Genomic DNA, 144179 nt, shown 5'->3' on the forward strand with positions numbered 1-144179 from the left:
AAGAGGAAACAACATTGAATCAACAAGGTATCCCCTGGTGTAGAAGGCAACTTGACTTTGTTTGCTGAGCCCCAAAGCTTGCATCCTAGAGGATATTGCTGGAATGCACTGTCAGTGGGTTTGGAAGCAGCTTTGTCTACTGTGGCCTTCTGTCCATACCTGGATATTGAAGAAGAAGACACCATAGAATCTAAATCACCAGACCCTAAGGCAGGAACTCAAACCTAGCTATTAACAAGTGAGAGGCTTTGGAAGTCTAAGGGATTTGAACAAGGCACCTGCTCTATCCTGGGTTGATGCAGTAGGAGAGGAGAAATGAAAAAGAAGCACACAGTTGAGTGTGGTTGCTGAGGGAATAGAGCCCTATCAGCTATAGTCACTTCCAGGAGAATGGAGTCCTTAACTGCTGCCACAAGACAGTGGAGATTGGCTCTCTGCTTGCAGTTGCAGTAGCAGAACTAATCATGGATTCTGGTTACACCTGAAGTCAATAATGAACTGCAGTTTGAGCCTGGGATTGACCCTTGACTATAAAACCTGGAATAACTAAATAGGGCCCAGGAACACACACACACACACACACACACACACACACACACACACACACACACACACACACACACAAATCCTGAAACCTGAGGTAATAATAGCCCAACAAAATAATAATGTTGGGACCCCATAAAATGCCAATAAATAAATTATTTACTGGCCTGGCTACTAAAACTAAAAATAAATAAATTATTAATTAATTAAAATGAGTAATCAAAGTACAAAGAATCTGACTGTTTATAGCTTTTTATGTAGACAGAGAAGATCTTTGCTCAAACTCAGAGAAAGAAAAATAATAAAATGTCACAAGCTCAAAAAGACCTCAAAACCCCCAAGAGTGATATTGAGGAAAAAATGGAAAACAATTAAGACCAATGCAAGAAAATAAAGTATGAAAGAAAGATCACCCAAATGGAAAAAAGAGATACAGAAGTTCATGGAGAAAATAACATATTAAGAACTAGAATTGTACAAGAAGAAACCAAAAGTTTCCTAATTTAGAAATGATAAAATAAAATCAAAATAATGAAAAGAAAGCAAAAATGAAACATATTATCACAAAACAACTGAAACAACTGGAAAATAGAGACAATATAAAAATAAGTTGACTACTAGAAAGTTATAATTTTTTTTTAAAAATAGTTTGGACACCATACTCTTTTTTTAAAGCAAGGAAAATTGACCGGAACTATAGAATCAGAGGGTTAAATATAAATTGAAGCAATCTTCCAATCACCACCTCTAAGACACTTAAAGATGAAAATGCACTGGAAACTCATTGCTAAGCCCCATAGATGCCAGTTAAGAAGAAAATACTGCAAGCAACAAGAAAAACTGAGTTTAAATATTGTAGGGCTACAGTCAGAATAACACAAAACTTAGGAGTTAAAAACTTTAAAAAAGAAAGTAGGACATGGAACACAGAATTTTGTAGTCTAAAAGGACTAAGCTTAAAACCAAGAATAACATAGATAGCAAAAATGAGCATAATTATAAAAAGGTAAACAAAATGTATATTTAACTAAAGAAGTTTCAAATATTCTTGGGCAAAAACCTAGAATTTAGAAGAAAAAATGATTTTAAGAAATACACAAAGGTAAAGAAAGCTTAATCATAAGCCACCCTAAAGATTGAAATGTTTTATTTCTGTATGGGAAGACATTATGCATGCCCTTTGGGTATAGCATCATTGCCTAGCTATTTTTAAGGGTCATGTTTGGATGGAAAACTCCAGGGCAAGGTGAATGTAATGGAGTAAACCGGATTTAAGGTGGAATGATTATCTCTTATGGAGGAGGATTGAGTGGAGGAACTGCCATGGAGAAGGGGACTAAGGGGTTGATGGTTGGTAGGCCTAGAACACTATTTTCATCAGACCTGAGAAAAAGTGAGAACAACATACATAATTAGAAGGGTAAAAATTTTCTTAACATAACAGGAGCAAAGGAAGATGGGATAAGGGAGGGACTGGATGTCCATTTAGGGAACTGAGGGAATAAGAGAAGGAAGGATGGGTCAAGAGAAAGGAGGGAAAGGGGGTCACTAAAGGGAGAAAATGAAGGGATTTGTAGAGGGGATTTATGTAGGAAGGTGAAGTGAGGAGATAAGGAAAGGACTCAGGATAACATATGGAAGGATTTTTAGAACTGAACTTATGACAAGAAGGAAGAGGGCATAGTTGGAAAGATAAAGAAGCTATTTGGGGGAGTTTGGCCAATTTGGAACTAGGAGGATGAGGCGAGAGGATAAGGGAGGATTTTGGTCAAGGGATTTGAATATGTATTAGTCAAAGAATATTGGATATATGAGAAGGGATGTCACAAAAAAAAAGAAAGAGGGGGACAAACAGTGAGCAGGAACAATATGGATGGAAATGCATAGCTAGAACTATAACAATGAGTATAAAGGGGATGAAATAACCAATGGGAATAAAATGGATAGCAGAAAAGATCAAAATCAGGGACCTGATGATGTATTGTTTATTAGAAACACATTGAAAATGAGAGACATACATAGAGCAAAAGTGAGGGGACTAGAGCACAATATACTATGCTTCAGCTGATCCAGAGAGGGCAGGGGTAACAGTCATGATCTCTGACAGAGTTGTAACTAAAACAGATATAATTAGAAGGGATAAGCAGGGTAACTATATTATTTTAGGGCATTCTATGAATAATAAAACATAATCTATATTTACCTATATGCAGCAAATATTATAGCATTCATATTTTTAAAGAAAAATAATTAAGATATAGAGGGAAATAGGTAACAAAATAATAATAGCAGGGGACTGTAATTTTTCCTTCTCAGAACTAGATAAATCTTATAAAAAACAAATAAAGAAGTTAAAGAGATGAAATAAATAAATGGATAAATAAATAAATAAAACCTGATAGATATTTGGAGAGCCCACATACACCTGCATGAGGCTAGTAGTAGATTTAACTCTGAAGGTATACATAATCCAAACAGAGTTTCTTGTGGGATAACAATGGTTTAGAGAGCATAGATATTCTGAAAATTTCTTACTTTAATACTTAGTATACTATTGAGGTATTCCTTTATTTCTAAAGAGTTGTGGCAATAGAATAAAAGTTTCAGAGTGTGACCAAGCTGGAAAGACTGTTGGTTTTTTTTTGGAAAGAATATGGTCCTGATAACATATTATATCTGTGGCCCAAGAATAAATCTAGTTAAATATGGCCCTGTAATCTATACTAACTGAGAACTAGAGAAGTTAAGTTAATCAAATTAAATGCTGATAGAAACATGAAGGGGAAAAAAGGTAGAAATATACATTAAGAGCTGTAAAGCTATTCATGTGCATTGACCTAAGGAATCTCATTACTAGGATTAGCCTCTAATTATTGAGAGAGTACAAAGCTATGTTTATGTGAAAATATTCTTCAAAGCTTTGTAATGACCAAATAACTGGAAATAGCAGTGTTTGAGGAAAGGGCTGGATAGATTGTGATATTTGAATATAATGGATTGTATTCAGTTATTGGAAATGACAAATTTTGGGAGACATGAAATGTGGGAAACGTGAGGATATGAAGAGAGAAGAAAAGAGAAAAAGAATAATACAAACTAAATTACATAAAAATAACAGTCACAAACCAAGAGAAAAAGTATCAAAATAAAACAAATCCAAAAGAATCAAAAGCAGAGTATGTTTATATTAGCATATATAATTTACATATTTTAAAGCAAATTATAACCAATGCAGAGTTTGTGGGTTTGTACATAATTTTTTTGTATTTGTTTATTTTAATGTTATTTGGTGGTAATATTGGTTACTAAGTGTATAATAATAAAAGAAAAAGAATATAGCAAGAAAGCCTTCTCATTATTTTTCATTTATAAAGCCAAAAGATATCATGGAATTACAAAATTAGAATACACTTTAAAGATCATGCAGGCTAAACCATTCATTATGTAAACTGACATCCTGAGTCAATAAGTAACTTTCCTTCCTGTGGAACATAGGTATGGCAAGAGATACAGTCAGACCTTCAGACTAGAAATCCAATTCTCCTTCTGTAGCTGCCTGCAGCCATAAATTAATATATTCATGGGTGGAAACTTGAGAAGGAGAGAGAGAGAGAGAGAGAGACAAGGAGTTAAAAAACATGGGCTCCATCATGCATGCTCCTCTGATGATATTGAGAGAGAGGGTGCTGCACATGTTCCCAAACTTTTATTGAAGAATAGTGGGAGGTAGCTAATGAACTTGTGACATGATTTAGGTTTTAACATTGGCTCAATTAACAATCACATAATCATAGAGGAGGAGGTTAATCAAATATGTGACTTGGTAAGAATGTAGTTTAACAATGAGGTAGCTAGTACCCTGTGGCAGCTAATGACTTGTCCAGGAAATCTTTTGATCTTTGGACTGAATATTTGGAAATTCAATGATCAATAAGTAACATGACCATGTGTCTGGTATGAGTACTTAGGTTACAATATCAATACATCAATAATACTTTCAACATGAGAATATGCCTGGGATGCTACACTTTCCACTACACTTTACCATTTACATAGTAAAAGGATAATTTACTTCCTGCAGGCAGTAGGTATCTTTCAGTTGAGGGGTGGTAGGGTGGGGAAGAGGGAAGGAGAAATGACAGATGAAATTCCCAAAACACTGTCATTTAAATTACCAGTTAGCCCACAACATGATATTATATATCCATTTTCCTATATTTGTCATAAACCCTAATCCCCCTAAATTTCCTCTCATAGTATTAAATTATCCCATACTTATGTATCTTTAGAAAATACCTTTCTCAATGATGAATTTCAATAGCTCCACCACCCCCTTATTCACATAGTGCTTGAAAGACAAACAGTGAATCCCAGACATGAAATATTTTCTAGGGAAGGAGGTGTTTGGGAAGGGAATATTTTAGAATGTGGGACAAAGAAACAATACATGTGCAGATTGGATCAGTAAGGTTCATTCTATTAAAAAACAAGTCCTGCTCAGGTTAGGTTAAAAGTTACTCTGCTGAAATTATTGCCTATAAAGGACAAAAGTGATCTGACCAGCTGCTTGTCTCTGCAATTTCAGGACAAGTTATTATTGGGAGGCATGATGGTCCCTTCATAAAAAGAGTATTGGCTCTGTAGGTAAATGGCCTGATTTCCAATATCTTGGATACCTGTGTGACCCTGGGCAAGTCATTTAAACTCCTTAGGACTAGAATGTTAATTTAGATGGCTTCTGGGGTTCCTTCCAGCTCTAGTTCTATGATCCTATAAAATACTTGTAAGAGACAAATTTGTTGAATGCATAGAGGCTTGGGGAAATTGATATGATATGATACAAAATGAAGTATAATCAAGGAAACAATAGGAACATAAATAGGAACAAGGAACAATAGTAACAATATTCAATTGTTTTTTCAGTTGAGTTCAATTTTTAATGATCCCAATTTGGGAATTTCCTGACAAAAGATACTGAAGTAATTTGCTATGTCCTTCTCCAGATAATCTATAGACAAAGAAACTGAGGCAAATAATTTTAAAGGACTTTCCTAGGGTAAAAGAGTTAGTAAATCACCAAGGTCAGATTTGAACTCAGGAAGATGACTATTCATGACTCCAGATCCAATACTTTACCCACTGTGCCACCTAGTTGCCCTGAGTAGAATTTCCAATTGGCAGCTTTATTACTCACTACATAGTACCTGTTCACAAATACAGGATAAACTGACAAGGAGACATGTGGAGGAGATGTAGGAAGGCAATTTCCAATAGGGGAGCTTTATGTAATAGACCAAGAAGGGGAAAATTCAGAAACAATTATTTGGTTCAGGCTACAGCAGTTGAATGTGATCTCAATTCTATCATCTAGTAGAGCCTGCAGAGGAACAACTAGGGTATGATTCTCAGACCAAAGAGGAGCCTAGAGTTTTGTTACTCAAAACCAATAGAACTTCTCAGTTATCTAATAGTGGCAGGAATCTAGGAGCATTTTTTTATTGTTCTAGCTGAAACCAAATCCTAAAGCTTAAGAGCTCAGTCATTAGTGGGGTGGAGCAATCGATCTTGTTCTATAGTAGAACATTTTGGGGGAAGTGAAAGATTTGAGGTCTCCAGTTGATTCTTGAGATCCTAGAATAACACAACATTCATTGTTCCATTAAAATAACAACTGGACAAGTCCTGATCATCCCTCCAGACATGTGGTAAAGTCCAGACCTAAGAATAAGTCAAAAGCAGAGAGAAGTCTGGAATAAAAGTAAACCAAAAAAAAAATCCTGACATAATGAAAAACTATAGTGACAGGAATGCTCAAAACACAAAAGCAGAGAAGAGATTTCAAAAAATTTACAAGCAATATCTCAGAGGAAAACATAGCTTAGACATAAACTCGACTAGAATTCTTAGTAGAGGTGAAACAGGAATTTTCATTCATTTGTTTTGCTTCATTTTTTAACAAATGAAATAAAAACAAAGGGGAAAATAGAAAAGAAATGAAAGCTGTGGAAGAAAGAATTGGAACTAGAATTAATAGCTTGACACAAAATGTGCAAAAACCTGCCCAATCAGCAATATTCAAAGCTTTAAATAGACCAAATAGAAGCCAATGACTCCACAAAACAAGAAATAGTAAAATAGTTAAAGGGAAAGGGAAAAAAAGATGAGAAAATTTAAGGTATTTCATAATAAAAAGTAACTTATCTGGAAAACAAATCAAGAAGAAAAAATTAAAACATTGGATTAGATGAATCCATGACCAGAAGAAATAGCCTAGACATCAGACTTCAAGAAATTTTAAAATTGTCCAGATATCTTAGAACCAGAGAGCAAAGTGAAATAGATATAACCCATTGGTCCCTGCCTGAAACACATATCCAAGTAAAAACTCTTAGGAATAGCATAGCCAAAATATAGAACCTACAAGTTAGTGAGAAGATGCTTCAGGCAGCCACAAAGAATTCAGGTACTTACAAGTAAGATCACACATAATTTAACAGTCTCCTACTATAAAGGAATTAATAATTTGGGATATGATATTCCAGAACACAAAGGACACAAGCTCATAGTCAAGAATAACTTACATTGCAAAACTGAACATAATACCATAGGGAGGAAAATTGATCTTTAAGGAAATAGAGAGTTTCTAAATATTCCTGATTAAAAGAACAGAATGATGTAGAAACTTTAAATTTCAAAGAGAAGAGATATAAGAGAAACCTAAAAATAGGTAAACACATATGAAAAATGATAAAATATTGACCAAACAAGAATAGACTCCTTATAGGAAGAGTGCCTAATTAGGCAAGCCTTGGAGAGATTGTGTTATGTCTTGATGATCTTAAAAGAAGAATGAAAAAAAAATGAGGAAATGGGGACCACAGAGCGGTAGTGGGATGGGAAAGGAAGGTTAGAGTAAATTATGTTACATAATTAGGGTGTTCAAGTAGATATGGAAACAAATAAGAAGGATGTAGGATACAGCAGCTAACACATCAAACTCTCACTTGTACTGGTTAAAGGAAAGAAGAATACACACATTCACAAGGAGTTAAGGAAAGAAATACAGAGAAATAGTAAGAAAAGGAAGGTGAAGGAGGAATTAAAAGGAAGCTAGATTAAGGGTGATTAGTCTTAAGTAAAACAAATTCTGATGATATACAAAAAATATAGCTCTCCTGAGATGGGAAAAATAAAAATGGGAATTCAAGAATATGTCTTTATATTGAGGAAAGGATGAACAAATTATGCTTTATATCAATGTGATGAAATACTTTTTTGTAGTAAGAAATGATGAAAGGTATTATTTCAGAGAAGTCTCAGAAGGCTTGTATAAACTGATGCAGAGTAAAATGAAAACAGCCAGAAGAATAACTTATACAATGATAGCAATAAAGTAAAGGCAAAAAACTTGAAAAAAATAGAAATTCTTATCAACATAATGACTAACAACAATGGATAGGATTAAAGATCAAATATGCTACACATTTCCTGCTGGCAAAGTATTTAGAGTGTAGAAACACACATAGACACACATTCATATATATTTGTAGATGGAAATTTGTTTTGATTGACTACACAAGCTTATTATGGGGTTAGGTTTTAGGTCAAATTATTTTATGAGAATGATGAGTCTGGGAAAGCAATTTTGTCGATTGAAATTGTTATATAAAGTATAATTAAAAATAAAGAAAAGATTGTAAAATTATCAAAAGTAAATCATGTTCAAATAGAAGAGGTTTCAGAAGACATATCCACACCACTCCTTTGCAGATATGAGAGAACCACAAATGTGAGACATTGCATGTATTTTCAGATTTTAAATACATTATTGGTTCTGCAGATTTTTTCTCTTCCTCTTTTTTCTTTTTTTATTGAATGTTATTTGAAATGGTTCTCTAGGAGGATGAAAGGGTGAAAGGGAAGGATCACAAATATACTTAGTGATGGGGGGGAAAACAAAAGATAAAATTAAAGTTTTATTTTGAAAAGAAAGAAAAATACTTGCAGTACAGTAGCAACCATGAGTTAGCCTGCCTTAAAGTATAAAAATCCTCCTCTCCTATCTCTCCTGCTAGGAATTTACTTATTTGGATCTGGATTTCCAAAAACATATGATTTCCTCTTTTTTTCTCGAGATATTGGGAGTTTTTAGTCAAAACTTTGTTTAGTTCTGTGTATTTGAGAGGAGGGCAAACTTGCTGCAATGAAATTAGGAAGGGAAGTTACTGCTGGGAAGAAGTGACTGCTGAAGAGGCAAACCAGTCTCTTTCATGAGAGTGAGTGTATCTCTGAAGTACCCACTAACTTTATCCTTTCCCTTGAGCACCCAGGAACAGAAGGAGACTATTTCACAGACATTGTTAGAGATAATGATGCAAGAATTTGGTCCACATATATATCTTTGTCATTTTTCCTTGTCAGTTTCTTTTCCATGGAATCGGAAAGTGGACAAGTTGAATAAAAAGGAAACAGTACTATAGTAACTTCCTATTCATTCCATAAACAGTTTCAAAAAATATTAAATGTTAACACTTCAAAAGATCCTTAATTTGTTGAATTTGTATATTACTATATTATATCTAAAGTAGATCATGAAATGATACAAGTAGAAACTACATAGATCAGTTAGAAATTTTATTGTGTAGAGATGTAATAAATGTGTCAACTCTCAGTTCTTGAAAATGAAGTCATTGTTTTAAAAATGTCTCACCTTACAACAAACCTAAATATCCCAAATCTTAATTATCCATTCCAATTCAAGTTTCCTCCTGGAATAATCCACATTATAGTAAATATGTGGATTATATGGGACCTCCATGTGGTTTATTTTATATCTCATTCCTTCCCCCTTAAAAATCATCAAATTATAAAACTTCTTTAGCAAACATGCCAATCAAGTTTTCTAACATAAACAGAAAGGATGATCAACCCCATAATTTTTAGGCTAATTCTTTGAAGTAAGTCTTTTGTTTTAAAAAAAAATTTACAAGTAAGAATCAAAAACATACCAAGGATCTCAAAACACCTAGCACATTTGTAGCATCTTAGAGTCAATTTGAAAATTCTTCTGAATTTAGTTATTATACCATAATTATATCTAGGGTTTCAGAAAAACAATATTCCCTAGTTTCATGCAAATACAGTGAAGATGATAATGTCCATTGTTTTCCATTTTTTATTATTCAATCATTATTTTTTTCCTTTTAAACATTACTTTATTTGGTCATTTTAAAACATTATTCATTGGGAAAAAGTATCATTTTATTTTCGTACCCCCCCTCCAATAGCCGACATGTGTTTCCACTGGGCATCACGTGTCCTTGATTAAAACCCATGTCCGTGTTGTTTGTATTTGCATTAGGGTGTTCATTTAGAGTCTCTACTAAATCATCTCCCCTCAACCCCTGTAGTCAAGCAGTTGCTTTTCCTCAATGTTTTTATTCACACATTTTGTCCTCTGCTTGTGGATAGTGTTTTTTCTCCATGATCCCTGCAGATTGTTCAGGGACATTGCATTGACACTAATGGAAAAGTCCACTATGTTCAATTGAACCACAGTGTATCAGTCACCGTAAATCACAGTAAACAGTACAATGTTTTCCTGGTTCTGCTCCTTTTGTTCTGCATCACTTACCTCCACTTCCTGGAGCTTGTTCCAATCTCCATGGAATTCCTCCACTTTAATATTCCTTTTAGCACAATAGTATTCCATCACCAACATATGCCACAATTTGTTCAGCCATTCCCCAATTGAAGGGCATCCCCTCATTTTCCAATTTTTGCCACCACAAAGAGTGCAGTTATTAATATTCTTGTACAAGACTTTTTCCTTATTATCTCTTTGGGGTACAATCTCAGCAGTGCTATGGCTGGATCAAAGGGCAGATGGTCTTTTATCACCCTTTAGGCATAGTTCCAAATTGCCCTCCAGATTAGTTGGATCAATTCACAACTCCACCAGCAATGAATTAATGTCCCCACTTTGCCACATCCCTTCCAACATTCATTACTCTCCTTTGCTATCATGTTAGCCATTCTGCTAGGTGTGAGGTTATACCTCAGAGTTGTTTTGATTTGTGTCTCTCTGATTATCAGAGATGTAGAACACTTTTTCACGTGCTTATTAATAGTTTTTATTTCTTTGGCTGAAAACTTACTATTCATTTTCCTTGCCCATTTATCAATTGGAGAATGGCTTGATTTTTTGTACAATTTATTTAGCTCTTTATAGATTTGAGTAATTAGTCCTTTGTCAGAGGTTTTTGTTATAAAGATTGTTTCACAATTTGTTGCTTCCCATCTAATTTTGGTTACATTGGTTTTGTTTGTACAAACAATTTTTAATTTTCTGTAATCAAAATTCTTTATTTTATATTTTGTGACTCTTTCTATGTCTTGCTTGATTTTAAAGTCTTTCCCTTCCCACAGGTCTTACATGTATACTATTCTGTGTTCACCTAGTTTACTCATAGTTTCCTTCTTTATGTTCAAGTCATTTACCCATTCTGAGTTTATTTTGGTGTAGGGTGTGAGGTGTTGACCAAAACCTAATCTCTCCCACACTGTCTTCCAGTTTTCCCAGCAGTTTTTGTCAAATACTGGGTTTTTGTCTCAGAACCTGGAGTCTTTGAGTTTGTCACAGACTGTCTTACTGGGGTCACTTACCCCAAGTCTATTCCTCAAGTCCTCCTTTCTGTCTCTTAGCCAGTACCAAATTGTTTTGATGATCACTGCTTTATAGTATAGTTTGAGATCTGGGGCTGCAAGGCCACATTCCTTTATTTTTTTTTTCATTATTTCCCTTGATATCCTTGATCCTTTGTTCTTCCAAATGAACTTTGTTCTTTTTCTAATTCATTAAAAAATTTTGGAAGTTCAATGGGTATGGCACTAAATAGGTAGATAAGTTTGGGTAGGATGGTCATTTTTGTTATATTGGCTTGTCCTACCCATGAGCAGTTAATGTTTTTCTATTGCTCAAGTCTAGTTTTAGTTGTGTGAAGAGTGTTTTGAAGTTGTGTTTATAGAGTTCCTGTGTCTTGGGAGATAGATTCCTAAGTATTATATTTTGTCTAAGGTAATTTTGAATGGTATTTTTCTTTCTGCTTCTTGCTTCTGAAATAGGTTAGAGATATATAGAAATGCTGATGACTTATGCAGGTTTATTTTATAACCTGAAACTTTGCTAAAGTTGTTGATTATTTCGAGTAACTTTTTGGTTGAATCTCTAGGATTCTTTAAGTAGACCATCATATCATCCACAAAGAGTGATAGCTTGGTTTCCTCATTGCCAATTTTAATACCTCCAATTTCTTTTTCTTCTCTAATTGCTACTGCTAGTGTTTCTAGTACAATGCTAAATAATAGAGATGATAATGGGAATCCTTGTTTTACTCCTGATCTTATTGGGAAGGCTTCTAGTTTATCCCTATTGCTGATGATGTTTGCTGATGGTTTTAGGTATATACTGTTTATTATTTTCTAGGAAAGGTCCTTCTATTCCTATACTTTCTAGTGTTTTCAATAGGAATGGGTGTTGTATATTATCAAAGGCTTTTTCTGCATCTATTGAGATAATCATGTGATTTTTGTCAGTTTGCTTGTTAATATGATCAATTATGTGGATGGTTTTCCTAATATTGAACCATTCTTGCATTCCTGGTATGAATCCTACCTGGTCATAGTGGATGACCCTTGTGATGACTTGCTGGAGTCTTTTTGCTAGTATCCTATTTAAAATTTTTGCATCTATACTCATTAGGGAAATTGGTCTATAGTTTTTCTCTGTTTTTGACCTGCCTGGCTTTGAAATCAGTTCCATGATTTTGTCATAAAACGAATTTGGTAGAACTCTTTCTTGGCTTATTCTGTCAAATAGTTTGTTTAATATTGGGATTAGTTATTCTTTGAATGTTTTATAGAATTCATTTGTGAATCCTTCTGGCCCTGGGGATTTTTTCTTAGGGAGATCTTTGATGGCTTGTTCAATTTCTTTTTCTGATATGGGGTTTTTTAGGTAATTTATTTCTACCTCTCTTAATCTAGGCAATTTATATTTTTGTAAGTACTCATCCATATCACCTAGATTGCCATATTTGTTGCCATATAATTGGGCATAGTAGTTTTTCATGATTGCCTTAAATTCCTCTCCATTAGTGGTAAGGTCTCCTTTTTCATTTTCGATATTGTCAATTTGGTTTATTTCTTTTCTTTTTTTTTTTAATTAGACTGACAAGTACTTTGTCTATTTTATTTGTTTTTTCAAAGTACCAGATTCTAGTCTTATTTATTAAATCAATAGTTCTTTGACTTTCAATTTTATTAATTTATCCTTTGAGTTTTTGGATCTCTAATTTAGTCTTCATCTGAGGATTTTTAATTTGTTCACTTTCTAGTTTTTTAATTAGCATGCATTGACCTCTGCCCTTCTTAATTTGTTAATATATGAACTCAAGGATATAAATTTCCCCCTGAGTACTGCTTTGGCTGCATCCCATAGGTTTTGAAAGGATGTCTCACCATTGTCATCTTCTTCAATTAAGTTATTAATTGTTTCTATGATTTCTTCTTTAACTCTTTTTGGAGTATCGTATTGTTTAATTTCCAATTAATTTTTTATTTTCCTCTCCATTTCCCCTTACTAATTATTGTTTTCATTGCATTGTGATCTGAGAAAGTTGCATTTATTTTTTCTGCCCTTTTGCACTTGTTTGCAATGTTTTTTGCCCTAATACATGGTCAATTTTTGTGAATGTACCATGTGCTGAAGAAAAGAAGATATATTCCTTTGTGTCCCTATTTATTTTTCTCCACTTGTCTACTAACTCTAATTTTTCTAAGATTTCATTCACTTCTCCTAACTCTTTCTTATTTACTTTTTGGTTTGATTTAACTAGTTCTGATAGAGGAAGTTTCATGTCTCCCAGTAGTATAATTTTTCTATCTGTTTCTTCCTTGAGCTCCTCTAGTTTCTCCTTTAGAAATTTGGATGCTATGCCATTTGGTGCATACATGTTGAGTACAGATATTTCCTCATTGTCTATACTGCCTTTTATCAGGATGTAATTACCTTCCCTATCTCTTTTAACTAGATTTATTTTTACTTTGGCTTTGTCAGATATCATGATTGAGACTCCTGCCTTCTTTTTATCAGTTGATGCCCAATAGATTTTGCTCCATCCTCTTACTTTCACCCTATTCGTATCTACCTTCCTCATGTGAGTTTCTTGTAAACAGCATATGGTAGGGTTTTGGATTCTAATCCACTCTGCTATTCACTTGCATTTTATGGGTGAGTTCATTCCATTCACATTCAGTTATGATTACTAGTTATGTATTACCCAGCATTTTGAGTTCTACTCCTGTTCCTGCCTTTTCTTCTTTCACTATTTCCTTCTATGCCAATGTTTGTTTTTAATCAGTCCCCCTAGTTCCCACCCTTATTTCACTTCCCTTTCTACCCCTCTCTCTTTTTATTCTCCCCCCCTTATTTTCCCTGTAGTCTTTATAAATTTAAGCCCCCTCCCCCCTCCCTTGTACTGCTTTCTTCCCACCAGTCCTTTTGTTACCCTTCTACTCCCCTATAGGGTGCAAATCAATTCTCTGCTCCCATTGGATTGGATTCTTTTTCCCTCTTTGAGTCAATCTCAAAGCACGTAAAATTGAGTATTTCCTGTCTCTGACCTCTTTACCCTTCCAGTGTATTGATGTCCTCCCTCTTCCCACCATGAGCTTCTTTGTGACATATCAATTTACCCCCATTTGTTTCTCTTCCCATTGCTTTAATATTGACCTATTTTAAGCTCTAATTGTATATATGCATATACATATGCATACACATATGTATGCATTAATGCATGCATATATCTATATACCTATTTATGTCTTGTCCTTTCATCCTATACAGTTTGCCACTGTTCCCTCTAAGTGTACTTCTTCTTGCTGCCCAGGTAATAACAACAGTTTTTAAGAGTTACCAATGACCTCTTTTCTTATAGGGATACATATCATTTTAACTCATTGACTCTCTTTAAAAACGTTTTGTTTTGTTTTGTTTTGTTTTTCCTTCTTTTTTAATTACCTTTTGATGATTCTCTTGAGTTCTGTGCTTGGATATCACATTTTCTGTTCAGGTCTGGTCTTTTCTTTAAGAATTCTTGAAATTCTTCTATTTTGTTGAATGACTATACTTTCCCCTGTAAGAATATAGTAAATTTTGCTGGGTAGTTGATTCTTGGTTGTAGACATAGTTCCCTTGCTTTCAGGAATATCATCTTCCATGCCTTCAGGTTTATCAGTGTGGATGCAGCCAGATACTGCATTATATTCACTGTTCTTCCATGGTATCTGAATGACTTCTTATTGGCAGCTTGTAATATCTTTTCTTTTCTTTGGTCTGATAGTTCTTGAATTTGGCTATAACATTCCTGGGTGTTGTCATTTGGGGATTAAGTACAGGAGGTGATCTGTGGATTCTTTCAATCTTCACTTTTCCCTCTTGTTCAGGGATATCAGGGCAGTTTTCTTTAATAATTTCCTGTAGTATGTTGTCCATGCTTTTTCTTTTGTCATGGTCTTCTGGTAGACCAATGATTCTTAAATTGTCTATCTTTGAATGATTTTCCAAATCCTGTTTTGTGAATGAGATGCTTCATATTTTCCTCAACTTTTTCATTCTTTAGGTTTTGCTTTAGAGTCTCCAGCTGCCTTATGAGGTCACTTAATTCTAGTTGTTGTATTCTGGTTCTTAAAGACTGGGTTTCATTCTTGGCTTTTTGGTCATCCTTTTCCTTTTGGTCTGATTTTATTTGGAGGTCATCTTTCATCCTCTTTACCTCATCTTTCATCTCCTTTGCCTCATTTTCCAGCTGGTTGATTTTGGCTTTGATGACACTATTTTTTGTTTCCAGATTATTTATCTTAGTTTTTAAGTTCTTTCCCCAATTGTTTTCAGCTTCTCTTAATTGTGTTTTGAATTGCATTTTGAGTTCTTCCAAAGCCTGTATCCAATTCACTGAAATTTCTGATTTTTGCTTTATTGATCCCTCCCCCTCTTTTTCATTCACTATTTGCTCATTACCTGTACAGAAACTGTCCATTGTAATTTCTTTACTTTTTTCCTGTTGTTTGCTCAAGTTTACCCCTTCTTTTCTCCCTGTATTTGTGCTCTTGCTCCTCTCATTTTTTTGTTTTTGTTTTGGGGATGTCAGTCTCCCATCTTAGAGTTTTGTCAGATCTCATGGTACAGTGTCTAGGGGAGGAATGTTAGCTTCCCTGTCCTCTGGAGGCTTTTGATCAGATTAAGTTCAAGTGGGTTGGGCTGTATGTGCTCTGAGGCTAAAGACTCCTAGAAGGCTGGAGCCACCCAGGCTCTCTCCAGTTCTCTCCAGCTGCTTCTCCACTGTCAGCAAGGTACCCCAGTGCCTTTGCCTGCCCCAAGGTTCCTGTCATTGTGGGAGTCCCTGCACTCTAGGGGGGAAGGGTCCTGGCCTCCCTGATCTCTGAGGAGTCCTGAGGGAATTAGGTTTAACTGGGTTGGTCTGCATGTGCCCCAAGGCAAAAATCTCCAGTGAGACTGGAGCCAGCAGGAATGACCCCGCCACAGGGCTTCAGGCTCCCTGGTCTCTTCCTGGCTGGCTCCCCACCTCCTGTGCTGGACGCTCCAAGCCCGGCGCTCCATTGCTCACAAGGTAGACCCTCCAAACTAGCACTTTTGCCCACCCAGAGGTTCCCGCTGCCTCTGGGGGCTCAGCGCTCTGGGTTGGGAGGGAGGGGTCCTGGGACCTTCCTTCTGCCTTCCCCTTTAACCTGAGTGTTCTCAGATTCTGGCTTTTGGGGTCGTACCTTTTGATTTGATTCCAGGAGGGTTACCCACCTCTGTCCTGTTGTTAAGTTTGAATTTTGGTCCCCTAGGAGCATTCACTTTGTGATCAGTAAGGAAGGGTTTTCAGAGATTAGAACTTTTGCTGCTTCTAAGCCATCAGTTTGACTCCACCTCCCCCTTTCTAGTGTTTTTAATAGGAATGGGTGTTGTATATTATCAAAGGCTTTTTCTGCTTCTATTGAGATAATCATGTGATTTTTGTTGGTTTGCTTGTTGATATGGTCAATTATGTGGATGGTTTTCATAATATTGAACCAGCCCTGTATTCCTGGTATAAATCCTACTTGATCATAGTGAATAACCCTCCTGATCACTTGCTAACGTCTTTTTGCTAGTATCCTGTTTAAAATTTTTGCATCTATGTTCATGAGGGAGATTGGTCTATAGTTTTCTTTCTCCATTTTTGACCTGGCTGGCTTTGAAATCAGTACACTGTTTGTGTCATAAGAGAAATGTGGTAGAACTCCCTCTTTGCTTATTATGTCAAATAGTTTCTATAGTATTGGGATTAGTTGTTCTTTGAATGTTTGATAAAATTCACTTGTGAATCCATCTGGTCCTAAGGATTTCTTCTTAGGGAGTTCTTTGATGGCCTGTTGGACTTCTTTTTCTTTTATGTGATTATTTAAGAATTCTATTCTTCTTCTGTTAGCCTAGGCAATTTGTATTTTTGTAAGTATTCATCCATATTGCCTAGATTGCATATTTATTGCCATATAATTAGGCAAAATATTTTTAATGATTGCCTTAATTTCCTCTTCATTGGAGATAAGGTCCCCCTTTTCATTTATGATTCTGCTAATTTGCTTCTCTCCTTTTTTTTTAATTAGATTGACCAGTACTTTGTCTATTTTGTTTGTTTTTTCAAAGTACCAGCTTCTTGTCTCATTTATTAGTTCAATAGTTCTGTCATTTTCAATTTTATCAATTTCTCCCTTAATTTTTAGGTTATCTAATTTGGTTTTCTTCTGGGGGGGGTTAATTTGTTTGCTTTCAAGTTTTTTGATTTGCATTTCCAATTCATTGATCTCTACCCTCCCTAATTTTTTAATATGTGCACTCAGGGATATGAAGTTTCCTTTGAGTACTGCTTTGGCTGCATCCCATAATGTTTGAAAGGATTTCACACCATTGTCATTTTCGTCAATGAAATTATTAATTGTTTCTATGATTTGTTCTCTAACTAACCAATTTTGGAATATAATATTATTTAATTTCCAATTGATTTTTTATTTTGCTCTCCATGTACCCTTACTGATTATTATTTTTATTGCTTTATGATCTGAAAAGTTTACATTAATTAATTCTGTTTTTATGCATTTGTTTGCCATGTTTTTATGATCTAGTGTATGGTCAATCTTTGTGAATGTGCCATGTGCTACTGAAAAGAAGGTGTATTCCTTTTTGTCCCCATTTATTTTTCTATATATGTATATATCTATTAACTCTATTTTTTCTAAGATTTCATTCACCTCTTTTACCTCTTTTTAATTTATTTTTTGATTTGATTTATCTAAATTTGATAGTGGTTGGTTCATTTCTCCCACAAATATAGTTTCATTATCTATTTCCTCCTTCAATTCTAGTAGTTTCTCCATTAGAAATTTGGGTGCTATACCACTTGGTGCATACATGTTGAATAGTAAAATTTCTTCATTGTCTATACTCCCTTTTATCAGGATGTATTTACCTTCCCTATCCCTTTTAATCAAGTCTATTTTAGTTTGGCTTTGTCAGATATCATGATTGCAACTCCTGCCTTCTTACTGTCAGTTGAGGCCCAATAGGTCTTACTCTAACCTTTTATTCTGACCTTGTGGGTTTCTACCCTCCTCATTTGTGTTTCTTGAAGACAATATATGGTAGGGTTTTCGATTCTAATCCATTCTGTTATTCGTCTATGTTTTATAGGTGAGTTCATCCTATTCACGTTCAATGTTATGATTATTATTTGTGAATTCCCCAGCATTTTGATATCCTCCACTAATTCTGACCTTTCTTCTTTTACTATAACCTTTTAAACCAGTGATTTACTTTAAATCAGTCCCCATGGTCCCCTCCCTTGTTATGCTTCCCTTTATGGCCCCTCCCTTTTTGTTCCCTTCCCCTCCCCCCTCTCCTTCCCTCCCTTTTTGTACTCCCTCTCCCCCAATCCCCCTTAGTTTCCCCTCTCCCTTGACCTGTTGGATATGATAGAATTCAAGATCCCAATGAATCTAGATGTTCTTCCCTCTCAGTGTTGTTTTCACTGAAAGTAAGGTTTAAGTAATACAAATTTGCATTCTTTCCCTCTCCTTCTTATGAGTGAATTCTTCCCCTCCCCTTCCCATGTGTATCTTTGTGTGACCAAGATTATTCTATTTAATTTATTTCTATTTCTTCAAGTATATCTTAGTACCCTCATTGATTCCCTCCCATTTATCTTTCTCCCCCCCTCTCCAAATCATGTTAATGCCCCAATCTTTCCCTATGAGTGAATCTTCTGGTTACTCTATTATTGCTTACAATTTTCGAACATTACACACATTTCCCCCATGTGTTAGTATATATAATTTTATCTAATTGTAGTCCTTATAGAAGAGAGTTTGAATAAAAGAAAAAAAACACTTTTCTCCTTTTCCCTTTCTTTCATATTTACCTTTTCATGTTTCTCTTGCTCTTTGTGTTTGGATGTCAAACTTTCCACTGAGTTCTGGTCTTTTCTTTGCAAATACTGGGAAATCTTCTATTTTGTTGAATGCCCATACTTTCCCCTGGAAGTATATAGTCAGTTTTGATGCATAGCTAATTCTTGGTTGAAGTTCTCTTGCCTTTCTGAATATTGTGTTCCAGGCTTTGCAGTCTCTTAGTGTGTTTGCTGCAAGGTCTTGTGTAATTCTTACTGGTGCTCCTCTGTATATGAAGTTCTTTTTCCTTAGCTTGGAAGCTCTTGAATTTGGTGATTACATTCCTGGGGGTTGTCTTTTGGAGATTTAGTATAGAGGGTGTTCTATGAACCCTTTCTATTTCTATTCCCCCCCTTGTTTGAGAATATAAGGGCAATTCTCTTCGATTATTTCTTGTAGAATAGCATCAAGAGTTTTATTAATCTCTAGTTTTTCAGATTGACCAATGATTCTCAGATTGTCTCTCCTTCCTGTTTTCCTGGTCTGTCACCTTGCCAGTGAGATATTTTATGTTTTCTTCTAATTCATTAATTTTTTTTTACTTTGCTTTATTAATTCTTGCTGTTTTGCAAGATCATTGGTCTCCAGTTGCTCAATTCTGGTTCTTAAGGCCTGGTTTTCTGCTTTAATATTTTTGGCATTCAGCTGTAATTTTTTGGTTCTCTAATATAATTTGTTAGTTTTCTTTTGGAACCATTTCCCACTTCTCTTTCCAGAGGGCTTCCATCTTTCTGATGATAAGCTCCATTTGAGACTCTTCCAGGGCTTGTGGACAATTTTCATTTTTTTTTTCGGTTTTGCCTTTGTTTGAGTTTCATCCAGTATTTCCTCTGGAGCCTGGGTTTTTCCTCCATAAAAAGTTTTGAGAGTGACAGTTTTCTTTTTTGTTTTCTTGCTGGGATTTTGAGGCTCCTGTGCACAGTTAGCCATTTTTTTCTCGACGTTTTCAGTTCCCTCTTTAGTCAGAAATAAGTCTGCTGAGCAGTTTGTTTGGTTTTTTTTTTTGGGGGGGGGGAGGGTATGGAGTTAGTGAGCAGGCTCTCTGCTTTTTCTCAGTCCTTTGCAGCTTTACTGGGTACCTTCCTCCAGGGGGCACTCAGTGTCTGCACTCTCTTGCCCACCTGGTTTTCTGGTTTAGTTACTTTCTCTGATGGGTCCCCAGCAGTCCTGGTTAATTTCCAAGGACCCAAAAAATACAATCCCCGTTTTTCCAGAGGGACTCCTGTCTCCCTGACTCCAGCAGGCTCTCTGGCTCTGGGCACCTGAAGTCTGCTCTCTCTCATGTCTTGAGTTTTTCTGCCTAGCTGCCTTTGGGGTGGGGGGAGGATCCCCTTGCTGTCCTAGTCAACTCACAAGGGCAAAGAAGTGCCCTCTCCTCTCTTCAGAGGAGCTCCTTGCTCATTCCTCTCAGTGTGTGCTAGCCCCAGCTCTGGCCCTATAAGTGGGGGTGGGGCAGGCTAGATCCACTGGCATTTGCATTTGGGTGGAACCCCTTTCTCCCTCTTATAGGCTGGTAAACCTGGATCCTATGTAACTTCACTGCTGGTCCCCACTCTACAGCTCCTCCACTCCTCTGATATAGATTCTTAAAGTCTTTGGGGGTGATCCTTATTGGTATATGTTGGTGTGTGTCAGGGAGAGTGAATAAGCCACGTTTAGCTGGTCGCCATGCTTACCCAGAAGTCCTCCTTATTCAATCATTATTGATTGTGTCGAAATCTTGGCAAAGATAATGCAGTAATTTGTCATTTACCTTCTCCAGCTCATTTTATACATTAAGAAACCAAGACAAAACTTAAGTGAATTCCCTAGGTTCACGCTGCTAATAAACGTCTGAAGCTAGATTTGAACTCAGAAAGAGAAGTCTTCCTGAATCTAGGTCCTTAAGTCAATCCACTGCACCACCTAATTTCCTAGGTTTTCCATTACTGAGGTTTAGTGGTTTTTCATTTAAATTTTTGTTCTTATGAGTTTTGTGCTATTATTAAAATGCCCTCAGTTGGGATTCCTGAAGATATGATGGATAATGGGTCAAATATAGAGACAAAAATACCCCAAATCAAGTCTTATCCATGAAAATAATTTACTATGTGGCATATTTACTATTTTTCAATTTGATAACTCAATTAAGTAAGAAAAAATATAGACAGAGAAAAGAGAGGAAAACCTTATATATGGGAAATCTTGCATCAAGACCAGTAATATCTCTCTCTCTCTCTCTCTCTCTCTCTCTCTCTCTCTCTCTCTCTCTCTCTCTCTCTCTCTCTCTCTCTCTCTCTCTCTCTCTCTCTCTGTCACACACACACACACACACACACACACACATGTACAGACTTCCTGCCATAATATCAGATTGCAATTATACTCTACCTCCCTTCCCTAATCTCTCTCTCACATTTTTTTTCCTTCTCAGTTATAAGGTTTATCAAACAACCCCTTAAAGCTTGATATTTTAGAAAAGCTAAAATGTAAAAAGCTTACAAAAATAGCAGTATTGCCTGCAAAGTACACTAATAGCCCCTTGTGAACATCATTCTTGACCAGAATGTGCATGTAGGCTCAGCCTGTGGACATGTCAGAAGCTGCAGTTAGGAGTCTTGGGTCACTTTGTGGGTTTAGTTTCCCTTGACCTCAGGGAATGTTATGTGTGCTTGTGGAAGGCCAGGAAGGATTTGGCCATATGTAGTTATTTTATTACAACACATGGGGAAAATGACTTAGATGGCTCAAATATTAGAACCATATGTTTCTGCATGGGAAATTATGCCTTATTTTAAAAAAATACAACATGATATAGTTAGGGACATGCAACACAAAACTCAGTTACAAGCACAATTAAACATCTATCATCTCAGACAATCAGAGTGTAATCTTTCTATTCAATCTCAGTTTCCTTTGAGATCTAAATGACCAGTCAAACAGCTGAGTCATTTTTATTTCTCAATATATTATAAAAACAAATAACACCACATCCTGAGAAAAGCATGCTCAAAACAATTATCTACATATTTAAACAAATGTTTTAATAAAAAGCCTTCTTGATATATGGTTTAGTTATTATAAAACATTGCCCCATGCACATAAACTTTTTTTAGTGTTTTTTCACCCATAAAATTACATGTAAAATATACAATTGATAAAGGGAACTCCTGGAAGAGAAACTATCTCTACTAATAATGGTCAGTACCTTCTCTGAAATTTAAAGCCTTCATTACCCACAGCACTGAAAGGTTCAGTGACTTGTCCAGGATGCCCCAACTAGTATGTGTCAGAAGAAGAACTGGAACTCATGTAGTCTTAGTGTCGAGACCTGATCTCTTTTCATGACACCATGTCACCTCTCTAAGAGAGTGTTATCTTTACTTCATTAGAAACACTGGCATTAATTAAAAGTCCTTTACAAGGGATGACATAATGGGAAAACGACAGATTGTGATTATGTTTAGAGCTCATATTTCCTCTTTTGCCAACCTGATCCATTTTCCATCTATTTATGCCACTTACAAATTAACATAAGCATTCTTAGGCAGTGCTAGCTATGTCACCAAGGTCGATTATCAACCATAGATTACCTTATGTATATGTTTTTCAATTCTTGATCTCAATGAGCATCACATATGCATTTAGTAGGAAGAACTGTAGCTACAAGAGGACAATTAAGACTTTGTCCCAAGGTGAGAAACTTGGAGAGTGCCAAATAGCAATCCTCCAGCAAAAGAAAAACAACAGAGATTAGCACCTAGTTAGTAACGATAGCTGGAAAAAAATAGATTATAAATGCCAAGTGTAATGAATTCTTCTATCCTTCCTTATTTTCTCAATTTATCAATCAACTTTTTACTGAGCCCTTACAATATTTTAGGCACTAGGGATACAAATACAAAAAAATGAAAATATTTCTACTTTTAACAAGCTTCTATTCTAATGAGGGAGAAAGGTACATTTAAAGACAATATGCAGCATCCCACACAGATCACATGCCTCTTACTGGTCACCTAGGATATCTGTTTATCCCTACTAATTGACAAGCATATCTCATTGATTGCCCAGGAAGAAGATATATTATATGATGTAGCCACCAATATTCCTAGCTATGGCTCTGTTAAAAGAAAATCAAAAGGCAAAGAAAAAGGAAGAGCAACTGGGTGGCATAGTAGAGTGCTGGGCTAGAATCAGGAAGAACAGAGTTCAAATCCAGCCTCAGATACTTATTAGTGTAACTCTAGGGAAGTTAATAGTGTTTGCCTCAATTTTCCTCATTTATAAAATGAGCTGGAAAAAGAAATGTCAAAGCACTCCAGTATCTCTGCCAAGAAAACCACAAACTGGGTCATGAAAAGTTGTACATGACTGAAACAACTGAACAATGAAAGGTAAAAGTAATTCTTCAAAACAGGATGCACAATGACCTTTTACTAAGAATGCTGGATTTGGGATTTGAAAACTTAAGTTTGATTCCCATCACTCTTGCTTACTCTCCTGCATATGCAGTGGCCAACTCATTTGAATTCTCTGGGCATCTACTGCCTCATCTATAAAATGAAAGAGATGAACTGAATAACCAGTATGGCCCCTTCTAACCCTAAATATATAATTTTCTTTTTAAAAACATGAAAGTAATGTTTTATTGTTTTTTTAATAGTAATTTCTGATTATACCCTAAAAGCATCCCTTACCAATAATTCCTCCTCCAAAAAAGAAAAACAATTAAGCAAAACCAATTGGCAGTGTTACATGGCTTATTTAATATCTTGCTCCCCATAGACCTCTGCCCCTTTTCATGAAAGGAAAGTGATACATTTCTCTACCTCTTTCATGAGGCCAAGATCAGTCATTCTAATTACTCAGTATTTGGTTTTGCTTTAGTGTTCTTTTCAATTTCACATTGTAATAATTGGTTGGGGTATTATGTAAGGTCTGTCTGTAGCTCTCTGTTCCTATTCACAGACATCTTTCCACTTTTCTCTAAACTCCTCATATGTGCTATTTCTTAGGGGGAAATGATATTTTATTATGTTTCTAATCCATAGTTTGTACAGCCATCTCTCCATTAAAGGATCACAATGAGAAAGAACACTATCCACATTCAGAGGAAAAACTGTGGGAGTAGAAACACAGAAGAAAAGCAACTGCTTGATTACATGGGTCAAGGGGGATATGATTGGGGATGTAGATTCTAAATGAACATGCTAGTGCAAACATCAACAACATGGAAATGGGTTCTGATCAAGGTCACACGTAATACCTAGTATTAGATTTGCACATTGGCTAAGGGAAGGGTGGGTGGAAGGAAAGAATATGATTTTTGAAACCAAGGAATAATGTTTGAAATTGACCAAATTAAAAAAAAATAGATCACAGACTTTTATGCCATAACAGATTGTGGGGGCCCAACATACCCTGTGACCATGTCATAGTTAAGTAAAAGATTACTTACTCCTAATCTTCATTTTAGAAATTAGGAAACTGAGAGCCAGAAATGGAATATAACTTGACTAAGGTCACACAGACAGTGAGTGGAAGAGTTGGGGTTTGAACTTAGGAACTTCCAAATCAATTTCTTCTTTTCTCAGCATCATGTTGCCTTGTTTTGATGGTTCACTCATTTTGCTGATTTTTTTTAATACTGCAAAAATAAAATGCTTCCATGTTGGTTAGATTCTCTTTGATCTCAAACTATCTATTCCTTCTATACAAAGCCTAAAGTTATATTTCCTTTCATAAGATAATTATCTTTTTTTATTTTTTACATTTTTTATTTCTTTTTCAATCCCTCTCTTCCCTCCCTACAGCATAGAAGGCATCGTTCCACAAAGAATAATGTATATGAAGATTATGTCTTTTGTGTTTCCACTTCTCATTTATTCTCTGGAGGTGAATATTATTGAGTTATTCTTCAAATATTTAATCTGTACCTATATATAATGTTCTTTTGATTATACTCATTTCACTTTTCATTATCTCATGTAGTTCTTTTTAAAAATTTTAGGTATGTTCTTGATTTATTAGAATTCTATTAAATTCTATTACAATCATACATTACAATTTGTTGTCATTCCCCAATTGCTGGGTATTTGCTCAATTTCTAGTTCTTTGCCACCACATAAAGAGCTACTATAAATATATTGAAACATATACAACTTTCCCCTGCTTTTCCCTGATCTCATTAGGAAATAATCTAGCAATGACATTCCTTGGTCCAGAGGCTTACACAGTTTTATAGCTCTCTATGTGTAATTCCAAATGGCTCTTCAAAATGGTTGGATCAGTACATCATTCCATCAACATTGTATTAGTATCCCTACTTTTCCATATTCCCCTTTTGTTATTTTAACCAGTCTAATGGTGTGAGATGATATCTCAGAATTGTTTAAGTTTGAATTCCACAAATCATGTGCGATTTAGAGGATTTTTATATACCTATATATGACTTTGATTTCTTTATCCAAAAAAAATCTGTATGTACATTTTGCCCATTTGTTGATTGGGATATGACTCTTATTCCCACAAATTTAACAAAATTCTCTCCTTCTCTCTCTCTCTCCCTCTCTCTCTCTCTTTCTCTCTCTCTCTCTCTCTCTCTCTCTCTCTCTCTCTCTCTCTCTCTCTCTCTCTCTCTCAGTCACTCTCATCTATCTATCTATCTATCTATCTATCTATCTATCTATCCTTACCTTTCATCTTAAAATCAAAACTGTATATTGTTTCAAGACAAGAGAGTGGTAAGGGCTAGGCAATGGGGGTTAAGTGACTTGCCCAGGATTATACAGCTAGGAAGTGTCTTAGGACAGATTTGAACCTAGGGTCTCCTATCTCTAGATGACTCACTGAGGCCCCCAGCTAGGCCTCTATATATTTTTGACATTGTGAAGATTTTATTTAGCTGTCTCCTGATTGTAACAATGAAGGTACTTAGCTCTTTCTTTATAGTGAAGCTAGAATTGTAATCCACAATCTATTTTTAGATTTTAATCTACAAAAAGGTGATAACTCAGTATTTTAAGTACATCTACCCATTTTAACCACAAAAGGGTGTTAAGTAACTACAAAAGGTGAACTTACCAAGAAAGGTGTTAAGTAACCCAAAAAGTTATAATCTCACCAAAGAAGGTGAGAACTAAAGAGTCCGCAGTCCTGGAGAAAAGTATCTGCTGTGATTGGTATACATGAAATTTAGGGGAGGTGACACAAGAGAAAAAGATCCTTTAAAAAGAGGACAAAAGGCCAGAAGAGGAGATGTATTCGATTAGAGATTCAAGTTGGAATGAGGATTCTCTGACTTGGAGTTGGATTGGAGGAACTGGACCCCTGGAGGAACTCTTGCAGAAGACCTCAGATTGCTTTTCCATTTTAGATGGTGGCCATTGGTGAGTGAAAGGCTGACTTAGTGACCCTGCCTTTCTCGGAGCTCTAAAAATCTGAGAAAGGCCCATCATCTTGAGACTCTTTTTCCTGATTAGGGCCTTAATATTTCTACCTGGCTCAGAGGAAGCATGAGTTCTCTCTCTCTCTCTCTCTCTCTCTCTCTCTATCTCTCTCTCTCTCTCTCTCTCTCTCTCTCTCTCTCTCTCTCTCTCTCTCTCTCTCTCATTCCTTAATATCTTCCCTCTATTGCAAATAAACTACCACAAATTCCATTTACTTTAGTAATTCATTTGGAATTCAGAAATTAAATCCCTGGCAACAACCTATATAAATATTTAGAGTCCAACCACAATTAAATTTTAACAACATGCAATCCCTATATTAGACATTGTCTATGAAAATTTTCCCAGTTTTCTGATTTTCTTTTAATTTTTGCAAGTTTGTTTTATTTGTAAAAAAATCCTATTTTGTGTACTCAAAAATCATCAATTTAATATCTCACAATGGTCTCCATCTCTTGTTTATTCATAAATTCCTCTCCAATTCATAAATCTGATAGGAAATATGTTCCCTGTCCTTCTAGTTTGCTTATAATATCTCCTTTTATGTCAATATAATATATCCATTTTCATCTTTTATTAGTAAATAATGTAAGATATTGGTCTCTACCTAGTTTCTGCCAAACTATTTTCCAGTTGTCGTAGCAATTTTTACCAAATAATGATCTCTTATCCCAATAACCTGAATCTATGCATTTGTCAAACACAAAGTTGTGATCTTTTAATAACATTGGACGTATGTCTGTTCTGTTACATTGGTTTACATTTCAACTTCTTAGACACTACAAAATTATTTTGATAATTTATGTTATATATTATATTTTAAAATCTGCTACTGTCAGGCCTCATTCCTTTAAAGTTTTTTTTTGTTAATATTCTCTATATACTGGATCATTTTGAAAATAAATCTTGTTATTATTTTTTCCAAGTTTGATAAGATAACTTTTTTGGTAATTTGATTTTGAATGCACTAAATAAGTAGATTAGTTAAGGTAGGCTTTTCATTGAAATTATATTGGTTTTTCCCAGAATAATTTCTATTTATCCAATTACATAGATCTGACTTTATTTGTATAAAAGTGCTTTATAATTAAGTTTGTGTAGTTCCTGCATTTGTTTTGGCAGGTAACTTACAGGTATTTTATCTATCTCTAATTAATTTGAATGGAATTTCTCTATCTCTTCTTGCATAACTTTGTTATTACTATGTAGATGTACAGATAATTTATGTGAGTTTATTTTATATCCTGCTATGTTACTAAAATTATTGAAAGTTTTAACTAATTTTAATTCAATGTATAGAATTTTCCATATGTACCATTATACACTCTGAACAAATAATTTTATTGCCTCTTTACCCAATCTGATTCATTTAACTTCGTTTTTTTTTTCTTGTTGTTATTACTAGCATTTCTAATACTATGTGAAATAATGCTGGTGATAATGGGCATCATTTTTTTTACTCCTAATCTTATTGGAATGCTATAGAAAAGGGAATGGGGACTTTTAGGAATAGAATGTAGATTTTACCATTTATTATATCAGTCAGCTAATCACTAAGTATTTTTTCATTGATTATAGTATGTCTAAGATTGTACTAAGCACTGGAGATACAAGGGAAAATAAGAAAGTCTCTGCCCTCCTACAGTTCACATACAAATTGGATGGCCCATAGGAGTGGGAGGAGCATACATGTAAATTACTAGGGACAATCAAGATATAATCAAAATATATGAAAGTAATATTTTGGGTGCAGTGTGGAAATGATAAAAGAAGGTATGAACAATAAAGGTCTCTAGAGAAAGGTGATTGGACCTGAGTATCAAAAAAGAAAAGCCTAATAAAAAAGTGGAATTGAATGGGAAGATCAACATTTAATCAGACACTGGAAAGGAATCAAAATGGGAGTGAGACTGTTGTGTTCAAGGTGATTAAAGCTATATTATAATGTATATGGAGGACAGTAAAGTATAAAAAAGTCTGGAAAGAAAGAAAAGGGGCAGATTATTAAAAATTTTAAATGTGAAACTAGGAAGACATTGTATTTGATCGTTGAGGTATAGAGGGCCACTGGGACTCTTTGACCAGTTTTAGGGTCATAAGTTAAGACCTAAGTTTTAGAGAAATCATGTTGGCTTTTGAGTGCAAGATGAATTGGAATAGCAAGAGAACTTAGGTACAACATATTTAAGTTATTTATTTGTTAGTTTGTTAAATTAAATATGGAGCTAATTAACTCTATCCCTACCCTTCCCTCATTAGATAAGGCATTATTTGACATAAAGAAATATGTATATATAAAAATGTCTTACTTATTTCTATTTATCAGTTCTGTCTCACGAGGTGGACATACACAAATCATTTTTCAAACATTATTTGTGTTGCTCAGCGTATAATGTTACGTTGGTTCTGCTCATTTTACTCATCATAGTTTTGTGTAGATCTTTCCTTGTTTTAGAAAATTAACCTACTTGTTATTTCTTACAGTTTGATTGTATTCCATCATAATCAATATGTACAATTTGTTTAGCCATTGTCAATTGATAGACAAAGAGAGATGCTGAAAATATTTTAGAATATATAGGCCAATTTCTTTTTTGTTTCCCTGATCACCTCAGGAAATAAACCCAAAAGTGGCTGGTATTGCTGGGTCAAAAAGTATATACAGTTTCATAATTCTGAGCATAATTCCAGATTGCTTTTCAAAATGATTGGATCAGTTCACTGTTCCATAGTGCATTAGTGTCACCATTTTTCCACATCCCTTTTTATTGTTGTCGTTTTGGCATTATCATTTGATCCAATCTAATAGGTTTGAGTAATATGTCAGAGTTGTTTTGATTTGTATTTATCTAATCAATAATAATTTAGAGTATTTTTCCTATAGTTATGTATAGCTTTGACTTTTTCATACAAAAATCATTTAGAAGAAATCTACAAGCATCCAGAACCAGAAGAGATAATATCATAAGAAGCAGAGTGAATCAAGAAACAAATGAGCCAGGACAGTAGAACTGTTACTAGAATAATAGAGTATTGCTCCTCCTACTCTCAGTCAAATATATGTTGGGCATATTCAAAGAAATGTATTTGTAATAAAGAAAAGAAGAATGTCATATAGGAGTGATGTTTGAATGACATTTGAAGAGGGAAATAAGAAGTGATTCCTGGAAAGACTATTGGTATGGAAACAGACTCAAATTGTGATTTATTCATTTTGAGGTCCTCTGTCTAGAGAATACAACTGGCAAATAATACTTATATGAACAAGCTTAGTTTACATAGTTATTAATAGAACTCTTAAAGATAGATTAGCAAAACATTATAACTAATTAGATGTGTGAAGTAGGGAGAAGGAAAAATCAAAGATAAGATTCAGATCTTTTAAATGGTAGAATGAGGGAATGGTGGTATTGCTGAGAGAACTGGTGAAGTCAGCAGGACTTAGTATTTGTAGAAAGTTGATAAATTGCTTTATGATAAACTATGATATAAGCTCATAAACAATACTTTATTTTGGAATAAGAAAGTGGAGATTCCTGGTAGATAGATGAAGATATGGGTTTTGAGATGGAGAGAGAGATAAGAGCTGGATATATAGATTTGGAAGACTTCTTCAGGATTCGAAGCCACAGGAGTAAATTAAGTTGAAATAAGGGAAAGTATGAAGAAACAAGCAAAGAGAAAAAAGCAGGGTCTTTGAAGACCCCCACATTCAGAATTCAAACAGATGGCAAAGAAATAATTATGGTGGGGAAGGAGAAGAAACATTTTATAAAGGAAAAAGAGCCAACTGTAACAGAAAGAGCAAGTATTAGAGTTGGGAAATAGGACTTCAAATGCTAGGTCATAAATCTATAAGATAAATAAGCATGGGCAAATTTCTTAGCCTCTTTAACCTCAGTTTATCATCTGTCCAGTGGGATTAATAATAATATTATATCATCTACCCCATGTGGTTATTGTGAGAAAAGTTTCATAAACCTCAAAATAGATATATTTTAAATTGGAAGGATATGGTATCTCTGAAGATAAAGGATGAGTAACTATTGAGTAAAAGTGTTTAACAATGTGAGATAATGGTGCAAGTTAATGGAAGATGTTGAAGAAGTAATAATGATGGGTTTTTTTGTGATGTGATAGATAAGTTCTATAGAATACTAGATAGAAGACAGAAAACAAGAGATAAGAGAAAGAAAAAAATCAAGATATAAGCTTTACAAACCTTAGGCAAGAAAACTGACATTTTAGGAAATGAGAAAGGGAGATAGATGATAGTTTGATGGAACAGATAAGTCAAATGAGTGTTTTATTAAGATTGAAGTGATTTGAGACCTGATAGTATTTGTAGGGAGTTTGTGAGGAAACAATGAACAGAATGAGATTAAAGACATATAGCAAAAGGAAAACACTGTTAAGTAAAAGTACAAAATAAGACAGAAAAAAATTAAGAGCGCAATTATTCAATTTGTTTTACATCCTGTCTCTGACACCTGAAAGAAAAAGAGACATGGGACTCATAATGGTAATTAGAATGATGTTCATGATGGTGGTGGTGGAGGTGATGAGGAAAATGATTTGAAGGTTGAGAGATAGGATATGAAACATTTCTCTTTAGATGTATAAAATCCTCACCTTTCTTTTTAAGTCCAAATTTAAAAAAGGAAAGAACACTTTGGTGAGGTTGTTTATAAATTATATTAATAGATGTAGAAATTTACTTCAATAGTTATAGTCACCAGAAAAGACAAAATTGGTTATTTCATTTTATTGCTTTAGGGAGTATTCAAAAGATATAATAAAAAAAACAGGGCTAGATTAGTTCTAGAACTACTCCTACTCAGTGTGCAGTTAGGAAGTTAGCTTTAGAGGAATAATTTTAAAAGAGATAATCATGATGATAACACAAGAGCCATCAATATCAATAATAGGGTTAAAAATATAAAACCCAGGGGAATCAACACCTACTAAAATTCTTTAGCTACTGTTAAAATTCCCCTCAAACTCTTCCTCATCTCATGAAGAATAATAATGAAAGAAAAAAATATATACAAAAATAAAGTCAAAAAGCTTGAAATTAGAAGATGACAGCTACATTTCTAGATATAAAACTAATATACCACTAGGTATCTCTCAGGCTCCACATTATCTGCTCATTTCAATACCTTAAGAAGAAAAGGTTTTAGAAGCAGGAAATGAGTGTGTCTAATTCAGTCTCCTCCCATATCCTGAATTGGTGTAATCTCATCACTTCCAGGGGCCTGACTTGCTCACAGTTAGATTCAGAAAACAGAATAGTAGGAATTTGAATCCTTGACTAAGTTTTCAATTTTTTCCTAATTCTAATGTTTCTTCCATCTACCTCCTTATCAGCCAGGGGAGTTGATTTCCAGTTTATCCCCTAAAATTATCTTCCTCTTTCATATCTCAAGATTTATCTACTGTCTTCATCTGCCTAGGATGATAGAAGCCTAAGGAATTTCTGTCCTCCCATACCTCACTTGGGTCAAGGGTCAGAGTGTCTTCCACCCTTCAGGTTACACTTCACTACAATTAGCCCAAAGTTAGACTCAGAAAAGAGAAAGTCCCTACAACCAGGACTGACAATGAAAAAGGCTGGAAATGAAGACTGAGGTCCTACATCTTCAAAAGAGCTACAAAGATACTGAGACATGTAGAATATAATGTATTATACCACTCACCCACCCTAAGGAAAATTCTCCTCCTCCTTTTATGCTACTTCTAAAAGGAGAATTGATTCCTTACTTTTCCCTACCCCTACCAAGTAAATATCACACAAAGACACTTCACTCCAACCCCTACCATTGGGACTGAGACCTTTCAGTTTGAATGGCAGTTTGAACTCATGCCTTTTAGACTTTTATTATTCCTTTCCCAGAAGAAGAAAAACAAAAATAACAAAACACTTAGTAATTTAAAAAAAATTATCCCAATAAAATATAAAATATTTCAAACATTATAATTCTTCCAAGAAGGTCATTTGAAGCATCAAAAGAAAAGTTGAAAGAATGCAATAATAGAAATATGAACAATGTTCTGAAACTTCAAGTGAAGGAAGTGAAAAACAATCTATTAAACAAAGATTAGTGTAAAGAAAAGATCATAAAATGGATAAGTTAAGTTAAAACATGATAAAAGCAATATAATATATTAAATATTATCATAAGTTCTCCAAAAATTATATTGTTAAATGCCCATATCGATAAGAAAGAAAAGGGAAAAATGAAGTTTGTCTAAAAGCCCTAGAAAAGGAAAATATTTGGGTTTGTTTTTTCATGAGATGTAAAAGTAAGAACCAAAATAATTAATAAATATTTTAAAGGGAGATAACTCATGTTAATCCAGGGCTTAGCTGGAATTGTTTGGGTAGTTTTTCTGCTAGCCACTTACTACAAGAACAATTCAATACATGAATTTTCCACCTCCATAACTTTGCACAGAATATTCTCCATTTCTAAAATGCTCTACCTCTGTATCTCCACCTTGTAGAATGCTTAGTTCCATTAAAGTAGGGTTAGACAAATTCTGATCCATGAACTAAACTTCCTATTTTTGCACAGCCCTCAGAAAGAATTATTTTTACATTTAAATTAAAGTTTCATTAAGTTTAAAAATGCAAAATCTGCTCATGGGAAAGTCAGTCAACATCTTAAGTTCTCCAGGCAATTATCTATAAAAATATGTTACCAGACAAAGATCCACATTCCCTTATCAGGAGATACCTATATTGATGAAAATACAAGTCTGAACCAAAAAGACAAAGAAAAAAGAATCTTAATCTGTGTATATGTCCATTGACTCTGTAGAATGTAAGGTATATCAAGGCAGAGACTATCTCATGATTTCCAATAACCAGCATACTATCTGATATATAGTAAACATTCAAAAAATATGTATTAAATTGATTTGAATTAAAATGATCTGGGAATCTTAATGGCTTACAGTTCATAATTCAATTTCATCAATCTGAAGAGTTTTTCAAGATTCAAACTACCAGTAGAAGAGATGCTACATGATAATGTAATAAAAATTAGTAGATAAAAGAAAATCATATACAAGATCACTCTTAGATGCTCTAATGCAGTATAAAATGTTAGCAAATGAATATAGTTTTGCTTAGAGAGATAATTAAAGGGATAGGTATATCCTTAGGAAAGACTACCACAAAATGTTTCTGAGCTGTATGACATATGGAGAAACAGTCTAGGGTGGGGGGGGTAGCTGTTTGGAATCTTAACTCCTGTAATAACAATAAAAATTGATTTTTAAGAAATCTATGTGTTCATGGTTATAGTTTAACAGATAGGAAAAGACACGTTATTGATGTGGGAGTTAGTTTTGCTTCCAAATGGCCCTAACCACTGAGTTGTCAGAGACAAGAAGAGAATTTGTTTTTTAAAAATGTTAAAGATATGAATATAATTGAGATGAGCAGAGTCAAGGTAGCAGAAAGACAGGAATAAACCTAATTCTCCCAAATTCCCCTCTAAATGATTTTAAAATAACAATTCAAATACAATTCTGGAGTGGTAGAACCAAGAAAAGTTGAGGGTGAAATAATTTTCCCAAACCAAGGCAACTTAGAAAGTCATCAGGAAAGGTCAGTCTCACTGGGGTTACGCGTAGTACAAGAATGCACTGCAGCACTAACTGCCCTGGAAGATAGCAACAAGCCTTGGTGGCAATTTCATTCTAAACAGCAGTGACTTAAGGAGCTCTTGGACCACAGATGGAAACAGGATAGATGACTGATCAGAAGTAAATTACAGGACATACTGTGCTGTCACTGAGCACAAGACTCTGTTGTTTTGCCCATCAATGAAGATAAGATCAAAGCAAATATTGGGAGTTTTTGACAAATATATCCCATTATATTTCACATTGTAATTGAAATGGATGGATATTTACAAAAAATAACAGAAGAAGAAAAAAAGAATATATATAACTCTAACTTTGAAAAAGAAATTAAACAAGTTATCAATGAACTAAGAAAAAAATCCCCCAAACTAGGTGGATCCAATGAGAATTCTACAAAACATCTGAAGAATGAATTCCAATAATAGATAAACTATTTAGAAAAATAAGCAAAGTCCTAACAAATTCCTGTAATCAATCAATAACTAATAGCTTAATCAATGCTAGGAGTATGAGTTTTAAAACTCAAAGACATAACTGATTAGCACTTAGAATTTCATCTCAGACAAGAGTTTGTATATGTAAAAAGATGAAGAATGTGGTCCCAATGAATTAGCATCTTATGTGTGTGTACCACCATATTAATTTTAATGTTAGTCCTAGGTGTGTGAATCTATTTTATAATATACTATATATCAAACTAATTCATGTAAAACATGACAGGAGCCCTCAGAGAGCTGAAGCCCTTAGAAGACCTGGGGGGAAGAACCCAGGCCCTCAGTGGGTCCATGGTAGTTATAGATATCGGGCGCTTGGAGGGTTTGTGGTGATTGGAGTCAGAACTGAAACTATAAAAGTGTGTGGGTTTTTTGCAACTTCTTGTCTCAGGTTTTGGGAGAGAAACCTGCAGACCTCTAGCCCCCTGACTTCTCTGCTCACAATAAATCTAGATCTTTAACCAGAATGGTCTCCTAGCCTCTTATTTCTATATTACTTTTATAACACAAATTTGATGTTGATACCTAAAGCAGGAAGAGTAAAAATGAAGAAAGAAAATGAGACCAATTTTCTAGTGAATATTGATGCAATGAGCAAACAAACAAATAAAATACTAGCAAGGAGATTATCATGAAGATTATACACTATGACCAGGTAATATTTATACACAGAATACAGGACTGATTCAATATTGGAAAAACTACCAGTGTAATTGACAATTTCAATGAGAAAACCAGTAAAAAATTATGTGATTATGTCAATAGATACAAAGAGAAATTTTTAACAAAATATAACAAGCATTTGTATTTAAAGCACTGGCAACAGAAATAAATGGAGTTTTGCTCAAAATAGAGAAAAGAATGTAAAAGATAAGGAAATGAAGTGTAAGTAGAGGCAATGAACCAGTCACATCGTAATGGCAAGGGATGACAGGTGGGCATACAGAATTCTTCATAAATATAGTTCCCTCTCTACATCAGGAAAAAAAGCATATGTATATCTCTAGTACATACAATAGTGATTTCCTAGTAGCAAAATTAGGGGAGAACATGAACAAACATGGCACATCATGGACAGACATGAATTAGCTGTAATCTGAGTCATTAGAAAGACCTTATGAATTGATCATTTTATAAATCCACTGGAGCATTAAGTGCCTAATCTAATTCTTACATTTGTATCATTGTAAATATGATCATGAGGCTTAATGGTTGAATTTCTTTAAATACTTAAATTCCAAGGCAATCTGACAACACATAAGAACCTCTAGAACTGCTTGCATTGTTGAGATAAATGGTCTAATATTCTCAAATGAACATAATTTTTCTCACTGGGCTTTTTGTTCCATTCATAAAAATAAATTTTATGGAAAATTATTGCTAGTGCCTTGAAGTCCACTTTTAATAACCTTACAAATTTGTTAATTTTTATATAAATTTATTTGTAAAAGACTTTATTCTGTTATATCTTGGGGACCAAGAGCTTATCACAAATACCACAAAGTTCAGTTCAAAGACATCAGTTTTGTTCTCTTGAAGTTGTACTTGAAGTACAATCTCTCTCTGTTTCTCTCTCTGTCTCTTTCTCTTTCTATTAAAAGTAAATGTATACATATATGTGTACACATGAATATATGCTTGTTAGTAATGATGCAATTCAAGAAGTGGGATGTTTGATACAAAAGTCTTCACTGTGTGCTAAAACAGTCATTTTAAAAAATTCTACTTGTTTAATACTATACAGTTCTTTTTTAAAGTCTTTAAAGTATAACTTAATAAATATATAATTGAATAAATAATGTGCCCATAAGCACATTTATCAGGAACTATCTAATGGTTTTCCCTCCAAATCCTTCTTTCCAATAATACTTTTTCCTTTTCATGATGGAAGTACAGTGTGCTTCCTTCTCACTCAGGGACTAGCTCTTCCCCCTCCTTCTAGTGAATATCCTTCAAAGTTCCTATACTGTAGAGTCTTTTTCCAAGATCTTGTGAATTGAATCGTGAGAAAAGTAAGACAGAAGTTAAATGATTTGCCCAAAGTTAGGGCTAGTAAGTGTTCAAAGGTGTATTTGACCTTGGTTTTCCTAAATCAAGGTTCAGTACTATATCCATTGTGACACCTAAGTACCTTAGATAACATTTAAGCTTTTTATTCACACACACACACACACACAAACTAGTCAACATGGAATATATTTAATAGATTCTTTATGTGCTGCACTAGAAAATGATAAATGAATCATATATTACTAACTCATATCTAGTCTTATTTAACCCTTATTTAACCTGGAATTTTATTGTGATTGTCTTCTCCAATGTATTTAATTCCCTTTTTGATCCTTACTATAATCTTCTCTATGATCCAGAAGAAGGTATTAAAATTATGGTAGGAGTGACTGTACATTAAATTGGTATAAACTATGTCTATCTGTTTTTATGAACTATTCAAATATTTCAAGAGACATTCTTCCTCCTGAGAAAGAAATAGATAGAAAATAAGTTGTATCAGTACTACATTGCATGGTTGTTTTGTTATTTACTGAGAAATCTTGATTTTAGTCAGTCTTGGCAGTCATAGGATATATTGGAATGATTCAGCTAAGCTCTAACTAAGGTGACAGTGTAGTTGTGAAGATATGGCTGACTACAAGAGTCTACCCTAGGGTAGGTACCCTAGGTCTCAATTTTCATTTCAGAGGGAAAATGTATACAGGGCAATCAACTAACCAGCAAGTATGTATTAAAGACCTAGTCTGTGAGGGACACTTTGCTAGGAGATGAGCATACAAATAAATGGAATGAAATAATCCCTACTTGTGAAAAGCTTATTTGAAAATGTGAAAAGCAACAAATGAGATGTACAATGAATTCATATAAGCTTTTCCGTATAATAAAAAAAAAACTACAAAATATACAAAATATTTGGAGGACATATTTAGGAATTATAATAACAACATTTAATAGATATTACATGTATAACCCAGTGGAATTGCTTGTCAATTCTAGGTGTAGGGAGGCAAGAGGGGAACAATATGAATTATATGACCTTGGAAAGCTTTTGTATAAATTTGTTACTGGAATAAAATAAAGATAAATTTAAACACATACATACATGCATATAACTACAAAACACCTCTACAAAATAAAAGTCCTAATAATTAGAAAAGTAACACTTGTTCATGAATAGCCTGAGCCAATATAATTTAAAAAATGCATGTAAATTAGTGTATATATATGTAGTCAGCACATTCAAACTTTCAAAAATTATTTTATAGATCTAGAAAAAAATTCTTAATTTCTGAAGAATTTGAAGGTGTGTGTGTGTGTGTGTGTGTGTGTGTGTGTGTGTGTGTGAGTGGGAAGAAAGGAGGTGTTTTACAACCAGATCTCAAACTATATTATAAACAAGTTACCACTAAGACAATTTGACAGTTAAAAGATAGAGATGTTGAACAATGGAACTAGATGCATAATATATAAAAGCAAACATTTTTATTAACCTAGTCTTAGATAAACACAATGACTCCAAATACTAGAGGAAAGATAGTATTTGACTGTTAGAAATACTAAAAAGCAGTCTATAAAATGTTGGATTTCAGATCAATACTTCATATCAAGATGAAATCTAAGTGCAGATTTGATTTAAATATAGAGAAACAAGGAAGAAATTACCTTTCAGACATATGAATAGAGAAAGGATTTAATATGAAATAAAGACAGAAAAGATAACAAAAGAAAAAATTTAATTAAGATTTTACAAGTTTTGCATAAAAATTCAAAACAGTTAAATTTACAAAGAAAAGATTAACAGGGGTGGGGTGAAGGAAGAACTATTTACAATAATTTTGTTCTGATAAAAGTTTTATCTCCAAGACATATAAAGAACTAATTCAAATTTATGAAAATAAGAGCCATTCTCAAGTGATCCATGGTCAAAGCGTAAATATAGATAATTTTAAATGGAATGAATGAAATCAGTAAACATATGCTCTAAGTCACTAATGATTAGATAAATAAAAATTAAAGCAGTTCTAAGATTTCACCTCATACAAATCATATTGTCAAAGATAACCAAAAGAAAATAATGTTAATTGTCTTAAGAATTTCAGGAAAATAGGAACATCGATGCACTATTTGTGAAGTTGTTTGGAGCAACTATTCTGGAGAGGCATAATTTGAAATTAAGCTTAAAAAGTATAAAACCCACATTATATTTCCTGCCTTCCTGTGGTAGAAAACAAATAGTGGGAGGGGGACAGAGAACAGGAATTGCAAAATATTGGAAAATGAATATTGAAAATTGACATTGGCATTTAATCTGGAAATGTTTAAAATATATTTTAATTTTTAAAAGTAACTAAATTTGCATACTTTTTGACCCAGCAATATCACTAAGTAGGTCTATACCCAAAAGTGATTTTAAAAAGTAAAAAAAAATTCCTATACACACACACACAAAAAAAACATTTAATACAGCTTTTATTGTAGGAACAAAGGATTTTAAATTAAAGGAATAGCTGAAATTAGAATATAACAGAATATCATTGTGCTATGAGGAATAATGACAGGATCTAAAATAAAACTTGAAATAATTGTGAGGAAAATAATTTATACTAAACTTACACTATGAAAAACAATTTTCTGCCTTAAGAATTCTGTTTTTAAAAAAAGAATTCTGTTTAGTTTAACTGTAATAACATAGTACCAATAAGGAAGCATAATTCCCATAGTCTTCTGATGGAAAGATGATAGACTTAAAATGCAGAATGAGACATGAATTTTGGACATGGATAGTGTGGGAATTAGGTGTTTTGAGATTTTTGGTTTTGTGTTGATTTTTGTATGTTTTATTACTTTTTTGCATAATGGGTTCTGCTTTCCACCAACCCCTTATTTGGAAGAGTAGGTGAGACACAAGGGTTAGTTATAAGCTAGGCAAGAATAATAAAATAAATTAAGAGGGTCATTCTTTTCATTATATGAAAAGAATAGAGATGTTGCATATGCCACTGGCATGAATGTCAATGTAATGGATAGAATTTTATCTATTTCAGGACAAGGACTATATTATTTTAATCATTTTTATTTGTATTATCTCACACAGTGCTTGGCATATAGTAAGCATTTAATGAATTTTCATTTATTTAAAAATAGAAAGCAGGGAAAAGGACAGCAAAAGGAATGCTATTAACAATCACATATAACCAGTTTTAAAAATAATACATTATATTCACTCTTTGTTTTTAGAGAACAGCAAGACTGATAAAGAGGTAGCTAGGTATATTTACATATGTGATTATATATTTCTTTCTAATGAATTTCTAATATATTTATATTTGTTTATAGTTTTATATATTTTTTCTATTTTACTATGAATACATACATTCATTCATTTGATTTGTTCAAAAATTTAAAAATTAAAATGATGAAGTTATGCTAAAAATCCATAGTCTAAAATCTTTTTAAAAAAGCAATTTTGGGAAAAAAAATATTGCCAATAACCTGCACCAGGAAAGCAGATCTCCTAGAGAAGATACTGTAAGAGCTGTCATGATTCCAAATGGACTAAAAAGATGATAGCAATAGATGTCCCTAGAAATCAACACTACATTCTGAGACTATGAGTGAGCCTTTGGATATAATGAACTGAACTGGGGAGGGGGAATTTTGGGCCCTCCATTCACTTTTGTTCTTCCCATGAGCCATTATTTTCTGATTGTAAAACCTTTTTGCCAGAAAGGGAAATGCTCCCCCTCCAATGGCTACTTCTCAATGCACCTATCACTCATTTTTTAATATGTAAAGAAACACCCAAATTGTAGTTACACTCTCGATGAAATATGTATCTTTTGTGATCTTTTGCATCCTGGTGAGATAATCCTGAAATGTATAGACATCATATATGGGATGCTTCAGTGGAGAGATTAATATGATAATCTCCTATAGAATCAGAAGGAGATTGTATGAATTTAATATAAAGTGTACCCCATTATTCCACCATTAGGCAGGACACTTCCAGTCACATGGCTAAACTGTTTTGTGGCTACCTGAAGTCCTGACTTGCAGAAATCCCCTGGATGACATGTCAGGACTCCAAGACCTTGAAATCAGGCAGAAGTTAAGTCTGTCCAATCAGAGAGCCTCAGTAGGAGCTGAAAAATGGGTTGTATAAGAGAATATATAGGAAGCACTGCTTTCTGGATTGTGGGACTCTCTCTCTCCCTTCTCTGACATGCAAATGACTGGGAGCCACAGGGCTTGGACTGGTGTTGAGGAAGCATGGCATGACATGGCATGGCATGATTAGTTAAGATGACCAAATGATCTTTCTCATTCTCTCTCTCTGTCTCTCTGCCTTTTTGTCTCACCTTTATTAATAATTAAAATTGATATACAGTCCCCAGGGAATTTTAAACATTACAATATGTACATGATAAATATAAAAAGAATAAATGTCAAAAAAATCAAATAAACTACAAGTTAGTTTGGGAAGAAGGGCACTAGTAGCTAAAATAGTAATATATGTCCCGTTCTAGAACTACTAGCAAGCTCCCGCTCCCATTCAGAAGTCAGGTCTCTGGAGGATGGCATGTCTAAAGGGGGGAGGAATTGTTTTTTTTTTCTAATAGTATATCTCACTACCCCTTGCAACTATGCTTCCTAATATGACTATGGATTGGTTATCAATTCATCAGCCAGACCTGAATATGGAGTATTTTCCAAAGTAATATAGTAAGAATAGGTGTTACAATTTCTTCCCATGCCCTAGTAGTCTGACATACTTTCCCATAAATATATATCCATTCCAGAGAAAATGGATTTAAGCTTAGAGAAAATATGTGACAAAGAAGTGATTCATATCTTCTAGACATGGGTCTTTTCTTTCCTCTATGAGATATTCTAGAAGCTACTCAGGTTTGGTGGACAAACCTGAATTTCTTCCCTTGGGTCCTTGTGTATAGTCTATTATTAACTGCAGATGTAGATATTGATCAACTATTTCAGATTTCTGGGATGCTGGTGGCAAGATACAAGGTCCTCTGGAACTCCAATCTTTACAAAGTCCTCTGGGAAGGTCAAAGTCAAAGTCCAAGGCATTCTCTTCCTCCCAGTGATTCAATATTTACTAATATAAAGCCCTTTCTCAGTCCCACCATCAAATGTTTGCTTAACTCTGAATCTTTCTTGGGCCCACATTAGTTTGATATTTAATAAATGACATCTAGGGCATGACCAATTTCATCAGTTAATATAGTTAATGAAAATACTTCATATGCAATATCCCTTGCAGTTTATCCAATGACCACCAAAGACATCTAAATTAATCATGGCCTTTCACTCTCATATCCTTTAATTTAATTCAATCAATAAGTGGTCTTGCCAGTCCTGACTGACAAGGGTTTGACCAAGAGACTAATGAGACAAGAGTGTGATGGTATAGCAAAAGTCTTATTATAGAAAAAGAGGGGCAAAGAGGAAAGGGAGGGAAAGAACAGTGAGGGAGAGAGGCCCAATGCCAGGAGAAGTGGCTGCACACTCCCCAGGGCAGGGGCACAGGGGATGTGTGAGATAAGGGGGAGATCAGTGACAGCAAATATGGCTACTTAGTCACAACCTGAGTGGAGAAAGGCAAAATCTCTTCTAGGGTGGTTGTCATGGATGAGGTAATCTGGATTGCCTCTATTGGTTCAGGTGAGTAATCTGGACCAACCTCATTGGATAGTCCTGAGGGATTGGGGAGACTGGTTACCAGGCCTGATGGTTAGCCATACGTTATAGGCTAAGGAACAATGTCCTGGAATTCTGCCAGATGTTGCTGGACAGTTTCTTTCCCAGACTTGGACTGGTGTTAGGGGAAGGGAAGTGGCTTGTTAGTTTTGGTAGGGATTGGGGGAAATGGGGTTTTAGTCTCATGGTCCATCAGTTCTCAGATGATTAGGGTACCAAGGAACATAGTTGTATCACTTACTTTTTGTGAGGTGGAATAATTTTAATTATTTCCTAATTTACTTGATCCTTAAACTAAGAATAAATATTAGACATCTGTGAGGGGAAAGCAAGAAGGATAGGGTTGTGGGGAATTTGGGTTCTTCACTTTAGGAACAAAAGTATCACTTTCTAAAAGGTGGAAGCCTTAAGAAGAAAGAGAAATAGGCGTGGAGGAGAATCAGGAGGAGGAGGAAGAGAAGGAGCAAGAAGATAAGGAAGATGAGAAGCAAGAGGAAGAGGAGGATGAGGAAGAGCAGGAGAAGGGGAAGAATCTCACTTTAGTTCTTCACTGTACTTCTGATTAGCATTCCCTACAGTTTCAGGTTGGATAGAAAACAATGCTCATCAAGATCATGAAGATTCTATGATTACCTGAGAAATATTCATCCTGCTAATGGTGCCTACCTCAATCCCCTTGCCATCAGACATTAGCATGGATGCAGATATCAAGCAAAATCTACTGACATTACAAAGTCAGGATTCAGTTACTCAGAATAGCAGTCATACCCTTGTCATCCACATTGCTGATGACTGCTGGTCCAATGGTGATTACATTTCTTTCAGGCTCTCTAGTGACTATAGCCTCTAAAGCTTATAACTTCCCCATCTCAGCTCCCATTATTGTGTAGCCCTTCCCCCTGACTCCCAAATCCTGCAGATGATCCCTGATCTTTCCAAGCAAATGTCATCAACTCTGGAAGAAGAAGGGAACAGGGAACGTGGGGATGGTGGAAGTAGCAGCAGTTGGCTTCCAAGCCTCTCAAGGGCCAAAAGAAGAAATAGTTGAAGGAATCAGGGCTTCCTTAGGTGAATGACCCTTATGTACTCTCCTTCAAGGAAGACAAAGATCATCAGAATGATGACAAGATCCAGATGTGAAGGATAGAGTCAGGGGGCTAAATGGGGTGAGGTGACCATTATTTCAGTCACTCCACCTTGTATCCTTCTTCAAACTAGCAATCTACTGGATGATTCTTTCACATGAGACCAAGTTGCATATCAGTGCTGTTTCAAGGTGGATGAGGCCAAGGGAGGAGAGGAGATGATTTTTTCAGTACTTTGTCCCCACTTTACCACTTTTTTTCTCTTACTCCTTAACAATGAGCTATTTGGGGTTATAGAGTGAAACAGAAAAACATTCTATGAGAACTTTTGAAGTTTTTACCTCTCATTCTTCGTAGGTTTGAGTACCAATTTAGAATTCCCTATGTATCCCCAGATATATTTTGAGGAGCACATTTTCCATTTCTGCTTTTTGTGAATATCTTTCTGACAATCATTGGCCCAGTCAGTCTACATAGCCCCTTATGATTATAATCCCTATTTGATCCCTAAACCTTCTCACCAACATCATTAGGATGAAAGTAAAGGCATCTACAAACAAAAATAATTAAAGAATTCTTCCTCCCTTTACCTCCCCACATCTTTTTAAAAATCATATATAGTCAATACAAGATATTAGATTAGTGCCTAAATAAAATAAACCTAAAATAAATAGACTCTGATCTTATCTTTTCAAAGTTGTCCATTATCAAAAAGTATTTATCAAACACCTTTTTGCTTGTTGTTTACTAAAGAAGGAGAAAAGGATAGCTAGACCTTGCTCTCTGGAAACCCATGATCCACAAACTGAAAAAAAGACCCACTTACTTTATTCCTCATACTCAAAATAGAGATAACCTCAAAGATTACTCTTAGACAGTAGCAGACCTGTTTGAATGGGACACTTGTTTCTTTCCTTAAGTTACCCAGATAGGAAATGTTATTCTCATTTTAGAAACCAAGGAACCTGTGGTACAGAAAATAGACAGAATCCTGTGCTCATGGATTCAGGTTCCATCGCCAACTTATTGTGTGACCCAGAGCAAATCTTCCCCACCCCACCCCACAGGCCATAGTTTCCTCATTTGTAAATTAGAGGGAATCCTATTTTAAGCCCCATCTCTACTCTTAATTAAGAGAACTTACTAGGTAACATTTTGTAAAATAATTTGAGTTTAGAAGAAAGGAATGAGAAAATGATCAATAGCATTTATTTACCTAGAACTGGGAAATGTTGTCTTCCTCAAAATATTACATATTCTAGTTCTCCAGCATAATTCGTTTGAAAGGTCAATATAGCCTTAATAATTCAAGTATACCTCATTTTACATACAAATGTATTCTTGAAAGGTTATAACTCAATTCTTTGTAAATTATATCATTTTAATGGACTTACTTCTAAAAGATATCAGATGAATTCCCTTATCACAATATATAACCACTCTAACTATTTTGTGACAATCTGGATAGATATTGGCCTAATTTTGGAATCTCCTTCTAAAAAGAATAATTATTTAAAAGGGTTACAAAACATTAAGAATATTAGAAATAGCAAATGGTTTAATACCAAAAATAGACTTTTTGGATTTGTCTCAAATTTACAGTGTCAAAGTGGTAAAAGAAGTAGCATGAGTGATGGAAAGGAATACTGTAATGTAAAAAGAAAAAGACATCAATAAAATAGGTTTGTTAAAAGTTTACCCAATACTGAATTTAACAGAAATATAAATAGTTGACAGTGAGAGAAAGCACCAAAAGTAATTCAGTCATTTTTATTTATTTAAATCTTGCTCCAAAGTATAATTATTACTTTTTTTTTGTTATCAGAAAGTTTTTATTCCCAAATTCCTACTGCTCTTTCTTTAGCAAATAAATTACTTTTTTCTTTTAAAGATAGAAAAAAATAATTCCAGCTTTTCAGTTGTTTATCTGAAGAGATCTGAACTGAGATGCTATGCTATATCACAGAGATCAAAAGAAAATAGATAAAAGCAATTCAATCCTAATTAAGTGACATGATGTTGAGTTCCTTCAGACTAGAAAGTCACAAACTATTTTCAACCTTTTTGGCTTTCTTCAAGAGGGCAATGCATAAAATAAAGTAAATAATAAATATTTATTGGTTTCAGCAAAGATGATTTTGTGACCATTTTGGTTTTGAGCCCTATAGAAACAAATAAGAGTATCAAATGATTTATGTGGGTGAACTTGTCCTTAAAGAGAACACCAGTTCTTTGACAACCTTTCTCCCCATCCAACTGGATCCATTTTTAGCCCACTGACACATCTGTATCTGTCTCCTATTGTTGCTCTCTCACCTATCCCAATCCATCATGACTCCTAGATTGATTAGAACTGGAAGGGATTTAGAGATCATGTAAGCCAATTTCCTTCATCTTATAAGTGAGAAAACTGAAACTCATAGAGGTTAAGTGACTTCTCTTCTATCTTTGTGATGAAAAATAATACCCATAGTGTTTGTCCAGGTGGGTGAAAAGAGAAATAAAAAGGCAAGTCATGTGAGAAAAATGATAAGGATATAAGACAAATAATTAATGGCTAAATTTGATCCCTGAAGACAAGAAGATATACACAATGTCAGCAGGTATAGAGGATGAAGAACATTATGTCTATCTATCAGCAAATACTCAATTAGGCTACCTATATTAGAACAAAAAAAATACAAAACCATAGATGAATTGTTTTTAGGAATTAATAGGTCTAAGCCATGGCTATTAACTTGTGGATAACAAGGATTTGGAGAGGCTTCTGTATGTAATTGTTTTTAGGGTATTTAGACTGCATGCCTTTATTTCTCTGGCCATAAATAAACATGATATAGACCTAAAATATGTTTACATTTAACTATATTGCCCCATATTCATGTCACTAGAATTTATTAAAATATAACAGAATATAGAGAAAGTGGTTTTCCTGTTGTGTAAGAACTTTAGCCAAAAATTATTATTAGATTAGCCCATACTGATGACACTCCCTAATTAATGAGGCAAGGGGGAGGGGGAGGAGTAGCAGCTCTCTAGGAAGCATAATAGTTGGTGACCTTACCAATATCACCCTGGTTAGGTGACCTGCAAAGGAGTTACTCAGTGAATTGCCAATATAGGAGACCTAATAACAAAAAATAGTGTCAAATAAATTATCTCAGTGCCCTCCAGGTGTTAAACAAAATTGAACACAAATATCTTATCAATACATTTAAATCAAATGTTTGTTTTTCAATCAAGTTCATACAAGGAGGTGGTTAAGACAAATTATTCAAAAACTGTAAGCCCTATTTTCTTCTTGAATAAGTCATTTCTTTTTATTGGATATATGATAATTCCATTACATTAAGATGCAATCCTTATAAAAACTCACCAATTATGCCACAATCTTCTTAAATTCAGACTGCAAATCATTGTTTCTCATAAGGTTTATTGATTTAAATTTATATCATGTCCTACTAATAACATTAAGCTACTATGCTAAATATTGCAAATACAATTACAAAAATAATCAAGTACTTGTCTTCAAGAAACTTACATTCTATTGAAGGGTATAAGATTTTATGATTACAGATAGGGGAAAGGAACTTACTTATCTGAAAATATTTGACAGTTCTCTTTGTGGTAGCAAAGAACTAGAAAATGAGGGGAAGTTCATCAATTGGACTGAACAAGTCGAGGTATATGTAATGGAATATTAGTGTGCTATTAGAAGTGAAGAAATTATGAGACTAGTTAAATGAAAAGATACCTGGACTGAGTCAGAAAATTGCAGTTCTAATTGCTGGCTCTGTCACAAGCTGTATGACCTCGGACAAGTCATTCCATTTCTCTGGGCCTCAGTTTCCAAATCTGTAACATGAGAGATTTGCACTTGATAATCTCTGAGACAGCTTTAAAATTTTTCCATTCTACAAATGAGTCATTTTCAGCCATTAACCTTTAACTTAAATCATTCAGTGCCTCTCTTAGAGCTTTCAGAATTCTAAGAGGAAGGGAAAGTTTGAAGAGGTCAGAGATGGAAGATTGCAAAGAACAACTGGAAGAATTGGAACTTATCTGAGTTCAGCCAAGCTGCTACACTCTGAAGACCTGAGCAAATGAGTGCACAACTCTGTGGTTGGGGACAGACTGAGTATCCCCCTGCAATAGAGGAGTCATGCTTGGCAGGATGTGAAGTTTGATAAATGGTTAATGGATGGATGGATTCAGGAAAGTTGAGGCTTAGCTCTATGTTACAAAAATAATCATAGAATATTAGGATGAAAAAGGATCTTAAAGACTATTTCACTCAGTCCCTTGGTTTTACTGACAAGGAAAGTAAGACTAAGAGAACTTGAGTGACTTGCCCAAGGTCACCAAGCTGGTAAACACCAGAGCAGTGATTAGAGCCCAGTTCTATTCAAAGACGGGACAATATAAGGCCATTTTCCCTCTTGTCCTTTGAGATTCATTGTGAAGAGTTTGCCTGTATTCAATGTCTTTTATTTGGGAGCATTAGTGTTTGATATGAATTAGTCCTCAAAGCGCTAACTAGAATCAAGAACAAGGCAATGCATTTTGAAAATGCTGACAGGTCCCCTCTCCCCACTCCCTCCTCTACCCCCTCCAGAACACTCTTCTCTTCTCTTTCGGGTATAGTGACTGTGTCTGATTGGCATAGGAAAGTTCCCAATTAGGGACAGAGTGACGGATTCCTCTCTGTATTTCTAAATTCTTGTGCGTAATACACTTTTATATGGTAGTTTGAGATGTGCCACCCTGAAATTCTTAATGTATGTATTGCTTTAGTAAATGTCTCAGTGTTCCTTGGTATCCTTTTGTTTGCTCCCTATTTTCTGTCACAGGGACCACACAGCCTGGTCTGCATTAATCAGTCTATCTAGAAAATACCAGTGAAACAGGAGCATGGGAGAGTCCAACCTCCCTTGGAAATTATGTTTAGTGTTTCTGTATTGGAGCCTATTTACAACATTTTAAAAATGCAATTTCCCCAATGCATTACATTTCAGGATTTTTTTCTGTTGTTTAATTGTTATTTCTGTTATCATTTAGTTATCAATTTTATTAATATTCAAACTTTTTTGGTGTTTCAAACCAAGACTTTCCTAAAAAAGGCCTTTGAAATAACATTTTCTTCATATTATTCTGAGGATGTCATCATATGTCTAAATAGTCTACAATGTCTTGTTCCTACACTGTCATATCACACAAGGTTGAGTTGGTTACTCCTGATTTTACTCATAAACATATTAACTTATTAACAGTTCTTGTCAATCCCACCATTCATGCCATATATACTAACCACATGATTTTCAACACAAAAGTGTTGAAATCTTTTAAGAAATTTCAGTGTTATATAAAGAATAAACATGTAGCTAAGAGACCTGAATTCAAGTCTCAGCTCTTCATTGACCAGATGTGAGATCTTAAACAGTGGTGGAGGGGAGGGGGTTTAGATAAATAGATAAGTAGATACATAGAATAGACAGACATATAGACAGATAGGCGTAGATAGATAGATAGATAGATAGATAGATAGATAGATAGATAGATAGACATTAGAAAAATGTATGTTTCCCTACACTGTAAAAGGAGGGAGTTGGAGTGGATGGCCCCTGAGGAAGATTCTAGTTTTCTCAGTGGGTATTACTGACAATTCATAATGTCTTAAAGATTTTTCTGAGTATTATACTTTCTACAGAGAATTTCCCCCATAACTCATAGGATCAGATATCATAGAAAATGGAGTTCATCTTGTTCAATATTTTCTTTTATTGATAAGAAAACTAAGGCAAATAATATTAAATAATCAACATTTTTGAAAAATCTATATCAAATTACATATCATCTCAGAAAAGGGGAAGAGGTAAAGAGTGAGAATGCAAAGATGAGAGAGAATTTGGAACTCAAAATTTATAAAAATGAATATTAAAAATTATTTTTCATTTAATAGGGGGAAATAAAAATATTTTTAAAATAAAGAGACTAGAATTTAAACATTTTGGAAAACTATTCATCAAGGATCTATTAAAATTAAAATTCTCTGGAAATTGTATATTAATGTATAACTATTTATTAAATAGTGAAAGTGAGTTGGAGAGAGTAAAGGTGGCCTGGTGGCCCAGTCACCTCATGTTTCAGTTCACTAGCCAAAAGAGTGCTGCTTCCTAGATGCCCAATTTATAAGCCTGGTGATGTTGCTCCCTCTGGGTTTCCCTGGCTGAACAGACACAATTTCAGTCCAGGTCAGAGGCCATTCCTCAGGAAACCAGAAGTCATGTGGGATAAGAAGCCACAAGTACACCAGGGAGCCAGAGGCTTATCCTTATAGAAATATGCCTTACACCTCAAGTTCCCAACTCAATCAGAGGGTGGGGATGAAACCAAAATTGATTTTCAAAACTTTCCTTTTACAAAGAAAAGAGGGGTACAAGTTATATTAGTTTCCCACAGATGTACCTTTTTGTTTCATTCATGAAGCAAAGAAAATAGAGCTAGTATAATTAAAATTGCATTTCAAATACAGTTATAAAAATGTTTATATCAATTGATATACCTGCTAGTGTTGTGATTTTTTTTAAATAGTTAAAGTCTTTTTTATTTGACCTTTTCTCAAAATGTATCTGGAAAGCAAAGTTACCATTTAATTAGATCTTTACTTTTGCTAAGTATTATTTTTTTCCTAGAAATTTTCCCAGAAGTTTTGAGTCTTCAAATATTAGATTTCAATAGTTATTATCTTCATCAGAATCCATTACTTTTCTTCTATTGAACTTCCTTGTAATTTTCTTTTTTGCCTACTTACTGACTTACTTTTTCAAGGATTTCCATTAATTCTTGCTCCAGTGCCTTACTGTTCAGCTATCCATATCTTGTCAACTACTATATGAGGTAGTTCTCTACTGTTTTAGCCTTTTTCGACTTTATAAGTGCTGTATTACTTAACCTGATTTGTTATGACTGGTTCAGAAGTTGAGCTAAAATATTGTCACTCATATGTGCTTCACTGCATTTTGTCTGTGCTGGGACACCAAGACCACACTTCACCTGAAATTTAGCCAACCTCTTCTTCTACCCTGTTGCAGCCTCCAGGTCTTTGTCTACCATTTTTTTTTTTTGCAGCTGATAAATGGAGTTTATTAACAAAGCCTGGCCTCTCCTTCCTGCTCGCCCAGCACCGGGGGGCACAGGGAGGAGGCCGGGGACCCAGGCGGGCATCCTGGCAGCAGAAGGCTTCCTGGCCCAGGAAGGGCTGGTTTAACTTCTGTTGGTCTCTGGTGCTTAGGGCGGGGGCAGGAACAGGGAGGTCAGGAGGTAATGAGACTCCAGGCAGCTGGGAAAGAGGACACAAGTATGGCCGAACTCAGAGGTGCCGAGATTAGATGGAGGGGTACAGGAAGAAGACACTGCTGATTAGAGGGCTCTGAGGCTTTTTTAAAAGTTAATGATCTTTTGTTGGGAAAAAGACAAACATTTACAAACTGAAATGGATATAAATTGAAATATCTTGAACAACAAAATTGATAGTGGTGCTGAAGTCCACAGTCTACTCTGATGGCACCAAATCATGGTCCAGAAGGTTTTAAGAATAGAGAGTCCACTAAAGTGATCATCCTAGTGCAAATAGCACTAATATGGAAACAGGTCTTGATCAATGACACATGTGAAACCCAGTGGAATTGCTTTTTGGCTATGGGAGGGGGGGAGGAAAAAGGGGAGGGAAAGAGCATAAATCATGTAACCAGGGGAAAATATTCTAAATTAATTAATTAAATAAAAATTTTCAAATAAAAAACTTATGCAAGCAAAAGGGGTATTGCTCTGAATAGAAATTGGGAAAATTTATGGAGGGACAAATTTTGTGGGAAAAGAAAGTTATTTCCATTGTGTATATGCTAAGTTGGGGATTTAACCCTAAAAGGAACAAACTGAGACAAAAAATATTGTAATTTTAATTCAAAAGAAACATTTTCATCCTAAAAAAAATAAGAGTACGTTGATTCTCCTGTGGTTTTTTTTTTTAATTTTGTGTGAGCAATTACAGCCTGACATCAGTTTCATTCTAGGACAATATAAACATAGATACACAATTCACTATGAGATCATTATCACGGTTTTGGAGCATACTTACATACCGAAGAACAACCACTAGAGCTACATTCTGAAATTCTGCATCCTTTCACATTTTGCTGCATAGCATTCTGAGGTAAAGCAATTCTGATTCATGGTTTTTATCTTTTGTTTTTTTAATCAACCAATTATAACAATTTATACCACCAAATTGAACTAGATAACTGAAATGAATACTTTAAAAATACAAATAGCTAACTGTGTACAATTGTCAAAGCATATGCATAAAAAAACAGCCAGAATAATAATCATGAGCCCAAGGATCTCTAAAAAGTCCACTAAGTGCCACTTATCACTTAAGATAGTAGGACAAGTATTTACATTGTAAAAGTGATGCATAACTTGATTGTTCGGAGAGAAGACCACTAACCAGTACATGAAGTTTGAAGTTTGTGGGGGGAGTTTGGAGAGAAGATAGTTTTGACTCTCAATTTTGCTATAGCGAAACAATGAATAAATGGTTTTTTTTCAAGAAAGGTAGGGAAAAAGAGAGTGAGAGGATATATATGTGTATATGAGAGAGAGAGAGATGTTCATTCATATTTTTATCTATATAAAGGGTATGCTGAGAAGTGAGCTATTTCTGACTTCAAAACTCTATCTTCTACACCAAAGTGTATCTCTGAGCCACACTAATTATAGTTAATTCCCTTAAAACAAAAATTAAAAAAATCAAAACAACCACAAAAAAGAAAAATATGGGAAATTTCAATCAATTCTACAATAAATAGTAAATATATTATTTTAAGCCCCCCACATATTATATCAATATGATTCATAGGAATATTGATTTACATAATTAAACTTTTGTTTTAAAAATTATTAAGACAGATTTTTACATTTTAGCTGACTTTAAGAAAATGTAGAGCTTTGTCTGAATTCAGCTGGCACTCCATGTTTTATAGTACGGCCAACTTGGTGACTTTGAAAGGTTTTGTTTGTTTGTTTTAATATTGCTATCATATAACATTGGTTTCACTGGGTACCCAGAGGTGACTGTGAAAGATATTTTGTTGGTTAAAAATATAACCATAAATGGTTGGCCTCCATGCAATTTTCAAATAGGAATCAATCAAACCTTGTGTGGTGATGTGCAAATTTTCAGTCAATTTGAAGTGATGTGGTTCTTCAGAAGGTTAAGGTGGTTTAATGGTTGAAAGCACATTGCTATGCAGCAAGCTCCAGAAGTCAAAGGGTTAGAGGATTAGGATTTCATTTCCTTTTAGCCATTGCCATGTCTGTTTTCTGTCCAGGCTGCTGCTTGTTGCCGTTTAACCCATGCTTTTAAACACAAGAGGGGTTGAGAACTTGTGGGCCTCGGGCTTCATTTTAACAACCCGTCTCTAGCACTTCTGGGCGTAATTTGTCATAAGTGTCAGAGGTCAGAGAATGTTCGAAACCTACAGTCAGCAGATGGTCATTATGACAGCAGTTATGTTTCAGAAGCAGAGGATTTTGTGTGCTATTTACTTTGGTGTATTAGTGTTATACCTCCATGTTTCTGTACAGAGATATATAGTGGTATTACATGTGACTTTAGCTCAAATGATTCCCATGGTGAATTGCTTTTAAGTATGTGTTAAAAATAAATTGGAACCAATTTTTAAAAGACATTTAATTTGGATTTTTTTGATTGGCAATCAAAAGAATTAGCCATTTCTTTCCCACTAACTTAAGTAGCTCCAAGAATGTAGGAATGTTGGATTTAGATTTCTTTCCAGTAACTAGCTGGTGAAAAGGTGCTAAACGGAATCTCTTCATTGAAATCTAAAGGCCTTTTTTCAGTGTGGAAGGGAGATCTTGACTTGTTAATAAAATACAAAGAGAAATTGAAGTCTGTTTGTGTGTTACAATGGAGAACCAACAACTAAAATCTGTGGCAATGTAGAATAATTAGCTAATTCAGATGACAATTTTGCATAGATGTCTATTTCCAAATTTTATTTGTTAGTTTCAAGAATGTGTGTGTTGGTCCCATAGACCTTGGTTATATTATTTATGGCAGTTTGAAAAATAATATTGACAGGATTCGGTTCCCTGGGGAAAAAAAAATGGAAGACTTCTGAAATTTGAATTTTTTTTCATTTTCAGATCCAGACATAACAAGTGGTGTAGAGGCAAGTCATCATGTCATTATTGGTTACTTGTATGGATTTTTCATTTGTTAGAAGTTAGAGATTCCATCAGGTGTTTTGTGTGTTTGAATGAGGACTAGAGTAGTTGTTGATACCTGGTTAATTATTAGTACTCTAGAGAAGGCCATAAATTTAAACTGCTGGATATTGACCTAAATACATACAAAAGCAGCATTTCTCAGAGACCATCACCAGCTAAAATACTAGAAATAGCACAACCAAGCAATTTCTGTAAACGTTTATGATAGTGATTTTAAAAAAAGAGACCTTTTAGGTTATCAGATCTATTCTAGTGACCTACTATTGTCGTGCTATGTCTGCCTTATTATACTTGAGATATTTAGTAATTATGTGTTCTAGAAATGGAAACTGATTTTTCTGATAGAGGAGGTAGAAGGCTTTAAGAAATATTTATTTTTCCATCTTATAGTAGGGAGTACAGAATAGGATAAACCCATCCTAGACAAGACTACCATTATTATTACTATTGTTATTATCCACAACCATAGCAATAATGTAATTACTCGTCCTCTTTGAAAGGAAACCAGAAAGACAACAATTCTTAAGAGTATAGAGGAATATCAAGGTTAGCTTATAGATTCATAAAATAGAAAAATGTGATAGGGAGGAGAAAGAGAAGAAAAATGAATTATAATATTATGCTTACAAAGTGACTATGGTTTTTTTTTTCCAGTGGAGGATGAATCCAAACCATCTAAAAAGAGAAAAATCAGCCTATTAAAGTGGAACACTAAGGGGCACATACAAATAGTTGGAATAGGACTGCTTAAGTCAACAACAGCAACAAAAAGAAAAATGTTTGCTATTGTTTCCAATGATAGGAAAGATTCTCCAAAGTAGGTACTAACCTAAGTTTTTAGTGAATTTATCTAAAATTCATAAAGGGTTAAGGAGAAAAAAATCATAATGCAGAAAGGGCAAAATAGAGGAAATTTCTTAATGACTTATATCACTACATGGAGAGAGACAATGCAAACCAGCAGAATATCATCTCTTCAAAGACTAGAGTTGAGTCATTTTATTTTTGTATCTTTTACCCATAGTAAAATATATTCCTCATAGGAAGCACTTGATATTTGTTGAGTTGAATTGAATCCTATTTTTGAATAGCAGAAATCCAAACCCTAATAAAAAAAAAAAGAAGAAGAAATTCCTGGTCCATCTTTCAAAGATCCGAGACCAGTGACAGTGAACCTTTTAGAGACCAGATGCCATTCCCCCCCTTTTCTTTTTTATAAAATTTTACTTTTCCCCCTTTACATATAAAGTGGATAGTATTTTATCACAAATCTTTTAGAATTGTTTTAGATCATTGTATTGCTAAGAATAACTAATTCGTTCATACTGGATACTTTATCTTCCTAGTTCTAGTCTTTTCATTTTGTCAGTCCATGTAACTTTTTCTATGTTTTCTCTGAAAACATCCTACTCAATTTTTACAGCAAAATAATATTCAATCACAATTATATACCACAATTTGCTCAACTATTCCCCAACTGAGAGTTTTCTCTTCACCTTCTAATTCGTTACCAACACAAAAAGAGCTACCATAATTTGTTTTTTTACCTTACTGATCCTTTTTTTTTCATTATCTTTGATCTCTTTGGGGTTTCAACCTAATAGTCATATGACTGAGTCAAAGGGAATGCAGTTTTATATCCCCTTGGGAAAAGTTCCAAATTGCTTTCCAGAATGAGTGGATCAGTTCCAAACACCATCAATAGTGAATTAATATTTCTATTAACATATCTCTTCTATCGTTTTTAATTTTCCTTTTGTCATATTAGCCAATCAGATATGTACAAGGAGGTACCTGTGAGTTGTTTTAATTTGCATTTTAATCAATAGTGATTAACAATATTTTTATATGTCTATAGATAGCACTGATTACTTCTTCTGAACACTGACTGTTTATGTTCTTTTATCATGTATCAGTTGGGGAATAATTTGTATTCTTATAAATTTTACTCACTTTTCTATGTGTTTGAGAAATATACTGTAATTAGACTTAATATCTGATATTAGTTATAATCTTGGTTGCATTAGTTTTGTTTGTGCAAAAATTTATTTGATATAATCAAAATTATTCATTTTATATCTAATAATGCTCTATAACTCTTATATGGTCCCATTCTTTGCTTATTAATAGATATTACAAGCAAACCATGCCATGATCACCTAATTTACTTATGGTATCACCCTTTATATCCAATCATGTGAACATTTTGACTACATCTTGATAAGTTATTGGTTTATATTTTTGTTTCTAATTTTCCTAATTGTTTTTGTGAAATGATGAGTTCTTGTCCAAAAAGCTTGGATCTTTAGGTTTATCTAACACTAGATAACTGGGATCACTTACTACTATCTATTGTATACCTAATCAATTCCCATGATTCACCTCTCTATTTCTTAACCAGTAATATAATTTAATTTCTGATACTGCTAATTCACTTTTTTGTATATTTTTTAAAATATTTATTAAATTAATTTGTTACATTTAAATGCCCAGTTAATTCCCTCCTTCCTCTCCTCCACATAAAGAAAATACCATTGACAAAAATATATCTGTTGATATAAATTATGCCTTATTTATATTTATCAGTTCTATTTTCCATTGATATTCTTGATCTTTATTTCTTCCAAATGATTTTTGCTCAGATTATTTTACTTCTATGGAATATGTTTTGACAATTTGATTGGCATAGAACTTAAGTAAATTAATTTATATAGAATTATCATTTTTACTATACTGACTTGACCTAACCATATACAATTAATATTTCTCAGGCTGTTTAGGTTTGACTTTATTTGTTTGAAAAATATTTTGTAGTTTTGTCATAAAGTTCCTCTGCTAATGTTGGCAAGAAAAGCTCCAAGAATTTTATTTTATTTTTTGTTTTGTTTTGTTTTCCATTTGAATAAGTTTATTTAGTAAATTTAGAACATTATTCCTTGATTACAATAATCACATTATTTCCCTCCCTCCCGGACCCACTCTTCCCTCAGCTAACACATAATTTCATTGGATATTACTTGTGTCCTTGATCAGAACCTATTTCCAAGTTGTTGTTTACACTAGGATGTTTATTTAGAGTCTACATCCTCAACCCTATCCCTTCGACCCATGTATTCAAGCAGTTGTTTTTCTTTGGTGTTTTTACCCCCACTGTGTTTCCTCTGGATGTGGATAGTGGTTTTTCTTGTAGGTTCCTCCAAGTTGTTCAGGATCACTGCATTGCCACTAATGGAGAAGTCCATTACAATCTATTGTACCACAGTGTATCAGTCTCTGTGTACAATGTTTTCCTGGTTCTGTCCTCTCACTCTGCATCAATTCCTGAAGGTTGTTCCAGTCTCCATGGAATTCCTCCACTTTATTATTACTTTGAGCACATTAGTATTCCATCACCAACATATACCACAATTTGTTCAGCAATTCCCCAATTGAAGGGCATCCCCTCATTTTCCAATTTTTTGCCACCATGTTAGCCGATCTACTAGGCGTGAGGTTGTTATGATGTGCATTTCTATGATTATAAGAGATTTAGAACACTTTTTATGTGCTTATTAATAGTTTTGATTTCATTAACAGAAAATTGCCTATTTATGTCCCTTGCCCACTTATCAATTGGAAAATGGCTTGATTTTTTGTACAACTGGCCCAATAATTTTAAATTGTTTGAAATTATAATAATTGAAATTTCTTTTTCTGTTTTACTGCTAGACTTTGCTGGTAATATTTTAAAGTGTTGATGACATGGTGAATTTATTTTATACAAATTTGCTAAAGTTTTTTAATTATCTCATCAATTTCTAGCTGATTCCCTAGGATTCTGTAAGCATACCATAATATTTGCAGAGTGAAAATTTTGTTTTTCATTGTTCATTATAATTCCTCCCACTTTTTCTTTTTTTCACATTGCTGTAGTTAGAATTTCTAGAAAAAATATTGAATAGTAATGGTGATAATGGATATCCTTGCTTCATTCCTAATCTTTATAGATATGCTTCTAGCTTATCTCTAATACAGATAATGCTTTCTGATTATTTTAAATAGATAGTATTTATGATATTAAGGAAATCTCCACTTATCTATGTTCTCTCATTTATTTTTAATAAGATTGAGTGTTGTATCTTGTCAAAAGTTTTTTCACCAATTATTGAGATAATATATGATTTCATTGGTTTTGTTATTTATGTGGTCAATTATGCTGATAATTTTATTAAACCATTCCTGTATTTCCTCTATAAATCTCACCTGGTCATATTATATGATGCTTTTGATATATTGCTTCAATATCCTTGTAAGTATTTTATTTAATTTTTTTATCAATTTTCATTGAGAAAATTGGTCTAAAGTTTCTTTCCTTGCTTTTTGTGTTATAAAAGGAATTTGGTAGGATCCTTTCTTTCACCATTTTAAAAAATGATTTATATTGTTTGGGAATTAATGCTTTTTTAAAATGTTTTATAGAATTCCCTTTTAAATCCATGTGGTCTTGGGAATTTTTTCTTAGAGGGCCCATTAATAGAGCTTACAATTTCTTTTCCTAAAATAGATATTTATATATTATTTTTCCTTTTCTGTTAATCTTGGTAATCTTTGATCTATTTTATTATTTTGTTCCTAATACCAGTCCTAGTTTTAATTATTAGTTTGATGATTTCTCTTCTATTTTACTCATCTCTTTGATTTTCAGGATTTCCAATTTGGAGGTTTGTTTGTGATGTTTAATTTGTTCTTTTTCAAGTTTGTTTTTAGTTGCATGCATTACATTGATCCACTTTTTTTTTCCTACTTTACTGTTGTAATCTGTTTAGAGATGCAAAAATTCCCCCTAGCTACTGCTTTGGCTATATCACATAAATTTTGGCATCTTGTCTCATTATCATTTTTCATTAAACTATTGATCCTTTCTATGAATTGTTTTTTGATCCCCTCATTTTTAGGGATTACATCATTTAGTTTACAGTTTCATCTTTTTTTACATGGCTTTTTATAGAATACATAAATTTCTATTCATCTCTTAACCTTCTTTATCTTTCATTTTAATGTTAGATTTATCTAGTTCTGAGAAGAAAAATTTGAGTTCCCCAACTGGTACCATTTAGTTGTCTATTACATCATGCAACTCATTTAACTTTTCCTTTAAAAATTTGGAAACTATGCCATTTGGTGAGTATAGGTTTAGCATTATTTCACTGTCAATGGTACTTTTGAGCAAAATGTAATTTCCTTGTTTATCTCTTTTAATTATATCTATTTTTATTTTGCCTTTTCTGAGATCATTTTTACTTTCTTTGCTTTTTTTTAACCTCACCTAATGTAAAATTGATTCTGAACCATTTCCTTACTTTTACTCTGTGTATATCTCTTTGCTTCAAGTACATGTCTTGTAAGAAACATAGTCAGATTCTGATTTTTAAACAATTCTGTTATGCATTTCCATTTTATGGGTCAGTTAATTTCATTTAAATTCAGTTAGGCTCATTAGCTGTGTATTACCAATATTATTTCCCTTCATTTATCCTTCTCTCTCATTTTAGCCTGACCTTTAAGTGTTTTGCTTCGACAACTATGAAATTAAAAAACTGATACCCCACCTTATTTTATATCATTAAAAATTATTGATTGAGAATTTTATCTAATTACTGTAATAAATTCTTATAGGTTGTAGTTAGATTCATTGTATAAGTCTTAGTATTAGAGTTTATAAGAATTTAATTTTCTTATTTTTCTATGTTAAGGCTTAGACTGAATCTACACTATATTAGAAGGGTAGAGTATAGTCAGTGAGGATCAGTTAATCCTTTCATGTCATGTACTGCATGGTCATAAATACTCTCATATTGATCATTGACACAGGATTTTTGGACACAGGACTTTCCAGACTTCCCAGAGGATATTGACTAACTCTGAATATTCCCCTTATTGTGGACTTTGGAAATTCTCTTTTGCAAGTGAGGTTTTGGAAATCTGTGTCTGGATTGAATTTTTAAAATTCTGCTCTGCTCCAATGGATCCTAGACTACTAAGGAGTCTTGGATCTCCTTGTATTTTCATTTTCTAGCCTTGCTAATAATTGAATCATGTTCAGAACTTTGAGCCTCAGATTCAATTTTAGCCACCCTTCAGGATGGAATTGATGAACTGAATCCTGTTCTCCTCTTTAGTCTTCCCTGAGGAACTTCCTTAAGAATGCTCTGGTGTGGATTTTCACAACCAGGGACTTCCCTAAGGAGGATCATCTTGAATGATCGGACTCTCCTTGGGCTCAAATCCAATTTTTTTGAACAAAGATAAGGACCCACATTGGTAGGGGAAAAATTTATTCCCTATTCCACTTTTCAGTAAGAGTCAGACATTTAAGGTGTTATGGAAAGGCTTTATTTTTTTTCTGGTGAAATGTACATTGGATTTGAGTTTTGTCCATCTTAGTCTGCCTTTTGTCCATCTTAGTCTGTTCTATATATACACTTTGGCAAGAAAAAAAGGTTGTAGGAAGAGCTTGAGCCAGATCTAAGTAGGGAGGAAGATTTTGCTTAAGTACACCTGTTTCTTTGGACATATTAAAATCGTGTGCATTAGATTTTTAGCAAAAATTTCAATGAAGAAGAGAAATTCATAATGAAGAGGGGTAAAGATAGAAAAAAAATGTGTTAATAGCAACTCCTTATTTATAATGGCAGTTGTACAAAACAGAACAGCTCATTAGCTAAAAATCTTTTCCTTTCTTTTAAATTAGGGAAACTAAGAATGGCTAATGAACAAACTCAATGAAATTTTCCTTGATAACTTCTTTAAATATGATGTTTATTAAGTTCTTCCTTTCAGGGAATTTTTGTACATCTTTTCTATTTGGCCAATTCTTTTTAATGCTTTCAATGGATTTTCATACTTTTCTTATTATTCGGTCAATTCTATTTGCTATGGTGTTATTTCTTCAATATTCTTTGTAACTCTTTTACCAAGCTGTTGACTCTCTTTTCATAAATTTCTTTCATAACTCTTATTTCTTCTTTCCAATTTTTCTCTACCTCTTTGATTAAAAAACAAAATGAAACAATTTATCTTCTCTCTTAGAATTGATATTGTATATCCTTTCCAAGGCAGAGGATAGGCAATGGTTAGGCAATGGAGGATAAGTGACTCACCCAGGGTCACATAGCTAAGAAGTGTCTGAGGACAGATTTGAACCCAGGACATCTGATCTCTAGGCCTGGATTTCAATCCACAAAGTCACCTAGCTGCCCCCCTATTTTTTGAGTTTTTTAACTCTCTTTGAATGTTTCCAGAAATCTTTTGGGGTTTGTATCCAATTAGGTTTTTTGATGTTTTAATTATATCTGCTTTGATATTATTTCTTTTTATTTTTTTTTTTGCCTTGACTGTCCCATTCTCCAGTGTAATGTGTTATAGTCATGTTTTTTTATTGTTTATTTATTTCCTAGCCTATTTTTTAAATTTTTATTTTTATGTTAAAGTTGTTTATGTTCAGCTCTCAGTGTCAGGGATGCACTACCCTAAACTTTAAGTATAATTTTGCATCTATTTTCAGAAACCCTCCTGGGTTCATGTAGGTTTTTGGTGCTTCCAAGGTGATATTATCTAATAAGAGGCATTTTCTTGTGGTCAATGATCTGGTCCTAGCCTAGAAAATGACTGTCTTCCCCTGTAGCCACCAACACTTACAATTCACCTAGCGTTAGAATTGCAGCCAGGTGCACAGCTCTTTTGCAGTTACAATTGCTGTTGCTCCCATCTGTTTTGGATTTGAGACCAGAGTCCCTACTCCCCTGTAAATAACCACAAGCACTCCTCTCTGCCCTGGAACCACAGTCAAATCCCCTGCTATCCTGTGGGGTGTTATCACTCCTTTTGGCCCTGGGACTACAGTCTGGAACTGGGTATGAGCAATGCAACCGTGTCCTAAACCCTTTGTCAACAAAGAGTCACCTGTCATCTCCTTCAGACCAATCTTCTGCCCTCTCCTCAGGTTCTACTGTTCTTTGGCAGTGACCTGTCATAGTCTGTCATAGCCTGTACCACTCCTAGGGCCCACAACAACACTAGTGAGACAGACTTTTCCTTCTTATATCCTAAGTTGCATGGGCTAGAAAATAGTTTCATCTGAGCTTTTATTAGATTTTGTACTCCAGAATTTGAATTTAGATTTCATTTTAGAATAGTTTGGATAGGAATTTATGAGATTTTAATTGAATGCTTCTTTCCTCCTCCATCTTGGCTCTAATTCCCACATGATTCCTGTTTATTCATTATTTATAAGGAACACTTTACAATGATTTCTATACAAATCTTTTACATGCCTTGGGTAGAATGATGGTCAGATCATCTATCCTTACTGTTATTACAATGGGATTTCTTTTATTTTAATAATTGCCGGTTGGATTTTTCTTGTTATTACATTGACATTTTGAATTTTGAAGGTTTTTTAATAATCTACAGAATTTTAAAGCTATTAATTTTGTCCATTAGTACCTTTGCATTTTCTGTAGGAACCTCTAATTTAAAACATCATTGCATTATATGGTTAATATGCTAGGTTTTATCTCCTTTCCATTTAAATTTTTTGAATCAATGTTGATTAATGATATTCATCTATAATTTTCCTATATGTTTGATTTTCTAGTTTAAACATTCAAATTATGTTCATCTCATATACAGTACTTTCTCAATGATAATAATTAAAGCTATAATTATACTTATGAATCCATCAGGATGGGTATTTTTGCATGTGAGTATTTATGTGTGTATATGTGTACATATGTTCATTTCTTTCTATATTTGTGTACCTTTGTAGTTTCTTTATTTTTAGTAATTTCTTTTCCTAAGATTGGATTATTTGAGATATCTATTTGGTCTTCGGTTAATTAGAATATTTTACATTTTTGAAGGTATTTTATTTCTTTTCCATTCTAAATTTGGTTAGGATATAACTGCATGAAGTTCTAAGAATTGTTTTATTACTTCTGGTTTTGTTGTGATTTGACCTTGCTTGTTAGCAATTTCATTTATTTAATATTTTCTGTCCTCTTTAATCAAATTGAGCAAAAGTTTGTCAATTTTTAGTGTTTTCAAAGAAGAAAACATTGATTCTATTTGACATTTCACTTTTCAAAATAAAATTTGAGTTTAATTATTACAATATCTTTTTTGTATTCATTTTAGGTTTATTTGTTGATTTTCTTTTTAGGTATGTTCAATTCATTAATTTCCTCATTTTTAATTTTGTTAATGTAATTTTGTAAGGATATAACTTCTCCCTGAAGACTACTTTCATACATCTCATAATTTTTAATATGTTGCTTCACTTTTTCTTTCACATAAATACCATTTATTTCATTTGTTCTATCACTCAATCATTATTTAGGTGAGTTGATTACTATTTTTATTGTATTATAGTTTGTAAAGTACCTTTTTTAAATCTATCTGCCTTTTTTTCCCCTTTTTTAAGCAATATATCTATTCCATAATGTATCACCATTCTTGATAAAATGTTGTAAGTGTTACTGAGAAATATATATATATATATATATATATATATATATATATATATATATATATATATATATATTTGGAGTCCCCCTTTTTTCCTCCTTTATTAATTACCATTTGGTAATTCCCTTGAATTCTGTGTTTGGGCATCAAATTTTCTGTTTAAGTTCAGTATTTTCTTTATGAATGCTTGGAAGTCTTCTATTTTATTAAATGATCATACTTTCCCCTACAAGAATATAGTCAGTTTTTCTGGGTAGTTGATTCCTGCTTGTAGACCTAGTTCCCTTGCTTTCTGGAATATCATATTCCATGCCATTCCATGTCCTTCAGTGTAGATGCAACCAGGTCCTGTGTTATCCTAACAATGGTTCCATGATATATGAATGGCTTCTTCTTTGCAGCTTTTCCTTGATCTGATAGTTCTTTAATTTGGCAATAATATTCCTGGGCATTGTCAATTGGGAATTAAATGCTGGAGATGATCGGTGGATTCTTTAAATCTCCACTTTCCCCTCTTGTTCAAGAATGTTGGGGCAGTTTTCTTGGATAATATCCTGCAGATTGATGTCCAGGCTTTTTCTTTTTTCATGATCTTCCAGCAGTCCAATAATTCTTAAATTGTCTTTCCTGGATCTATTTTCCAGGCTTGTAGTTCTATCAATAAGGTGTTTCAGATTTTTCTCAATTTTTCATTCTTTTTATTTTGTTTTATAGACTCTTGCTGCCTTGTGAAGTCATTTGATTCTAGTAGTTGGATTCCAATTTTTAAAGACTGAATTTAATCCCTAGCTTTTTGGTCATCCTTCTATTTCTGGTCTGATTTTCTTGGTAGCTCATCTTTTACCTTCTTTACCTCATTTGGGCAGTTCTGGTTTGCAACACAGCATTTTCTTCTTTTAGTTCATGTGCCTCTGTTTCCAAACGACTTATTTTTCCTTTTAAGTTCTTTTCCCAATTGTCTTCAGTCTCTCTCAATTGTTTTTTAAAATGGTGTTTTGAGTTCTTCCAAAGCCTGAGTCCAATTCACTGGAATTTCTGCATTTTTGCTTGGTATTCCTTGATTCTCTTCTATTCCATTTTTCTTTGTTCATTACCTAGATTGAAGCTGTCTATTGCAATTCCTTTTTTAATTTTCTGTTGTTTACTCATATTTTTTCCTTCTTTCCTCCTCCCCTTTCATTGGCTGTAATCTTCCTCCTCTGTTTATTTGCTGGATCTGTGGTTTGGGGTTGTTCTGTCCTGAAGGGGTTTCTTCTCTGCTCTGTGACTGACTAGATTAGTCTGATGGAGTATTAATGAGCCCTGAGGTCAGACTTTCCCCAGTTGGCAGCAGAAGCTGAAAGTGTAGGTGCAGGTTCAAGGGAGCTGTGCTTCCAGCCCCGTTATTAAGGTATTCTGTAGTGGTTGCAACCTTTGTCCTGGGAGCTTAGTCAGCAAGGCTCTGTGCAGGATGGATGTTAGAGACTGAGCTTCCCAGCCTTCTGAAGATTTCTTATCTGCCTTATTAATAAGATTAAGCCAGGGTGGAGCTTATCTACCTTGAAGTCAAAATCTTGAAGGGGGTGTGGGGGAAGATGGAGATTTTTGGCTGCAACTAAACTGCCTTCTCCTTGCTTCTCCTCTAGCTGCCTCCCTGCTGACTATGGTCAGTGCCCTGAGCCTGGCATATTTGTTACAGCAAGGCACTCCCTCCAGGCTGGCACCATTGCCCCAAGATTCCAGTGACCCCCAGAGACTCAGTACAGTAGTTGTGTGTGTGGAGGGGGGTTCTTGGACCTTCCTTCTTCCTGTACGAATCTATAAAGGTGCTTGCTATTGGCCCCCTTTTGGGTTTTGTTAATGGGCAGGATGGGCGTGTTATGTTCAGCTTTAAAAGGGATTATTATTCCCTGGTCAATTAATGAGTTTATTACTGGGGTAATACCCTTAATTTCATCTTTTTAGAGGGGATATTGAGGAATGGAAGGAGGTGGGCTAGATTTAGTTTTTATCTGCACAGGAACAGCAGACTTAAATAAGCCTACATTGGAAGAAGCTGTGGCCCAAAGAGACTACTGAATATCTGCAGGTATTACAAAGGTGGGATGCTCTTTCCCCTCTTGACTCTCTGAGAGAATTACAGGGAGTAAATTTAAAGATTCCTCAGGTACTTCCAATGATAAGGAACCATCTGGGGAGCAAGTTATTGTGGCTCTGATTTTGCATAGAAGGTCCCTCTTCAAATTTTTTTTTGTTATTCATTAATTTTCCCCTTTTTTCTATAAGGAATTTCTTATTCTCCTTCTTTTAATTGTGCATTTTTTCTTTTAATCTATTTGCTATTTATAGTTTAATTCAGGCCTGTGTGTTTATCCTTAGTTAATTTTAGCATTCCTCAAGGAATTAAATACCTATTTGTATTCCCTCCATTAAACAGTTTATGAATAAATAAGAAAGAAGTTAAGGAGATGAATAGAATCTTTGAAAATTAAGATATGATACACCTCTGGAAAAAAACTGGAGGGGAATAGAAAGGAATATACTTTTTCTCAGCTATATCTGGCATCTTCACTTTAATTGATCATGCAAATCTTACAACCAAATGCAAATGTGTAGAAATATTAAATTCATCATTTTCAGACCACTATTAAATAAAAAGTATATTCAATAAAAATCCATGGAAGCATACATTAAAAGCTAATTGGAAACTAAATAATACAGGCTTAAAAATAAATCTCAAAGAACAAATTATAGAAATAAATAATACTTTCATTAAGTTAAATGAGAATAAAGAGACAATATTCCAAAATTATTGGGATGTAGTAAAAGAAGTAGTGAGAAGAAAATATATATTTCTAAACATGTCAATAAAGGGAAGATCAGTGAAGTAAATATCATTATCAACCACAAAAAACTAACAAACTAGGAAATGAACAAATTAAAAATCCCCTATTAAACACCAAATTGAAAATCCTGAAAATCAATGTAGAGATTAATAAAACTGAAAGTAAGAAAACCATTGAACTAATTAATAAAACAAGGAGCTGATTTTATAAAAAATAATAAATAAAATAAATAGTTTATTTATTATGATAAAAAAGAAAGGAAACCAAATTATTAATAGTAAAAATGAAAAAAAAGCAAGGTTATGACAAATGAAGAGGAGATTAAAGAAATTAAGAATTATTTGGTCCAATTAAATGGTCATGAAACTGATAATATAAGTTCAATAGATGAGTATTTAAAGAAATATAAATTACCCAGATTAACAGAAGAGGAAATAGAAAACTTAAACAATCCCTTATCAGAAAAATAAATGGAACAAAGCATGAATGAATTTCCTAAATTAAAAACCTCAGGGCCAAATGGATTCACAAGTGAATTCCATCAAACATTTAAAGAACAATGAATTCCCATACTATATAAACTAATCCAAAAAAATAGCTGAGAAAGGAACTCTGCAATATCCCTTCTCTGACAGAAAAATGATTTTGATAATTAAACAAGGAAGAACAAAAATAGAGAAAGAAAACTATAGTCCATATGAACTAATATTCCAAGTGAATATTTATACAAAGGCTTTTTAACAAAATACTAGCAAGGAAATTACAACAATAAATATGTCAGAAAGATGATTCACCAGGTGAGTTTTAAACCAGAAATGCAAAGAGGGTTCAATATTAGGAACACTAACATCATGATTGACCATATTTATAACAAAACCAACAGAAATCATATGATTATTTCAATACATGCTGCAGAAACAATGTGTAGCAAAATACCAAATCCAATCCTATTAAAGCACTAAAGAAAATTAATTTTTAAGACTAGAAATTATTAGAATAAATTGAATACTTCAAAATGTTAAATAGCCTCTATCTAAAATAATAAACAAACATTGTCTGTATTTGGTTATAAGACTTCCTAATAAGATTGGGAGTGAAAGAAGAAATGTATCTTTATCACTACCACTATTTAATATAGTACTAGAAATGCTAGATACAGCAATAAAAGAAGAGGAAGAAAATTAAAGAATTAGAACAGGCAATGAATAAATAAAGCCATCTCTCTTTGCAGATGAAAATATGAAATATTTTACCTGTCCAATTTATGGATATGGCAAGGATTTATGACCAAACATGAGAAAGAGAGCATTGTGGTATACTTAGAGAATCTTAAAAAAATCCACCAAAAAGCTAATCATAACAATTCACAACTTTAGTAAATTTGCAGGATGTGAAATAAACTCACAGAAAATCATCAGCAAGCATCACAGAAAACATCACAGAAAACATTTCTCTATACTACCAATGAGGTCCAACAGCAAGAAAAAGATTGAGAAATTCCATTTAAAATAACTGTAGACAATATAAAATTCCTAGGAATCTAACTGTTAAGAGAAACCCAGTAACTATAAAATCACAACTACAAAATACTTCTCACACAGATAAAGTCAGATCTAAAAGACTGGAAAAACATCAATTCATGGGTAGGCTGAGCTAATATAATTTTAAAAAGTCAATTCTTCCCAAATTAATTTACTTATTCAGTACCATACCAATCAAAATATCCAAAAATTATCTCATGGAAAAAATAACAACAAAATAGGACTCTAAAACTGCACATAAGCCTTGACCCAATCAATACCCCTACTAGATTTGTATCTCAAAGAGATCAAAGAAAGGAAATATATAAAATTAGGTATAGCAACTTTTATTTTATTTTTTTGTACTGGCAATGAACTGGAAATCAAGAGAATATATCAGTCTGTTGAGGATTTGGCTGAATAAGTTGTGGTATATGATTGTGAACAAGTAACATTGTGCTATAAAAATAATCAAAAGAATTTTTTTGGAGAAAATGTGGGAAGACATGAACTCATGAAAAGCACAGTGAGAAGAATTAAGACATTGTACATTATAAGAATGCTAGACTCTGAAATACTTAGCTAGCTACTCTGATCAATACAATGATTCAAGACAATCCTGATGTATATTGAAAAATGCTATACTTCAGAGAGAGAAAACTAATGAAATCTGAATGCAGATTAAAATATATTTTTAAAAACTTGCTTTTTGGGAGCTTGTCAGGATTAAAATTCTCTGGAGACTCTATATTAATTTATGATTATTTATTAAACAATTAAAAAGCGGGTCAGAGAAAGAAAAGGCCTCCAGCAATGGGTGGTCCCAAGGGCAGTTATTTCCTTGGCAAGGCTTCTCCCATAGTCCAGCTAAAAAGCTCATCTTCCCACTCTGAATTCTCAGCCAAAAAGCTAAACTTCCTCTATTACTCCTAGTGATAGCTCTTACCAAAGCTCTTCTAATTGGAAGACTCCAAATTTACTCTGGGCAAGAGGCAGGTCTTCCTGATTTGGGAGGGCCTTTTGGATCAAAAGACAAGGGTCTTCCTAGGCCAGGAGTAAAGAGACCTTTAGAATGGTAATAGAGTACAAATTTTCCCTACAATCTTTCTTTTATCCTACTATCTAAAGTAAGCTATTGAAAGATAAACAAGAGGCTTTGCTTGGATCAGAGGGTGAGGTTAAAAGCAGAGTTGTTTTTAAATCCCAATATTATGCCTTTCTCTCTTTTTAAAATACAAATTTTGTCTTGGGATTCCAAAGAAAGGGGTACCAGCAGTGTTAAATTTTCACAGACTTAATATTATCACCTTATTTATTTAACTTACATGGGCAATATCTCATAAGAAATTTCAGAATGGACAAATTAAAAGCCTGAACCAAGGTTGATTTGAGAAATATCAGCAATCTTATATGTGCAGTGTAGGATTCCAGGCATATACATCTGGAAAATATGGTTGATGTATTGATATTATATTATACTTGGTCAGAGCAGTTAATGAGACAGCTCAGAGGCCAGAAGAATCTCTGGACCTGAGCCACAGAAGGCTTAGCTCTGGCCTGGTCAAACAGTATTCCAATGCATGATTTATGAGCAGGCCATGCGGTCTTTGTTCTGGGAGTTTGGAAAGCGCGGGCTGAATTTACCCAGGCCTCTAGCTTGTACATCATTGACATGTCAAGCCAATGTAAATCCACTATGCATTGTTACATATGTATTGCGTACCTCACAGTCATTGCCATAATAAAAGACAAGAAAGGTGCTGCCCCTCCCTCTTTCTGACTCTGGCTTTCTGCCATCTGGATAGCTCCTTCTCTGGAGCCCAACTATGATCTCTAAAGACCTTCCCCTTTGTTTCCTCCTGCTTGGAAGCTTCTCCCCTGTAACTCTGATTTCTATCCTCACACTTGATCTCAATTCCTATCTAGGAATCTCCTATTCCACGTGTTCCTTGTCATTTATATCTTCCTTCACTGAATACCCTATAAAGAAAGATATCAAAGGGGCCAGCACCTTCCCTTTTCACAATTAATCTGTCTGTGTCTCTCGATTTATCAACCCTTTATCCCGGCTTCTTTCTCCTCCTCAAGTTACATCCACTAGGAATTTCTTTTGTACAGCGGTGCTGGCCGGCTGCTGTAGCGCAAACAATATCACTTACATGGTAGAAAGTGAAGAATTAAGTTTATTGATGAAGGGAAAAGGAGTGATTGTAAAAGGTAGTTTAAAGCTTTACAATTAAAAAAATAAAATAAGGCATTGACAATTGGTCCCATCACTTCCTGGCAAATGGAGGGAGAAGAAATGAAAGTAATCTTTGACTCAAGAATCACTTCAGATAATGACTGCAGCCATGAAATTAAAAGACACTTTCTCCTTAGAAAGAAAGCTATATCAAATCTGGGCAGCATAAAAGCAAAGACAAAAAAAAAACACAGAAACAAAACAAATCAAATTATTTTTAAAGCATATCACTTTACCAACAAAACCCCATATAAATCAAAATGCTGTTTTTTCCAGTAGTATTGTGTATCTGTGATATTTGTATCATAAGTGTTATGGTATGCAGATGTGTACCCCTGGGGTTCAGGAAGGATACTTTTTTCAAGAATGCAAGACTCAAAAACTTAGCTTAAAACCAAAAAGAGAAATTTATTAATTTTTGAGGTAATGATGTTGAGAATGGCCAGGAGGATAGCAAGGTGGGACAGCAAGATGGGAAGCAGTTCCTTGGGAGGACAGCATGGATAGAAAGGCTGTTCCCCCAGACAACATCAGTTCTGGGGATTTTATACTTTTTACAACAGTGTTAGTCACCCAGGTATTTGGCGAGGTGGAGTGATCATCTGCCTAGGAACATAAAGATTCCTTAGTTTTAGGGAACAAACAGATGTCTGATAGGATGGAGTTTTAGCCTGGAGGTGCATCTTTCTGTCCATCTTAAATCTAGAGGATGATCAAAGGAAGATAGTCATCTCAGGACCCTAGAGGAGTCATTGGGTGTTTTTAGGCTCAGAGTCAGGAGGATGTAAGGGAGCAAGGGAGTTTCTCTGATAATAGTTTGCCTGGGTTTCTGGGGGTACAATTCCCATGTCAATAAGAAAAGCCAAAATCTGCACATCTGATACTTTCAAACTCTGGTGCTTGAGAACACTATTGAGAGTACCTGCAAGGAGATCAAATCAGCCAGTGAAGAAATAGTCAGAGTATCCATGGAAGTTCAAATACTGACAGTAAAGCTTAAATACTTTAATCACATAATGAGAAGAGAGGAATCACTAGGAAAGACCTTGATATTGGGAAAGATTGAAGGAAAAAAGGAGAAGGGGATAACAGAGTGCGAGATGGATAGATGGTATCACAAAAACAATGAACATGAACTTGGACAAACTTTGGGAGATAGTAAAGCATGGAAGGGCCTGGCACACTATGGTCCATGGAGTCATAAAGAGTTGGACATGATTGAATAACTGAACAACAAAAATGTCATAGAAGATTCTGACACTGAAGATTTCAGAAATGGGAGTTTACAGAAATGGGTCAGATCAGTTACCAGCAAGAGAGAAGAGTGCTATGCAGAGAAGAAATGTCCTTACCCACATGAGTTTTATGAATCTCAAAGAGATCTCTAAAAGAGAGGTTCTTTACAATTTAGAACTATGGTCAAAATGCTTTTAAACTCTGCATACTCATTGAGCCAACAATGCCAATGCTAAGGATATACTCAAAGCATATCAAAGAAAGAGGAAAAGAACACATGGACACAAATATATATAGCAACTCTTTTTGTAGTGTCAAAAATTGGAAAATGAAGAGGGTGACCATTAACCGGAGAATATCTGAATAGATTGTGGTGTTTTAAGAAATGATGAAGGAAATAATCTCAGAAAAACCTGAAGGCCTATATAAACTGATACGATTTGTAGCAAGTAGAACCAGGAGAACACTATATACAAAAATAACAATATTATATAATCAACTTTGAAAGTCTTAGTTCAACACAATGACCCATCACAATTCCAAAAGATTCATGAGAAAACATGATATTTGTCACTTAGAAATAACTGATGATCTTACAGCATAGAATTAATTTCTTAATAAATTACATTTATATTTATTTAAATATTTCCATATTCATTTTTCTATGAAATTTTTTTAGATTACATGTCAATAACATTTTTCATTTTCATTTTCTGATTTTTGCAACCCATGTTCTCCACCTTGCTCCCTTTATTCTCCCTTACCCAAGACAGTAGGTAATATTCTGTAGGGTAAACATGTTACTATGCAATACCTATTTCCACATTCATCATGATGAGAAAGAAGACACATGTTGCTTAAACTAGAGAAAAATTCATGGAATAAATGAAGAATGGTATGCTTTAATCTATATTCAGATTGAATCAGTTCCTTCTATAGCAGTAGATAAACTTTTTTTATCATGAGTCCCTTGAAGTTTTCTTGGGACATTGCATTGCTCAAAATAGTTGCCATTCACAGTTTATCATTGTATTTTATTGCTGTTACCGTGTACAATGTTCTCTTGGTTCGGCTCATATCACTTTGCATCACTTTATATGTCTTTCCAGGGTTTTTTGGTGTGTGTGTGTGTGTGTGCACGTTGTGTGCATGTGTGTATGAGTGATAATATTGTTTGTCATTTCTTATGGCACAATAATATTCTATTTCAATCGTACACCACAATTTATTCAACCAATCCCAAACTGATGGACTTTCCTTCAGTTTCCAATTTTTGCTACTACAAAAAAACTGCTATGAATATTTTTGTCTAATTAGTTCTTTTCTCTTGTCCTTGATCTCTTTGGCAAATAGACCTATGGTGGTATTTTTAGGTCAAAGGGTATGTATGTTGTTGGAGAGCTTTAAGGTAAACACAGATCTGGACAAGTTGCCTTTCCCAAAGACAATGACTCCAATGACTAAGTTAAAAATAAGGGTTTTATAAATTTGAATATAATTCCAATGGAAAGTCTGAGGGAGGCACAGTGTGTGGAATGCTCCCTCTTAGAGGAGATGAGTTTTGGACTTTAAGTACTTTCAATGATAACAGGACCTATGTTACTTGTAACAAGGGAATCACTTTAAAAGACTGATATATATTAATTTAAGGTCGCCAAGGAATCAGCTATGTAATTCCTAAATGAAAAACTCAAGTTAGCCGTCAGCCTTTTTTGGAGTTTAATTACAATAGGAGTAAGAAAGGAATTAGAGATAGAGAGAGAGAAAAAGGGAGAGAAGGGAATAGGGCTTAAATACCCCTTCTGTTTAGGCTGGGCCAAAAGGCCCAAGCCCTTAGATAGCTGGGGCAAAGAAAAGAGATCAGTCCCTATTACTCACGTGTCCAAAATGGAGAAACAGTCTCAGAGGCCCCCACCTTCAGCTTCCTTCAGAGCAAGCCTTCTCAGAGCCCAGGAACCACACCGACCAAAACCTCAACTTTCCCCCCAGTCTCCAGACCCTCCTATCTTTAAGGAAACCATCCAAGTTCCTCCTCCCAGTTCTCCCATCTACCAATCCCTGTTCATCAATTTCCCTGTGCCAATGGAGGCTCTAGCTTAACCCAGGACCGCCCAGAGGTTTCTGGCTTTTGCACATGTCTGTTGAAGGTCATATTTTCAAATGATTAATTCTTTACTCCTTTGCTACAGCCCTTTCTAAATCCTGTTAACTTGAGTATGGTAGAGATTGGAATAATTAAATTTTGATCTAGGCTGCAGCCCTTACTCAATCCTATTAGGACTGAATAGGGTGGAGATTTATTCCAAGTATCTCCATTGTATCATTTCTAAAATCAATCAAGACTCAAAGAAATTCCTGTTCTATGCTTAAGCATAGGTCAAAGTCCTTTCCATTGTTCAGCAAAGGGTTTCTGTCCTAAAGTAATCTTAAGAAGGGAAGAGAAAGAACCTCCCATGCCAATGGGGTTCCCATTCCAATAGACTATCAGTAAGAAATTTTCCAAGTATGAAATATCCCAATGGTGAAATTTCCAACATTTATAAGTCTAAGGAAATTTGAGGTTTACATACTAGAGATGGGATGATGATGGCATGTTACTGGGTCTCTGGAACCTGAGATGGGTCATGTGGTTTTTCCCTATGCCTCAAAATCAAAAGGCGGTGAACTGTCCATTTTAGAGGATTGTCAGATATTTGGGATATAAAATAGATGCTTATCAGGAGCAGGCTGGGAGGTGTCTATCTGTGCTCATCAAGAATGAGGAGAAAGGTGGAAAGGGATCTTCCTCTCAGCTCAAAGTCACCTTCCCTCAGTGATGCAGGAATGCAAGAAAAAGTGAGTTTTTTATGTATTCTCTGACCTGGGACAATTTCTGGTTTTGGAGTTTCTAGGGGAAGACTGTACCCCCATATCATATACACAGTGCCTCTGGAGACTTCTCCAGCACCAGGTTTTGAAAGCATTGATTTTTGTAGTACTCAGGTTTCCTTATAATCTAACTCTCAAAGTCATACATTACTACTAGAAAAAACAGAACTTTGACTATGTGGATCTTTGTTGATAAGGTAATGACCCTTTGGTCATGGCTCCAAATTGCTCTCCTGAATGATAGTAGTAGCATTCATTTGTTAAACTGTGTAGTTCCAAATCCTTTCTCTTCTACCTGTCTCTCTTCAAACCCTTGAGGAAGCAATACATGTATTATGCAAATATATTATACAAGAAATATATGCAAAACATATTTCCATATTATCCCAGGATATACATTGAACCATTTTCCTCCTCTTTTTTGTTTTTTTTTTTCAAACAGATAATATGGAAGTTTAATTTGAATGACTATACATATTAGTAATAGTTTTTTTTTTCTTGCCTTTCCACTTAGTGGGAGAGGGAGAGAGTGAATTTTGAATGTCAAACAATTAAAAAGTCTATGCTTTAAAAAAATAAATATTAAATGGAAAAGACAAAATTTAAATTATCATATAATAGAAAGTAGCAGGTTTAACAAAAATATCAATATAGGGAAATATTAAATCAAAGAACACAATAACAAAGAGAGTCTTAAATAAAGCTTAAAAAACCCATTTTCATATGTTCAAAGTATGGTTAATGAGCAAGATGAATTGGCGATCTAAATGTAAGTAGATAAATTTCTTAGTTATTACTAAGATTTGATGAGGTTAAACCCAGAACTAGAATATGTCTATGCATGGATATAGTATTTTTTTTCAAAAGGTACAAAATAAATAAAAGGGAGCACAAAGTAACTTTAAAATATAACCATAATCAAAACTATAACAACCAAAAGTGGGGTAAAGCAGAATACAGAATATTGGTTGGAAATCAGTGGATAAAAAAATAAAGTGATATTATCATATACATAACTACATTATAAGGCAATTGGCTGGAGGACAGATATATTATATGGTAGTTATAAGGAACTATTTAGATGTCTATTTGAATCCTCTACTAAAAGCAGTATAGATAAAAACTATTTTTGTATAGCTTCCTATCAGCATGCGGCCAAGGAGAAGTATAATTATAATAATTATATCAATAATTATATAACAAAGTTATATAACTTTAATTATAATAATTATGTAATAATATAATTATATTATAAATATGAGAAGTATAGTTTCTCCAAACTGGAAGGAGAGACAAATGGAAGAGAAGATAATGGTAGTCAAAGCTGCAGACAAGAAATAGTCTAGGAACTGTGGAGCTTCTCAGAGAAAAGCATCCTATCTTTTCTTATGGAAAGATATAACCCACACCCCTAACCAGTTCTTTGCAAATGAAAGACACTGCTCTTCCAGATAGAATATATTCATGAATGGCTAGATCCTTGTCTAGTTTGTTGATCTACTTAGGGAGTGATCTAGCTGCAAAAAAAAAAAAAAAAACTTCCTATTTAATTGTAACTATTGGGAAATGGTGAAATTATTCTCTTTCCATTTCCACTGGGGCTTGGAAAACTGACATTATTTACATTTAAATGTAAGGTATTTGCTTTCTTTATTTTATAATGAATTATGTCTCCAGATCATTAAAGAGTTGATCACAATTTGGGGAAGACAAAAAAAAAGTTATTATTCTAATGGCCCTAGCTTTAACTATTTGACTATATTGAGACTCTCTTTCTTTGTATCTTTTTGCCCCATCTCTGTCTTTCTTTATCTCTCTTGTAGACAGAAAGTGGGTGCATGCTTCAATGATCATTTAATTTTTTAAAAACAAAATGAGGAAACAACAAAGAAAACTTGTCATTTTGGAGCTGATTTTTGGTTCACACGAAGTACTTGTTTGCTGAAGTAAAGATTATGGAAACCTTGGAAGGAAATGACCACTACATAACAGGATTCTTGATATAGAAGCAGAGCAAAGCCAGATAGAGTCTGGCATAGATCCTGATCTTTGGGAGATAATATTTCAAAGGATTTAGTGAAAGGATATGTAGCTTCCCATGATCTATACTCTTCAGAGGAAATAAATACAAAGTTATGGAAACCCTCAAGAATGAAATTGTAAAGGCACAATGGGAAACTGAGTAGGAAGAAAAAGATAGAAGAAGTAGTATCTATAGTGATTCATGGATATGCACAGGAAGTTTATTAATCAAATCAAATTAATGCATACATAGGAGATAAAAAAGAGCAGGTAATAGAGAATAAATACAAAAGAATGGCACAGTTCTAAGAGAATTTCAAGAGCACCAAAACTCAGAATGACTTGAGGTTGATCAAGGAATGCTAAATATGATAAGGAAATGTTTTTTGCTATGTTGTATGAAAGGATAATCAAAGTTGGAATAGGACTTCTATTCAAAGATTGATAACTTAACCAATCAATTAAAAAGCATTCAGTAAGTAATACTTCAATCCTGAGAACACCTATGGGGGGGGGGGGGAAGAAACTAAAGATAATGAGGAGGTAGAACAAATCAACTTTTTTTTTTAAATAATATTTTATTTGATCATTTCCAAGCATTATTCATTAAAGACAAAGATAATTTTCTTTTCAGCCCCCCTCCGACCCCCCATAGCCGATGCGTGATTCCACTGGGTATCACATGTGTTCTTGATTCAAAACCATTGCCATGTTGTTAGTATTTGCATTAGAGTGTTCCTTTAGAGTTTCTCCTCTGTCATGTCCCCTCAACCACTGTAGTCAGGCAGTTGCTTTTCCTTGGTGATTCTACTCCCACAGTTTGTCCTCTGTTTATGGATAGTGTTTTTTCTCCTAGATCCCTGCAGATTGTTCAGGGACATTACACTGCCACTAATGGAGAAAACCATTACATTCGATTATACCACAGTGTATCAGTCTCTGTGTACAATGTTCTCCTGGTTCTGCTCCTCTCACTCTGCATGACTTCCTGGAGGTCGTTCCAGTCTCCATGGAATTCCTCCACTTTATTATTCCTTTTTGCACAATAGTATTCCATCAACAAAATATACCACAATTTGTTCAGCCATTCCCCAATTGATGGGCATCCCCTCGTTTTCTAATTTTTGGCCACCACAAAGAGCACAGCTATGAATATTTTTGTACGAGTCTTTTTCTCCATTATCTCTTTGGGGTACAGACCCAGCAGTGCTATGGCTGGATCAAAGGGTAGATATTCTTTTGTCGCCCTTTAGGCATAATTCCAAATTGCCCTCCAGAATTGTTGGATCAGTTCACAACTCCACCAGCAATGAATTAATGTCCCTACTTTGCCACATGCCCTCTAGCATTCATTACTTTCCTTTGCTATCATGTTAGCCAATCTGCTAGTTGTAAGGTGATACCTCAGAGTTGTTTTGATTTGTATCTCTCTGATTATAAGAGATTTAGAACACTTCTTCATGTGCTTATTAATAGTTTTGATTTCTTTATCAGAAAACGGCCTATCCATGTCCCTTGCCCATTTATCGGTTGGAGAATGGCTTGATTTTGTGTACCATTGATTTAGCTCTTTATAAATTTGAGTAATTAAACCTTTGTCAGAGGTTTCTATGAAGATTTTTTTCCCAATTTGTTGTTTCCCTTCTGATTTTAGTTACATTGGTTTTGTTTGTACAAAAGCTTTTTAATTTCATGTAGTCGAAATTATTTATTTTATATTTTGTGATTCTTTCTATGTGTTGCTTGGTTTTAAAGCCTTTCCCCTCCCAAAGGTCTGACATGTATACTCTTCTGTGTTTACCCAATTTACTTATGGTTTCCTTCTTTATGTTTAAGTCATTCACCCATTTTGAATTTATCTTGGTGTAGGGTGTGAGGTGTTGATCAATTCCTAATCTCTCCCACACTGTCTTCCAATTTTCCCAGCAGTTTTTATCGAATAGAAAGATCCCAAAAGCTGGGATCTTTGGGTTTATCTTATACTGTCTTGCTGAGGTCGCTTTCCCCCAGTCTATTCCACTGATCCTCCTTTCTGTCTCTTAGCCAGGACCAAATTGTTTTGATGACTGCTGCTTTGTAATATAGTTTGAGGTCTGGGACTGCAAGGCCCCCATCATACGTGTTTGTTTGTTTTTTTCATTATTTCCCTGGATATCCTTGATCCTTTGTTATTCCAAATGAACTTTGTAATGGTTTTTTCTAAATCAGTAAAGAAATTTTTTGGGAGTTCAATGGGTATGGCACTAAATAGATAAATAAGTTTGGGTAGGATGTTCCCATCCTTGGCTTGTCCTATCCTTGAGCGTTTAATGTTTTTCTAATTGCACAAGTCTAGTTTTAGTTGTGTAGAGAGTGTTTTGTAGTTGTGTTCATATAGTTCCTGTGTTTGTCTCGGGAGATAGATTCCTAGGTATTTTATTTTGTCTAAGGTGATTTTGAATGGGATTTCTCTTTCTAGTTTTTGCTGCTGTAATGCGTTAGAGATATATAGAAATGCTGATGACTTGTGCAGGTTTATTTTGTATCCTGCAACTTTTCTAAAGTTGTTGATTATTTCAATTAGCTTTTTGGTTGATTCTCTAGGATTTTTTAAGTAGACCATCATGTCATCTGCAAAGAGTGATAACTTGGTCTCCTCCTTGCCTATTTTGATGCCTTCAATTTTCTTTTCTTCTCTAATTGCTACTGCTAGTGTTTCTAGTACAATGTTAAATAGTAGAGGTGATAATGGGCATCCTTGTTTCACTCCTGATCTTATTGGGAATGCATCTAGGTTATCCCCATTGCAGATGATATTAGTTGATGGTTTTAGATATATACTGTTTATTATTTTTAGGAACGATCCTTCTATTCCTATGCTTTCTAGTGTTTTTAATAGGAATGGGTGTTGTTCTGCATCTATTGAGATAATCATGTGGTTCCTGTTGGTTTGCTTGCTGATGTGGTCAATTATGTGGATGGTTTTCCTAATATTGAACCAGCCCTGCATCCCTGGTATAAATCCTACTTGATCATGGTGGATGACCCTTCTGATCACTTGCTGGAGTCTTTTGGCTAGTATCCTATTGAAGAATTTTGCATCTATATTCATTAGGGAGATTGGTCTATAGTTTTCTTTCTCTGTTTTTGACCTGCCTGGTTTTGGAATCAGTACCATGTTTGTGTCTTAAAAGAAGTTTGGTAGAAGTCCTTCTTTGCTTATGATGTCAAATAGTTTGTATAGTATTGGGATTAACTGGTCTCTGAATGTTTGATAGAATTCACTTGTGAATCCGTCGGGCCCTGGGGATTTCTTCTTAGGGAGTGTTTTGATGGCCTATTGGATTTCATTTTCTGATATGGGATTATTTAAGAATTCTATTTCTTCTTCTGTTAGTGTAGGCAGTTTGTATTTTTGTATATATTCATCCATATCACCTAAATTGGTGTATTTATTGCCATATAATTGGGCAAAGTAATTTTTAATTATTGCCTTAATTTCCTCTTCATCGGAGGTGATGTCCCCCTTTTTATCTTTGATGCTGTTGATTTGCTTTTCTTTTTTCCTTTTTAAAATTAGGTTGACCAGTACTTTGAATATTTTGTTTGTTTTTTCAAAGTACCAGCTTCTTGTCTCATTTATTAAATCAGTAGTTCTATCACTTTCAATTTTATTAATTTCTCCCTTAATTTTTAGGATTTCTAGTTTGGTTTTCTGTTGAGGGGTTTTAATTTGATTGCTTTCAAGTTTTTTTATTTGCATTTCCAATTGATTGATCTCTGCTCTCCCTAGTTTGTTAATATATGCACTCAGGGATATGAATTTACCTCTGATTACTGCTTTGGCTGCATCCCAAAAGGTTTGAAAGGATGTCTCACCATTATCATTTTCCTTTATGAAATTATTAATTGTTTCTATGATTTCTTCTCTAACTAAACGATTTTGGAGTATCATATTGTTTAATTTCCAATTGGTTTTAGATTTGGTTTTCCATGTACCATTACTGATCATTATTTTTAATGCCTTGTGATCTGAAAAGTCTGCATTTATTAGTTCTGCTTTTCTGCATTTGTATGCCATGTTTCTGTGACGTAGTGTATGGTCAATCTTTGTGAATGTACCATGTAGTGCTTAGAAGAAGGTGTATTCCTTTTTGTCCCTATTTATTTTTCTCCATATGTCTATCAATTCTAATTTTTCTAAGATTTCATTCACTTCTTTTACCTCTTTCTTATTTATTTTTTGATTTGATTTATCTAAATTTGATAATGGTTGGTTTAAGTCTCCCACTAATATGGTTTTACTGTCTATTTCTTCCTTCAATTCTCCTAGTTTTTCCATTAGAAATTTGGTTGCTATATTATTTGGTGCATATATGTTGATTAGTGATATTTCCTCATTATCTAAGGTCCCTTTTAACAGAATATAATTACCTTCCCTATCCCTTTAATCAGGTCTATTTTTGCTTTGGCTTTATCAGATATCATGATTGCAACTCCTTCCTTCTTTCTGTCAGTTGAGGTCCAGAAGGTCTTACTCCATCCTTTAATTCTGACCTTGTAGGTGTCTACCAACCTCATGTGTGTTTCTTGGAGACAACATATGGTGCGGTTTTGGATTCTAATCCATTCTGCTATTCATCTACATTTTATGGGTGAGTTCATCCCATTCTCATTCAAAGTTATGATTGTCACTTGTGGACTCCCTGGTATTTTGATATACTTCCCTAAATCTAATCTTTCTTCTTCAGCTCTAACTTTTAAATCCAGTGATTTATTTTAAATCAGTTCCCCTTGTCCCTTCCCTTGATATATTTCCCTTTCTAGCCCCTCATTTTTGTTCCCTCCCCCACACCCCCTCTTCTTCCTTCCCTTTTTTATGTTCCCTTCCCCCTACCCCATTGGTTTTCTCTTCTCCCTACCCTTGTTGGGTAAGATAGAATTCAAGTTCCCAATGGATCTGGATGTTCTTCCCTCTCAGAGTTGATTTCCCTGAGAGTAAGGTTTAAGTAAAAACTCTCTTCCTCTCCTTTTTATAGTATTTTTCTTCCCCTCCCCTTCCTGTGTGAATCTTTGTGTGAGAAAGATTATTCTATTTGGTCTTTCTTTTCCCCCTATTTACACATTATATTTTCCCCACATATTAATATACATAAATTGATATAAATATAGTCCTTATAGAAGAGAGTTTGAATAAAAGAAAAAGATAATATTTTTCTCCTTTTCCCTTTCCTTCATATTTACCTTTTCAGGTATTCCATGCTCTTTGTTTTTCAATATCGAACTTTCCACAGACCTCTGGTCTTTTCTTTGCAAAAACTTGGAACTCTTCTATTTTGTTGAATGTCCATACTTTCCCTTGGAAGTATATAGTCAGTTTTGATGGGTAGCTGATTCTTGCTTGAAGGCCCAGCTCTCTTGCCTTTCTGAAAATCATGTTCCATGCCTTACAGTCATTCAGAGTGGAATTTGCAAGGTCTTGTGTGACCCTGATTGGTATTCCTTTATATCTAAATTGTCTTTTTCTGGCTTCTTGTAGGATTTTTTCTTTTGTTTGAAAGCTTTGGAATTTGGCAATTACATTCCTGGGAGTTGTCTTTTGGGGATTTAGTGTAGAGGGTGTTCTGTGAGCTCTTTCAGTGGCTGTATTGCCCCCTTGTTCTAGAATCTCTGGACAATTTTCTTTGATTATCTCTTGTATTACGATGTCGAATTTGCTGTTTTTTTCTGGCTTTTCTGATAGTCCTATTATTCTTAAATTGTCTCTTCTCCCTCTATTTTCTAAGTTTATGACCTTGTCAGTGAGATATTTTAGGTTCTCTTCTAATTTCTTGGTATTTTGGCTTTGCTTTATTAATTATTGTTCGTTTTCTTCCAGTTGGCTGATTCTGACTTTTAAAGCCTGGCTTTCCTTTTCAGTTTGGTCAAACTGGTTTTGTAGATGCATGAATTTCTTTTGCATTATTTCCCACTTTTCCTCCCAGAAGGATTCCATCTTTTTTATTATTTCCTATTCAAATTCTTCATGGGTTTGTGGAGAGTTTCCATTTCCTTTGGAAGGTTTCAGAGCATTTGCTTGTGTTTCCTCTTCTATCTCCTCTGTATTTTGTATTTTTGCTCCATAAAATGTGTCCAAAGTCGCCCCCTTCTTCTTGTTTTTCTTGGAGTGTTGAGGCTTTTCTGTGCTGTTTTCCATCTCTATCTGAGTGGGGAGGTCTAGCTTTTCTTATCTCTGTCTCGTGTTCAGAGGCTTTAGCCCCAGGCAAATTGTCCATTCGTGGGTGTTACTGCTCTGAGTTCCCTCCCGATGATTCTTCGTTGCCTTACTCCCACACTCTGAGCCTGGCTTTGCACTGTCCCCGAGGTATTTCAGAGCCTTTGTGGGCCAGAGAGGCCTGCACTCTGAGGGGGGAGGGGCCAAGGCTTCCCAGAGCTCTGAGGGCTCCTGATAGGATTAACTTCAGTTGGGTTGGATTGAGTGTGTCTTAAAGCAGGGACCTTCCCTGAGACTCGGACGTTGGATCCAGCCAGGGGGCTACAGGCTCCCCTCTGTCTCTCTCTTTTTCCCGGCTGTCTGGGTGCCCCCGTGACTGGCTCAGGTTGTTTTCAGGTTGCGGCCTTCAGAATAGCTGGCCCTGGGGTCCTTTTGCTGGCTCTTAGGTTCGCGCTGCTGCCTTGGATTCAGCTCTCTGGGTTGGGGGGGGGGGGTCCTGGGACCTTCCTTCTGCCTATCCCTTAGATCCAAGTTATCTCAGGTTCTGGCTTTTGGGGGGCCGTACCTTTTGATCCAGGTCCAGGAGGAGGGTTCCCTGGATCTATCCTGTTGTTTGTTTTGAATTTTGGTGTCCTAGGAGCATACAGTTTGAGATTGGTAAGGAAGGGGTTTCCAGAGATCTGAACTTTAGGTCTCTCTAAGCTGCCATCTTGACTGGAACTCTAATCAACTTTTTAAAAATATTTTTTTCTGCTTTTTGAACTGGAAAGATTTTAAGAAAGATCAGAGAAGATAGACTTTCTAGCTGGAAGGTACTTAGGAGAGGACTTGGCTCTGTCAGGTAAACAAATGATAAAAATAATAACTTTCATGTATAATCTCCTTTAAGACTGATGAAAATGAGACAAATTGAGGTTAAGGGATTTGTTGAGGGTCATACTGCTGGTAAATGTCTATGGCCAGAATTGAACTCAGGTCTTCCTGACTATCCACTGTTCCACCAACTCGTTCTAGTATGTCATTTCAATGTCAGAAATTGTATGTCCATTTCTGGATACACATTTCAGCAATGATATTGAAGAGCCTTGACCAGAGGAGGATGACAATTGATCAATCAGGAGGGATGATAAGGGGCATATATGTATACTTTCCCAAAAAGATCAGTTGATGAATTTAGAATGTTTTTCCCATACAAGTGAAGTGCCCCAAGCACCCCTGGTTTCAACCATTTAAAGTGAATTAAATTGGCTTTTTCTTTTTGGAACTAAAGGCTCACACTAGGAACAATGGTATGAAATTGACAGAAAGAGATTTAGAGAGATTATGACATATGGGGGAAAATTACTGGTAACCACCTAGACTAGATGATACTTAATGTTCTCTTCTAGTAAATTAGTATTGTGATTTGAACCACAGACTTTTGAATCTTTAATGTTATGTAACATGGTTACTATGTCCCTACTGAAACCCAATCCTGTTACATTTAACTCCCCTTAAAATTCTCTGATCACCTGAAGGAGTTGAAGAAAAAAAATTTTTTTGACATTGATTAAATCCACCAGAAATAGTTTTTCCTCTATTTTAGGGAACCAGTGTCTAGCATTTCAATTCCATTTAACTGCTTTCCATTAGATTAGTTATTCTACAAAGGGATATTTAAAACAGAGGAATAACAAAGACGTAAACATTTCCTCCAACATCACAGTGGTACCCACTCCTCCCTAAAAGCATTTCACATACATATATAGTCAGTCTCTGGATATAAGGGAATTAGATATAAAGCTCCTTTCTTACATAGAATTAGACTCATCAAGTTCAAGTCCAAGACCAATACTTTTTGGCTTCTCTTCAGATCCCTGGACCTGGGATTTAGGGTGGCAAAATTGGGTTACCAGTAACATCTAGCTAAGACTCCTGGACTCTTGCATACCCACAGCTCAATCTCCACTCCCTATATCTAGAATGAAAAAAAAACATGAATATAAACTTCAGGCATGTTTCTCTTAGGCACAAAATATGGTATGAGTAAAGAAGTCCTTCATCCTCAGATATAAATGCAGCCAAAATTCATCTCCTTTGCTGAATCTCACTGTTTCTCCAGAAATTCCAGGCTGTAAACCTTTTGAAAGCTGACTCCAAAATCATCTTAGATGGTATAGGAATACATTAAATATCCTTTCTACAAATATAAAAGTATTATTGCAAATTGATTCTTTCATTCTCCTAAGTTTGGAACCTGAAAAACCTTGATCCTTAATCTATAGGGAAGTATTTTATTATATTGTTTGGAAAATATTATTTATTATCTTGCTTGAACCTAGCTTCATTTTGCTACAAAATTGTCTAACTCAGAATGGTATGGGATCCCTGGCTTCCCTTTGAAACCCTAAGCCCTAGAAGTGTTTCAGGTCAAACAGAATAGGACAATTCCTTCCCTTCCTTGCATTCTTATAATGCTGAGGAAAAGGTAACTCTGGATATGAGAGACTCATTATAAGGAAAGACCCCTGAGAAATATTCCCCTTGGATTCTCCCCTAAATTTTGAGATGGACACAGATATACACCTTTTGGTTATGCTCTGATACAATCAGGTTGTAATCTAGTATATTTACTCATTCCCTAAACTATGCCCTGTGCTTTCTGGACACAAAACATCACTCAAGTCCCAGTCAGGTGACAAACATCCCCCAATTCTGCCCAACCTCATCCCATTCCCTCATCCTTGGCCACATAGCCCTACTGTCTAAAGAATATAAGAAACCCAGAATGTATCCCATCTAGCAGACTGTCTACTCTTGCACTGCCCTCCCAGCCAAAATCAACAGGAATACAAAATTAATAAATGTCTCCTTTTATTCCTAAACTAAGTTATAGAGTCTTGCATTCTTGCAAAGGTTACCTATGCCAAACCCAGGACCTCACCTCAAGTCCTCCCCAAAACAAAAAGATTATCGAGGTGATATTGACCTCAGAGATACTGGGGAAACTGCATGGCTATAAGGGATTTTTAGATCCCAGATCTTATTTTAGATCCATCCCTCATTTATGTCTTGTGTGTCCCAAATCTGAATATTAATACTTAATGATATACATCTCAGTGGACCCTGCCTGGGAACTTCCTTCTTTACAAAGTTGCTTAACTGTGAGAACTGTACTCTCGTCTGAACACTATATAATATAAATTATTTTTAGAGATTTTGCAGAGACTTGGGAGGGAGCCACACTTTTTTTCTGGTTCTTTCCTTTCAAAATGACTTACTAAGATTATTTCTAAAACTATTTCAGGTTTCGAGGCTTGTTCTCATAACAGAAAAATATCACCCACAAACCCCTCATACACAACAAGTTGTCACACTTCATAGGGGATAACATTTTTTGTATCTTTGCTCCCTCCTCACACAATAGCCACCCGGTTTCAGGCCTTTGCCACCTCTTGATGTGGAATATTCCTCCAATCATTTCTCTGCCCTAGCTGCCAAACTGATATTCCTAAAGTCAAGACTTTGTTTCACATATCACTTGCAGTTTAAGAACAACCAGAGATTTCCCATTGCCTCTAGGACACAGTACACACTCTTCTATTTAACACTTAAATTCATTTCAGTCCAATTGGCTTGCTTCCTGCTCCCTGTACATGACATTCCATGCATTAGTTTAATTATTAGAATGTTTTCCCTCCTTCCATTGTCAAAGGTAACTGGTGGTGCAGAGGTTAGAGTGATGGGGTCAGAAAGACCAGAGTTCAAATCCTGACTCACACACTAACTGTCTGACATTGAATGTCTCAACATCAGTTTCCTCAACTTTAAGATGAGGATAATTGTTGAATTGTTGTATGTTTTTTAGTTATTTTTGTAAATTTACTTTTTCTATTAGTGCCAAGCACATAATAGTCACTGCATAAATATTAAATTCTATTCTTCTTAGAAAATGTAACTTAACTCTTAACCCTAACTCTTTTCCAGGCCATACTAAGTGCTTCAATTTTCTCATCTCAACAGGAAACGGAATAATTATAAATGGCCTCCTATTTCCCTTCCTTATTGAAATGGAAGTCATATATTAATACTCATAGTATTTTGATATTCTTTTTTTCTTGAAGTAAAAAAAAAGCCAGTTAGATGTAGGCCTTAAAAAGGAGACTATGGAGTAACATGTAAAATAATAAAAATGAAGATATACATTCATACTTTCACTTGGATTTTCAATTAAAACTAATTAGAGTCAATAATTTCAGCTAATTGTATTTTCTATCAGAATAGCTATTATGCCTGGTATTTTAAAAATTAATAATGGAATTCCAATAATGCTTAGAGATTGCATTTGAATCTCTAATGGACAGTTTCATTTTTGTTTTACAATGTACTACCTTGAACGTCCTAACTATTATAAAGTTCAAATGACATGATAATTATAGAGAGGACTTTTTCCACTAGATTCCACATCTCTGCTCAGTTTTCCTTGGTGTTGGTGAGCAGCCTTGGAGAGATTGTCTCTGTTTGCAAATAGTTTTTGTTTTGTTTGTTCTCCATTCAAGTCAGGTACAATTGAAAAAGAGTCACAGGCACCCATCCTATGGAGACCTCCAAGCATAAAAACAGGAATAAAATATATTTTTTAAAAAACCTCTAATGTAGTTCATTTAGAAGTGCAAATTTTGTTCACTTTATCCATGTTTTTGGATCAGATGAAATTAAAAATCAGTCCAGTGAAGCCACTTTTCTTCACACATTTATTAAGTGACAATGTTCAAGTAGCTGTTTTTGACCATTAATTTCCAAATGTGCTACTGCATGATCTAAAAGAAATGACTGGAAGTATTTTAGGAAAAGAGAAAACAGAAACAAATGGAGGTATGGTAGGTAGCCACTAATTAATAATGAGGAGACACAAATAACTATAAATATTTTGGCTTTCTAGTTTAAATGTGCTTAGAGAGGTAGCTATTAGCCTGTTCCTGAGATGGTAAATTCCTTCTTAGTACAATGCAGTCCCATAGGCAGCACCACTGTGAGAGGCAACAAAGCACCCCAGGCAACCCCACCCTCACCCATTCTCTTCTCCAACAACACCCCTTGTTCACAAAGCCCCATTCAATTATTCTCTTTGTTTATAATGTTTACTTTTTTCTTATTCAAGGCTCTCACTCCCATCCTCAGAGCAACCAGCTAGTTGGAGCTGGAACCCAGCATCTTTCCACTTGTTTATAACTTCACCCCAAACTCCACCCCAAGTATTCAATTACTTCAATACTTTTTTTCAGGGTTTGTCAGATTTTTTCCTTGGTCACAAGTATTACCAGTGTCTTAGTCAATGTAGTAATTCTATTGTGAAGTATTCAGCGTAAGAACAGGAGCAGATGTAAGACATTTCTCATTCTATCTTTTAAACTTTTTTCTCAGTGTCCCAGTTAAGCAAGTATTGAGAATGGGTGATATTCTCTAGTATCTAAGTTGTGTAAAATGGTAGGATCAAGCATCTGCTCTTTTCTAATGAGTTTTTTTTTTCCGATTTTGGGAAATTTATTTTCCTAACAAGAATTTTACTTTTTATGTGGGAGATTACTTAGTGTTTTTGTGATATTTCATTTTTTATTGTGATAAACCTTAATTTAATTTAACTCAGCAGAAAAGTTGGTGACTATAGACAGGGCTTTAAGTCAATCCTGAAAGAAAAGAAAAAAGAAAAGAAATAGAAAGGAAGAAAAGAGATGAACACAAAGCAAACCGTTTCTAATATATTTAGAAATGCACCAGCAAGTAATCTTAACAAATTAAAAAACATAAGTAGTCCATTCTGAAAAAAGCAGCTGTCTTTCATATCACTTTATAAAGTTCGAAATTATTAGTTGTTCAGAAGATTTATGAAGCAATCATTCTTTAAGATGGAATGAGCTATGCGTGTGACACATTTTTGGTGAAAAAAATTGCAAGTGCTTGTTTAAAATGACAGGAGATATAGGCACCAAGGATACAATTAATAAAGAAACTTTATTTTCCATGTAAATTAAAATGATTAGAGTTAAATATCAGTGCTTCCCATAATAAACATTACAAATTTACTAATTGACACAATTTTGTTTGTAACTTTAAATGGCTAAGAAACACTTAGATCCAGATAGCAAGGTATTTTAACATAGAGGACAATGAAGACAGGTAAAAAGTCTTATTTCAAGTGCTATGAAATATGCAATAAATTGATTCACATGTAAACATGCACAATTAGCTTAATAGGCTATATTATAATATTGTAGAGTTGCAATGATGTGAAACTTGCTTTTGGGAACCAAAGAAATGAACTAACAATTTCACAAACTAAGAATTTCACAATTCAGAAATTCCTCTGTTTCCAGAACACAGTTATTTATACTTTCAGAAAATAATCAAATAGAATAAATAATAACACATGACAAATAAATAAGTGAAAGAATAGAAAATATAATCCTTTGGTTATTTTATTTTTATCAATAAGTAGAGCCACATGTAACTGGGGGTAAGGGGGGGGGAGTTTATCCATAGTCTTTAAATTGATGTCATTCTTTTTTTATTTTTTTCAGGGAAAAGGGAAAAATGGGTTAATATTTTCCCCAAATCAGATACTTTCAATAAGGAACATCTGTATGCAAGCCTTTATTCGCCTTAAAAGCAGTAATAAATTTAGTCGTTGGTAAATGAAAGGTTTCACAGATGACTTAATTTGCTGTGGGAACCTGAGTTTCCTCTAATGTAGAGCCTCTGTATTTTGCTGCCTGTGACCTTCAGCACTATCCACCTGCTGGAAGCCATGTTTGATTCTCTGACCAGGGAGATGCCTGCTTGACAGCAGAATGGTATCATAGGATAGAGTGATGGAATTTTTCTTTCTCTGTCATCATTAAGGGGGTTCCCCCTATGGCGAAGGGAATGAAAAGTACGATTTAATGTTCTCTGGAGAGTGGCAGGGGGAAAAAAAGGCTCAAAGCTTCACATGCTGCTTTCTGAGTGGGCCATTTCAGTTCTTGTGGCGAATGGGATGTCCCTGTGGAATTTACCATAGACTGGTCTGAAAAGAAAAGGATTAAGACCCTTTTAAGGATGGAAATGTAACAAAGGGAGCACTTTTATGATGTAGCAGCATAAAATAAGGGGCTCTATTGTGAGACTGATTGCTAAAGATCTTTGAATTGAGCAGCCTGCATTGGCTGGGCCTGTTCCCTGAGGGTTTAGAGGCTTGTACAAAATGATGTGTCTACACTGGAATCAGAGTACTGCTCTCATTTAGGGGCAAATAAGAGATTATTGGTTTGTTTCTACATCATTTTTTCCACACCTACCGAAAAGTGGCCTGTAGGGAGATTATACTCTAGTGAAAGTTGCTGCTAATTAAAACAAGTAATTAGTGTTCCTCCAGGCTTTGCGGTTTCACTCACTTTTGCCCGCCAGACAACATTAGTTTAAAAGCAATCCAATTTCTAGCAATAACAGACTGTAAAAAAGTCATTTAACAAGTATATAAGTGTAAGGTTACAGTTCAGGCTTTGATTTATCTCTTCTGGGCTATTTAGAAAGAGTGTCCTAAAGTTGCGGGGAATTTCAACAACCATTTTTCCTATTTTTCATTAATTTTTTAAATAAAAGAATCACAAAACGAAACAAAACAAAACAAAACAAAACAAAACTCAAGCCTCAATGCATTTACAAACAGAACATATACAAACGGGTGGAGTGAGATTTCAGAAACCACATTAGAAAACCAGAATTGGATTTAATACTGTTTTCTCAGAGAACCCTCACTTAGCATTTTGTAAACAGATCATTTCATTAAGTCCTTTTGTTTCTTCTTCAGCCTTTGCTGAAATGGGGACATTTTATTGACTGATTCTCATTGAAAAGGATTGGAGTGGTAGAGTTGAACACAACGCATTATTACCTCTTCTCCCTCCACCCCCTTAGAAGCCCAGAATGACTAACAGGGCTGAAGTCTGCAATTCTAGTGGGAGGATTTGGTTAAACTAGAAACGTTTTAAGGAAAGTTAAAATATTTCATTACGAAGTAAGGTTAAAGGAATTATATATATATATATTTAGAAATTTAGAGAGAGAAATGTAGAAAGAAGCCTTTTACTCTCTCCCCCATATTTTACAAATAGGGTAACCAGAATATATATATATATATATATATATATATATATATATATATATATATATATATATATTTTAAATATAACTAATGCGGAAATATCACACATATTCTGTGGAGAAAGCTTTAGAGCTATCCGTTTTGGTTTTGTTTTGTTTGTTTTTTGAAAGCTCCCCTATAGCCATGCTTGTTGCCTGCTGTTCATAAAGTAATATATTTCAGAAGTTAATAGCAGAAAGGCATAATGTCTGCTATTGTATACAGTCCTGAATATAGCACAGTTCAAAGGCTCCTTTTGCTTTCTTTGTTTACAGAAATGTATGCATCCAAGTTAAAGTAATTTCTAGCTTTCTGATTTTTTAGTTTACTGTTGGATGCAACAGTCATAGTTATTTAGCAAATTCTTGTTTTTTCTTTTTGTAAAACAAAACTTTTCCTTCAGGTCTGAATGATGAAAGAAGATTGTTAAGTGGTTTTAATTCCCCCTCCCCCCCTCCATTTTATAATGGTGAACCAGATGTTAAAAGTAGTGAAATCCTAAGTCAAATATTTTTGAATCATCTATTATGTTGTTCTAAATGTTGGGGATTCAAAGACAGAACAGAAACAGCCCCTTGAAAATTGAGGGGGCAAAAAGAGACGGATAAAAACAAAGTTGTAGTGCCATCACTTTGGACTTCATTTAGGGAGTTTTCTTTTGCTAGGTTTTCTATTAAGGTAGCTTTTTCTCCAAAAAACATATAGGCTGGGCGGACTGTGATACAAGAAAGATAGAGAACTGACTTCAGAGCCCAGGGGACATGCAGTAGGATCCTCTCATAAATTTGCTGGGCTCTCCTGGGCAAGTCTTCTTTAAAATGAAGTTTCAAAATTAATGGCCTCTAGGATTCCTTTCAATTCTAATGCTATAATCCTGTGACTGGACCTGTGCAGCTTGGTGTTGGATAGAGCACTGGACCTGGCATTGAGAATATCTGAGTTCAAATCCTCATGTACTTATTGGGCAAGGAAGTCATGGAACCTCCATCTGTCTCAATTTGCCCAACTTGAAAATAGGGATAATAACACCTACCTGCCAGGGTTATCATAAGGATCAAGTGCAGTCATGTTTGTAAAGCACTTAGCACAATCCTTGGCACAAAGTAAGCACTTAATAGAGGCTTGTTTCCTTCTTTCCTTTCATTAATAAAGGAAATTGTCTTTACAGGTGAAAGTTGATACTTTCTCTGTAATAGCCAGAGCAAGTTGCCTGAAACCTTTAGAGATTAAGTGATTTCCTCAGGATCCCCTAGCCTGGGGCATGATTTGGGGGAGATTTGACTGGGCATGTGGAAGGGAATCTTAAGATTTCTACAATTGCAGGTTCACAGAGGATACAATATGGAAGGGACCTAAAAGATCAAGAATCTGGAAGAAATTTAGAGAGAGAACAAATAGGGTAACCAGAATCCAGAGAGGGGAAGTTATTTGCCCCAAATCATATCTTGTCTGAACTGGTACTAATTCCCAACCTGACATTTCACGCTTTAAAGAATATTTATTTTATTTTATTTAAATATTTTATTTAGTTATACACAAATGGAAAGAGTCTATGATTACTGATTATAAAAGCAAAAGCACACACAATTGCATATATGCAGCTAAAATGTAATGTGACATTTTGACATATGACTAATGGAAGCAGTTTCATTATAGTGAGTCCAAAATCCAAAGTAAAGAACAAAAGCATTCTACATTTGTTCTATATGGAGAGAAATAATTACTCAGGCAGTACATTATGACTCAGTTGACTATATTTGGAAAACATTTAGTCATTTAGAGATGCATTTATAGTTATGAGTAGCAAACTTACACTAAGAAGAACCTTTAAAAACCTTTAAAAACACATTACTTAATGATGGTTGTTTTTAATAGGAAAATAATAGGAAAAAAATTAAAAATTTTCTTTTCAAAAGGCATGTTTCATGTAGAAACTTAACTGAACCAGAGTAGATGCTCAGGAATCCGCCTGACACTTGAAACTATTTATGACAAGCATTTGGATGGACTTTCTAATTCTAAAAAGCTTGCTTTCAAAATAAGTATTTGATAGAGCTTTTATATGTTTCAAATCAAATTTAGAAAGCATATATCTAGTCCCCCTTTGATCTATGAATGTGCCTTTTACTTCCGTGTTGATAGGCTACAGAATGTGACTAGAGCAGAACAGACCATGGGGCACCAGAGGGCAGAATCTACTATGACTTGCATGGAGAGACTAAACTCTTTACAGATTGCTAGGGAACCATACAGGACAGCATAATAGCTCTCATTTTATATATTAAGTCATATTTGCACAACAATTCTATTATAATGCACAAGACAACCTTTAGAAGTCATTTAAAAGCAGTATAAATGCTGGGACCCAAATAAAGAGAACAATTTTCTCATGTGATCTCCTTTCAAAGACCAGATGTCTTTCGTAAGTGATTTTAATGGTCATTTGATTGCATTTTAAAGACAATTTGACCTCAAGATTCATCCATATCTTAAATGCATGGTTCAAAATAGAATTCTGTTCATTTCAACTTGGCCATTTAAAACAAAACAATTTTTTTAAAAATTTACTTATGTAATTTTTTCAGTTGTCTGAAGGGCTTTTTTTTTAATAAAAGGAATTCTCTGAAACCCCAAATTTGTCTATTATTGAAACTGATTTCTCCAAAATTTTTATCTAACCTTAAACTATCAGTGGGTCAAGATGAACTATTTAAATATGGGCAACAAAATGCTGAATTGTTTTTCAGTTTAATTCCTTTGACCTCCTGTAAATATGAGGTAATTAACATATTTTCAATTTTTTAACATAGTGAAAGGCCATAACACTTATGGAGAGGTAATGAAGCATGATTTAAAATGTTATTTTATGTTATATATGTGTGAGTACGTATACATCTCATTCTTTGGGACATATAGGTCTTTCTTCCTTCTTCTTGCGTGGCATGTTGCATATAGCAAGGAAATACTTGTTGATTTATTTTGCAATAAGTTTTATACATTTTACGTTGAAGGAAAAAAAAAAACCTTCAGTGCACAATAGCATACTGGGAAGGGACACACATTTTACATTTTGACTTCAGCAAATAAATACTCTTTCTGGGATTGGTTAGTGAAATCTTTCAAGATATAGGCATAGAGGATTATAAAACTCAATCTCCAGTGATGACATAAGACCAAAATGATCCATCATCCTGTATGTACATATAAAATAGCATAAGGAATTAACATAAATATGTAACCCCTGAGCTAGCACATGTGTATTAAGAAAGAATGCTAAGCCACTTGAGGGGGAAGACTACATATATCCTAAGTCTTTGACTTCCTGAATGGGTGGGCAGAAAGCCCTGACATGGCAAATGTCATGCATGGTTAAATATCTAGATGTCAGAAAGCATGACCCAGACTACCCTTTTTCTTTCTCTATTTCTTTCTCTTTACTAATAATTATAAATTTAATATAAATTCACCAAGATTAATTTTTAATTATATATATATATATAACATATATGTACACACAACATAAATCCCATTAAAATATCTAAAATTTGAAGTTTTGAAAGATAATACTTTGTGGTAGAAATGGAAAGTCAAAACTTGATTTTAAATAAGACACACAGAATGCAAAAAATATACTACATAGGATTACTTATATTGTTATTTTTCCATAAAATCACCAGAAAAATACAATTAAATAATTACACAAAACAGAACAATTTTATTTGCCTGTCTGTATATAACATTGTTCTTATAGAACTCTATAGAACTCGCTGTTCTCTAAAGTGATTTTGGTTAGTATAATATTTTTTTTAACCAAACACTAGCATTAGAAATTTGTGCCTTTAGGTCAATCTCTTCCCCATGGATCTAGCCTAAGGCAGAGTAAGTTTTCATATAATTTAATTTTCCATACTGTGTTGGTATGTTAAAGCATATTTTGCATGCTATTTTGTAACAGATTCTCATTTTGTCTTTTAATGTGTGATTTTAAATAATTTACCATATTCTTAAGTGTGATTTTTATGACATCTTGGGGTTGAAGTGTTTTTTATGTTAATACCACTCCAGTTGTATGATGTGAGTCACAATTTATAGAAAACCACATTATACACACACTTTTTAGGAATATATTTCTTCGGGAACGGAAGGTAGACTGTCTAGGACTGAAGACCAGAAATAAATTCTGATATCTTTGTAGCAGATTGCCAAGTAATTAAAAGAAGTAGCAGGATGTGTGGGGAAAAAAAAAGTTGAAGTATCCCATGAAAGCCAGAACACTGAATAATATCAAAGACCCACACATATCTAGGTTTTTTGTCACAGAGAGAATTTTTACTTATTTTAATGATGTTACCCATGAGCCATATGGTATTTTGGTTTATAAGAATTATAGATTCCAAGGCTAATAAGCAGCTTTAGATATCATCCACTTCTATCTATTATCAATGCACAATTTATTAAAACAGTATCTTAGACAAATGGTTTTCCTAACTACTCAAACACTTTCAATTACTATAGAGTTCATTACCTTACGTCATAACACATTACATTTTAAAAGCCATGATAATTTGAAAGTTAAGCACAAAATTATATTTCTGCAATTTCTTCCCATTGATTCTTGTCTTGCCTTCAACAGAAAAATTCAACACCACTTCTTTATAAAAGTCTTTAAATATTTTATAGAATTATAGAATCTTAGGAAGGCACTTCAGTAGCTATTTCATCCAACCCATCCTTTAAGTATAATCACCCTACTTTCTTTAGAATCTTCCTTCCCATCTACCTGCTTTGTTTTGCTTGAACATGGTTAATAGTCCATTTATTTTCCTTCATACATTCATGTTTCATGGTATCCTCTTATCATTTTATATGCTTTTCTGCATATATTCTTCTCACTTAAGGTCCTTTTAAAAATATGATTCTCCAACTAAATAGTCCAAATATCCAATTAGCATTTTGTAGAGTGTAATTATTGATCCAGTTCAATTAAATTCAAACAAAATGTATTTTCTATCACATCTATTGCTCTGTGTATAATGACCCTATAATCCTATTTTCATTTTTCTCCCCTGATAACTAAAATTGAGATATTGTGTTCTATCCAGGGTACCACATTTTAAGAAGGAAGTGAGTAATGGAAAGAATGCTAACAGAAGAATAACCATGATGTCAAAAATTATAGAATATTAAATATAAAAGAGCTGAAGAAACAAAGAACACTTATATGTCCAATGTAGCTATCTTGAAGTATCTGAAAATTTATCAGATGGAAAGTGCATCATACTTATTCTGTTTAACCCCTGGAGGCAGAAAGAGGAGAAAATAATCTCATATAGATTTAACCTTGATATAAGGGGAAAAAAAAACCTTTCTCATAATTAGAGATATCCCAAAATAGGATATCCCATCTAAAAATTATTTGTTTACTTTCATTAAAAGACTTCAAATCAGATGACCACTTGTAGAAGAGTTATAGAGGGGATTCCAGTTCAGGTAAAGGTTGAACAAGATAATGTCTAAAGCCCATACAACTCAAAGATTTCCTTGATTCAATGATACCAAATCTCCCGTCACTTTTTAAATTTTAATTCAACAAAAAAGCCCAGTGTTAGGTACAAAGGATACAAAGACAAAAACGTTTCCTCCTTACCTTCAAAGAGCATTCATCTCCAAGGAGTACATAACATGTTCACATTTAAGGAAATGTAGTATCTGTTCATATAATAAACATATTGTGACAGGGAAGGAGATGAATGAATGACTGGAAGAATAGGGATTCAATAGTATTTATTCAATTGATGCTTGAATTATACTTTCAGGGTAGCTTTGTGCTCAAAAAAGAGTGAGGTAAGGTAAGGTAAGGTAAGGTGAGAAGCCATTTCGGGCATAGGGATAGACTATGTAAGGGAAAAAAGAACTTTTGCTTCAGAAGAACATCAAGTTGGCCAGTTTGGCTGGAACATAGTCTATGGCACAGAATAATTTATAAAGAGTCTAGAAGAATAGTTGGAATCAGACTGTGAAGGGTTTAAAATGCCCCAAAAAGACTTTGTATTTTTCCCCAGAAGAGCAACTGAAGCTTCTATAGCAGTGAGTCAAGATGACAATAACTGCACTTTAAGAATATAAAACTTGGATTCCCAAATAGATGAAATGAAAAAGGCAAAGACCAATTCAGGGAAATTAGGAATCTATATAGCATTAGACCTGGTGAGAAGAGTTGAGATCCTAACAAGGATCATTATGGTATAACTGGAGATAAGGGGACAGATGCAAGAGATGTTGTGGAAGTAGAATTTATGAGGCTTGTCAGCTATTGGATATGGTTTGTAAGTGAAGATCAAAAGATGACTCCTAGGTTGTTATGCTATAGAAAGTATGAGAGAGAGTAAATCATTGAAGACTAAAATAATTAGTATACAGCTATGAGAGACCAGTTTTAATTAGATAACATAAATTTGTAGTGAACTCTGTCAGAACAGTTATGAAGCTTCCTCCATCAGGTATGTGAGAGATAAATGAATATGGTACACAAGAAGGCATATGGTAGATGTATTTCAGGACAAGGGTTTGGAAAGTGATGAGCAGTAATCAAGACAAAGGGGCACGTAGGCAAAGGCACGTGTAAAACAAATCCCATTTAAGGTCAAGAATTTGAAGTGATTATCCAGGAAAGAAAGTGAAAATGAATGGAAATTCTATAAAAATACATAATAGTAGGATTGAGGCACAAGACCAAATAGAAGGACTGAGGTTGAGTCAGTGGAAATTGAGTTAGAGATTTTCAAAGTGATGACCTGTAGATCATCAAGCCTTTTGTTATGTGGGTGATATATATTGAAAATGTAGATGATGGAGGGGTGTATGGGGTGCTCAGGAAGGGGTAGTATCTCTGGTATGGAGGGCTTGTCGTGCCCTCCTAGGGCAGCTCTCCAGCCTCTGACCCCCACCTGACACCCAGCTCTCACTTGTGGCTCCCAGTAGCTGCTAGCATGAGGCAGCGGCCACACCCCGAGCAATGGTTTTGACAGGCCAGCTAAAACCTTCTGAGGGTAGTCATTGGGTCATAGACCCCTGGTGAACAAAGGCTTTGCTCACCCAGCATGTGAAGACTGCTTTGGCTGAACAGATGGAAGAAACCAATAAGAAGGTTCAATGGCTGAGATGGCGACACAGCAAAGCACTGTGGAGTGCTTAGGGCATGTTGGAGCACAAAGGACAACACGGCCATCCAATGCAGCTGAGGAAGTCTCCAGGTGTAACGATTTTTCGTGCCATTGGACCCAGGCTTCCGATGCCGAGAGAGTGGGACTGTCTCTGTGCAATGACTTTTCCACTTAAATCTCCTTCACCCACAAGTGTCTTTGTGCACTCATCTATATACCATAGATGAAAACACACAAAGACAATTTTCATCCTCGGTTACCAAGAGACTACTACCAATAGATGATGGGAGTTTAAAAGATTGATGAATGGAAAGCAAGAGATTTGAGGGAACAAAATTTGAAGTTTCTGAATATAAAAGCAACAGTTGGAGTGAAAAAGAAGATTGAATGGTATGAAATTTCTTGAAAAAGGAGGGTAGATAAGTGTAACCAGGACCTGTATAGAGTGATATGTCTGGAAGGTGGGGAACTAAGGAGAGTTTGCAGAGTAAATATAGTAGAAAGAATCTGATATTATCAATTTGAAGGAAAAACCTTCCTTTCTTGATTAATCTGTAGGAGGACTCAGGAGAGAGATGGGGAAAAGTGCCTCACTACTGGAGAAGGTACTTAGAAATGCAGTGTCTTCTCAAGGAAAATAATTTTTTAATTCAATTTTTTAAAAAAATAATTTCATGTCTGCCCTTTGATCCAGCCATAACACTGCTGGGTTTGTACCCCAAAGAGATAATAAGGAAAAAAAAACTTGTACAAGACTATTCATAGCTGCACTCTTTGTGGTGGCCAAAAATTGGAAAATGAGGGGATGCCATTCAATTGGGGAATGGCTAAACACATTGTGGTATATGTTGGTGATGGAATACTATTGTGCTAAAAGGAATAATAAAGTGGAGGAGTCTGGAATATGGAGTCTGGAACAACCTGCAGGAAGTGATGCAGAGCGAAAGGAGCAGAACCAGAGACTGATACACTGTGGTACAATCGAAGGTAATGGACTTCTCCATTAGGGAAAATGCAATGTCCCTGAACAATCTGCAGGGATCTAAAAAACACAAGCAGAGGATAAACTGTGAGAGTAAAAACACCGATGAAAAGCAACTGCTTGACTACAGGGGTGGAGGGGATATGACTGAGGAGAGACTCTAAATGAACACTCTAGAGCAAATACCAACAACATGGAAATGGGTTCGAGTCAAGAACACATGTGATACCCAGTGGAATCATGTGCCGGCTATGGGAGAGGTTGGGGCCAGGGGGAGGAAAAGAAAATGATTTTTGTTTCCAATGAATAATGTTTGGAAATGACCAAATAAAATAATGTTAAAAAAAGTTATTTCAAAGAGATGGAAAAAGGAATATAAGGACATATTCTAATATGAAAGGAATTTTGTTAGTAAAATAAGATTTCACAGGATATAGTAGAAGGTGAGGGTTGAGTCAAATAGAACACAAGAGGAATAGAACTGATATGGATGAGTTTAAGATAGCAAAATATTTTATATTTTAGAAAGAGAAAGGAGTTTCTGAGTATATATTGCAAATTAAGGAAAGATTACAAAAATAATTGGAACATTTGACAGATCCACAAATATTAGCTTGTTTTGCAACTAACTTTATCCAGGAGCCAAAGTGAATAAATTGAGTGTTGTTTTTAATCCACATAATGAATACAAATTGTCATTAAGCTTATGTGTATGTGAAGGGGTGAGAATAATGGTACAAATTGAGGAAAAGAACAGCAATAGAATCCAAAGAAATTCAATCAGTGGAAAATCATTTTTCCATCTAAAAAGCTAGGTTTCATGAGGAATATCTAGAAGTATGGATCTCTTTTAGGAGGTGATTGATGGCTTCTTTTAATTTCTGTTTCATCTTATTTAAAAAATGTTGCCACCATTTTCCCTAGAATATGGTATCTAGGTTCTCTTTTTTGACTTATAGGTATTCCATTGATTCTCAGACTATCTCTCTGGGATCTATATTTTAAGTTAGTTTTTTTTCAAGTGAAATATTTCAGATTTTCTTTTTTTGTTATTGTTCCCCTTTCTTTTGATTTTTAAAAATTATTTAACATTGTCTTAGGGAATCATTAGTATCCATTTTCTCAATACTAATTTTAATTTTTAAGCAATTGTTTTCTTCCTTGAGTTTTTGTCCTTTTTTCCATTTCATAAATTCTGTTATTTAGGGACTTATTCAGTGATTTTTTTCAAAGCTATCGATTAATTTGTTTTCTGAACTTTCCTTTTACTTTTATTATTTTATTTTAAACTTATTTTCAAGCTCTTCCAGGAATTTTTTGGGGGGCCTGACAGTCACACTTATTTTTCAAGGTTCAAATAATTCTATTTTTCCTGTTTCAGTGGCATTATTGTGTACTTCTTTTGTCTTCTTATACTTACATTAACTTCCCAAGGCAGGTTTTTCTTTTGTCTTTTGCTCATTTTTCCATTCTGCCTTTTTAATGACCTTGCTTTATGTTAAATTTCAGTTCTGTTCCTGAACTGGAGAAAGTACTGTTCCTCAGTTTTCTTAGTGTGCTGCTACTACTGGAGTCTACTCCATAGCTGTCAATTCTCCCAGGTGTCATGGCTGCTGGGCTACTCCTCTTGTTGAGGGTTTCTCCACCCAACCACTGAGTATACTTTTATTAAGTGCTCCCACTCCCTGTTCTGCTTGTGCTAAGTGTACTGAGATGCCCCTCCTATTGAAGATCATCTTACTCTGCTTCCACTATTGCCTATTCTCCTGTTACTTAAGTGGGCTAGGCTGCTCCTCAGCATGGGGGGTAGGCTGGTTGCTGGCTCCCTAGATACTATGTCTCTGGACAGTTCCTCAGCATATGCTGGGCTGCTCCTTATGCTACTCATTCATTGCTCTCCCATCTTATCCCAGTGAGAGAGATCCTTCCTGCCATTTCTCTATATTTTCTTAGGTTGAAAAATTGCTTCACCTAGTAATTTTTAGGTTCTGCCTCCGCAGAATTTTTGAGGTGTTTTGCTTTGTATATGTGCATGTGTGTGCAGGTGTACACATATGTGTGTTTTGAGTAGGTGTTTGGAGGTGGATTTTGGCAAACTTGAAACATTCCTTATTCTGCCATTTTGGTTCCTAGAAGCAGAAGAGAAAGTTATCTTTTAAAAAAATAAGCATTTGAAATAACAAAACAAAAATATATTGTGTATTTCCATGAGATTTCAAGCAGATTTTGGAATTGATTGGTGCATAAGTGGTCATTTAATGTCAGAAAAGGACTCTCTTCTATAAGATTCCCTAAATGGACAATCCAATCTCTACACAAAGTCCTCACTATGAAGGGACCCTACTACTGCCCTAGAGTGTCCAACCCCTTTATTTTACAATTCTGTTAAGAGGTTTTCTCCTATACCCAAAATATCTGAAACTGTGCCAGAGCTCCCCTAGCATTTAGGAACAACTGAAGGAAAGTATGGGAGAAAAGAGTTATTATGTTGCTTAACAAACTGAAGATTTATAGAACCAATGAACCTGAACAATAAATCAGCTCCATGTCAGGAAAATGAATGGATTCCACTTGAATCTTAGGAAGCTTAGGATGATTTGATGATCACTTGGCAAGGTACTAGATACCGAGATCCTAGCTCAAGCTGAACAGCCAGCCATTCAGAGTCTACTGTGAAGAATTCAAGTATGATGAGCTGGCCATGTTGTTTAAATGTCAAACATGTTTTCCAAAAAGATTATTTTACATTATTTTACAGAGAACTCACACAAGGCAATCTCTCATACAGAAGTCAGAAGAAGTAATACACGGAGACTTTCAAATTTTCTCTGAAGAACTTTAGTCTTGATTGTGAGACATGGGAGACATTGATACATGTCCTTTCTGTATGGTGTGCCCTCATCATAGAAAGAAGTATGCATCATGAGCAAGAAGAACTGCAGTAGCTTAAAAGAAATGGAAGATGTTCAAATTTAGAGACATCCCAATCCCATCCCAAATGTTCATGAAGCCTATTTGTGCCTGACATTTGGTTAACTTTCTGAGCTTGTATTGGTCTGATCAGGCAGAACAGGGCATACCATACATTGACTTTGGCATAGCAATGCCATTTTGGTCTTATTCAAGTATGAAGGGCAACCACCAACCAATCTGAAACTGTACTCTGGGGGCAAACGAAAGTCTATTTCCTCCTTGACCTGAAATTCCTTCAAACACTTGAATACTACTATTGTATGACACCTGAATCTTCTCCATGTTAAACATTCCCAATTATTTCAACCAATTTTCTACTCAATATGATATTATAAATGTAGTCTGACCAGGAACAGCTGGGTGGCAGAGTGGATATAGTTCCTAACTTGGAATCAAGAAGTTGTGTTCTTGTTCAATTGTTTCAGTCATGTCCCACACTTCATGACTTCTTTTGGGGTTTTTGTGACAAAATGGAGTGGTTTGCCATTTCCTTCTTTAGCTCATTTTATAGATGAGAAACTGAAGCAAACAGGGTTAGAGTCTGAGGATTGATTTGAACTCAGGAAGATAAATCTTCTTGACTTCTTGGAGCAATCTATCCATTATGTCACTTAGCAGTTCAAATTCAGCCTCAGATATTTATGAATGGGGTGACCATATATAAATCATTTAAGCCTTCTTGCCTCAGTTATCTCATCTGTAAAATGAGCTGAAGAAGGAAAAGGCAAACCACTCTAGCATTTTTGCCAAGAAAACCATAAATGGGGTCCCAAAGAGTGAATAAAAAATGACAGAATATAGTCTTATCAGAGCAGACTACAATGACACCATTTTCTCCTTATTCCTGGATACTATTACTCTTTACTTCTATCCCAAATAACATGTGTTTTACTACTACATTATACTACTGTCTTTTTTTGCTTATATTACACAAACTTTTCATATCTTTTTCAATTTTCTCATTAGTCATGTACACATGAAATTAACATTTTGAGACCAAATATGATCTTTTGTAGACCTGTGTATTTGCTATTCCCTCTATATAAGAAGTTGAATTAAAGACTATATTTAATCACAAGGTGATACTAATTGCTATTCATCCAGCACTATGATATAAAAAGGAATTGAGTTCAGGTTAGCCCCAAACTCCTTTTGGCAATCGACATGTACTCTTCTTGTTAGAAGTGTTGATCAAGTACTATGCTCTCTATGGTTTTAGACTATTCATCACTTGCTATACTTCTTCAACTTTGCCTCTCTTTGTGTTTGGCAACACTGTCAGCAAGTTGCAGATTTGTGGGTTAACTTCATAAAATCACTTTTGAGCTGTTAACCACTTATCAAAATCCGCCACCCTTTTAAATTTGTTGTATTTGAGCATATATCCTTAACATTGGCTTTGCATGAAGTAGATAAGAATGCTTGGATACTCCATGTAGCATTTACTCAGGATAGAATTCTTGGGCAAATGTACAATACAAGACAATGCAGTAAAGAATAATAATTAAATATCTATCATGGGGCAGCAACCATGCTTCAAACTCCAGAAATTGTCCAGTATAGAGTTGTGTTAGTTTAAGACTTCTGGGGAAAAAAAAAGATTTAGTATATTTAATTCCTTACAACTATTTCTTGACTTAAAAAAAAAAAGACTACTACTTGACCACTACTCACACTTCTGAGAAAATCAGATTTTTAGATGAAGAGACAGAAACTCTGGAAAAAAAAAAAAACTGTGGGTCTAGATCTTAATGAACTCAGGAGAGGACCAAAGCTCTCCAAAGCAGGTGATGTTTAGTCCATCCTGCCAATGTGTCCTGGCAGAGACCTTCAGCCTAATCTGGCTATAGCTAATCCATTATGGCTGGCCAGGTGGGTGGAATCTTGCCATTGGCAAAAAGCCTTTAGTCATATTTGACAGTCCTGGTATTCTTCTTTCTGACCTTGGGCATTACATGCATTTGCCTCATCTTCAAAATCTGCTTTTTTGGTCCTAAAACCCCCACTGCTTCTCACAGGAACTGTAAAATGAGGAGCTTTATCTTATATAGAGATTCTATAAATAATATAGCATAGAAGTGTCTAATCAAAGAAGTCTTAAAATGTATGTTAAATATTCTCTTAGAATCACATGGAGAAAGGACATATATTAGTAGTAAGGACACCTGGCTTGTACAGACCTGGCTCTGGCATTAATTAGTGAGTGACCTTGCACAATTCTCATCCCCTCTAAGCTTTGATGTCTTCATGGGAAAATAAGGAAGTTGGACGATAATGATTACTCAGATTCTGTTTAAACCTATCATTTATGCTGTGCAATTGAACTGTGATGCAATACATGTTAAGGCATAGTATTTTGGAAATCTTTCATTCATTCTCTTCTATTGATCACCTTAATGAGAACCTGATCGATCACTTGATCAAGTGCCAAAGTGTCCATAGTAATTTGTTGTCTCAATTGTTAGCTCCCTGTCATGATAAAGATTGATTCCAAACAGTTTAATTCAAGTTTAATCTCATATTGTTTTCAGTTTTCGTTGTTTTTTAAGTAGAATAATTCACCAATTAGGTGCTTAAGGAACTTATTTCCCAGACAAAATCATCTTTTTTTTTTTCAGTGACTTGTTCCAGAGTATAGTAAGAATAACCAGATAAATTCTGTTGATCCTTATAGTTAAACTTCTACAACATTGGACTTGCCTTTGTTTTTAGTCAACTAAATCTGGATTTGCTTTTTTATATCTAATGCTAATAATACCAATTAGAAAAATCAGAAAGTATAAATTCTCCAAATAAATCCAAGATTGCTTCTTCCCTTCCTCACATTCTTTTAGACCATGTTAATTACCTTGAACACCTCTGAACACTGTCTTCTCTTTTAACATTCCATATAGTTGCTTAGTACTTCACAGATATCATAATTTCTTTCTTCATTCCCTATTTACTCCATTGGGCCCTACTTCATTTGGCATGTGAAATACAAATTCCCCTGAAGATTTTAGTCTCATGTTCTTTGTTTTGTTTTGTTTTCCTTTAACAGAAGTGTCTCTATCCCTGAGTGATTCCTAGGGAGGTAACCAAAAAATTCTAGGGCTATGTAAAAATAAGCATAAGACCAAGTTCATGCCCTCTCCTCAGTAAACCATTACATCTTCTGAAATTCCCATTATTGCATTTCTACTTTTCCTTGGGATTTATATTTGACTTCTTCCTCCTCTTTGACCCTATCACTGTCTTACTAGATTATTTGAATTGGCTTTTTCTTCTTAGATTCCAAGTTACAACCTGGTTTGTGATTTAATGTTGGCCACATCACAAACATAAAACTTGGTATATGCTGGAATGATTGTGGTGAATGCAGAAGTGACTAATTGAGATCACAAGACAGAACCCCTTTCATATGCTAAGTGAGATCACAAGAGAGAGACCCTTGGCTTGTTAATTAAGGCCTGAAATATTAAAATCCCCACTCCCTTACCTAGTTGTCTTAGTGGGAAAGGTGACACTACTAATCTTGTAAGGGATCAGAAAATAGATTGGGGAGGCTGTCCCACAGAGGTGGGGCAGGACCTCACTGAGACCTCCTGACCCCCACCCTGAGGGAGATGGCTTGCCCACTTAGGATAAAAGAGGAAAGCAAGAAAGAAATGCTCTCTCTCTTTTTTCTCACCATCAAAGAGCCACTAAGCAGTTTGCCAGTCTCTGCTCTTCACTGGCATTGCTGTTGATTAAATAAGCATTAAATAAGTAACTTCTGCTTGTGTGAAGTGAGCCCTCTTGTGTGAGCTCTTCACTGTTATTCATAAAGATTGTCAACTTTCTGTCTCTAATAATGGTTCAGCATGTGGGTTAAGTGTAGTGGCCTGATTAGTAACCAATCTGGTACCTTTTTGAAGGACAAGAAAAATTCGAATTCCCTTCTCTACTTTTCCTATAAAGAACATTTATTTTACTTCATTCAGGGATAAACTAAATTTCCTTTCTCTGAATCAGTGTCTCCCAGATGTCCCTTAAATAGATGTAAAACTTATGACAATGGCTTTTATAAACCATACAGTAATTTCATCTTCTTTTTTAGTTACCCCAAAAGCATATATTGACATTCTGTCTCTTTCACTGTGCTGTTGCAAAAGTAGTCTTGAATGATAGTAATGCTTAACTTCCTCATCGTTATCCTTGAAAGTAGAATTCAAGTGTCGTTACCCTCTTGGGGCTTTTTAATTATATGTAAAACTATTTTTTATTTTTTATTTATATGTATTTTTTAATTCTTTTAATTTTTAAAAAAATTAAAAAAATTTTAATATTTTTAAATATCAATTAATTAATTAAGAAATTAAAAATATTTTAATTATATGTAAAACAATTTTAATTATATGTAAAACAATTTTTAACATTCATTTTCCTTAAAATTTTGACTTCCGAATTCTCTTTCCTTTCTATCTTCTCTATTTCAATTTCCCCCATCACCACTCCTCTGGAACAACAAGCCATCTGATATAGATTTTACATGTGCAATAATGTAAAACATTTTTCCATATATGTCATTTTGTGGTAGAGATCTCTAACAAAAAAAAGAAAAAAAAAGAGAAACATAGAATATTAAAGCCTGCATTCAAACTACTCCAGTTCTTCCTCAGAAGGAAGATGAGCATTTTTCATCATCTCTAGAATTGTCTTGCATTGCTGAGAATAACTGAGTCATTCAGAATTGTTCATCAAAAAATATTGCTGCCACTTTGTATAATGGATTTTCCCCCTGGTTCTTATCATTTCACTTGGCATCAGTTCATGTAAGACCTTTCAGATTTTTTCCCAAATTCATTTTGTTCATTATTTCTTATAATGCAATAGTATTCCATTATAATCACATACTACATCTTGTTCAGCCATTCCCCAATTGATGGACAACTCTCAATTTATAATTCTTTGACATCACAAAAGTAGTTTTGATAAATATTTTTGCAGAAACAGATCCCTTTATTTTTTATCTCTTTGATCCAGAACTATTAGTAGCATTACTAGATCAAAGTGAATGAAGTTTTAGATCTTTCTATGCATAGTGAAAATTACACTCCAGAATGGTTGGATTAAATCACAACTCCACCAACAGTGTATTAGTGACCTAATTTCCCCACATTCCATCCAACATTTATCATTTTAATTTTCTGTCATATTGGCCAATCAGATAGGGGAGAGATTATATCTCAGGGCTGTTTTAATTTGCATTTCTCAAAAAGAGTGATTTAGAGCATTTTTTCATATGACTATAGATGGCTTAAATTTCTTCATCTGAAAATCCTGCTTATATCCTTTGATCATTTATCTATTGGAAAATGACATTTTTAAAAATAAAATTGACTTAGTTCTCTATGTTTTTGAGAAATGAGATCTTTATCAGAGATACTTGCTGAAAAACATTTCCCCCAGCTTTCTGCTTTCCTCCTAATCTTGGTTGCATTGTTTTTGTTTGTACAAAAAATTACTTTTATATAAACAAAATTATCTATTTTATATCCTATCTCTCTCTCTCTTTTGTTTAGTCCTAAATTCTTCCCTTTTCCATAGATATAATAGGTAAACTATTCTGTGCTCCCCTGATTTGCTTTTGGTATCATTCTTTACCTTTAAATCATGTACCTATGTTGGCCTTATCTTGGTAAAGGAAGTGAGATGTTAATCTATGCCTAATCTTTGTCTTACCATTTTCTAATTTTCTATTTAGGGCTTTCTTGATTGTTCTAACAATTCCATATATTTTGAATTCACCTATTTGTGCCCTCCAATTTATTGCTAGTCTTTGGGATAGGAGATGTTTCCTTTTTTTTTTTAAATTTCTATCTCCCTTCCCTGACACTGAGTTGATCCCTAATAAATGTTTAATTGAATTAAAGAAGTACCTAAATATCAAATTACTCAGCTTAAGTCAGCTAAATCTTTACCATCTCCACATATAACATGACTTCCATCTCCAAAAATGAACTTTCTCCTTTTTAATATCAAATATATTTCAACCAAGCTTCATAGAACTAACAACAATAACAAAACATATATTACGAGATCTTCCCTCATTAATCCCAGTCATTCTGTTAATAATATCTTATGCATATGTAGTGATTTACATACATTATTTCAGAATTATAATCACCATCTTATGAGGTGGGGTCATTATTCTTCCTATTTTATAGATAAAGAAAATGAGGCTCAAAGAGTCATATTCAAACCTATGTTTCTGCCTCCAAGTTCTATACTTGTCCCATACTTGAGCTCCACTGTGTCTATTAACAACTTGTTAGCAAAATGTGTACATTTAATTTCTCATATGATTTTAAATATTTCTATTCTTCTGAATTTTCAGTTGTTTGTCCTGTCATGCCTATTAAATAAGACTTGCAAAAGAACTACTTTACATCCCTTTTATAGTTCTGTATAGTTCTTAGTTCTAAAATAATTCAGAACTCAATAAATGCTGTTGACTGACTTTCTTTGTTTCATAAATTTAGGTGTGAAATTTCTGACTCCCAGAAACTGAGGTGTGAAACATGCATGAAGCTATTTCTTAACTACCTATGGCATTATATATTTATTTTGGTATTACCCTGACAGTATAGACATTTTCTTCAACAGCTAAGAACACTATCTAAAAACAGAATCAAATGATATTTATATTGGTGATGTTTTCTAGTTCATGCCGTGCATCTCAAAACAGCATCATGAGATACAAGGTGGAACTGATTGAAAGGCCCTCCTGTCTAACAGCTGCTCAGTGAAATGAATTTGTAAGCTCAGTCCAATTTATGGTAGACAGTAGTCCACCGGACAAAAGCCCAGCACAATAGAAACAATTTCCCCATATATTGGCAGGCTCATCCAAGATGCTAATTACTGACTGTACCCAGAGATGACATTAGTCTTTTCAGATGTCTTTGCTTGATCAAAGTTGAGGCTGCTTGCCATTGTTAGCAACCTTCTGGCATCTTTTTAAAAACACCAAAATGAGATTTCATAAAACATGGAACTATTAAAAAAATATAAATAGGGACAGCTTTCGATGTCCCGACAGCCTGAGTTTTCATTCTATCTTGCCTTTTTCTAATGGATTGATAAAAGTGGTTATAACGTCCCAAATAAAGCTAAAACTACATAAAACTGGAAGTATTTTTAAATGAGATTTTCAACTTCAAAAATCATCTTCAAGGATTTTATTAGAACATTATACATCCATGTCAAACCGTACCATTTTAATAGTCTTTTTAGTGTTGATTTCTACTAGATGAAAATATACTCATACATTAACTATTATGTGGGCACTAGAAACAGGTTTAACAATGACAATAATAATTATAATGCTAAACGAACACAGAACACAATGCTTCAGTGAAGTAGCGGAAACCTCCTGTCTTATCTATCTGCTAAGTCACTGGATATTCTAGCTATGTTTTTAATGCTTCATGATTATTTTCATGCATTTTAAAATTTCAACATTATCCAGAAATTATGATGGTTCCACCTCAAAAATGTATACCCAGGAGTACAATTAACCAGTGAATGCTAAGAAAAGCATCATCTTGGTCACTACTTTAAAAATTATTGGAAGATAAGCTCTCATTAAAAATGAAAATAATTTGGGTAAATTTGATGCTGTAAAAGTACACACTACTCAGAAAACCTTGAAAATATAGAATCCAGATGCATATTTTTAAAAATGTACTTACTTTAAAATTCTAGAATGTATCCCACCTCACCACTCTCATTTCTGTTTAAAAGGGAAATTTAAGGACATGCACCTATCTTTAAAAGCACAAAGGATATAGAGTTGGTAGCAATGAAACAAGTTACTCTCTAGTCCCATACATAGCTGGCTGTTCTGCCCCCCACCCCCATCCCTTTTTCCCTTCTTTTTTCCTCACTGCATGATAAATTCTGGATTATGTCTGGCAAAGGGTTCAACACTGGATTTAATGAAGTGGCTGAACTTTTAACCTTTGCGCCCTTTAAAACTATCACAAATAACAAATGTACTTTTTTACTCCAGCTCTGAGTCACTCAGAAGAGGGTGTAAGCTCCTTATTTACCCAATGGCAAAGGGGGGAGGGTGAGAAGATTGCCCTAAACTCTTCAAAAAGATTCTCTGGGAAAGGGGGGCTCCTCAAATGTTAACTAGCCAGCTAAGAAAGGGCTGCTTTCAGTGCCAACCCATTCGTATTTGAGCCTTAGATTTGCCCCCCCCCCCAAAAAAGTGTTGCTGTTTCTGTTGTTGTTTTAAAACAGGTTACTTGCTGTTTCCATAAACGGACCCTGCAAATGCAGTTGTGCTGTCTGTCTTGCTGGTCATCCGCAAAGGCACCATTTATGAAAGCCGAGACAGCAAAATATTTTTGTGTGCCACGAGGTAGTCCTTTGAAGTGGATAGAAAAGAAGAGCTTTCTAAAAAGCACCAAAGTTTCCTCCATCTAGATTTATTTACTCTGCATTCTCTAAGCCATTACGCTCTTAACGCACAAATGCAGGCCCAACTCTGTCTCTCTGTGGGGAACTGAAAACTGGCAGCCTTGCCTCTCCTCTGTTGGAGGAATTATTTGATGAACAGTGAACGCTAGAGGGGGAGCTTAGCCGTTCTGCAGTCAGAGCTGCGGACCCTCTGGGAGAAGATCAGGGTGAAACCAAAAGGACCCACTTCAACGAACCAAGTTCAACGTTGGGCAGCCAGGGCTCAGAGCCAAGAGACCAAAAAGACTCAAAAACCAACCGATTGTCTTTTTCCAAAAAAGGCAGGAAATCTGAAGCGGAAGTGACAAAGTGAGGATCTCCTCAGGCCACTATGCCGTTTTTTATTCCAAACCTCTCTGGAGGCAGTTTTCACTCGAAGTGTAGGATTACGAAACATTGAATCTCTCTCTCTCTCTCTCTCTCTCTCTCTCTCTCTCTCTCTCTCTCTCTCTCTCTCTCTCTCTCTCTCTCTCTCTCTCTCTCTCTCTCTTCTCTCTCTCTCTCTCTCTCTTTCTCTCTCTTACTCTAGGAATGTCTGTTTTTTAAATTTCTGAGGAATGATGAAATGAATTATCATAAAATTTTGACAAATTGAATGGCTCAACCAAAGGGAGAAAATAGACATTCCACTTATTGGCTTCTAATAAGACATGACATTTAGAATGGCTTAACATGACAGTCAGACCTTTGCTTTTCCCCATGATTCCAAAGCAGTGGTACAGGAAGAGGTCCTTCATTTGATGTTCCCCTTGAAAAAGGAAAATAGATTCTTTCTCTTCACTTACATGACGAAAAGTCATGCTTTACATACCACATGGTGCTCACTCCTACAGCTAGCAACCTTGTCTGAAGTTGAGGCAAGAGTTATAATTTCTTGCCATGTAGCATCAACTTTACAGCTGCCTTCTCCTTGGTCTATCTTTTTTTTTTCCTCCAACATAGGATATACCAGAATATAAACCCACTTTTGAAAAACAAGGAAAAAAAAGAGAAGAAAAAAGAGGCTGAATCATTCACAAAATTAAATTTTCTTTTCTTGTTCTTACCAGAAATGAAACTTTTTTTTAACAAACTGTCTCTTTGACTGACTTAAACACTTCCTACTACAGTGTTCATTGGGGAACTTTAAAAAAAAAGACTATTTAATCACAATTAACTTGGTTATTGGAGATAGTTTAGCCTTTAATTTGAACTTTTTTTAGAAAAAGAAAAAGATTAGATTTAATTTTCTTGAAATTTACCATTTGAAAAAATGGGTTTTCATGTAAAAGTAAGCAGGCAAAAATGTGCTTTTGGTTGTCATTTTCGGTTGGTCTCATTCTTCACAGGCCACACATTTAATAGAAAGTGCTTATATTTTGTGAATTATTTCTGGGTAAGTGAAGACTTCATTTTATTTGATTGTCCTAATCTTTTCTTCAGTTATCTGTATTTAAGAATTTCTTTTTCAAAATTAGGCAATTATAACTGATTTTGGCTTATGATGTTTAATAGATAGAGAACCACCCTTCCAGTCAAGAACTAAGCCTGGATTCAAATCACACCTCTGACACATACTGGCTATATGATCCTATAATTTAACCTCTATGTACCTCAGTTTCCTCATCTCTAACATGAGGGTGTGGTAGGTGGTGGCCTCCAAAATCACTTCTAGATCTTAATCTCTCATTTTCTCCCTATTTTAAATATTCATGTTTTTGATATTTTTGTCTTTTATCCAGAACTATTTCTGGGATAGAAAAGGAACTCTTCTACTCCAAACCAGCTTTTTCCTCATAACAAAGAAAAATAATTAATGTAGTGACCACAACTTAACTTGTAAAAAAAAATACCTCATTAGTTTTTCACTGTCATTTTGCAAAGCACAATATTTATATTTCATTGTCTCCAGGCATGCCATTGGCTTTTCACTAACTCAGATCATGGGTTCTTCTTAGTTATTTTTTACAATAACTTGTATTGTTGTAGATATTGTACATGTTTCTTTTATTCCTTTAGTTCATTTTTATTAGTTCTAATCTTCTCAAAGCCATCATTTTCTTACTGAAAAATAATATTAAAGTGAGTTCAGATCCAATATTTGTTACAGTGGTCTATTTGTAGAGCTTTTTTTCTTTTAAGGGTTTCTATCCAACATTTATACTCAACTTATTTAGAATACTTTCTGGACACAACAGTGAAAATTTTTAAAAAGAATTCCCTCCCTATATTCTTTCTTGTTAATTCTAGTGATCTGTTTTAAAAATATTCAACAGCTATTTTATCCTTCTATAGCCTCTTACTTTGGAGGAGCAGTAACCATGCCAATATGGGTTCATTCTTTTCCATTTTTTCCAGGCAGTCTAGTAAATTCACAAGGCATCCATTTAATACATGGGAGACCTTCATTTTGAGAAAGCATGTATACCAATGGAGAAAATTTGCAGGTTGTCCTTTCATTATCCTGGATCTTTACTACATAATCCATCCCTCTTTTCCCCAATCATACATTTCTCTGATGATGCCAGTTTCTTCAGGTGAAAGATCAATTCTTTGTCACATTTATAGAATACTTTAACTTTTGCAAAGTGCTTTACATACATAATTTGATCCTTATAAAATCTCTATATAGTAGATATTACTATTGTTGTTTTCAGTCATTTCAGTCATGTCCAGCTCTCTTCATGACTCCATTTCTTTGTTTTTACAAAAATACTACAGTAGCTTGTAATTTCTTTCTCCTGCTCATTTTACAGATGATGAAACTGAGGCAAATAGGATTAAGTGAGTTGCCCAGGGCCACACAGGTAGTGCCTGAAACCAGATTTGAACTCAGGAAGATATCTTCCTGACTTCAGGCTCAGTATTCTATTTACTGTGCCACCTAGCTATTATTTCTCCTGTTTTTCCCCCAATTATATAACAGAGGTGTAGGTAGGTTAAGTGATTAACTTAGGATGTCACCTGGTATCTGAGGTGGAAATCAAACCCAGGTATTTTTTATTCCAAATTCAGTATTCTCTCCAAAACGTAATACTCACTCAGCAATATTTTACATAAAGTAGATATTTAATAAATGCATGTTGATTTGGACAGAATTCTTCACAATTCCTTGTCTTATAATATGTTGCAGTCTATTCCCACCCACCATGCACTTTTTCAATGTCTTTAGGTGATCATCAATTTTAATTTGATGCAGGCAGTCAAATTCTATGACTCTTCTGTCACTATTACCCAAATAATTAAAAGAAGCAATACAACAGTTTGGCTCAAATCACTTAGATAATAGATACATTTTGTATATCTGAGTACTGGCAAGCAATCATTAACAACTTTTTAATAACTGATCTGATGATATGCATTTTTTGCCAAACTAGGTGATTTATTACACAAATAACTGTATCCCCCTCCACCATATGCAAAGAGTGAGAGTTATGATTAAGGAATGTTTCTTTCTCTCTAGTTTGTAGGAGTTTGTAGCCAGAATTTGGATTTTTTTTACCCCTTACCTTCCATCTTGGAGTCAATACTGTGTATTGGCTCCAGGGCAAAAGAGTGGTAAGGGCTGGGCAGTGGGGGTTAAGTGACTTGCCCAGGGTCACACAGTTGGGAAGTGTCTGAGGTCAAATTTGAACCTAGGACCTCCTGTCTCTAGGCCTGACTCTCAATCCACTGAGCTACCCAACTGACCCCAGGATTTGGATTTTTGAAAGGGGTTATGATCTGGCATTGTACCAAAGAAAATCAGATATTTGCATAGAATGTGGGCCGTTATTGCAGAATAGGCACTCACACTATGAGTATGGATGATCAATACTTATTAAAAATCTTCATTGTCCCAGACACTTTGCTTACAGACACTGAAGAGGAAAAAGACAGTCCCTGCCCAAAAGGAACTTGTAATCCTTTGGGGAGACAACATAGAAAGAAAATAATTCTTTGGATATGCTTGATAAATAAGAAATAATAAACTTATGGAAGGTATCAGAATTCCAAAGAGTTGGGAAAGGTTTTCTGTAAAAGATGAGATTTTAATTGGAATTTAAAAGAAGACAGGGGAATAAATAGGGAGAGTTGAAGAAGGAAAGCTTTGTAGGTATTGGGAATAGCCAGAGAAAATACTCAGAGACTGGAAACAACATATTTTGTTCTTCCAAGAGCAAGGAGGCCAGTTTTACTGAATCACAGTTTTCCTGTTGGAAAGTAAGTTATAAAAAGATTGGAAAGATTGGAGAGAGCTAGGTAAATAATTCTGAATGTCAAATACCGTTTTGTATGTGGTCCTGAAGTGATAGGGAGATGCTGGGTTTATTGAGTAGGAAAGTCACATGATCACACCTACATTTTAGGAAAATCACTTTGATGTCTTCATGGAGGATGAATTGGACTGGGGAGGACTTGAGGAAGGCTGAACCATCAACAAGTTATTGCAGTAGTCCAGGTGTAAGGTGATGAAGGACTGTACCTAAATAGAAGAGGGGATGTTTTGGAGATACATTGCAAGGGTGAAATCAGTGCCTCAACAATAGATCAGATATGATTGTGTGTAAACGATAGTGAGAAGTTGAGATAATTCTAGGGTAGCAAGCCTCAGAGACTCGGAAAATGGTGTTGCCCTTGATAGTACCTGTGAAGGAGTATGTGGCAGGGGTAGAATGTGGGGGCAAAGATAATCTGTTCAGTTTTTATTATTAAAGATGCATTAAAGATGAAGTTAAATTAAAGATTAAAGAGCATTAAAGATGACTACTGGATATTCAGTTTGAAATGTCTGAAAGACAGTTGGAGATGTGAGAATGGAGGTCAACAAAGAAGCTGAAGCAGGATAAGTAGATCTGAGAATATTCATCATAGAGATGGCAATTAAATCAATGATGATTTTATGAGCTCACCAAGTAAAGTTATGTAAAGAAAGAAATGAATATAGCCCAGGATAGAACCCTGAGAGATACTCATGGTTATAAAACAAGCTTACTCATTTTACTTCCAACTAGGTTCATTCTGCTGATTTCATCTCTACCTCTTTATTAATAATCCCTTTCACTCACTGCCCATGGTATTAATGTGGGATCAGGAACCAAAGTTTGTCAGGGAGAGGGAGGAGTCAGATAAAGAGGAACACCACTTCCCTCCAAGGCAGAGCTTTCTTAGAGAAATTGGAGTTGGATCTGACCAGAGCTGAAGGGTAAGAGAAAGTTCCCTCCAATCTCTGTTACTATTTTCTTCTTTAGCTTATTGTATCTATGATCCCCTTAGTACATTGAAGATATCTGGTTTCTCAATTAGTTAAAATATATATTTATTAGATAAGGGGCTTGGTATAATAGGTTAGGAAAGAGAGAACAGGAAGTCCCTGAACTATTTTCCACCTAGAGTTTCTTCAGGGGTTTTATAGCTCAAGTCTAGGGACTAAGTCCCAGACAACATTAGTATCTTTGTATGTTCAAGATGATGTATTTCTTTGCACAGAGATATAGCTTTTGAAGGAAATCTTCTGATGGATAGATAGACTATTGCCTTCCCCAAAGGGGAAAAGTTGCTATCCAACTAATATAAGACAGATGGTTAGTCTGAATATCTTCTTTTCAAGGAGGGATTTGTAGCCAGATAAGCTAAGTGAGGATTGCTCCTTTCCTCCTCAGTTCAAAAGGGAAAAGGCTGAATCTCCAACTGTTCACCTCCTTTTTTTTTTTTAGCTGGATGTGCCATTCCCCTTTCCCATTGGTAGCCAGAGTTCTATCTCCTTCTTGCACGAGATAACACTGCAAATTCAATCCTTGCATTTCCTTCAGCATTTCTCTCTTCCACACCAGCTAGCCATTTTCTATTGTCTCCTCTTGTCAAGATATAAGCTCCTTGAAGGTGGACACTTATATTCCCAGAATTTGGGAACAGTACTTGTCATAAAGTAAAAACTTAATAAATGTTCTGCACTTTTTACTGCCTAGGTGCCTATAACCTAGTAAGCTAGTAGCATTTCTATCTATCTATCTATCTATCTATCTATCTATCTATCTATCTATCTATCTATCCATCCATCCATTTATCTATCCATCTATCTATGAATCTTTCTCCTTATCTGTCTAGTTATCTATCCATATTTATCTTTCCATCTCTATTTTTGTTTGTCTACCTTCTTGCCTGTTTTTCTAGCTATTTGTCTATCTCTATGTCTAGCTATTATATCTATCTATCTATCTATCTATCTATCTATCTATCTATCTATCTATTTCTGTCTGTCTACCTGCCTCTCTCTCCCTCTCTCTGTATTCTCTGTATGCTTACTTCATATCTATTTCTATCATCTATCCATTTTAATCTATAAGCATAACCATCATTACTATGTTATTATTTATTATTGTATATTTATATTTCTAATTTTATTTAATTTAATTCGTAGTTTTAAAATAGATTTATATTACATTATTTTATATTTATTTAATACATTTATTATTATTATTAATAAATTATTAAATAATGCCAACAAATCACACAAATATATATGAAAAATCTATATAAAGGATATAAATAAGCTTAATTAGAAGAACAGACAGACAGACAGATTAAGAACTAAAACAGGAGTTACTAAGAATGGTTTCCATTGACAAAAATATTTTGGTAACAGTAATTTTATACCTTTGTAATCTCATCTATTTTATTTTATTTTATGCACTTAAAAAGCGTTATTTTATGATGAGATTTGAGAATCAGTTTTACCAGAGCTGCAAAGGAATCCATTGCATGTATATATATACATGCAGATACACATGTATATTAAAACCTACAAACATATGCAAATTTAAGACCAACTAAAGGCCAATCAAGAGAGGTTCATAATAATGTTGAACTTCAAAAATCAATTAATAGCAAATTGCTCATTTTCACACTTTATTTATTTTACATTTAAGTTGCCAATTTTTTGGAAAGCTATTTTTGAGAATTTAAAGAAAAAAATACTACCAACCACTAGAAAACCTAGTTACTTATTTTGGAAGATAAAATGTAAAAGCAATGACAACAAACTTTCCTTAATAAGATCATTGGAGTATAGATTAAAGCTGGAGGAGACCTTAAAGATGATTGAAGTCCAAACCTCTTATTTAAAGATGAAGAAACTGAGGTCCATTGAAATTAAGTGAATATCTTCTCATTCCTAAATTCAAAAGATCTTTGGCTGGCTTCAATTCTTTCTTCACCTACACATATCTCAATCCCTTTTTAAGTTTTGGTGAAAAAAATAACTTTGTGATTGCAATTTCTTTGGCCAAGAACCTTTCTGAATTCAATTAAGTTGTTCCTCAGATGAAAGAAACATAGCATATATACAAGCAACACTTAAAGAAAACCTTTCCAAGATGGTAAGTCCTTCCAAAATTTGTGCATACCCCTCTAGCATAACCTTTGATATTCAATGTCACTTTCACATCTGAGTGAAACATAGTAGTAGAAACCCCCAACAACCCAACAGAAAATCAAATAATGCAGGAAAATGATAGGGAAAATAAAATCATGACTGTTTGGTTTTGTTGGTTAATTTTAATTTCTACTCTACTATGCAGTCAGAACATAAAAAATCAAGAAAGCTGGAGAAAAAGAAGAGTGAAAATGGAGAGAAAACACAAGCCCTCATTCTTTGAAATGAAAGCATGGAAGTTAATGAAAGACTGCTTATCTTATTAAAAGGCAGCTCTTCGAACCCATAGATTCTCTACACTGAGATTATTAAGCTACACTGTAAAAGTGATTCACATGTTTATGTCGGCAAAAGTGTTGACCATTCATAGTACCATCATTCTGCAAGAGTACATATTAGAAATGATAGCATATTTTCCCTTGTAAAATGCTATTTCAGTGGATACATTCATCACATTGTAGATGTTTATATGATTCATTTTTAAACTAAATTGTTTGTAGTAATTTCCAAGTTTAATCAAAATATGTACATTCAGATATATTCAGTAATTTTACAAAGATAAGGAAAACATCAGCCTATCTAGAAAACAAAATATTGTGAAGTAGTGAATCCTAGAGAAATTGCTCAACAACTAATCAAGTAATTTCTTATCTTATTGAATATTGAATATTTTTACTTTAGACTGTTTCTCTGCCCTACTTTCCCGAAAATGATATAATTCTAAATCAATGGGAATTAAAGAATGTTAATGACAGTGATTATTTAGATTTTAGCAAAGCATTTGGTTACATCACTTTTATTTGTATATGTTTTGTTTCATCTGATGTTATTCCTGTGGGGAAAAAAATAAAGGTCTCTATAGTCTAGGAGAGCATTATTCAGTCATTTTTGAACTGGTTTAATTGAAAAATGCCATGAGGGAACAACCCTAAGGGTCTGAATTTGCTCATGTGATAGTTAATATTTTTGATTTCTATAAATTGAAAAATAAATTCATGATAGCCTCCTGAATTTATCAAAGAATAGAAAGCTAAAATACTGGATTACAAAATAAGAATTCCAGAAGACTTCTAGGAGCTATAACACTGGGTTAAATGAAAGAAAGTGAAATTTACTAAGAATAAATATTAAAAAAATCAATTCCATCGTTAATGGAAAGATATGACTAGACAGCAGTTTTACTGAAAATGATCTAGAGTTTTTAGTAGACAGTAATCCAAATGAGTGAAATTTCTAATATGGCTAGCCAAGGGAACTGGAGAGATATTGGGATTTGTTAAGAGAGGCATAATATCCAAGAAGATATGATGTCATTGTAGTCTTCAGTCAGCCATATCTGGGAAGGAAAAGAATAAGCATTTATTAAATGCTTACTATGTGTCAGGCATTGTGCTAAGCATTTTATTTATAATATTTGTATTATATACTTCATTGGATTCTCAAAACTTGGGAGAGAATTGCTATTATTATCCCTATTTTATGATCAAGGAATGAAGGCAAACAAAGTTCAAATAAGACTTGACCAGAGACACATGTTAGGCAGTATCTGAGGTCAAATTTGAATTTCTTTCTAATTCCAAGCACAGAGCTCTATTTACTTAGATTGTCAGATGGCTTTCCACTACCAAGCTGCAATTAAAATATTGTATCTAGTATAGTGTATAGAAGGCTTATAGATTGCTCTCTCTATATAAGATGAACCAGAGTGGTGAAAGGTCTTGAGTGTAAGAAATTTATTTTGCTATTACATTACCTAAGTTTCCCCAGGAAACGCTTTTCTTCTTTCCCACCAGAAAGTTATCTCTTCTCACCAAGAATTCTTTTTTTAAAGGAAGAAAGAAAGAAAGAAAGAAAAGCAGGAAGGAAGAAACAAAGAAAAGAACAAAAAACAAAGAAAGAAACAAAGAAAGGAAAGAAAGAGAGAGAGAGAAACAAGGAAACAAGAGAGAGAGGAGAGAGAAATAAAGGAAAACTGAAAAAAATCAGATCAATTGATCAATGAATATTGAAAAGTCTGCCATTCTATCCAATCCACCACTGCAAAAAGAAAAAAAAGACATGTCTTCTGATACATTTTCCTTCCTTCTCTTTGTAATTTTAAACTTTAATTTTAATTCCTTCATGTTGATTGTTGTTTTAATACAACACAATACAATACAATACAATTCTTGTAATCATTGTATGGATTACTTTTCACCTGTTAAATTTTCCTTGTATCAGTTTAGAGAAGTCTTTCCATACTTCTATAATTTGCCCACATTTATTATTTCTTAGAGCATGATAATATTATATTATATTCATTGATCAAAACTGGTTTAAACCAATCTCCAACTAAAGAGAATCGATTTTGTTTCTATTTATTTGCCTCCAAAAAAGTGATACTTTGGTACATAGAGAACTTTTCTCTTGGCTAATAAACATCTTCATAAGTGCATCTTAGCAGTGGAATTTCTAGGTTAAGGGACTTGAATATTTTCCAATTATTTGCATAATTCCTTTAGAGAATGTCTTAGTTTGACTGCCTTTCCATGATCCTTCCAAAAGTACTATTCCTATCTTCTGTCACATGATAACTTTCTTAAGGTATTTAAAGAGTTGTCATATGGAAGAGAGACTGGACTTGTCTTGAATTAGCCCTAGAAGAGAGAACTAAGAGCAATAAGTAGAAGATGTGAAAAGATGAGTTTACCATTGATTCAAGAGGGGGAAATCCTAATAATTATAATTATTCTAAAATAGAATGGGTCTTAGAAGATAGCATATTCCTCCTTATTTCATTCCATCAAGCAAATCTGAATAAGCCCTTGTTGAGTCTATTGTAAAAGGGATTATTTTTGTTATAGGATGAAGGACATCATCTTTGGGGTCCCTTGCATTTCTGTACTTCTAAGCCTATGATTTTGTGAAATATATATAATGGGGAATATTGAAACATTTCCTTGGGACATGGTAATCTTTGTGGAATGTAAATATATATATAAACATATATATATCTTTAGCAGATAAATGAAGTGGCTGTTGCACATCAGGGAATATAATAATAATTACATTTGTTATAGTAATATCAATGATAACTATAATAATTAATATTCATATCTATTTCTGCATCTATCAATCTGCATTATTTTAAGGTTTGCAAACTATTGTAAACTATTGCCTCATTTAATTTTCAGAATAACTCTTGGAAATGAGTTATAATCTTTTCCCCATTTTATAAATTAGAAAAGTTACAGACAAAAGTTAGTAAATGGAAGAACTGGTAATAGAGCCTCACTTTTATGATCTTTCACTCCTTCTACTTAATAATTATAATCACATTCTTTTTGCCATTAGTGATTACATGAAGAGCTAGAACAAGGAATTTGTAACAATAAGTCAGAATGTAAATTTACAGACAAAACTGTTTGCAATACAGAAATCTAGTAATACATTGATTTGAAATTTAATTCCTTAATGTGTGATGAATTTAATGAATCAAGAGCTTAAAGAATTTTGAGCCTCAGCAAAACTAAATAAAAAATAAACTATTTTAAGGTTTTGGGCCTCTTTTAGGAGACAAAGTACTAAAAATCAATGTTCTTACTCTCCTAAAAGAGGCCCAAAACCTTAAAATAGTTTATTACACTAATATGTTGGATATGTGCATTTACTGAGTACTGAACAAGAGTAACTATTGGGAAAAAACAAAACAAAACAAAGATGACAATAGGAAATATTTAAGTTACCTAAGAAAAAAAAACTTTCTTACTAAGTGTCCCATGGAACAAAGATGAATTTCTTAGTTTTCCTTCCTGAAAGTCAGGTGATCAAGATTCCAGGATGGCTAAGATTTAATTCATTCTTAAAAATACTAGATTCTAGATGTCAAGACCAGCACCTTTGTTCTCTGTCTTATTATCCTCAAATTCCTTGATTATTGATGCAAAGAAGGAAATGTTTAAATAACAGCAAAGCCATCATTTTCAAAATGTTTTATTTCAATAGAGTGCCAGTATCCTGTAAATCCAGCCCATTGAAATGGCTACAAAATAAAGAGATATTGATGAATTTTGAGACTTCTGCCCATTGCAGGCCCAAAAGATGTCTGTTGATGGGGAGGACAAGCAGCAGGGTCCCCTTTAGATCCAGGAACAGTGGAAAGCGTGAAAGGCAAATTCTCAAACCTAGCAGTCTCTGTGGCCTTGAACAGCTACTTCTTGGCTGGAGGTAGAATTGGGCAGGACTTAGTCTTGACCTCGAGGTCTGACATGGGAATTTCCACTGGGGGTGATTTTTCATCTGAAGCTGTAATCCCACTGAAATGACCTGAACCCAGTGCACCTGTGCCGTCTCCACCAGCCTAGTTACCCCAGTGCTCCTAAGAAGCAGGCTAAATCCGTTCAATAATAAAGCACCACCCCAAAGCATTTCATAGCATTGAGCATGTTCGCACTGACTGGGAACTTCAAAACACCATCCCATTGGAGGTTTTCAGGACTGCAGGGTTGTAAAGAATATGGGCAAAGACTATAGAATGCTGGTGGAAACAAGGCTGACTAGAAAGTAGGCAATGAAATATAATAAATAAAATGTGTCTGCATTAGCTGGATGTTGGGGAGGAAGCATCCCCTTTGAGAGATTTGTTAGAGACTCTTCTCTGGTACCTCCAGGAATATGGGAAGCGGTGCCACCCGGCTCTTTGTGAGGAGTTGGCATGTAGATCTACGGAGAAAAAGATGTTTCAGGAAGTTTCATTGAAGAGAGTAACATGAAGCCCTTACCGAGGGACTAACATTAAACAATGATGTCATTTGCTCTGATGTGCCATTGTTTCTGAGAAACAATGAGGAGACAGAAAAGAAAAGGGGGCTAGAAAGGAACAGAATTAGAAGAGGAACCAATGAGGATTAAGCTGCTAGCTGAATTATTTTCTCTTTTCTCTATCCTTAGCATGGAATTCAATTTGAACTTTACATTCGTGTCCAAAAGATCCCAAGGTACATTAAGAATAGAGAGGAGCAATTAAACTCAACCAACATATATTGAACAGCTATTCTTGGGGGGATAGAGCAATGAATGACTTAGAATGCTAGAAGAGAAAAGGACCTTAGAGAACATTTCATCTAACCCAATATTTTACGGATGAGGAAACTGAGGTCCAAAGATGATGTCTAATTTCCAAAAGCTTCCACCCTAGTTAGGGTAATGAGGATATACACAATCAACTGTGGTATAATGTAGACAGAGGCAAATATGATTCTACAAGGAGGCACAAATTCTTCTGGGAATAAAAGGGAAAATATTATTTACACCCTTTATGAATCCGAGAAGCATTTCTGGAGAAGAGGTCACGGAAGCTGGGTCTTCATGCATGGATAACATCTTGGATAATTCAGGGCAGGAGAATAAAAGTTCAGATTGGGGGAAGGACCTTCGGACAGAGGGAGCACCAGTGAGGAGCAAAGATGCAGAGATGGAAGTGTGGCTGGGGAAACACTGAGTAGTCCAGTTTATTTTGATTATGGAGTGCCTGAAGGCAGGTAGTGATTGAAAAGATTAGTGTTAGATATGTATTTGTTTTTGTAATAGTTGAACAATATAGGCTGGGAAACAAATAAAATGAATCAAGCCAAGTCAAGTAATATTTATTAACTACCATGTGTGGGAGTCCCTGTGAGAGGCTCGGTAGGGTAATGAGAAAGGGGGAAGTAATGCACTTGGCTGCTTAATCCTCGCTGGTTACTCACTTCACAGGGGGATTCTTCAAGTCAGAATTCATTCCCAAGTAGTCTCAGCCTCTCTGGTCACTACAAGCGGTCAGCTTTGGGGATTTACGTTCCATTTGATGAGAGGAGAAGGGATTATTTTTGCCCATCAGCAGTCCCTGTTGTGAAACCGATCACTAATTCAGACACTGGAGAATGTCATTTGGTGCTAATAACCTGCTGAAAGGTGCTCCTTAGTCCCTGCATCCAATGGCTCTGGCTCATTTCAACCATGATTCACTTGATGTCAGATGCCCTGAATTAGTGAAATGGCCTCATGAAATCTTAAAACTGAATGCAGAGCTGATAGAAAAAGGGGGGAAAAATAGTGGCAAAGCCAAAGACCCAGGAGTCATTGGTAAAACTGGTGGCTTGTAATGTGTTAAATGTGTTTATTTGCACTTCCAAAGTTCAGATTTCCTCATACATTTTCATACTGATGGAGATAAAATGCTAAAGTCTTAAATCCCTCTATGCCATGCTGAGTTGCTAAGGGCTGTTGAGTTTTTGTTATTTCTCCTCTCGAGTTAGCTCTGATTATGCCTGCTGAGTGAAAAATTTGTATTTGCCGACAGAAATAGGAACCACACCACGTGCACTTGCACTCAGCAAATGCTCCAATACATCACAAAGATTTGCTCAACCCACCTTCAGAGGCCAAATCGAGCATGTTATTTTCTGTTTAGATCTGATTCTGGAGCCTATCAGTCAGGAGTGTTTTCCAATCTCTGATTAAAGCCAGGCCTACAAAGCTGGAAGTGTTCACACACAGTCTCATTAGAGCTCTGGATGGAGTGACCCAGGCCTTCTAGCACAAAGCTCTCAGTGAACTTCAAATATGAGAGTGCATCAATCAAATCCGAGCAAGGCTTTTATGTCATTTTTTCTACTTTGCCTTTAAAGTCCTCTAGGAATGCCCTTTTCAGCTGTACAGCCAAGGAGCATTCAATAGAAACAAAAAAAGCAAAGAACGACATCCCCACCTCCCCCAAATGGGTACGATTTTACATCCCCCACAAAACATAAGAAAGGCTTCTGCGCGCTTTAAATTATTTAGCATGGCCAACAATGCCACTGACGGGGAATAGATTTCCTTCACTCAATGGGTCTGTATTAATTATTAGGGTTGATTTGAAAGGTAAACCAATAAGGTCAAAGTAAATGGAATTGTAAATTGCATGTTTCCAAAAAAAAAAATGATCTAGCTGAAAGATCTTCAGAGGGTGGGAGAAATCACACTGGCTTCTTTTTATGCTTTCTAATTCTATTAGGAGAAAGAAGATGAAGAAGAAAGCAAAAAAGTAAGGGAATCTTAAAGAGTTTTGGCAGGGAAGATAATGAGACACAGTTCTGAGGAAGGAGTCAGGTATTTAGTTAGTGTTTGTTCTAAACAGCGCTCAGGGCACTGGAGATATTATAAAAGCAGATCTTTAAAAGATAAACATCCAGAAAAGCAAATCTTGGTCTATTTCCCCCACTAGTCTTGAAGGGGGGGGGGGGGCGGGAAATGCACCAGCTGAGTGGAGTGAACAGTGATTGTGCAATCATAGGTATATTTTTTGCAATATCATTGCCAAAAAACTGCGACACAATGACAACTTGGGCGGGAATGACATCAAATGAGGCTTGGGAACCTACCCAATAAAGAAATGTAAAAGAAGGAACAACTCTTTAGCCTGAGACAAGATACATTTTCCAAGTCTGATGATTTCTTTAAGGAAATAAATGGCTCATTTCCACAATCTGCTCTACGCTGTCCCAACAGCGAATAGAAGCGAGAGGTTGAAAGCCAATATTGCGATATTGGTCAGACAGAATAGGTTTCTGCAGGAATTCCCTTTGTGTGTACATATGCTTCCCTGTCAGAACTTTACCAAACAAGAGGTGAAAATTACCCACACTTAGTATTACTTCTCCCATTCAAGGGGGTACAAATTTAGAGCAGTGTTTCCTTCACTCAGGTCTATTTTTTTTCCCTTCCCTTTTAATCCAGCATGTGTTCCTTTACAGGCCTTCAGATGTTTGGAAGAATTATGCAGATTTTATAAATGAGTACTAGAGCAGTATGCTACTTGGTAGTGCCCCATCTGTGCTTCCCTCACAGTGTTTGACGGGGCATCTGTGTAACTTGCTTAAAAAAAAAAAAAGTTAATTGGCTTATTACATAAAACTTAATGGAGTACCTGATAAAAAACTTTTGTCCACTCCCTGCTAGGATTGATGTTTTCTTTTGACTCTGAGCAGGTCCAAGTTCTTCTTATGAAGATTTAGAAAATGCAGGGCAGAAAGGTCAGAGTTTTAGGGTTGGAATGAGCTCCAAAGCCTCGTCTCAGATCTTAAAGACAAGGAAAAGGAACTGGACGAAGGTCGAATAATTTGTTCAGATTAACGCACATAGAAAGTAGTAAAGCCAATCATCAGAAGGCCTTCGGATGGCAAATTCAACTTTCCTGTAAGTTTTCCTACTGAATAATATAGGCAATTTTAGGTTATGCTTGTTGGAAAAATGCAGATTATATTTTTAAAAATAATAGTTACAGAGCTTTAAGGGTCACAGAATATTTCACATATATCATTTGCTAATAAGAACTATAATTTATGTTGCGCTTTAAGATTTATAAAGCACTTTCCATACTTTATCTCATTTGATTCTTATAACAACCTTGTGAGAGATACTCTTATTATTTCCATTTTACTCAGGAAACTGAGCCTGAGACATTAAATGACACATTTGCCTAGAGTCTTATAACAAGTATAAGTTTGAGAGAAAATATGATTTGAGATAGTCCAGAGAATTTTATCTACTCCTCCTCCTAATTGCTGAGATGAAGCTTACTAAGCAGTGCTGGGAACATAGCAAGTGCTTAATAAATGCTTATTTCCTGAAAGAAAAATTTTCATTGTCATAAGTTTTTATTATTATTAGAAAATTGCATGGACCTTTATTCCATTTCCTTGGCCTTGTCTTTTTTTTTTTTTTTGCTTTTACCAAATAAAAAGCTGCTTATTTTTTCCTTTACCTTCATGATTTATTTTTAATAAGGATTAAAATTCACAAACTAATTTCTTTTATTTATCAGTTTGATTATTATGAGGTTTGGGTGCTATAACAGTCTTATGAGATAGATGATATATTTCTCTACCCATATTCTGTTCAATATTTGAAGTTTTGATACATTATAAGTTTGATGAAGACTTGGTAAGTGAAAGATTTCAAATGATGGTAAATAAGACTTTGGCCAGCTGCCACTATTAAAGGCCAGCTTATATCGGATTTATGAATCTATTTAATTTATTGAACATCCATATTTTGCTATGTAACTAAGTAGATTATATATTCTTTCAAATATAGAACATTGAAGGTTTTTGCACATACTTCCCAGAAGAGAAAAAGCAGTATTTTTCTCAAAGGGCCATAGTTTATAAGATTCCTTTGTTTTCTTTAGGATAGTCTTACATTATTTTAAAATTATGTCATTAGAACAGCAGAAATATCTGGACTAAATGTGAGAAGGTCCTAGAATCCTTCAGCCAAGTCTTGTTATTTTGACAAAATAATAAATATCCAAATAATTGACATTTACATATAAATACATGTATCTGGTGTATAATATTATATACAATGTTTATTTATTTGTGGTTACAAAAACTCAATCTTAGAAGTCCACGCTGGGCAAAAAAGAGGAATGAAGCTTTTTAGTATGTTTTCTTTACCAGGAAATATATGTAAAATTATTTTTAGGATGAATTCTGGTAAGAACTATGACTATTTGTTCCTGAGACCTCTAAAATAATTTATTTTTCCATCTAATTTGAAATTTTACCTTAGTTAGACAAATGCTAAAATATCTCCTCAAGGAGTTTCCATTTTAGTAACACTATATCGTGGAGAGAGGAGAGGAAGACCAAGTCTTATCCACGATGCTTTAAAATATACAACTTTAAAAAGTCATAACCCTTTCAACCTATGCAATGTATTGTTTTTTTTCTGCAATATTAATTAGAAGTCAGTTGTTTATGATTTTGGTCACCAAAAACATATGTTATGCTAGACAACAAATAAACTATCGGTCTAGGGATGTTATTTGTGGCCTTATAATTTATTGAGTACTCTCATTATGCTTGTCTTTGCCGTAGTTGGGCTTTGTGCTTCATCATGGTATGTGACAAATTTATGATTCAGGTTTTTCAAAGGGTATAGTGCAGTGGGTACAAAAGTCTAAATGTCACAGGAATCCAATTTGACCTTGAGTTTACCTTATCTAAAAAACAACAAAAACTGATCAATGAGGACCATTCTTGGTCCTCATCTCAAAGGCTCAACAAAAACACAAACAATTGAAGTAGGATTTGGAACAAAGTAGTAATTCTTAATGGTTTAAAAATCTAGTTATATGATTTGAACAAATCTGAATTACAAATTAAATTTTCCAACTGTATAAATCTCTTGGGCACATATACAAGTGTTCTTTGGATGACATAGGGGGATTATTTAGTTCAATGGTAACAGAAATTTGGATGCTAATTTGTAGAATAAAAATTTTTCTGATTATCTGGGGCCTCAAACGACAGGGTATAATACCTTCTCCTAATGGTAAATGTAATTATCAAAGGAGGAAAAAAATAGAAATGTTCAATTGACCTTGAAATTTGAGAAAATAATATTTTGTATACATACACTGACTTTCTCCCCAATGAGGTGAATTTACTTAAAAAATCTTAGTTGGGAGACAAACTTAATCTTTTAATTTTAGTGCAACAGGAGTTTTAGAAGTATTCTATCCTATTTCTCAACATTATTATTTCCAACATGATTCAGGAAATAAAAATGATTTCAAAAAACACTAAGGAAATTTTAATGTCCCCAAAATTCCACAGATCTTGTTTTCCATTTTGGAAAAGAAATTGTGAAAATAAGTCCACTTATCATCTTTCTACTATTTAGATTCTTGTTAAATACTTATAAAACCAAGTAATAAGTACTCAGCACTCATTATCATCAATAAGTATTTATTAATAACATATCTATGTGATGATTAAAAGTTAATTCATCAATGGCCTTGTCCTTTAAATCTGAGTCATTTCATAATAAAAAATAATCTGTCATGGAGACAATTGGCCACCTTATCACTTATAAACCATATCTTCTCTTCTTAACAATGTATCCATGGTAAGTACATTAAAGTTAATAAAATCTTCTATGAATGCAAAAAAAGACTTAATCATCACACTGAGATCATTGATAATCAGAAAATCTGTTTACCTTCCACTTCTTTAACAAGACACAAGCATCACTTAACTTTCAGGAAGTTTATTATCACAATTACATATTTTTTAAGATGATGAACCATTTTCATGTTAAAATTTCAAGGCCTTTACATTTTTCAAAGAAGGTCAAATGCATTAAGGAGTTCATTTCTAGAATTTTAGCCCACACAAATTTTTTATTCAAAAATGGCAAAAATATTCTTTTAAGACTCAAAATGCAATAATTTGAGCGAATGAGAGAGAGGGGATATAGATACCACTAGTGACACTAACAGGGAGACAAAATGAAACAGGTCAAAGTTAGAGAATTTCCTAAGCCATATTTTTCAGGTCTAGGTGTGTATGCTTTTTTTTTTTTCAGCCACCCAAATAAAGTGTTGAAGTGACTAGAAGAAGGTGAGAGAGCCCCCAAACAGCACTTTAAAATGCTTTACATTTTCACAAAAACATTTGAGATGCTGGTCCTTTTAAGAGTCCTTTCATATGTGATCAGTCAGGGACAGTGACTTTTGTGAGTTAACACAAAAGTAGAACCGCACTTTTAAGTGTTCTTTCTCTTTAGAGATTTAATGTGCTTTATAATATCTCTGAGATCAGTCAGGGAGAGAAGAGAAGAAAGAAATTTGATTTTGAGCCTGGACCAAAGCTCAGTGACTTGAGAGGCACCTAAACATAATGAAAAGGAAGAAATTTCAAAGAGAAAGTTGGCAGCTATGACCAGAATCCACAGGGCTAGCAGGACTCACATCAACCATACTCAGATTTAGAGGGGCACACTGTGATCTCTCTTGATGCCATTGACACTTCAAGGTCTGGCTTCATTGGGGAACAGTCCAGTAAAAGAACATCTCCAAAGGACACAGCATGGTAGCAGTATTGAGGAAGACATGAAAATGCCAACACCAAGGGGCCCACTGTTGTCCTTTTCTCCTCTGAAAGATCACACGCATCTGGTGGAAGCAAAAGTCAACATCTGAAATGTGGTGCTTTTTCAAGCTTGACTTGAATGATATAAAGTTGGAGATATAATGGTTAGATATTCACCTTTTTGACCCGGGTTCAATGCAATCTGGGACCCAGGCATTTACTGATTTCTGGTAGTCATTCCTTATCTCCTGGTGGGTGACATTCTACCCTATCAGCCTTCTTGAAGAAAAACAGCCAGCAGGTGAACTCATGTCAAAATATTGGAATCTAGTGCATAGAAACCCCATCATTCTGCCCCATCCAACCTTTTCCATAGTGTATGAATTTCTGATTTCTCTGTTGAAGCTGGAAATCGACATGTAAGTGGCTTTATATTTAAATAATCTACACCTCATTTAGGTCATCTTCATATATGTAAAATGAAGTAGAGAAACATAGCTTTTATATATTGACTTTTCAGACTAGGAGGGAAAATATATATTCATATATGTGAAGAATAGAGGAAGGACTTGAATTGTTCATATATTTGTTGAGTCCTCTACCTTTTTTTATGCAGACACAGCTTAAAACATTATAGAATGAAGTACAATTTTCTGACCCTTGGACATGTGCAAGGGCAAGAAAAGTAAAGGTCAAGTAGGTGAATCTCAATTTTGCCTAATCTTTAGTGCCATCTCATTTCAATTTAGCATCCAATTTAGGAGAAATTGAATTTGGTGGCTACTGAATGCAGCCAAGGAAGGGTTTAAAAGTGATTAGAACACAAAAATCAAATTCATAATAATGTGGAGAATGGAAGCATAATCGAAGTAAAAATATCACTTCCACCTGACATACTCAGAGTTTTCATCTTCACCCAATAGGAAGTTCACAGCCTTAACATACAATCAATGATTAGGGTCATTTCCACATAGCAGGAAAACATATATTTAGTTCAGAGGTGGCAGGAAAAGAGTTTTAAAAATGATTTGATATTTAATTAATTAAACTATTAACTTTATCCTGGTAGCATTCAGGCATAGTTTTAAAGTTCTGTAACTAATTATGTTTCATTTGCCAATTCAGAATATGAAAAAATTTAATATCCAGAATCTTTACCATTCATCACTATCTGCTACATAAACACAAACACTCCATTTTTGAAGTAAGAAAAGTTGTGTATAGTAAAGTAATAAGACATACTACTTGTTTAAGGTCTATTTTCTCTCCATTCAGAATGAGCTGAGATAAGACTGCTGTTGTAGACATGACAATGAATATCAAGATTATATCATTTTTTTTACCATTACTTGGCATGTATTCATTGGTGATTGGCCCAGTGTTGGATGTGGAAGAGATACTCAAGCAATAGATTGATAATTTGTTTTCAGTTTAATATGAATGATTCATGTGAAAGTTTTGTTTCTGTTCCCCAAATTATGGAATTGAAATCTGCTGACTTCCAATGAAACAAAAAAATAGAATCCTGATCTTTATTGGATCCTTTCCTTCAACTCTGAAAGATATATATGACCTCAGTCTCAATATACGTTCTTGGAGATCACTTAGGCAACACACTACTTACCTTGGCAATATCAGATAATTATTACTAAACATCTATTGGCCAAGATTCTGAAAAACCTTTTGAGTGGAGATATGATCTGATTTTTATTTAATTCTATATAGGGGGTTTTATTGGCAAAAATACTGAAATGGTTTACCATTTCCTGAGCCAACCTTTTGCCCAAAGTCTCCAGTATCACTTGTGCATCTTGGGTAACCTTGCATGGCACAGATAATAATTTCATTGCACTAAGCAAGCTTCTCTTCCACAATAAAGCAGTGATCCAGGAGGGGAGAAAATAATATCTTGGGAAATAATCCCATCACCTCTTAGCAAATACAAGAAGAAATGGAAGCAGTGATAGATTTTATATTCTTGGGTTCTAAGATTATTGCAGACAGTGACCGTAGCCATGAAATTAAAAGGCATTTGTTCCTTGGAAGGAAAACTGTGGCCAATCTGGACAGCATATTAAAAAGCAGAGACATCACACAAAGGTCTATATAGTTAAAGTTAATTTTTTTTCAAAGTTATGATTTTTACAGGAGCAATGCATGCCTATTAGTGTTGGATTATAAGGAAAGCTAAGCACTACAGAATCAATTCTTTAGAATTGTGGTGCTAGAGAAGACAAATATGTGTATATATTTGAGGGTTCCTAGGACAACACGGAGATCAGATCAACCAATACTTAAAGAAATTAATTCATACTATTCACTGGAAGGTCAAATATTGAAGATGAAGCTTAAATACTTTGGCCACATAATGAGAAGGCAGGACTTATTGGAAAAGAATCTTATATTGGAAAAGATTGAAGGTAAAAGGAAAAGGGGATAGCAAGATGAGATAGAAAGATAATGTGATGGAAAAAATAAACATGAATTTGGACAGAATTTGAGAGAGAGTGAATAAAAGGACCTGGTCTGCTATGGTTCATGGGGTCTAAAAGAGTCATATATTACTGAACAACTGAACTAAAATGTTTTCATGTACATCACCACATTTACTGCTTATATTATTTTTTTGGTCCCACTTATTTTATGCTAGATCAGTTTAGACAAGTTTTGCCACGTCTTTAAATTCCTCATATTTATAATTTCACATAATATAATTAGCTTAAAATCATTTAGCACATTTTATTCAACCATTGACCAATGACTTCCTCTAGGAATATTTTGGAATATCTGAGATCTGTTTTTCTGCCCTTGACATGTCTTATTTTGTTGCTGTCAGATATATTCTGTTCTTGTTTCAGGTCTATTCCTGACCTGTCAACTACTTAGTCACTGAGACATTAATATATTTATTAATTACCTATAATAATAGATCACACACACACACACACACACACACACACACATATATATATATATATATATATATATATAGAGAGAGAGAGAGAGAGAGAGAGAAAGCAAAACATTTTATAAGTTGTATCTCTTTATCTTCCCAACAACTCTGGAAAGCAGGTGCTATTATTCTACCTGTTTTAAAGATGAGGAAACTGAGGCAGACAAAATTTAAATGACTAGCACAGGATGCCACAGACAGAATACAATCTGAGGCAGAATTTGAGCTAATGTCGTCTGGACTACAGGTGCAGTGATCAGTCTACTCTATTACCTAACTACCTACAAAAAAGAATGAACCAGAAAAAAAAGATAATTTCCATAGTGTTTCATCTAAGGAGATAGTCACAAATTATTGAATTTGCCATGCATATATAGACAAATAAAGATGATAATTAGGTAGAAATTTATGGGAAATTTAAGGTGGAATACCATTTGTTCTTACTTTACATGTTCTTTGTCATAGAAGTGATTAATCATATTAAATTCTTCATTTGATTAAGATTGATATAGTATTCATATTCTCATAAAGTATTTTAAAAGATTTTTCTTCATTGGTTATTCTTTATTTTCTAATAATAAATAATATTTTTTGTTGAACTAAAAGAAAAAAGACTAAGAATATTCTAGGAAAAGATAATATGTATGTCTACCCAATTAGCAAATTTCAAGTGATCTAATATATACCATATAGTTCTAATGATTATTTCCTAATGATAGAAGCAATATATTATTTTTTAAAATACCTAATGACTAACTGTGGTTATTTTTTTCTAATTACTACATTTAAGCTTATCCAAAATATTTTCTGTTTAGTGCAGTGAGACAACTGCACATTTGTAATTTTAAGGTCTGGGTTCAAATTCCAGCTTTGACACTTACTGTTTATGTGCTTATGGCCTTTCTTTGGGTCTTGATTTTCTCTTTCATAAAATGAAGGCTTTGGAACAGAAGGTCTTATAGCTCTAAATCTATATCCTATGATTGAAGAATATGTAAGGTTTTCTAATTTTAGGATTATGGCTTTTTCATATCAAGAGATATGAGGCAAGAAAAAAAGATGGTAATAAGATAGTCACATGTCTCCTTTAGATAAGAATATAACAAAGACAACTATAAAGTTTATGTGTAGTCTATTTTTAAAGCTATCCAAAGATGCAGCTTCTACAAACTCCCTTGTTAAATTTACTTCTGAGTTGAATAATTTTAGCATTATTATTACTATCTTTCACTCTTTCCTTTAAAAAATATCCATCATTATGAATTAAATAAATATTTTTCTAAGGCCGGCTGATAGCTCACATCTTAATTCCTTAAAATTGTACTAAAACCTTAAACATTGTTCTTCAGTAAGGGGAGTGTTTATAAACAAATAAAAATCCCTTCTCCCTACCCTGCCCCCCACATACATATGCATATACTAGACCCAGGAAAAATAAATTTTACATTATTACAATTTCCTGGTTGTTTGGTTTACTTGAATTTTTTTTATAGAAAAGTGAAATTGAATAATTAATTTTAAAACTTAAATAGAATTTTAACTTAATTCCCTTTTCATTTGCATGATGTGTTCCTGTTGAATGACATTGGATGTTATCTATAGAGGGTAACTAAAGGAACCTATTTACTTATTCTTACAAAATCTTCATGAGAATAATCTACACAGATGTCAAGAAAACCTTTAATAAAACCATGAAAAGGGAGCAGACAACCTTTCAAAAATTCTTCTCCATAGTGGACCCCATTCTTACAGTCATACAGTTATTTGCATTAAGCCTCAAAACATTTTATGTCCTCCTCAACAACATCCACGATTACTTAAAAGTGAGTAAATAAAAAATCCATGCAGAAAACAATTAAACAGATAAACGTTTCCATTTTTTCCAGTCATGACATGCATTTTGATACCCAGCTTATGGAGTTACTATATTACTACCAATGTATTGTAGAGTCATTGCAAATGGCAATAAGTTGAGTTCACTCTCAAATAATAATAGTTTTCATTATTTTGGCACTTTAACGATTCTAAAGCATTTTACAACTATCATCTCATTCTATCCTACCAACAACCCTAAGGGGTAGGTATTATAATTATTATCATCATCGTCTTTTTACCAATGTGGAAAATGAGGAGGTGGAGGTTAACCAGCTTTGTTTAAGATTATACAGCAAGTAAACATCTGAAGCAGAATTTAACACATGTCTACTTGACTCTAAGTCCTATATTCTATCCATTGTGCTACCTTGCAGTCTATAGGAGAAAGAAAAAAGGTTACCAATTTTTGTTAATGTTTTGGAAGCATTTTTAAGTTAAAAGATCATTTTGTCTAGCTCTTCCAGAGAGATGTGGTACAACTCTTAAGTCTTACAACACTAAAGAATTACATGCATATGAGTCAAAGGGAAATAGAGACACATCTAGTAGACTCAAATAGACTTCTATAATGCTAGTGAAAAATATGAAGATCAGACGGCATTTATGAGATATCATATACTATTGCGCCACAGGAAAAGCTGAACAAAATTTTCACAAAAAGTGGAAAGATTTATATGCAAAGTGAAATGAGCAGAAGAGGAGACCATTGCACCTAGTAACAGCAATGAAGTACAATAATCAGCTGTGAATGACAATTATATCAGCAGTGCAAGGATGCAGAACAGCAAGAGACTCAAGACAAAAAAGGTTATTCACTGCTATAGAAGGAACTGACAGAATCAAGCATGTCATTCTTCACTTTATTTCCTCCATGAGTTTTTCTCTAGTGTGATATGTTTTTTTTTCTTCAGAACACAATAAATTTGGAAATATATATTGTATGATAACCATGTGTAAAACCAAATCATATCATTTCCCATCTTGGGAAGGGGAAGAGTGGCAAGGAGAGAATATGGATTGCAAAATCCTGGAAAAATGAGTATTAAAAATTATATTGACATGGACATTATATAATAAATTTATGATCAGAAAAAGAGATAGCCTAATGATGTAGCAAGATTAAGGGATGTTACATGGATAATCCCAATACTTGATTTAGTAGTCACCAATTGTGAAAAGCCCTAAAGGAAAACCTCTACCACATTGAGAATAATTTCTGTGGAAAAACATGTATTAGAATCATAAAAATGAGAAGGCATCTATAATTGGAGACTTGTAAGTAAAGATTAAATAACGAAATTAATGAATGAAGAGAACCATTGACATATTGAATTACTCAGTCAATAAGCATTCACTGTAATGTCAGGCACTGTGTTAAGTACTGGGGATACAAAAAAAAAAGAAGCAAAAAGCAATTCCTACCTTCATAGAGCAATTTAATGGGAGAGATAAGCAAAAATATGGACACAGACAAGTTATACACAAGATAAATAGGAATTAACAAAGGGAAGGCAGTAGAATTGAAGAGCTGAGAAAGGCTTCCTGTAGAAGATGGAACTTTAGTTGGGCCTTGAAGGAAGCCAAGTAAGCTAATAATTAGAGATTAGAAGACAGAACATTTTAGGCATGGGGAAATATGAGGGAAAATGCCTATTGTTGAGAGATGGATTATCACTTTTGGAATGTTAGATTCCCAATGTAAATTTCTCTCTTATTTCTTTGATGATACCTGAATTCCAGGTTCCAGTTTTTTCTAAGTCTGCCCATTATTTTTGCTCTGTTGGTCAATATTATATTCTCATAATTCTCATTTCCTTTTTGAGCCACTCGGGAACCACATATTTTTTCTATCATCCACACATTCCATGTTTTCCCCACATTCTTCTGGGTCCTCTGTTTCATCAAGTGTTATATCATTTTCTTTTATTTTAAAGTATCTATTCAAATATATATTAACTCATTGATGAGCTCTAGAGGCCATATTTCATTCAATTGCTATTTCGCCTTTTGAGTTATCTGTTTATTTTCAAAATTTTTAGGTTTTCTTTTTCTGAGAAGTTTAATAATTTCAGTCATCCCATTTAACTTATCTCTGCCCCTTATTTGCCACTATTGTTCACTTTCTTTCTCTCCTCTGATGGCTGCTTTCTTACAGACTGGATCTCGAAGTATCTCATCTTTCTCCCAAACTTGGCAAGTCATAGTTCACAGCTTAAGTCTCTGGTATAAATGACTTTGTTGGATAGAACTGATGAGCTAAATGCCAAGTTCTTTCTTTCAGATCTGATGTAGTAGATTGCACATCTTCTTCCCCCAACCCACTCCAATCCATTTTGTTCTGGGTCAATGTCCTCTCCCATTCCCAATTTTTAGTAATTCTCTGGCAATTCAAAATTTGGCAATGCTTTACTGCTTCAGAGTTGCCTGCCATGGTACTGGGTGTCTTTCATGACTCCCTAGCAAGTTTCTGTTTATGCTCCACTGCTGACTGCCTTTTGTGACCTGAGGAAAATTCTGCAACCTGGAACTGTAGGGCACTAAATAAAGACAGGTGAAGAATATAGAGCTAGATTTTGTCACATGTAGCAGTCCACCCCTAGCTATGGGCAAGGGAAACAGTTAGTATGTACAGAGTGGCTTAGAAGAGGGCATGCTCAGTCTTGCGCATGATTAGAAAAGCCTCTGACCCTTGACCCCAGCTTCCCCCAGGTGAGGCAGGAAAACAGGTTTCTTTGTGTTCACTTGGCTAAGAGAAACCACACATATACCTTGTCATTAACCAATGATAATCATCCCTATGTATCGTGTATATTTGCATATCAAAGACATTAAAAACAGAGCCACAGCAATCTCCGCCCTCTCGATCTCTTGGATCTCAGCTCTCACTGATGCCTGTTCTTGCTGGAGCTTGGCCTCTGGCCTTTCCTTATCTACCTTTCTCACCTGGGACCTGGCCTTTGGCCAGGCACTTTCTTTTCTCTATCATGTCTCCGACCTGTGTGGTATTAAATTTGGATCACTGGACAGGATTAGTCTTTCAGAAAAAGGTCCAGACTGATCAGGGTTCTGCTGTGGCTCCATTATAATTAATAAGGCCTGGTTTCTGACTCATTTCTGCCATCTCATATCTAGAACTTGGCTCTCTCACGCCCTTCGCGGTATACAAATCTTCTATCCTTTTTCTATCTTCCTACCTTGTGGCTTCTCATGGGTTCGGGAAGCCTCATCACAAAACCATCAATTGGGTTCCTGAGTCTGCTAGTGCAGATGCCAGTATTGTTGGTGATAGAGAATGACCTCAGTGCAGTAGGTAGTTCATTTTTTCCCCTTTGGATCCCCTTTTGGTTTCTAGGTATACTAAATCATGGATATAGCTCATTATTTTATTTCTGGTTCATGCATAATATTTTAGAGAAGTCTGAGAGGTTGTGGGAACCACACATGTCTAGAAAATGTTTAGCCCTTCATCTTATTGTTCCTGTGATGCAGAAATATAGATAGATTCTCTTGTTTGTAGAAGAGCTAAGAGGCCAATGTCACTGGGTCACACAGCTCAAGCCAAAGAGTAAGATATAAAATATTGGAAAGGAAAAAGAAGGGTAGAATTTGATTGGTTTTTAATAACAAACTGAAGATTTTATATCAGATCCTGGCTGTGATAGGGTGCCACAGAAGAGGGGAAGGGTGACATGTGTGTGCTGTCAGAGCAAACCATATTTTTAACAATTTATTGGAAGATGGATTAGAGTGTAGAAAGATTTATAATAGCTCAATCAGCCAACTAATGTAGTACTTTAAGCATTAACTTGTAAAGAAGTACATGAGAGTGGTAATCTAAACATTTAAGTTTTTAAGTTTTCATTCTTAAATATAAAAAGGATTATTATTTTTATTATAATTCTTAAAATGTATCAGTTTTCTTTGCAGCAAGATATTCAGATGAGATCATATATTGTTCTTAAACCCCTCCAAAAATCAATTAGAAACATTATCTAATTCACAAAAGATATAGTGGGACATTGAACTTTTTGTTTCTAAAATAATTCAGTAGATTATTCCTATAGCTATAAGAATAATCAACATTTTTATGTGTATTATTAAAATGATATAAAAACATCTTCAACACTGGATGATAGAAAGAGAAGAAAGGCTATTTGTGTAGTGAAAGCAAAAGAAAAGACAATCATTGTTATGCTGGGATCTATAAAAAGCTTAAAGAACTAGAATAAAGACTATAATGCATTAGAGATAACCTCTGTGGTATATTTTTGGAGAGACAGATACAATATAATGATGGATTATATATATATACATATATATATATTAATTTGAATACATAAAGGGAGCTTTTCTCAACATGTGAAACAATGAATTTCAATTAAAATATTGAAGCAAACATTAATTAATAATACATTAAGGCATTGTCTTATTTGAAGTGAAGAACGTAAGACAAAGTAAAAGTATTTCCATAAATGGTCAATTTTTATCCAAGAAATATTTATTTAAATTGACTCTATGAATATAGCAATACTTTTTTTAAAATGATGATCCCTCTGTTCAAGTATTAATTATTGACTTTTAGATAAAGAATGGAGCTCAGGGTGTGCAACTTGGCTTCCAGACTAGAGTTCAGTTGAAGGACAAAACAGAACAGGATGAAAATTCTCTTCATACTTCAGGATTTCACATTCCCTATTGGACAAGAGAGAATTTATTCCTTTGAGAATACTTAAGATCGTTTCTTATGAAAAAATGCAGTCCTACAAGATACAAATATAAAAAAAAAACACAACCCCTGACTTTAAAGAATTTACAATCTGAAGAACAAGAATTATTTGTTTTAGCATATGAGCTCTTAGTTTCACTATTAACTTAATAGCTAAAATGCCATTTCTTTAAACAAGAAAGCATTTTAATAGTTGTATTTAAATTATTATATCTTTTTGATTTTTGGCATTGTCTTAGGGGAAAAAAAAAACAAGAGACAACAAGCAAAATTCTAAATTTGCCCACCAGGTAGGATACACAATATTTCACAATAACATGTAATGTTGCAATTTCCAATGTATTTATTTCTGTTTGGTCTAAACATTTACATTGAATAAACCCAGCTTTGGATAGCAAAAGAGTTTGTGCTGCCCTTCAGAGATGCATCATCTACTGCTTGAGGCCTAGAAATTAGTAATTTCCATAATTAGTAAGAGAAATTGAATAATTGAGCTGTGTGTTATGTATGAGATGTTGTTTTTTCTCCTAAGAAGAAAAACCAGGTAATCTGTAAGTCAAGTAGGTTCATTTGATTTATTTGTTTAGCACACAATTACCTTGTGCTCATTTAAAAGGAGTTACAAAATAAATATTCAAAAATTGTACCCTTGTCTCCCCATCACCATCCCACCTTACCAGCAAAGTCAACTAGCAGTGTTTTGGTGAATGTATACCTTTCTCAAAGACTTTTTATTGAATGAAAAATATACTGTTAATATCTGATTTTAACACAAACTATAGTTGTATAATTTTCAAAGTAACCATAAATAATAAGACATTTCCCCAATTCTTCCTAAATTAATAGGAAATTTCATTACACTTGAACTCATAAGTATAAATACATGAAATTGTTTTTAAGAAATGAATTTAATTTATATGTTAAATCTTCAAGAGTTATTCTGATTGAATACTATTCTCAAAAAATTGGTTCATTATCAGGTTATAAAAATTCTTCTACTAAGTTTATATTTAATGCCAGGTATTAATGAATTTCCACCCCCTTTTCCCACAGGTCTTTAACAAACCTAAAAGAGAGAATAGTAAAAACAAACAAACAAAAAGTAAAAAACAAAAACAAAAAATGTAGTGTTTTCAAGTAACCATAATAAATAAAAAGACATTTTCCCCCAGTTCTTCCGAAATTAATTGGAAATTTTGCTGTACTTAAACTCATAACTATATGAAAAGATTTTTAAGAAATTAATTTAACTCATCTTAAATCTTCAAGAGATTTTCTAATTGCATGCTATTCTCAAATACTTTTGTATTTTTATCAAGTTCTTTATCAGGTTACAGAAATTCTTCCATTAACTTCATATATAACAGCAGATATTAATGACTTCCCCCATACCTTTTTCATAGGTCTATAGCAAACTTAAAAGAGAGATTGGTAAATATATATAGGTATACAGCATAATAATAGCAAATTTAAAAGAACCCAACTTGAATAGAAACTTAGGAACTATGCATTTAAATTCTTATTCTACCTTGGATTTGCTACATGTCCTTAGTACATGCCATCTATCATCATACACACCTACTCCTTCCCTAAAGACCATCTCCGGTCTAGACAAACTACCATGGGGGGAACCTGGACCAAACTGAATCCAAAGAATCCACTTAAATGCGGAGTGGCTCCTTGAGGTCCAGCCTCACCTCAGATCATCCATTAGCACAAAGAAAACCAGGTTAGTTCCATCTGTGAAGTGATATACTTCCTATGATGGCACAGCCTCCATTCATGCTTTGTGAATTGCCTGCCAACAGAATCTTATGAAACTGTCCAAGGCATGAGCTCAACACAAAAGTCACACATCCTATGCCAAGGTAGAAGTAGTCTACTTGAAACACTCTAGTTTCAAAGAATAAAGGTTGTCAGAGAATAGTATTTTGTGGTTCATAGATTTCGAATGAAAATGATTGCTAGGAAAATATAACCCTAACTGGTATTTGGATCTTAGGATTCATTGTGGAAGCAATCCTTATAAATCATCACATCCTACTGCTTCATTTTAATCCAAAAAAACTCAGGCTGAGAAAAGAGAGCTGTCTTGTCCACAATCACACAGGTTTGCAAACCTAGAATTTTACGTCTGATGACATCTACTCATTTTCCCACTGTATCGCACTGATTTAATTACACTAATATTTTTACTTTTAAAGTTTACATACAGGAGCCTTCAAAAGATTTCAGAAATATCAATCCTCTAAAAAAAAAGTCTCCGATCTTAGAGAGAAAAATAAATGGGAATTTGTGGTGAACTCCTACACAGTTGATATAAAATGCACAACATTTGATGAGGATTGTGCATAGAACAACTTTGCATTATGCAACAGCATTCTTTCACACTCAGTGATGACTTAATCAATGTTATTGACTATTGGAGGAAAGAAATACACAGCACTAGCCTTGATTTCCTCCTTTCTCAGAGTCAGAACCATGTGCACAAGGATATGAGAGTTAGACCCCTTTGTAAATTCTGGTGTTTTTCAGTTGTGTTGCCTGGTCCATAATAGCAAGTATTATTTTTATATGTACTATTACCAGGTCTTGGCAGCAATAATATGTCTAATAACACTGTAAGGTCATTTCCAGAAATACCATATCTGAAAACCAATAGCCTTGGGCATGTTCTTTGATCACAGTAGATAACACGGGTTAAAGGAAAAGAGGAAATAAATTGATAGGCATCAAATCTGATGTCATTGAAAGAAATAGACTAAGCAGTGGAATAGTGTGATACACCTCTAACTGGGTTTGATTCAAAGAGATAATTTGGTGAAGTGGAAAGAGTGTCACACTTGGAATCATAAGAACTGGCTTTATTACTAACCACATGATCCTAGGCAAGTTGGAATTTCCATTTTATCCTTTGTAAAATGGAGCCTAAAATACTTGCATTTCAAAGTGAGGATTAAAATAAGTAAATGGAATTAATATCTTTATAGCATGCCAAATATAATATTAATGCTATTTATTATTTTATTATTAATTCTTATTTATATGTTATAAAGAATCATTTTATTATTGTTATTAATATATGTCCATTTGTTAATTTACACTCATCTTTCAGGTAAAGAAATTTTGGGGGGGATGGACATGCATCTTATCATGGGGAATTCCCCAAACTGAATTATTTTATACCTCTTCTTTTTAACCAGAAAGTTGACAAGTAGGGGAAACTTGTTTCTAGAGGTCTCAACTCCCATTCTCCTCAATGATTTATCTTCTTGATTGACCTAGACATGTAGGTTCAGTATACTTTTTCTCCATCCAGACCTGTAACCAATGGAGAATTTAATATTTTCATGGGCAATAAGAAGGACATTTCCATCTAAGTGGGGAGCCAAGATTCATGCTAGAATAATAAATCACTCATTATGGGATTTTTCACCAGTGAAACTTAAAAATCTACAATGAGAGGAAAGACAATGAAGGCTAAATGAGGACTTTCCTTTTGCCCCCAAAATTTTGCATGGACATTTATGTCTACCAAACTCCATGAATAAAAAGTTCTAAGGTTTCTTTTTTTTGTTATTGCCTTTTGACTTGGAATCACAGTTTCTCTCTACCTTGTATAAACTTTCTTTTTTATTCTCTTTGATTGTGTAGATAGTGATATCACTCAAAATGGAAGTGGAAGTGCTAATATATCTTTAAATATGCATGTCTGTTATATCCCACCCACTCACATATACACATATAACATGCATGTGTTATATGTATGCATTATGTGTACATATAAATTATATGTATTTGTTTATGTGTCTATATAAAATGAAAATCAGAACTCTGAGCAACAAGAGAAGAAAGTAAAGGATAAATTACCGATTTCAACCAGAATTGACAGTTTGTTACTGGCTTGTAGAAATCTTGCTCATGTGTATGTTGACAAGCAGATCCATGATTAGATTGTGATTGGGATCACATTTGATATAGCCTTTGGAGGGACAGTCTGACATTCACAGCCTTTCTGACCTTGGCTTAGAAGAATCACTGCTAGTTGGTCAAAGTACCAACGATGTTTTTATAGAATTCATTTCATTTATAATATAATATATTTCATTTTAGATGCATTTGAAAACAGTTTCATAGTTTCTAAAAGAGTGCATGACCCAAGAAGTTTAAGTATCCCCAGTCTCGAGGATTTTCCTTTTGAAAAAGACAATTTGCTGCAGGAAGGCTCCTGAGAAATTATAACAGAAGCTTCATTTTGGGATTATCTTCCTTTTGCCAGGAATATGCAAGTTATCCCCTAGAGGAATAAATTGTCTCTCATCCGAATTATTTTAGTACTGACCAGGTCCTACATGTATGAAAGTGCTGAATTCCTTTGCGGATTTTATAGATAAATCCTTCACCTAAGAAGACCTCTTCTTGCTAATGTTGAAAATTAAAATTAAAAGGGTCACAAAGAGTATCCTATCCAGTTCCAAAGTAATTGCTTTCATCTATGAAAAGCATTTATACTTCTCTAACTATTGTGGAAGGAATTCCAGAAGAGTGTCGATTTGCTATTATATTAGTCTGTTTGTTTTCAGAAATCTTTGCAAATAAATGTAGGACACATCATGATGAACAATCATAATTCTGTTGGAGGTAGCTTATGGTGTTATGACTATAGCCTGAAAGTCAAGAAGATCTGACTTCAAATTTTGCCTCAGATGGTTATGTGACCCAGACAGGTAATTTAGCTAGTTGGCCTCAGTTTCCTCAACTGAAAAATAGGGGAAAGAATAACACCATCATTTTCTACCAGTAGCTCTGCTTAATTTCAGCTCCTCAAATATCATGTTCCTCCCCAACCCCTGGTACCCTCTCACACATTTTTCAACTTTCTTTTGTGCATTGTTTTCCCTCATTGAATTATAAGCTTCCAGAGAGAAGAAACTTTTTTCTTTCTATTTGTACTTAGTGGTTATCACAATTCTTAGTTTATTGAAGGTGCTTAAAAATGTTTATTCACTATTGACTTCACTGAGTTGTTGTGGGGATCCAGTGAGATAGTATTTGTAAAAGTACAGCCTCAAACAAAATGGGCACTATATTCATATTTAATATTATGCAATATTCAATTTGGCATATTCATATAAATAAAATTATGAACAAATTTGAGATTTTATGAAATGAAGATATAATCTGGGCATGTCTAGATTGGATTAAATTATTTTTAGGTCCATTTTTATTCTAAAATATATGTGGTCCATATACTCTTTGAAGTTTTTTTTCCCCCAATAATCATTTTTTATATCAACTTCTTAGAGAAACAAACTAACAATGTGGGAGTGATAATTCAGTTGTATCCACGAATGTATTCACACACATGTACATATATTTAT

Source organism: Monodelphis domestica, chromosome 3 (assembly GCF_027887165.1).
Source record: "Monodelphis domestica isolate mMonDom1 chromosome 3, mMonDom1.pri, whole genome shotgun sequence".
Lineage (NCBI taxonomy): Eukaryota > Metazoa > Chordata > Mammalia > Didelphimorphia > Didelphidae > Monodelphis > Monodelphis domestica.